Raw genomic sequence first — 118,150 nt, 5'->3', positions numbered from 1 at the left:
AGCAGACGATTTTTTCAAAGTGAACGCATTGATTTCATTAACGAATATCTCTTTTTGCAACCTTTAACCTGAACATAGATTATGCAAATCGATTTATGTCTTGCACCAGGTTGCACATAATTATACTTTTGTTGGGACCACATAAATGAAAATCGATTTAATTCTTATCAACGAGGAATATATTTTATCGATAGTGATTGGACTCGTCTTTTATATTTTTATATTTAATTGAATCTACATTTTCTAAATTTTAACATTTTTTTAAATATAGTAAGACGTCTTCGAAATATATCATCCATCCTTATAGTCACGGGTAATCGGCTTATTTGTAAAGATAATAACAATTAAAAACAATTCTCGCTGTTGAAGCTGATTTTGTTCCTATCAGTAAAATATAATCATTAAATGCCAGACCATTTGAAAAATTAATTTGTATGAAAGGTCGGTATCTATGCGATGCTTAAAGACAAAACCTGCGTATTCATATATATGGTTACCCATCATTTATCATAGGAAAACGTGGGTTTAAAATACTCCTTCCTACATGTATATATAGATGACGGAAATAAGTCAAACTTAAAATGTCAATACAGACGAATACGCTCGAATGACGTCATTGTAGATCTAGTATTGATGCCTCTTGTTCGTGAGTTGCATTTTATTGTTAGGTATGATGTGGGAATTGTCATAGGTATTCTTTAATATTGGGAATGTTAAATACGTTGATCGTAATTTTTATGAATTTCTTTTTTTTTCTTAATTTTTGAATTTCTTTGGAATTTGAAATTTTCCCTCAAGGTATAACAAGTGGACGTAACAACTTGTAACAGACAAGAAGGTACATTCACAGTTAGTTGGAACTTGAGAAACTCGGAAATGGTAATTATAACACGATGTTAACAGACGTAATGTGACAGAAGATTACGTTATATAACTAGACACACATACAAAAAAAACTGGGCACCGATTCATGTCAGCCATCGAAACATCTCGCAATCTTGTGCCATTTGTCCCATTAAATTGGTATTTATATCCAAAAATAGTCCAACAAGAATACACTAATCAATACGTCCTTCAGAAAGAATATTAGGTGAAGTAATTTAATCTATAGTAATTAAATCGGGTAGACCGGTTAATTTTGTCTGATACGCCCTTTTTCATATACGCAAAAAATTTTATGTTTCGCTTCTATAAAAGGAACTCAGTTTTAACTAAAATTCAATGCTAGAGTTGAGTTACGTCAGGACAGACCCATTCCTTTTTTTACCAGTGTCAATGAAGAAAGTTATTCGAAGTCCGTGTGTTTGTGCAGAAGACTTCTATTTAATAAGGATCTGTCAAATTTTGCGATGAACACTATACGTAACTTGCTAGCTTATTTCCTCAGTTCTACGTACAGCAGCTGATAAATATGAATTTCATTGTTTTATACATCGAATAAATAAACCAGTTCTGTTTTCTATTGCTTACTTTTTAGTACTGTGTTTGTCTCCGATTTAAATCACCATTTTTTATCAAGCTTTTTTGCTGGAGTCTCTTTCTGGAGGGAGAGATTTGAAGCTCTAGTCCTCGGAAATGCGTGTACTGTTATAATGTACAATAGCAGCAAATCCGACAAAGAGCTGTAAAAATCTCTCTTTCCCTTACTTTTCTAAATTTCAAGAAGAAATAAGACATGTTTTTAGGTGTTTGTTTCAGAGTATTGAATTGTGTCAAATTAAATTCAGTTGTATATGACCATAGAGTCTGACCCCACATTCCTCGCCTACTAACGTTTATTACTCAAAGGGTTGTAATATCCACACACGATTTGGTAAAAAAATATGATATAATACATATGTATGGGTGTACGCATTATATGTTTATGAACCAGATTGTAGCACCTATTATTGTAATGCGGATAATCATCAAGAATTGATATAATATATTATTCAGTTTCTACCTTGGTTGACACATCCGTTGTGATCTAGCTCCAATACCCCGGTATAAGTAATTTGAATAGTATATAATTTTGTATATATTATACGATGCGTTATATGTTTCTTATTTAAATTTCGAGAATTTGGTTTGGAATAAATTTTAAAATTCACCTACTTGGTTAACATTAAATTGGAGAAGAGTAACTTTCAAACAAATTCCGAAGTCGGAAATGCTGTATGTGCAAAATTCCGGAAATGAAATGCAGCGTTGTTCTAATGTTGAGTACACCATGATCCAATATGGTGTGAAGCTAACTCTAATTTATAAAATACATAAAACGAATATCTGATACATACTCGTACATATGTACAATATCTTTGTTACACTATACGTTGCGGCTGTTGCTTTAGTCAATATTCACCGAAACGGAAGGGGGGCGAATATTGTATTTCAAGGGTTGCTAAAATCAAGTAATCATATTGACATCAACAATTATTTTATATGATACATTATTGAATTGTACAAATCGGTTAGCAAACCTGCCATATTCTTAATTATTTTCATTTGTTGAAGTCGCGGACGAATGAAATGGGAGGAACAAGATAATACTAGTGTCGTTTACTAATTATTGAATTAGAAATTCAAATAATGAGTACACGACAATTAAGTAACGTATTTCCAACTCGGCCTATGGCGCTTCTTATCCCAATGCTTCCAATGCGTTTGATAAGGGGAAACCGTTTTACTTTATAAACAGAAATAAAGATGCTCAAAACAACTTAAGATATTCTTTGGATTTATAGTATTTCTTTCGGACTACAGTTTGGTCTTGACGGCATGGCTGTCCGTCTCCAACTGACTAACAAAAAACACGTTTGAGTAAAACAAATTAAGCACAAAGAAGAAATTAAGTGTCACACAAAGAGATAAGATAAAAGAGTGACATTCTATAGATGGACAATTAAATAAACATGTCACATTAACAGCGTTGTTATAAAAATCACCCGTAAATCCTTGTCGTGGTCAAAATGTGAAAATTACTTTATGGGATTAACTCTGTTTAACACCAATTGATAATTTGATTTAATACAAAATGGTTCCCGTGGAATGTAAGATATTTTGCTAAACAAATACAGGATCAGAAAGCTTTCATAAAATTATCACAAATAGCATCAAAAATAACTATAAAACAAATCAGTAATTATTAGGAATATGAACATTTAAATATCGTGTAATTTTTCATCACGACAAATGTCGTTTACTAATTATTGAATTAGAAATTCAAATAATGAGTACACGACAATTACCCCCTTAGCCACGATAAGTTTGGTCCCCAAACTTGAAAACAAATTTTACAGTTTTTATTTAATATCGTCTGGGATTGCCACGATAATAATTTTTGGAAGTCCGAAAATGTCCATGGTTCACGGGCACCTGCTGTACACTTGGCTGAGCCGGTGAATGGCGATGGTCTTCACGCAGTAATTCCCGCCGAATCTGTAGAAGACTTGATCGGAGGCCTTCATTGGAAGTTTTTAAGCTTTCGTTTTCCTCTTTAAGTTTTTATACCCCCCGCAAACGAAGTTTGGGGGGGGTATATAGGAATCACCTTGTCCGTCTGTCCGTCTGTCTGTGCAGTTGTGTCCGGTCCATATCTTTCTTACAGAGGGACATTAGAATCTACTACTCCACACTAAGATTGCTCATAACCTAAGGGTGTGTCATGACCTTGACCCAAGGTCATTTGGGGAAGTTCAAGGTCACTGGAAGAAAAATTTCATAATTCGTGTCCGGTCCATATCTTTATTATGGATAAACTTGGTAGGTTCTCATTTCACACAAAGATTGCCCATGACCCAAGGGTGTGTCATGACCTTGACCCAAGGTCATTTGGGGAAGTTCAAGGTCAGTGGGAGAAAAATTTCAAAATTCATGTTTGACATATATCTTTTATGGATAAACTTGGTAGGTTCTCATTTCATACAAAGATTGCCCATGATCCAAGGGTGTGTCTTGACCTTGACCCAAGGTCATTTGGGGAAGTTCAAGGTCACTGGAAGAAAAATTTCATAATTAGTGTCCGGTCTATATCTTTCTTATGGATAAACTTGGTAGGTTTTCATTTCACGTAAAGATTGCCCATGACTCAAGGGTGTGTCATGACCTTGACTCAAGGTCATTTGGAGAAGTTCAAGGTCACTGGTAGAAAAATTTAATAATTCGTGTCCGGTCCATATCTTTCTTAAGGATAAACTTGGTAGGTTCTCATTTCATACAAAGATTGCCCATGACCCAAGGGTGTGTCATGACCTTGACCCAAGGTCATTTGGGGAAGTTCAAGGTCACTGGAAGAAAAATTTCATAATTCGTGTCCGGTCTATATCTTTCTTATGGATAAACTTGGTAAGTTTTCATTTCACGTAAAGATTGCCCATGACCCAAGGGTGTGTCATGACCTTGACCCAAGGTCATTTGGAGAAGTTCAAGGTCACTGGTAGAAAAATTTAATAATTCGTGTCCGGTCCATATCTTTCTTAAGGATAAACTTGGTAGGTTCTCATTTCATACAAAGATTGCCCATGACCCAAGGGTGTGTCATGACCTTGACCCAAGGTCATTTGGGGAAGTTCAAGGTCACTGGAAGAAAAATTTCATAATTTGTGTCCGGTCCATATCTTTCTTATTGATAAACTTGGTAGGTTCTCATTTCATACAAAGATTGCCCATGACCCAAGGGTGTGTCATGACCTTGACCCAAGGTCATTTGGGGAAGTTCAAGGTCACTGGAAGAAAAATTTTATAATTCGTGTTTGATACATATCTTTATTATGCAAAAACTTACTTCTGAAAAACCCAGCGGGGGGTATTTTGTCCCAATTGGACAGTTCTAGTTGGTTTTCCGACGCGAGATGTAGCTCTTTGTTTGTCGGACTCACTTGTTGTAGAGTGGCAATGGTCTCTTCATAATTTAGGCAGGTTTTCTGGTAACTGGAAATAATTTCTTCCATCTCTCTCATTTGATCGTTTCGACTGGTCATTAATGAAAGTAATTGATTGTACAATTCGTCGTTCTCGGTTATAACATCTTTCTGTTTTTGAACAGTTTCTGTCGCTATTTTAGTTAAAGAACACTGCTTATTGTATTTAGTTTTGATCGCTTTTAGCTCAGTTTTCAAGTTACTTTCAAGATCTAAACACCGTTGAAATGCGGTTGAACTTAACGAAGAAAAGGGCAGCAATCGCATGGTGTTCTTTCTGTCAAGGTAGTCCTGTAGACGCTTTTTGTTCCTCTGTTGTACTTTTTCAGGTTTGTTGGGTATTGGTGTCGATCGTTTGGAACGGCATACTCGTCCAAAGTGTCCAAATTTTCCACATTTGTGGCACTGCTTTCCAATAGAGTTGCACATGCGGAATGGGTGACATTTTCCGCAGCGTATGCATGTTTCAAATGGGTTCTGCACAAACGGACAAGGTTTAAAACTCCGCTGTATCCATTGTGGTCTGAAAGAATACATGATTTACCGAAATATCCGTGTTACAATATGGGGAACTAGAGTCACTCGCTTGGCATTATTTAGAGAGATCCGGGATCCATGTTGAACACAAGTTGAACATGACCGCTGTACTCCACCAGTAACGTATTTCCAACTCGGCCTATGGCGCTTCTTATCCCAATGCTTCCAATGCGTTTGATAAGGGGAAACCGTTTTACTTTATAAACAGAAATAAAGATGCTCAAAACAACTTAAGATATTCTTTGGATTTATTGTAGTATTTCTTTCGGACTACAGTTTGGTCTTGACGGCATGGCTGTCCGTCTCCAACTGACTAACAAAAAACACGTTTGAGTAAAACAAATTAAGCACAAAGAAGAAATTAAGTGTCACACAAAGAGATAAGATAAAAGAGTGACATTCTATAGATGGACAATTAAATAAACATGTCACTTTAACAGCGTTGTTATAAAAATCACCCGTAAATCCTTGTCGTGGTCAAAATGTGAAAATTACTTTATGGGATTAACTCTGTTTAACACCAATTGATAATTTGATTTAATACAAAATGGTTCCCGTGGAATGTAAGATATTTTGCTAAACAAATACAGGATCAGAAAGCTTTCATAAAATTATCACAAATAGCATCAAAAATAACTATAAAACAAATCAGTAATTATTAGGAATATGAACATTTAAATATCGTATAATTTTTCATCACGACACTAGATAAGATGCTTTCAATGGACTTTGCCTATTTTTGGTGTGATGCAGAAAAAAATACGATATGCAGTCTGACTGATACGATATGTTCACCTAAAAGCCAAGTGCAGGTGAAATAACTTTTCTAACCAACTGTATTAATTTAGAAGTTCAATATTTATTTCTGGACAAATGTAGAACAAAACAAATATCAAGATCCTGATTCTATCTCTCTTTCGCGAAGGTTACTGGTAATTATATTCACAACATGCTGATAAAACATGGAGATAAACAGTATTCAAGGTAAAACATACAGATCGAACGCAGAGCAAAAATAAGGTGCAATGGAGGACTAAGTATCCCCTCACATCCTCTGTGTGCTCCTTGTCGTGATAGGGTTAACGAAAAAAAATCTGTAGAAATTTCAGGGTGTAAATAATGGCCTAACAATTACCAGTAGTATGAAAAATATCAGTCAGCACTTGACCAAAATTTAATGTATTTGCAATAATTGTATCGACAATAGAACTTGCGAAATGGTGACTTAGATCTAAGTCAAACGAGACTGTTGATATGAGGGCTGTTCAATAAATGTCCTCGGTGCTCGGAAAGAAACAAAAAACGCTTTTCAATGATTTATTCTTCAGAATTCCACTTAAATATTCTCTTTTAATTACCAGGTACCAAGTAAAACACATGCCCGTAACATTTTTATCCAGTTTCTGTTTTCGAACACATTTTTGAGTATGGCCCTTCGTATACTGGAATATGGCAGATTCTATGATTTCCTGGACTTTTTTTTTCTTTCTGAAAGATTTTTTTTTTAAGTTTGGAAAATGAAACAAGTCAAAGGGTAAAAAATCTGGCGAATATTGTTGGTGTGACAAAACATTAACTTTCTGTTCATCCCAATAACTCCTTTACTCTTCAAGGCGTGTGGGTTTGGACGCTGTCATGAAGAAATTGAATGTAGTGGATTCCTGAATCCTGTTCCTTCCTCTCATAAACCTTCCGATTTTTTGCAAAAATTTGCTTTTTAGACTTCTCCAAAAGCCTCCCCGAGTAAGAATTTGAACAATAAGACCACTAATATTTAATATTAAATGTTATTTAAGGAAATGTCATATAAAGCTGTCTTTGTGCTCTTGCAATTCTTTGCTCTTCTCAGACCTTTGCTGTTGGTGTCAAGTGCATCTTGTTAATATCTTTTGAGGGTTTAAAGCAATAGATTCAAGTTTCATTATCTGTTTGAATTTCAGACAAATGTGGATAACTACAATTTCTGATTTTTAAAAATAATTGTTTAGACATTCTTATACGCTGTCATTTTCATTCATGTTTCAAAACTTAGGGTGACCATTGAGTACTTAGCTTTTTTTTTTACTGTCAAATGTTTCTTTAAAACAGCGTGAACTACCCCCAAAAATGATGCCTATAAAGTTTTTGCTAAATGTCTTAAAGTCAATCAAACATCGTCAGTGATAATTTGTTGAATTTTGGCAAACAGTACATTAGTTGTTTAAGTCCTTGTCGCCAAGGACGGTTCCTATTTTTGATGCCCACTGTATCATTCTTGTTCATTGAAATCCTCTTGCTTATGTGTCGATAAAACAGACATTGGTTGCTGTAAATTTCACATATTTTAGTAAAGATTTCTTTGGGATTCTTAACAAGTCTTGCAACAGCTTTAATGAAGCGTTTAATTTCACTCTAGTTTACTGATTCTTTACCATTCATTTTTACTGCAGTGTCTCGAATAGCCCTTGTTTTACAGCTTCTCAGAATGAAACTATGTAATGAAAAGTGGTCAAAAATAAACTGTTATCAATTCATTAAAGATTCAATCATGAGAGAAAGCCAAGTTTAATGTGATGAAACATATGGAGATAATGAACAGTATCCAAGATCAAAAGTCCATTAAACAATACAAAATAGGAGCAGAGCAAACACTGACCTCCAAAACATCAGAGGTGGGATCAGATGCCATGGAAGAGTGAGCATCCCCTGCCGACCGGTCACACACGTCGTGTGCTCCTTGTCATGATCGGGAAATAACGAAAAAATCCGCGTCAATTCAGTGTTAAAAATGACTAACAATTGGTCTGAAAAACGTCAGTCAGCATTTGACTCAATGATAAATTGTATTTGCTGACAAGGTCATTGTAAAGAAATGATGACTTTGAACGAGACTGCTGAAATTCTTGTTTCATCGACTTGTTTGTCAATAATTTAGCTCTTTTTAGAAATTGTTCATACGTAGAGCACGCTCTTGCGTATCGAATCAACTGAGATATATAAACTCTGTATGCAGGTGATGAAGGTATATTGCTGCATAAGTAAGGGAAGCTGACGATAGAAAAGTTAAAGTCATCACGTGTGTCATATAGAACTTGGTTGTTATATTACCATTAACGTCTTTTTCAAGTAAAATAAGATGTGTCAGACTCTATGGTATCTTTTATCTCAAGTTCAAAAGGATATATGATATCGACATAAGAATGGAAATTACCATTGTTAATTGACAATACATCATCGATATATCTAAATGTCGAGTTGAAGGCCACAGCAAGTGTTTTCTTCTTTTCACGCATAAGATTTTGCACAAATTCTGCTTCATATAAATACAAAAATAGGTCTGCTTATACATGTAACGGGGCGCAATTGGTACCCATGGAAATTCCAATAGACTGTTGGAAGACCTGGTCTTCAAAAACAACATTGATATTGTCAATTAGAAACTCAAGCATCTTTATGATGTCAACTTCAGAGTACTTGTGTGTACAATAAGAATGTTTTTAACAAACTAATTTGCAAATGACCAATGACAAGGTAAATAAATTTACGAGTTCCATTTTATTGAAAAAGCAGCTGATTTTATGATTTCTATGTTGTATGTCATAGAGTTCAGGACATTATTTATTGAACAGCCCTCGTATCTTTGTTTCATCAATTTCTTATGATTAATAGCTTGTCTCGTAAAAATTGACCGTTCATTGCTTTTGCGTTTTGAATTAAGTGGGGACATAAAAACCATTTACATATGATAAGGGTATATTGCTTCATATTAAGGAAAAGTTATAATGTTTATCATAGATTTTTTTTTTGCAATGTTACCATTAACGCCTTTTTGTAGTCAAAACATGAAGCAGGTTTGTCAGATTTAGGTGTCGTTTCTTTCAAGGTCACTGCCGAGCTGAAGGCCAAAGCAAGTGCTTTCGTCTTCTCACTCATGTAGACGTTTTAAAATAAATTCTGCTGCATGAATATAAAAATAGATCTGCTAACAATAGGGCGTAATTAGTTTCAATTGGAATTCTCTAAAGATTGTTGGAAGATTTGATCTCCAAAAAAGATACTTAGATATTGTCAATCAGAAACTCTTGAAAGCATGTTTTCAATATCAACCTCAGAACACATTTTTGTACAATCAGCATGTTTTTAAACAAGATAATTTTTCCCCGACCAATGACAAGGTATATAAGTATATGCACGAGTTTTATTTTAATTGAAAAAAGCAGCTGTCTAACAGTATGATGTCAAAAAGTCTGGGCTTTATCTTTTTATGGGGAAATGGAATGGAAGTAAGATCAAGTACATTTATTCACCCAAAACTGTCCTTAAAAAGGGGGGTACATGAGGACAATGTCATTATTTCTAAATTCAGGCCAGAGCTACAAGTATATATAATACACTTTTTAAAAAATGGGGGAGAAGGACAACAAAAGTCCTATTTTGGTATGAAATTTGATATTAGATTGTCCATAATTTCTGGTTTATACTCTGTCTGTAATATGGCAAAAAGTATAAAGATTTTCTAGTTAATTGCCTGTGCAGATTATTATAAATTGCAATGGACAACAAGAGCCAGTGCTGACGGCACTGTTGTTTATGTTAATTAAGGAGGGATTTTTCTCGTATTTCTTGTATTTAAAAATTAATGAAATTTTCACAGAATCAAGAAGACAATATCACTAAATGATGGCAAGTAAGATGCAATTTGGCTGTTTTATATCGAAGGCAAGGTCAAGTCAAGGTCATTATTTTTTCCCTGGACATAAAGAATATAAAAATTCCTGATGCCAATCATGCAATGCCTACAATGCCTAAATAACCATAATAATATCCTAAAATTTGAAGAAAAACAGAAAAATCGAAGAATAAGTTAATGAACTTTACCTGACCTTGCCTCTTATATAAAACAGTCAAATATCATCTAATACCGTCACTTACTGACAAGTAGTCTTCTAGAATCTATTGAAATTTTATCATTTTCTTGAAATACAAGTAATATGAGAAGAATCCCCATAATTGCCTCAATGCTAATAAGTGTATATTATGTTTTGCCGACTGGAATGTCATGTAAAATCTTCCATAAAATTATCATGTTGTAAAGGGCATTGGGAAGATTCAAAAGGCTTGAAACGAATGCATTTGGGTTTTATGAAAATCTGATAATTAACAAGAGAAACAAATCATCCTCTGTATATAACAAAAGTTATCTATTGGAAGTCCCATGGGTACCAATTGCATCCTTTTATTAGCAGACCTGTTTTTGTTTTCACATGAAGCAGAATTTGTCCAAAATCTTATTCGTGAAAAGAAGAGAAAACACTTGCTTTGACTTCAACTGGACATTTGGATGTATCGACGACGTATTGTCAATTAACAATGGTTATTTCCATTCTTATGTCGATACGATATATCCCGGTAACCTTAAGATAAAGGATACCACAGTATGATACATCTGTTTCATATTTGGATATTTTACTTGAAAATGACGTTAATGGTAATCTAACAGTCAAGCTCTATGATAAACGTGATGATTTTAACTTTTCAATTGTCAGCTTCCCTTACTTATGCAGTAATATACCTTCATCACCTGATACGGAGTTTATATCTCTCAGTTGATTCATTACGCAAGAGATGCTCTAAGTATGTACAATGTCTAAAACGAGGTAGATTATTGACAAACAAGTTGATGAAACAAGAATATCAGCAATCTTATTTAAAGTCATCATTTCGTAAGTTTTATGGTCTATAGATACAATAACCTTGTCAGCAAATACAATTTAGTGACTGACGTTTTTCATACTAATTGTTAGGCCATTATTTACACACTGAATTGACGACGGATTTTTCCATTCTTTCCCGATCATGACAAGGAACACACGGTGGGTGTGACGGTCGGCAGGGGATGCTCCATGGCACCTGATCCCACCTCCGATGTTTTGGACGTCCGTGTTCGTTCTGCTCCTGTTTCGTATTATTTATGGACTTTTGAGCTTAAAAGATGGTTATCTCCATATGTTTCATTGTATTAAAACATGAAGAGGTGCAATTTTGAAAATTAAATACCTGGAATGACTGATGATTTTTTTTTTTAGGAATTGCTAAATTTCCGCGATGTGGCTTTTTGATTGCAGGCATTGTTATCGAAATTCTAAAAAAAAAATGGGACAAACTAATATACATCAATGTATCTACTTTGCAACCAAAACCTCGGAATTGACCCTAGCCACGATCCTTGACTCCAAAACTGGTTATCAAGGCTCCTAATTAAGAGAAACGTCACCCTCCAAATCAGGCTATAGAAACCAGAAAATGCCGATACAATTCGTCCACTGTTCGATTCTTATAAGTAAAGCTTGAATTATACTTATAGCTGAAAGACAAATTTGTTTGATTTTGCTATAAGCCATGTTATTTGTCACGAAGTGCTTCTGGATGCCAGATAGGGGAGGAATGTAATGTTAGCTTTGGTCTTCGAGTTAAAACTATTTGTTGAACATATTTTTGTATTAGGTAGTCAACGAAACAAGGACAAATGATCATTTACCACCAAAGAACATTTAAAGCATTATCCTTGATCAATAGTTTCATTACAGTAGAGATCTTCTCAATTTAATCCGGAGTTTGGTAGCAGCTGACACATGTGACTTAGGGTCAACAATGTGCATGATTCAAAACATTATAAAAATGCTGACAGCTTAATTTCAGACCGTTTTAATCGGTTATTAGATCGTTGTTTGAGTGAACTTGAAGCAAGGCTTTGCTTAACTGATCTTGATTTTCATCAGTTTCCGCGTATTCATAACTTTTAAATTTCGTTCTTTTTTTCCTTCTCTTAAATAGAGACTCAGACCACAAATACATATACCGATACAGTGCTTCACAATTTTTAGAAAACATTCCAAAAACTGCTGGATAAATACACATACTTGCTAGCTATGATGAAACAAAACAGCTTATTTTGAGTACTCGTTTTGCGATTAAGTAGTTCAGTGAAACTTGTCAAATCCAGGTTTTGTGCATTCTTAGTTTTTGCCTAATACGGTGTCTTAACTTCGAGTCCCTGTATCTGTACATTCAATTGCATAAAATTTTGTCTTATCCGGAATGTTGTCAAACCTGGTCAACCAATGGTCTCCAGATTACTGTAATTTGTACATGCTGTTATTTAAATGCTTTTACATGAAGGTTGCAATCACTGCAACCTACATACAAAAAGCATTTAAAATGCCTCGAAATTTTGCATCTTCACAGCCAAATCTATATTTTACAACATTCTTTTTTATATTCAATCATTTTTAATTTAATTTACACATAACTAAGGTAATTTTTAGAAAAATATTTTATAAGACTTAGACACATGTTTGTATACGTCTACATCAGTACATGTATATTGGCCGACTAGTTTTGGTACCGTATCAGATTGTGGAAATGGTTGAAAAGAAACTTCTTCTTTATTTTTTGGTTTTTATTGTCTTCTATTTTTTCTTAAACTTAATTATTTTTGTTAAAGATAGTAAGAAGCTCAGCTGCGGGGTAATTGATTTCAGCCATGATGACGCAAGTGCCCGCTCTGCCACTGAGTTAGGCATAAAGGCCGTATAGAGGGTTATAAATGGCCGTGATTATAGGCCATCCTTGAAAGTGCAAAAATCAATCCTCATAAACAGCTGTACAAGATATGAGATCGACCTGAGCCCTTCAAAAAGGATATCTGCTTTGTTTGTAAACATCAATATACAAGAAAAATATGTTGCCAATAGATATTGTATGAAGAAAAAAAAAAGATTTTCCTCGGCCAAGAGAACGCAATGTTAAGAGTTTCTCAAAATAATACTGCACCCATTTAATTGATTTTTTAGTCTACAATTTTAGACATTTACGTAAATTCCTTTTTTTAACGATTAAAAAAATTGTGTACTTTACCTTCATCCTGATGGTATCAAAAAATTTAAACATTGAAGATGGTACTATAAGTTTGTACTAAAAGAAAAAGAAGTAAGTTCCCTGCACATGGTTGTCTCCAAACAAGAGAATCTCCAAGAGAAAAGGCTTTTTGTCTATTAGATTTTAATTTTCCAAGTAGTATAACAACTTATACCTTATAGCTCTCTTTCTAAAGAGAAGATTCTTCAAAACCATCATCTTTAAATAGTTTTAATACTCTTAAACAATTCTCAAATTATATGAATTACATTACCTAAACACTGTAAAAAAATAAATAGTTAATGTCACGAAGAAAACTTGTAGTTTCACTGTCCATACAATCACTACCTTAATAGTAGTTTTACCAGATATTGGTATATTTACTAGATAAGATTAGTAAATTTAGATATGATGAGTAATTTTCACTAGGTATCTAAGTATCTATACGACCCCCGCTCCACAACTCACTATCTTAACCAGTAAACTGAAAGTTTACTAATCACGACCAACGCTTTACGAAACACACTAGTTAAATTCACTAGGTTTTTCTTTCAGTAAACATATATACTGGATTCCAAAATTTTATAAAAACCGGTACACACACAGGTACATAGAGGGTTCCAGTAAATGTTCTACCAGCCTCTTTCTTTACTCCTCAATAAAGTATTCACATCAGTGAAGGAGAATTTCAAGAGAACTGTACAACAATATATTCGAGAAGTGGTGTAAATCAGATGTGGATACTTAAAAATTCCAAGGAACATTTAGAAAATTTTGAATCAGAAAATTTTACTAAAATTCTCAACGATAAATTAAAGCCCAGCTTTTTGACATCATAAACTGCTGTTTTTTACAACAACAATAAAAAAGGAACTCGCAAATATACTTCCTTCACATTGATCATATGCAAAATTATTTTGTTAAGAACAGTCCAGCAGTCTGTTGAATTGGAACTCTCATTAGTACGAAAGCCCAGAAGGCTCATTCGAGATTCAAGTTTCGAAATACGAGATTCAAAATTCGAGATTCGAAATTCGAGTTTCGAGATTCAAGATCCAGATTAACCAATCAAAAGGCTCATTCGAGATTCGAGGTTCGAAATTCGAGATTCGAAATTCGAGTTTCGAGATTCAAAATCCAGATTAACCAATCAAATGCGGGTTCAACATTGATAACTCCCCTTTATTATGTTTAATCTATCAATAAATCGTTTAATATATTTATAGCAAATGAGTCATTTGAATAAATTACAATGCAAGAAAGAGTGTTTTATATATTAGAAAGAAAGTTAAATAATCCTTTGATTTTTGATCAGCAAGATATACTTCAATTTATATTATGACTTCTTAAATATTAAATAGAATACATAATCAGGAATATATACAGGGGCGGATACAGGATTGGTACTTAGGGGGGGGGGGGGGGGCGTGGATAATGTTGTTGAGGCAAGGGGTCTGGGGGCCGCCTTAATGCCCCCAGTGGGTCCAAGGCGAAGCCCTGGTAAGGGCCCAGGGGGCGAAGCCCCCGGTAGCTCCTGGGTTTTCGTTTTTCGTTTCGGGTTTGGGTTTTCCAGACACAATAATAGTGCATATTTTTCAATTATTTTTGTTTTAAGTGGCACATAGGTCCGGATGTTTAAATAATAATTGTATTGAATGTTTCTCAATTCTCATTATATTGTCACACATGCCACTATAATAAACGATTTAATTGCTAATTACTTACCGATAGTGGTGTATTGCTTAGTGATGTACCATGGCACGACGTGTTTAATACTAGTCATATCATACTTTGAATGGTGGGGACCCAGGGGGCGCAGCCCCCGGAAGCTCCTGGATGTTTGTGTATTTTAAGAGTAAATCCAGGCAGAAAAACAGTGGTTTGGTTAGTTTTGACCAAAATGTGGCATGAATATGTCATATCATACTTTGAAAAATTTTGGGCGTGCGCCCCCCACGCCCCCCTTAAATCCGCCAGTGATATATATTTTTGCATTGTCTACTATATATAAAGGATTGTTGACATAATAATTATGGAACATGCCAACGGGTTCATAATTCCAACTCTGTAATCCTTAAAATGTACAGTTGTAAACCTGAATTTGTAAATTGTAAATCTTAATTTCATAATTTGTCAAATGGTCTTTCATAATTTGTTAATTGTAAATTATCCAACATAAATTTAAAAGTGTAAAAATGTAAATGCAAGTTATGTCAATGATGACGTGTAATTCGTAGACTTGCGATTTGTCAACTTATGAAATGTACTTTCGTGATTCGTAAATTATGCAAGGTTGCATATTAAGACGAAAGAGGGCGCTATAAGGGTGGCAAGTCATTTCGCTCCAAAGCTAAAAAGATCCTTTACCAACTGAGTTTTGTGGTATGCATGCATAGCATGCCTTCAAGTGGTCTCTTAAGCTGTTTATAAATAAGATTTAAGTTTAATACAGAAAAGATCGGGGATCTAAACACACAAAACTTTTTTCGTATATACCGCTACAGAAAGCAGGCGCGGATCTCGGGAATTTTTTCCAAAGGGGGACGAGGTGCACCTTAGTCAAAATATTCCAAACCAAAAATTCTTCGACAAGCAAAAAAAAAAAAAAAAAAAAATAATAATAATAACTGATTTCGTGTTTGTGGTTGTGGTTTGCGTGTGTTTGGGTGTGTGTGTGTGTGTGGGGGGGGGGGGGGGGGGGGGGGGGGGGGGGGGGGGGGGGAAAGTCATTTCTATGTGCTTCAGTTTATACAATTAACTGTACATTTTCAGGGAGGGGGTCCGGATTCCCAACCCCCTTTTAAATCAGCACACGGAGAGATGCCGAGGGAATAGAACACGAAAGTTTTTTTTTCAGTATTATAAAGAGGCGTAAAGACTTGCCGCGTTGTATTGGAGGGGGGGGGGGGCTCTCCCTTCCCGCTTTTTCTCGAACATGTTTTACTGTAATTTAGTATCAAAACCCATTATAACTTATGGATCGAATTGTCTTGTGAAAAAGTAAGAACCATATACCACACCCCCAGGATTTTCAGATAAACGTGTCAATTATTTTTCTGCGCCCCTTTCAAAAACGTTGCTACATGCACGAATGCTAGATTTTTCACGTGTTCTTTTTTTGTGTGATCGTAGGGCCCAAGGCACAGAAGCCTTAATTTTTTTTCTGAACTTCATTTTGTTTCATGATGATGCATGAAATAAACTATATGTAACCCAACAAAACTGAGATGTTCCATGCCGTCTGGAATGTCTCCGGTTCTATAAAATCATCTGATTAATGTATACAAACTCCATGAGTGGTGCAAAGAGAAGGACCCTCCCTTCCTATAGTGTGTTAGTCTTAAATCTGACGAAACATTATAAAATATATTAATGATTATTTATAAACACAAAAATAGTCATCCGTTTGGAAGAAAAGGAAAAAATACGTACTTAATATATGATCACTTCAAATAATTTTTAATCTAAATTTTCCGTATATACAAACTAACGTGTACTTTACAAAGACATCGGCAAAACTTGCATTTACATTTTTACATTTGTCAAATTAAGCATGGATAGTTACAACTAACAGATTGTGAAAAAACAATTAACAGATTATGAAATTAAGATTTACAATTTACAACTTCAGATCTACCTGTGTACATTTTAAGAATTACAGAGTTGGAATTTTGAACCCGTTGGCTTTCCATAAATAATAAAGTTATAAATAGTGACTAAAGATTAACAAAATCCTTGTAGCCTTGATAAATAAAAACCGAGTATATTTTAGTCTTTGACCATAACGCTATTATTTAGACTAATCTACTGTTTGATATCAGATAAAATGAATGCTGCATTTATTCTAATTCATATTTGCAATCTGTATTGTATATATAATTGTTAATTAGTTCAAGAAATCAAAGCCTTAGATGAACATAAGTAATTGAAAACTTTATTTTAATGTATTCCCTCTATTAGGAAAACGAGCGCGGTTTTTATTTATCAAGGCTACATTGCCTTTCAAAGTTTTAAAGTAACATTTTCAGTGTCGGGAAAAATTGGCAGGTGTTGCCGGTAGGGGTGGGGATTTTGTTAATCTTTAGACACTATTTATAACTGTATTTTTATGTCAGCAACCCTCTATATACAGTAGACAATGCAAAAATATATATATTCCTGATATATGTATTCTATTTAATATTTAAGAAGTCATAATATAAATTGAAGTATATCTTGCTGATCAAAAATTAAATGATTATTTAACTTTCCTTCTAATATATATAACACTCTTTCTTGTATTGTAATTTAATGAAATGACTCATTTATTATAAATATATTAAACGATTTATTGATAGATAAAACATAATAAAGGGAAGTAATGTTGAACCCGTATTTGATTAGTTAATCTGGATTTTGAATCTCGAAACTCGAATTTTGAATCTCGTATTTCGAAACTCGAATCTCGAATGAGCCTTTTGATTGGTTAATCTGGATCTTGAATCTCGAAACTCGAATTTCGAATCTCGAATTTTGAATCTCGAAACTTGAATCTCGAATGAGCCTTCTGGGCTTTCGTACATTAGCACCAATCTGATTAAAATCAGATCCTTTGATCCGCTCACACGAGATCTCTACAAAGCTGTGGCAATCTCTGTGAGCGGATCAAAGGATCTAATTTTAATCAGATTGCATTAGTATCAATTTCGCCCCATTATCAGCAAACCTATTCATATGAAGAAATTATTTTTAAAAAATCTACATAAGAAGAAAACACTTCCTGTAGCCTTCAACTTGACATTTAGATATATCGACCACGTAATATCAATTCACAATTTGAAAAAAAATTCTATTCGTATGGCGATTTGATGTATCCCACTGAGCTTGAAATAAAAGATACCACAGAGTCTTGCACATCTGTTTCATATTTGGATATTTTACTACAAAAGGACGTAAATGTTAACCTCAATACCAAGCTTTCTGACAAATATGATTACTTCAACTTTTCAATCGCCATTTTCTCTTTATTAACAATGCCTTACTTATTTAACAAGATACCCTTATCACTTGCTTGCGGGTGTTTGCCTCTTAGTTAATTTGTTATGCAGGAACATGCTCTACATATTTACAATTTATAAAACGAAACAAACTATTGACAAACAAGTTGTTAAAACAGGGATATCAACAGCCTCGTTTGAAGTCGTCATTTCGCAAGGTTTTTTTGTCGATACAATGACCTTGTCAGCAAATATAACCTATCATTGAGTAAAAACTGTCTAACTTTTTCTCACGCTTATATATTGTTGGTCAATTTTATAGACGCTGAATTGTCTACGTTTTTTTTTTCATTTTTCTTGATGGTGGCGGGGGCGCACTGCGGGTATGACTGCAGGGGATGTTTACTCCTCCACGAACCTGATCCCACTTCTGATGGATAGAGGTCCGTTTTTCTCTGTTCCTGATTTGTGTTGTGATAAAAACTGTTTCCTATTTCTCGCCTAACAAAAACATTAGTTATCCTTTACGAAAGTCTCATACATGTAAATCATTTCATCCTCTTTTCTTTATCATAAATTCTCTTTTCTTTGCCAAATGCATGTATTCACTGATGAAAATGAACACCAACATTATATACTTTTTTGCATTTCAGTCTCATGACAGTGAATCTTGTGTTGCATTTAAACGAACTACTTCATGCCTGACAAAACAATTGAAAATTTGTCTTCTTTTCTAGCATGTGATGTTATCACAGGCAATTTTAAAATCAATCATAATTTTTGCGGGAGTGATCTAGTCAGTTTATAAATCTTGCTTTTTACGGTAGCATAATTTTACCTGCCTATTGCAGGTTTCTAAAAAAAAATGTCGACATGCACGATACTTATGTCGACATCCACATTGATATATCAACATGCAGCATATTTATGTTGAAGAAGAATAAAAGGAAAAGGCGCTCTAACATATTATGGAAGTCTGGTATTTCAAATACATGTTAGTGAATCTTCTGGTATATTGTTTGTTTTCTGATATTTTATGGTTAAAAAAGAAATTTAGATGACCCATTTAAAATATACAGTATTCTTTAAATTTCACATGGTCATTGAAAAATCTTATTTATAGCATGTTTTGTATCGCAAATTGGATTGTATTATTAACGATATAGCAAATATTTTCGAAAACAGAATAAACATTCATTAAATCGCAAACATTTATACTGTATCTTTGATTAGAGAAACTGGTGTAGAAAACAGAAAAATAATGAGTCGCTAAATTTGAAACATTTATATTGCAATACTGGTGATAATACAAATAAATTAATTAGAACCTTAAATCACTTATTTCAAAAAACGGTCAATATGTATAGAGAACCCTGATCTTTCAATTGGCATCATGTGTGAATTCTGTGAAAGATTACACCAGGCCATGGTCCAAACATAAAAAAGATTGTGACAATGGCTTAATAGTATCAGATGGATGTTGAGATCTCCCTTTAAACGATTGAGGAAGGGGGGATTTGAAGATCACCTTTTCCTTTGTCTTTTACAATGCAGAAGTGAAAAAAGAATCAGATAGAGTATAAATATACGATTAGTAGTACTCCTCCGAGCTGACAAGGCAGATAACAATTAACATTGTCTTTGTTAAGCTTGTAATCTTCAGTGTATCTAAAGGGAACTTGGGTTACTCACAATTCTCTTTGAAAGGGGAAAACTTTCAAAATCATATGTCAGTTTTAAATATTTTTAATATTCCCAACAATAACATTGAATTTGAATTACCATATTCATACTAGCTTTCTAAACTACATAGAGATCTTTACAAAGATGCAAAGCGGGTTCCAGTAAATGTTTTACCAAGCAGCATTGAAGAAGACACTTCAGAAGCAATGTACAACAGCGTATTCGAGAGGTAATGTTTTAAAATCACATATAAACACTTAAAAAATTCCATGGAACTTTTAGAAAATTTGAAATCACAAAATTTAATTAAAATCGGTAACATCAAAAGGTACGTTTTTAAACACCTTTACAGCCATTTTAAACGATAAATTACGATCCTTGCTTTTTGACATCAGAAACAGATGATTAAAAAAAAACGGAGCTTACATATTTTACTATTGTTCATTTACAAAAATTATTTCATTCCAAAACATTTTGATTGTACACACAAGTACTCCGAATATGTTATTAAAAAGAAGTATGAGTTTCTGTTTGCAAATATCTATGTATATAGGTTTTGGAGATCAAGTCATCGAACCATCTGTCGGTCCAGGTATTCTAAAGGTAAGAATCGCACCCTTTCTAAGCAGGATCTATCTTTTATTCATATAAAGCAACATTTATCTTTAAAATCAAAACAAAACCTCTGCATGAAAAAAGTCTCTTGCTGTGGCCTCCAATTCAACATTCAGATATTCATTTTCATTTAACCTGTACCATGTCGTTGGTCATTTGAAAACATAATTTTATAAAAATGCACATACGAATAATATATAATTTTCTCAGAATAGATTAAATGTATCAGATTCATGTTAAAATCGCGTATTAAAGATTAAAGGGCAATATGAAAACCATATATCCTTCCGTATTCAATAATCCAGAAGAGAAGAATTAGATAGATTACATGATCATTAAGTATATGTACTGGTCCCTGCTGACAAAGCAGATAACAACATTGTCTTCGTTTGTAAGGCTCATTATATAAATTGTATTTTAGAAGAACTTGGATTTAATCTTACAAGTGGTAGTCCAACTTATACTCACAGTTCCCTTTCTAAGGAAGAAATTCTTCAAAATCATATGTCAGTTTAAGTATTTTTAATATCCCAAAGAACCAAAATGAATTTGAACTACCATATATATACATGTACAACGCATACGTATATTGGATTCCGAAACCTCATAAGAATACAAACAAAGACACATAGCGGGTTCCAGTAAATGTTCAACCAAGCCTCTTTCTTTACTCCTTACTAAGATATTAACAGTAGTGAATGAGAAACTTCAAGAGTACTGTGCAACAATATATTCAAGAAGTGGTGTAAATCAGATGTGGATACTTAAAAATTCCAAGGAACTTTTGGAAAATTAGAAATCACAAGATTTTACCAAAATCAACAGCCTAAAAACTTATGACTTTTCAACTTTATACACAACCATTCCTCACGATAAATTAAAGTCCATGCTTTTTTATATCATTGACAGCTGCTTTGTCAATAAAAATGGAACTCGTTAATTTACTTACCTTGTCACTGGTCATTTTCAAAAATTATTCTGTTAAGAAAGATTGTGATTGTACACACAAGTACGCTTAAGTTGACATCAAAAAGATGCTTGAGTTTCTGATTGACAATATCTATGTTGTTTTTGGAGACCACGTCTTTCAGTAAATTATTGGAATCCCCATGGGTACCAATTGCGCCCCGTTAATAGCAGACCTATTTTTGTATTCATATGAAGCAGAATTTGTGCAAAATCTTATGCGTGAAAAGAAGAAAAATCTTACTGTGGCCTTCAACTCGACATTTAGATATATCGACGACGTTCATTTTTTGAAATTTGGAAAATCTGTAGGCCTCTTTTATTTACTCAGTTCTGACCTTTAGCATTATCACGAAGTGCGAAAATACACGACATTACCGTTATTGCGAACAGAATTTCTGAGTACCATGTAAATATACTTTGTTTAATTATTAAGTGATGATCACTCCTCCGTGACACCTGATTCCAGCTCTGATGTTTTGGAAGTATGTGTTTGCTCTGCTCCAATTTAGTTTTGTTTAATAAACTTTTGAGCTTGAATACTGTTCGCGATTTCCATATATTTTATTGTAAAATTTGAAACTGTAAATTCCATCCCTGAATCCATCGAATGTTATGATGAGCTGGAAAAAACAATGAGAATAATTGACTGAGCGTAGAATTGCGTGTTATTTCAAATTTTGATGTGATTATTGTTCGCCACCTCTCAAATGTAACTTTCTTTAAATGTGTTGCGAAGTCAATCGAAAACAATGTTTAAGGCTTAATGAAGATGAACAATGCAATTAAATAAAAACCGAGATCTTCCTGAATGCGATTCGAAAACAATCTAAGAGCACGGGCACTTTTTTCTGTAACATTCTTTAACCTCACAATATAATAATATCACAAGAACTCTAACTCCAATTTACAAAGAATACTCCCTTTTCATAGTAACATTCATCATTTTCAAAGAAACTGGAAAACTATTGACTGCAACTGGCTGGTCCCCTACTGGAACCCAACGGCCAGGTCCTATAAATGTACCATTCTGGAGCAGAAAACAAAATTTATATTCATGGGATTAAAAAATCATTTGCAATTAATGAATGTAGTGTTTCTACTTTTCGTTTTTTAAATTTACAATATGTACTTTTGGGAACAGTCATTTAAGTTTTAACTAATCAAAATCCGAATATTCTGCCAGAGACTCGGGATCCAGGTCAGGGCATGAGATCAAAAATATTGGTACCCCAAAAAGGTCTTGCTACAAGGAATAAATAAGTATGAAAGCCCTAGAACCATTTTTAAAAAAAATTTGGTAAGGTTAATATTTTTACAAATGGAGATCAAACTTTAAGGCCAAGACTTGAGGTCAAAATTGCTGACCCCCCCCCCCCCTCTTAAGTTTGGTCATATGGAAAACACGATGTCAAGTTAAATATGAATGGTTAGAACCAGCCGTTCAAAAGTTATGGGCAAGGTTAAAGATTTTGCAGGCAAATAGATTGACAGACAAAACATGCAGACGGACAGACCAAAGACAATATCCCTTAAATCTTGAATTCCGGAAGCAAAATTCATCAAGGATTATTGATATTTATTCAAAGGTTGGTCCAAAAGTCATCTGACAGTAGCTACATTTTTTTTCTAATAATCACATGACATTGAATAAAACAAAGTAATCCAAATCAAATTCTATTGAATAAATACAAATTTTTAGCAAAGCAAACACAAACATCTAAAATTAATATAGGCTGGATCAAGTGCCTTGGAAGAGTAAGCATCCCCTGTCAACCGTTTACATCCGTGTGGTCCTTGCCATAATCAGTAAAATGGTGAAAGCCTTAGATACTAAATAGAGTGTAAATAATGGCTTACCAATCAGTTTGAAAATCTTTTATAGGCATTCGACTTAATAATAGATTGTATTTGCTGACACTGTCATTGTATAGACCGTCGAACTTGCAAAATGTTGATATTCAATGATACTGTTAACATCCATGTTTTATCAACGTGTTTGTCAATTGCTTTTCTTGATAAAGGTTATCAAATACGTCTCTTTCAAATAGAATATCTTAATAAAACAGATGTGTCAGCCTCTCTTTTATTTTAAATTCTCTGGGATATATCAGTTGGCATATGAATGGAGGTAACTATTGTGAATTGATAATTGATACTAGAATACCGAATTGTCGAGATGAAGACCAAAGCAAGTGCTTTTTCTTCTTTTCGTTCCAAGTTTTTAAATAAATTCTTCCTCATACTAATAACAGCACGCATTGGTACTTTATGAGAATTCCTACAAGAATTGTTGGTAGATTGATCTCCATAGACATTGTCAATAAGAAACTCGAGCATCTTTTTAAAATCAATTTCAGAGTATTTATATGTATAATCAGAATGTTTTTAAAAAAATTTTTTTGTAATTGAACAATCCACAAATCTTTTTTGTCCAAACTTTTCACTTGTAACCAAATATAACAATGCCTAGATTGACTGATTCATTGTATGTCGTCTTACGTCCCATTTAAGAATTTTTCATTCAAATTGAGATGTTACCATAGTGAGTGTGAAGGGCTCAAATTAATATCTTTACTTGGTACTCAGCTAGGGCCATTAAGTATAGTGGAATCTTTTTCTTGAAAAGTTTTTGTTTAAATTCTACGTCTGGAAATTCAAAGTATTTCCAATTTACTCTCTAATGTTGATATTCTTTAAAATTACATTTCAGCGTTTGATATTTCTAACATTCTTCTCAACAAAAGTAAGTTCGATCTATCCTATAGGACCAATACTGGACCCTAAAATTCATGAAAGCTTTACTAACATACGGCCTGGGTCCAGCAAAGTTTTATTAACCCCTATCTTTACTCTTTACAAAAATAACCTTAAAAGGAAATCTACAAATGTTGTAAATCAGATGTGGAATCTCCAAACTTAAAATACTTTAAGAGGAGCAGGTTTTTCAACAAACTTTCTGAATTTCGACGGATACAAATTGAGATCCTTTATTAGCCGACTTGTTTTCATATTCTTATGAAGCGGAATTTTTTCAAATCTTCTTCATAATAAGAAAACATTTGCTGTGGCCTTCAACTCGACATTCAGATATATTGACGACCTGAAAATCAATTTAAAAAAAACAGACTTTACTTCTATTCATATATGCAAATTCAATATACAATGTGAAATAAAAACTAACCAGTCACGTCTCCGTCATTTTTGAATGTTATACTGATTAAAAGTAAGGCCAACAAACGAAAAGACTTCAGCTTTCCCATCTTCAACTTTCCTTATATTAAAATCCATTCCAGTAAATATGCAACAAAGTTGCAGCAACAAGTAAATTATGCAATGCTGAAATTCGCTTGTGTTCCACCACACAGCAGCAGAAAATGAGGGATGGCAAGCAGCTTCAAAATGACAATTTACATAGTAAACTTAATTGCATCAATGAAACATATGGAGATAACAAACAGTATTCAAAATCAAAAATCCGTAAAACAATACAAAATAGGAGCAGAGCAAACACAGACCTCCAAAACATCAGAGGTGGGATCAGGTGATCACAGGGAGTGAGCATCCCCTGCCGACCCGTCAAACCCGCCGTGTGCTCCTTGTCATGATCGGGAAATAACGGGAAAATTCGTCGTCAATTCAGTGTATAAATAATAGACTAACAATGAGTATGAAAAACGTCAGTCAGTACTTGACTCAATGATAAACTTTATTTGCTAATCTACCATATAGAACTTACGAAATGATGACTTTAAAGGAGACTGCTGGTATTCTTGTTTCATCAACTTGTTTGTCAATAATTTACCTCGTGTTAGAAATTGTTCATACGTAGAGCATGCTCTTGCGTATCGAGTCAGCTGAGATATATAAACTCCGTATGTAGGTGATGAAGATACATGTATATTGCTGTAATTAAGGGAAGTTGACGATTGAAAAGTTGAAGTCATCACATTTATCATAGAGCTTGGTTGTTGAATTACCATTTACGTCTTTTTCATGTAAAACATCAAAATATGAAACAGATGTGTCAGACTCTGTAATATCTTTTATCTCAAGTCACCAGGATATATTGTTTCGAATAAGAATGGAAATTACCATTGTTAATTAAAAATATGTCGTCGATATACCTAAATGTCGAGTTGAAGGCCTCGGCAAGTGTTTTCTTCTTTTCACGCATAAGATTTTGGATACAAAAATAGGTCTGCTAATAACGGGGCGCAATTGGTTCCCGTGGGAATTCCATAAGTTAATTGGAAGACCTAGTCTCCAAAAACAACACAGACATTGTCAATCAAAAACTCAAGCACTTTTTATGTCAAATTTAGAGTACTTGTGTGTGCAATAAGAATGTTTTTTAACAAAATAATTTTTCAAATGACCAATGGCAAGGTAAGTAAATTTACGAGTTCCATTTTTATTGAAAAGCAGCTGTCAATGATATCAAAGAGCCCGGACTCGTGCGCCCTCTCCCTACCCCTTATTGTTTTGTTGAGAATTCAAACTTCCCGAAGAGGAATCAAAGGATGAAAACTCAAGGACAAAAACAGCAGTAGCTATGTACACAAGCATTTGCCGGTCTAGGAATTTTTTTTTTTGGTTGAAAAAATTCTGATTCTAAAACATTTTGACATGCAAAAAACTTCATGCAGAGACTAGGACCTCAAGTCTATATCATTCAGATACACGAGTTTCAAGACAATTTACACGAGTCTTCCTATCTTGGAGAGTCCAGGATAATTTTTCTTTACTTAACATAAATTTTTTATATCTGAAAATCCGCCAACCCTTTCTAATTCCACAAGTGCACAATTTCGAATGTTTTAACTCTTACTCTGAACGGTGTCTGAATGAAAAGATCCTATCGATTCTAAAATCAGAATATAAACTAAATCGTGGGTTTCTTCTAAGATTATCTTTCGATCTTTTAGTTTTGTTCTCGATACGGATACAGGAAGTCTGTATTGATTCCGTGTTTAAAAGATTTAAAGGTAAATTCATTACCCCGGTATGTAAGAAACAAGGATGCCTTTGCTTTTGAAGTGTTACTTTATTTATTAGTTAAAATATATATATGTAATGAAATGCATGTTTCTATATATACAAAACGTGGCATATGTGTCAGTCCGTAAACTATACCGGGGGGGGGGGGAAACAAGGATTAGCCGTTAAAATATATGTAATGAAATGTTTCTATATATACAAAACGTTTTTGCAAAGATAGACATCATTTAGGCATCAAACTTTGGGGCGCAGGTTTAGCCCCCCCCCCCTCCCACTTTCAACAGGCAGGTTGCAGTGTAGTCGAAGAAGGGTAAGTGGTAGTGTTTGAAAGAAAAATTTGGTGCTGAAAGAAGTTCAATCCCCCCCCCACCCCGTGTTAGGAAAATAAGAATAGTCACATTTTTTTGGTTGTCAAGTTTTTTTTCAGGTTTTCTCTTTCACTCACCCCCCCCCCCCCCTCCTCAATTTGATTCCGACGCCAATGCGTGGACATAGTAGGTGGGGTTAAAGATGGACAACCCTAACTCGAATCTCTAATTCTAACCCTAAAAAAATAGTTAAGAAATTTTATATTTTATTTATAATAATAATGATTAATTAAAAATAATGTTAGATTTATAAAATATTACTATCTTATAATGGTTTGGAGTTTAGATTAGTATGATAAATTGCAGATTATTTCTTTTAAGGACCTTTCAGCTGGGACAATACACCCGCGTTTCTCAGATCTAAAACAATTTGCACCTCGTTTAAAACCCGTTTCAATCGAAAGGCAAACCATTCCAGTATTTCCAGCAGGTATTTGATTGAGGAAACATTTACTTAAAACATCCCTGTCCGGAGATTGCACGCCATGAACTTCGATAAGGAATACATGTAGTTTATTTAGTTCTCATTTCTTGTGGGCCCAATGCTTTGACCTCTGACCTTCTCACGTAGACTTTCTTTTTTTCAATTCTTTAATTTTAAATTTAAAAAGGGAAGTACAGTCTGATGCGATCCCTGTCGCGTGTGAATGTTCCTGGGAACATGACATTGGTCGTAAAACACACACGCTCGCAGTGTCACCACGGGAATATAACATGTGTGACGGAATTTTATTTACACAACTTCATTATGTCCAACAGTCATTGAAAAGCTATTTCTGCTGAGTTTGAAATAGATGAAATATTTTTTTTGTTAATGACTAATATCACGCAGACAAGCACCGATATGACAAGTGTATTTTCAAGCAGCTAGTTTACCATTCAGTTAAAGCAATATCAATGTAGAATTCCAATTTCATTTCGAAATAGCAGTAAAAAAAAATATCTGACCAGAGCTATTTCTCACTCATTTTATTATGCTTCAGATTTTCACAGGTATAAACATGGAAGAAATACTTTTATGCAAATATTACAGAGGGACGGATTAATAACAAAATTCAATTCAAAAAGAAATTAACATAATATAATACATAAATATACATGCATTAGAAATACATTTTTCAGTGCATGTCTGTGACAGTTTTGTTCATCAGAATTAGATACAGCTGACCTGTGTATGGGACAATGACACAGTGTCCTACACCACATACATTTATTCCTGTTAACTTTATTCAGTATGACACTACCTTGCTTGATAATGCACAGTCTCCTCTTTTTCTTCAGTCTATACAGAGTGCTTTGGCACACATACAACAACAAAAAATTATGCAGTTGTTCAAATCAGGTGTTTCAAAGTAGTAGAACTACTCTAACTCATTATTATAGTGAATAAAAATGTGCCTTACAGAATTTTACAGAAAAAAAATTAAATGACTCATCATGAAATGGGATAGATATCCTATTTGGCAACAAGCAATTTGCAACAAATGCTGAACACAGTTTTTTGTTCTCCCTATTTCAATGCTGCGAGGACCAGACTGTTCTCCACTCCTCCCACGGCTAGTAACCGACCCCCCATCACAGTGTCCAGGGCTTGTACAGGGTGATGCAACTGGATTGTACCAATAACCTAATCAAAAAAGGGAGACAACTCAATATTAAATAAATAAAAATTGTGAAAATTAGATAAGTCAAATTCGAAAGTAAAAATGTTTAAAGTAAATACTCTTTAATCCAAAAGAAAGATAAATAAAACTTAACAAAAAGGTAATTATAACTTAATTTTCACTATAAATTAAAGGAGGCAATGGGTTGTTTATTTCGTACCTCCCCCGTTTCAGTGTTGATGGCCTGTACACTGTTGGTACCACTTCCTCCGGCCACCACCACGTCGTTATCACAGAACTGGGCACAGTAGAGGTAGGCTCCGTCATGTCCCTTGTAGTTAAATGGCACGTCCTTCTCCAGTTTACCCTCCGTATAATTCCAGACCTGTAGGGCATGTGTTGCTACCCACGATCCAGTTAAAATTTTCATTCCCTAAATAAAAAAAACATATTTGATATCAATCTGAAAATCATAGAAAACAGGGTTAAATTCTTACCCTCTGGGAGCCATGACTTGGATAATAGTATTTCAAAGTTAAAGGAAAAGCAATATGCAATGGGGGTGGGGGGGGGTATTTAAATTCAATTTGTCCTGACTAAAGCCCCCTCCCCCAGACTCTCTGGGATGAGGTTGTGCCACAAAAGGGATTCATGATAAAATTGCAGAGAGAGTGATGTATAAAGCATTGTTGCCCCCTTGTCTTTTGACTGAATTATTTATCTGTAGTGTTGTTGTCTTTTGACTGACTTACTTATCTGTAGTTTTTGTTTTTTGACTGAGTTATTTATCTGTAGTCGTACCTTTAGGTCCAGACTGTCCCCACAGATATGGGGTCCGTGAATCGTCCTTTTTACGCCATCATTAGAACGAGCATCCCAGATCTGTCAAGTAAATCAATGCAGCCTTGGAGTAATACTCAGTTATAATGATTAATAAACAGATGCTGAAACTAACAAGAAGATTATATTACAACAGTTTGTTTTTGCTATTATTTTACTTTTGAGCTAGAATTAAGCTAGAATTAAGTTCATTTTTTGCTACTGCACTTTAAAATATATAACTGCATAAGCGATAACCATAAGCTTTACTGTATTGGGTAGAAGTGTTTAATTATTACTAATTTCAAGATGAATTTCAGCAGCAGGTAAAAATAAGCACAATTTGTAACCATTAACCACCCTCCATTTACAGTCCATAAACATAAAAGCCAACTGATTTCAACTTGAAAGAAAAGCCTGATTGCATTTTATGTCTTTCCTCCCACAGAAGATTTTATAATTGCTGTAAATCTATACCTGCCTGCTTCTCACCAAGAGGTTTTCAGTGCCACTTTTATTTTATATTTTATTTGACATTTCATTGCATGGTAGTAAAGACAATGAAAACGATACCCGACAAAAGTAATTATCAGAAATACAACACTTAACAGTGCAACTACAAAATTGTTGCGTCTGCATTTAACAACAAATCAATAGGTTCATTCTGGATTATGATTTCAGCAGGTATATTTCAGTGATAATTTTATAGTCCTCCATTAACTGCACTCAGACATGCAGTAATGAGTGCTGCCTACCTTAAGGTGGTTTTCCCATCCACCTGTGATAAAAATGTCGTCATACTCTGGGTGGTACTTAAGGGCATATACTCGCATTGCACATCCTGCTGTCTGTATTTCTGTTGGATTCTTTTTTTCATTATATCCTTCATATGAATGAACCACCTTAAAAAATCAAAATATTAAGCCATCTATAAATCAAAATAATTTCAGCAATAAAACTACAGGTACCTTAAAATATAAAAAAAAAAAAACAGTCTGCACATACAATGGAATTATTTGATAAGTGAGCAATTAAGCTTTTTAGAAAGTAAAGATATAACATTATTATATATAACAAATGAATTGACTATTATGGATTGAAATATCTCAGAGAAAGCAGTGACTATAGAATCTGCTAAATCTTTCAGTAGTTTTATCCCAGATAAATATATCAGTACTGCACAGTTACAATAAAAGTTGAACTTCCTTTATTATTTGCTCCATTTCACACAAATGCCACATACCTGTCCTGTTTTGGAGTCATAAATTCTTATTTTCAAGTCTCTCCCTCCAGTAGCAAATCGTAAGCCATCATAATCAAAATCTAGACAGTTAATTTCATTACCAATCTCTGTAAGATGAATCCGTTTGTAAGTTACAAATGACATCATTTAAACAGTTCAAAAAATGTAATCTCTAATTATCTACCAATTTTTGACTTTTACAGCAAAAGATATTCCCCAGATATTTAAGCATCTTGGCTAGCCAAGATGACATTTAATGAGGTAAATCTGACATTAAAGTTTGATCTTTTAAAATTATTTTCGCAAGATATTGACTCTTTATGCAGCGAGACATAATTTTCACAAATTGTTGTTTTTCCTGTACATAATTGTAAAGAATACTTTTATACACGAGTATGACATTTTCGCAAGCTCATTTTCTCATGTAATTACGCAAAAATAAAGTTCTCACTCATAAAAAGTGATTTACAGTTCATCACAGCATATCTCAGTTTTTTATGCCAAAATCTTAATGTCATTGGACAACTTATTTTCTTCATTTATATTCTAAGAAATTCTTTAAATCGCCTCAATCAACCACAGAAATGAAAGTGCATTCATTTTTTGATGATCCATGATCTGACACCATTTTACAAGAATTTTTTTTTCTTCACTTCAAGAAGTTTGAAAAAATGTTGAAAAGAATTTCTGAGTCAAGTTAATTGACATTTTTGGTTTAATTTCCTTGAGAATTTTTTGGCATAAAAACTGATGGCAGTTCTGTATTGTGGAAATAGACAATTAAAGAAACCATTTCCCCTATGATATTGATTTCTTGAAGAGTAAAATCCAAATTATGTTGATTTTGAAAGAGTCTTGAAAACATTGTATTTTTGCAAATTCATCTATTTCAATGTACTTTGATATGAACATTTTTAAATATCATAAGAGTTTTACCCTCTATATTTTCATAAATGTAACCTGATTTGGAAAATTATGTAGGAAGAAGTGGGCATGTGCCACCTCATCACACCCCCTTTAAATATACTTTATTTTATGAAGGTCTGTATAGGTTAAATTCTGTGTACCTTTAGCAAACTCTGTAACTTCCCCAGTGTTGGTGTTACAGGAGAAGATATTCCCGTCTGAGGTCGTGGCCAGTAAGATGTGATGCGCCTTTGGGTGGAACCTCATACACATGATGGCCATCCCCCCATAGCGAGACTTCCTCAGCTCCGACACTAGCTCCCCTGTGGCAGAGCTGTACAGCTACAACAAATCACAGATAGAATCAATCATAAATACTACAACTCAATGGCAAGAACCTTATTCAAAATACAAACTTGTGAAAAAAAGTTTGCTGAGAAGTATTTTCAAAATCAATGGTCCTCAAATAATCATATGATGAAAGATCAAATTCAGACAAGAGGTTTAGATGTATTCTTGAGTTTTCAAAGTGGATTTAACACAGAAATTACCCAGTAATGATAACCTTTGCAGATTATCCTGAAGGACACATACAGAGTTTACATGATAAAGACTGCAATGCATACTAAATTTGAATCTTTGTTATATATAAATCCCTGCATGGGAATTATTTCCTTGATACAATGATAATGTATTGATAATGCAGAATAAAATATTAATACTGAAAGGCCTTCGAACACTATGGATAAAACTGTGTAACAGGAATGGAGAAAATATAAGGTGCTGGTCAGACTAGGAATCGAACCCAGGTCCACTGCATCACTAGTCAGGTGTTTTAATCAGTAAACTACCCTGGCTGATATCTACAGCCCAAACTTTAAATTACATATGATGCAAAGAATAAATTGCTGCATAAGTACAACATAAATTTCATGTTTATAGGAGGGGAGGAAGGGGGGAGGGGGCTTTACATTTAAATAATTAGTGATAAGAGGAAGGTTCAGTACCTATGTCTAAGATTTCAAAATCACTGTAAACCTAAGGTACACATGTGAACATCATTATCAGTCTAAATGCTTCAGTCTTACAGAAATATCATAAGGAGCACAGTTTTCAGTTTGTACCTTTTTAAAACTTTGTGTTTTCTTAATATTTGCTTTTGATATGGCAACACTTTTATCTAGCATTTGCATGATTTTGCAATATTTGGATATTGATTTTTTTTTCCCCTTTAAGGTCAGACGAGACGTTCCTCAAAATCTGTTTTGTATATCTTCGTAATGTATGAAAAATATTCAAAATTTTAATAACATTCTGATTTCTAAACCAGTTTCTAAACGTTTTTAAAAGATCCAAACACTTAAACATTTGAAATTGGAAAATTATTTTTCTTCCCCAAAGGATTATATAAGAAAAACTACCCCTGGTATCTTGCAGAAATGTCTGGTAAGGTACCTCAATTGTTTGTGATTCGGAGATCAGTTTCGAAGAAATATGCACAGCAATTAAAAAGTTAAAAACAAATAAAAGTTGTGGAGAAGATTGTATTGTTAACGAACTGTTTATGAAATGTGGCAATGAATTGCTCCCGCTGTTACATAAACTCTTTAATAATATTTTTAACTCCGGTTTTTACTCTGAATCATGGTCTAAATGGTTTATAACTCCATTGTTTAAAAAAGGGGATAAGAATGATGTCAACAATTATCGTGGTATATCTATTGTAAGCTGTTTTGGTAAATTATTTACAAGTGTGCTCAACAATAGGATATTGGAATGGGAACACTCCTATGATATATTGACTGATGCACAATTTGGGTTCCGTAAAGGAATGTAAACAACTGATGCTATTTTTGTTCTGTAATCCCTTATAAATAAGTAACTTTCTACTAAGAAAAGATTATATTGTTGTTTTGTTGACTTTCAAAAAACATTTGATTCTGTTGATAGGATAAAATTATGGCAAAAATTATTTCATTTAGGCATTCAAGGTAAAATGTTAAAGATAATTAAATCTCTATACAGTAATGTTAAAAGTTGTGTTAAATACAACGGTTATCTCAGTGATTACTTTCAAAATGACATTGGTCTAATGCAAGGGGAAACATTATCACCAATATTATTTTCACTATATGTAAATGATTTCGAGGTTGGTTTTATATCAGATAACTGTCCATATATTGATTTGCAGATGTTAAATTTATTCATACTTATGTATGCAGACAACATGGTTATTTTTTCTGAATCTCCAGAGGGCTTACAAAAAAATGTTAAAAACACTGTACAGTTATACTGAAGAATGGAGCCTTTCTGTTAATGTAACAAAAACAAAGATTGTTGTCTTTAGAAATGGTGGTAAATTACGTAATAATGAATCCTGGTTCTATAATAATGCTGAATTAGAAATTATGAATGAATTTAAATATCTAGGTATGTTATTTAACTTTAATGGAAAATTTTTAAAAACACAGAAACATGCTACTGAACAAGGAAGAAAAGCTATGCTTACTATTTCAAGTAAATTAAAGAGGTATGAATTTAATGTAGAAACTCTATGCTCAATTTTTGATACTTATGTATGCAGCGTATTACTTTATGGAACTGAGATATGGGGTTTTCATAGATGTTCTGACGTAGAAAAAGTACATTTAAATTTTTGTAAGAATATTCTTGGTATGGGAAAGAAAACCTCAAACAGTTTGATTTATTCAGAGCTCGGGCGTTTTCCACTAGCAGTTACAATGAAATTAAGAATATTTAAATATTGGATCAAATTGAGAACAACTGAAAATTGCATTCTTAAGTCCTGTTATGAAAGTATGGTATTACAAAATGACAAATGGATTTTACAAATTAAAAAAGAATTGTCCCTTTTAGGCCCAGGCCAACTTTGGACGTAAAATAATCTAAATGATAGAGCTTACAACATTATAAAACAATGACTTTTAGATGTCTCAAAGCAAACTATATTAGAAAATATACCAAATTCTTCAAAAGGTAATTTATATCAACATTTAATTGACAATTTCTGTTTGCAGTGGTATTTAACAAAACCTATTGACAAAAAATTTGGACAGTTATTAACAAAATTTAGGTTATCTAACCACACGTTGAATATTGAAACAGGTCGACACCATAACATCCCTAAGAATAATAGATTATGTACATGTTGTAATCTCCATGATATAGAAGATGAATTTCATTTTATTTTGAAATGCCCATTGTATATTGAGCTAAGAAAAATTTTTTTGAAGAAGTATTATTATACTAAGCCAAGTGTCTTTAAATTAATTCAGCTGTTCAGTTCCAATAATATTAAAGATCTCTTAAATTTGGGCAAATTTTTGAATGCTGCAACAATATTAAGAAAAAATAAAATTGAGGTATAGGATAATTTTCATGTATGTGGTTTTTTTTTACGTTCACTCTCTCTGTATGTTTTTTCTTATTATTATCATGTTTGTATTATCTGATGAGCCAGTTGGCTTAAAGAAATAAAGAAACTGAAACTGAGTAAACATGTTTAATTAGCAATACTTCAATGACAAACTCTGAGAAAAAATTATCTATTATTAAGGAACGTCTCGTCTGTCCTTAATTAAACAAAAATCAAGCTGAAATCCAGTAAATGCAGTCAGTACAATTTAATTGGCAGATGAGAAAGGAGAGATAACTGACACTGACTATTTGGGCTTCCATCTACTAGTACTTAATTGTTCAAAGTCAAATTTATACTCTCTATTGTCTGAAAATTTTTAATTTTATCATTATATTACATTGCTTGTTATGATTTTATGATTCGCTGTTCTCTTTCATACATTGTAGATCATTGTAATGCAAACTGGTATATTAATTTAATACTCATTCTGAGGTTTCATACTTGCATATATAAAAGAGGAAAAAATAAATGTACAACAAGAAAGCAGTACTGATCAATGGCAGTTGACAAAATTAATACATGCATGTCTGAATCAATAATATTAAATAATTTTATAATTATCTGCGTCCCTACCCTGATGGCCCCGTTTCCGTGACCCACGGCCAGCTGTTCCCCATTGTATGAGTACTGGAGGGAGTAGATATGGTCCAGCGCCGGGTCATAAGGAATCTCCTTAATTATCTCCAACTTAGTAAACTTCTCAGGCCAATTCTTACCTGCCAAAAAAAAAAAATCCTTCTCTGTACTACAGATTTAGGAGAAGCTGAAAATGAGCATTATATATAACTATAGCCATAAATTTTTTTATAGTCATATCCATGTAGTAATGAAATATTTGTGTTAAAACATTTTTTATTTATATTATATACAAAGCTGGTGTTCTTCTTAGTGGTACTTTCATTTACAGATTTAAGGACTGAAAAATTGTATCTGAATTGAAAGATTATTTATCTATGGTCACACAAACTATAACAACTGTAAAGGGAAAGGAGAAAAATGGGATGGACCAGACCAGGATTTATCATTAACCATAAGATATGATTCAATACCTTTTTTAATAAGAGAATTCAGAAAACTATACAATAAGTACTAAAAATTCTACACCCCCCAAGCTCCAATGAAAAAAAAATGATGTAGGAAGAAATCACCATATCACACAGCTATAATCAAAGGCAAAGAAAATGAGCTTACAGCTAATTGTTTAATAAAAATAATGATTTTAAACCAGAGTCAATCTCTAGCATAAAATATTAAAATCGACCATTGAAAAAGATTTAATCCATATAGTTCATATACTACACCTTTTCAAGAAAATCAATAATAATTGATTTCATGTTCAAACATCGCAGGCTGAGATTACATCTAGAGAATGAGACTGGAGAATGTAAAACGAATTCTATAGGGCTATTGGTTGACTGATTGACAATAAAATAACCACAGACAGGCTGATGTTGGATATCTGCTGCTAGTTATTAGCCCTGTCAACTGAACACCAGCACATTAAACAGAGAATGACTGGACCATAAATCTGACAAGGAAAGAGGGAAATGAAGAGTCACTGAACAGATTTAACAATCCATCTGTCAATCATAAAGACACGTGCAGAGCCACTTCTGAAGTTATTAGTGCTTAAACGATGTTAAAGAACTTAATCCCTGTAAAATGTCAATTTAATTCACTGAAATGAATATATCTTCCATGTAATCATGATACATGTAATAATTATATAAGAATTGAATGATCCTTGAGTTTTTAGTACTTTACAAGTAGACACAAATTGCATGAAAGGAAGAAGTTGTAAAGGACAGGCCAGGATTTGAACCTAGGTCTCCTGAACATTAGTCAGGTGATCTACCAACAGATCTCTCACTGGCACCAACAAAGACCCAGTCTGGCCTTCAAAATCCTCCCTCCTTTACTGTTTGTTTTTCATCCAAGGACACCAATCCAGCCTCTTCCATGCCAGGTCTTTTACCTGTCACTTCCACGGACGACATAGCTCCAAATGCAACATATAGGGGAAAAATCTGATGGACAAGACCATTTTTAACCCTGAACAACAGACAGAATAATATTAATGCTCCATCAAATGAACTCTATAGAGATGCTCTACAAACTGAACCTTAGAAAGATACTCTACCAACTGTTCTCAAGACAGGTTTTCTACTAACTAAAATCTAGAGTCTAGACAGGTGCTCTACCAAGTTCTCTATATAGGTGCTTTAACTCTAGACAGGTGCTCCACTAAATTAACTCTAGACAGGTGCTCCACCAATTGAACGCTAGTCAGGTGCTCTACTAACTGTTCTCTAGACAGGTGCTCTACTAACTGAATACTAGACAAATGCTCAACCTAAAGAACTATAGAGAGGTGACCTACTAACTAAATTATTGGGCCACTGGCCATTGAACAAGCCTGATTATCATATTACCCCTCCTTAAATGTCTTTGATTCCCAAGGAAACCAACCCAGGTTCTCCCATTGTAATTTCTTATTTCTTCCAATCCCTTCCAGAACAGTGATAATGTGAGTGCCCAGGCCAGTATTCAAACCTCGGCCCCCTGAATTGAATTTATGTGTTTTTGATAGGTTTGTTACCAAAAGCTGAAGTTGCTTATGAATCGTGTGGACATTTCTTGCACATTTATAAAAGATGGCTTACAGAATACCTATATCTCTACACAATGCAGCAAGTACCTGTGTCTACAGGTGAAGAATACACCTGTCTGTAAAGTGAAGTAAATACCTGTATCTCTACCTGTCTGAAGCTCTTACCTTGCTCAATTACTTGTCCAGCCTGCAGAGCTTCTTGACGGCGTCGGGCCATTCTTCTTCAATAAACTTTTTTATTTAACAAAAGACGAAGCAGTCACAGAGTTTTCTCTACACGTATAATGTCTCTCAGCCAAAATACAGCCACATTCAGATTGTCACTTATACACAGTACATGTCCAAACCAGACATCAATAGAACAGTTTTATGGAGTTCCACCTGTTAAAATATTTTAATGACTTTCAATATGGCAAACAGCTTTTAAAATTAAGAGCTTGACATCATTTCTAAAAAGAAACTAAAGTTGTTCATTATAGATTACTGTCATTAAGTTTTATGAAGAAAATGCAATAAAATTAATGTCCCTGCTTTGAATTTTCTGATCACCAGGTTCGAGGACATTTAAATTCCACATTCTTGGAGAAGAGTTAGCTGTATTAATCAAGTCTGACACACAATGCAGTGTAGAATATTGAACTCACTGTGTAAAATGCATATATAATGAGGATTCGTGAAGCTTTATTTAATGGCAGAATAGTTTAAAGTCTCTTTTGTATACCCTAGTACAGACAATGTTGTTTTGTGGACTGTTTACAATTTGCTTTAATAAAATGTTTTAAGATATTAACGTATCAAAAATACAATGTTTTTATGCATCTAAATAATTATACATGTAAGATAAGCTTTATCAATCTAGAACTAATTTTACCATTTAAAACTTCAAACTGGATTTTAAGATTTAACTTATTTTTCTATTTATTATCATTATATTCTGTACTACTGGTACTTTAATAGAATGGTGATGCTACATGAGGTGACTTGCATTGGACATAAATACAGGATAGAAAATTAATAAACAATTTTCTTTCATAGCAAATTAAATGAAAAAATGCTCCTTACCTTTTAGTATGCAAACTTCACAAAAAAGAGATAAACAATGCTATTCAATAAAGGTTACGTGAGGTTTTTAAATTTGACTTTAAAAATATTTACTGAGAGAGCTTGGTGGTCATTGAATTCAAAGTGGGAACACTCTGAATACAAAGCCTATGGTATTAGACTGAACAGTTTACAGCATAACCTTTAAATTAATAAGATCAATGATTGATCACAATACAATCTAAATAGCTGGCTCATTCTAGTTCTGGGTAAAAGCCTAATCAAATTGTTTACAGTGCCAGGGTCCTCATTCAATCAAGAGGTCAATTTAGATATTTGTGTTCTTTGCAGATTTTAAGGATAAATAAATAGAGATTTTTTTTCCCTAGATTACACATACAGTCAAATCTTGTTATCTCACACCCAGTGCAAGAAACAGACAGAATTCAAAATTATATTTGAAAACTGAAATAGGAGGGTTTATAAGTTATCAATAACATAAATAAAAAGTGTTTGGGACTTAAAATTCATTTCAAAATATTCATGGTTATTCAGATATTGATGTTTAAAATACTGAAGTTCAACTGTATTTGAAATCATGGAATCCAGTTGTATGATGCCATAATGACTTGACTGGGTAGTACCAAATCCTTCCACACCTATGATACATTTATAATCATACATAAATGATATACTCAAGATTAACCCTGTAACTTTCCTTGAGCTGTTTTAAGTTAGATAAGACACACTTTCAATTGACCATTATCAGTAAGCTTTATATCTCCTTTTAAGCATTGTGACAAATAGTGGAGTTATTTAAGGTGAATCAATATACAACAGACTTTACACTTGTAGTCTAGTAAATTTTTTAATACCTGCACATGTAGTTCAATTCTTCCAAAGGAGGAATAACCAAGTCAATAAATCTAATATAATAAATGTGAAAATAATAAAATAATACATTCAAATGAAATCACATATTCATTTACACAATACGCAAAGTGATCAGTATTTCAGACTGTAAGTGCATGGACTAATAATTATTATTTATTTTTGGGGTTAAAAAATATATTGTCTTCTGGCAATTTCTTCAGGCAAACTTGAATCTACATTATCTCAGGATACTCCCATATCAATATTACTGATCATGGATTTGCTGAAAATTTTTATTTTTAATGACTTTTTTTCACATATGTACATGTATTCCTATGTAAAACTCTGATTGCTCATTGTGGCCCAAGTACATGTATGAAACTAATATAGACAAGAGGCCCATGGGCCACATCACTCACCTGAGCACATGGGCTAGTTAAAAAACACAAATCAAGTCAGTATTGAAAAGTTTACTTGTTGGGGGAGGGGGGATTTGAATTTTTATTACTTGAGAATGTCACCATTTCAATAAAGCATACATACATAATTTTCCATACTTGAGAAGGAGAGTTTTAAAGATTTTTCCTATATAATTCCATCTAAAGATTTGATTGCCCATTATGGCCCCACCTTATCCCAGGGGTCATTATATGAACAAACTTGAATTAACTCAAACTGAGGATGTTTCCCTATTAATATCACCAATTATAGCTTTGCTGATCTTGAGAAGAAGATTTTTAAAAGATTTTTCCTATATATTCCTATGTTAAACTTTGATCAGGCATTATTGCCCCACCCTTTCCTCAGGGGTCATGATTTGAACAAACTTGAATCTACACTACCTAAGGATGCTTCCACATGAGTTTTCTCTTTGCTGGCCCAATGGTTTGGAGAAAAAGATTAAAGATTTTTCCTATATACTCCTACGTAAATATTCATCAGCCATTATGGCCCCGCCATACCCCCGGGGGTATATCCTATATATTCCTATGTAAAACTTTTATCAGCCATTGTTGGCCCGCCTTACCCCCGGGGGACATGATTTTAACAAACTTGAATCTATATTACCTGTGAATGCTTCTACATGAGTTTCACCCATCATGGTCCAATGATTCTGGAGAAGAAGATTTAAAAAAATCTTATAATATTTATTATAGTCCTTAGTCAAACTTTGATCAGCCATTGTGGCCCCGCCCTTACCCCGGGGCATGATTTGCATAAACTTGAATCTACACTACCTGAGGATGCTTCCACATGAGTTTCATCTTTCCTGGTCCAATGGTTCTGGAGAAGAAGATTTTTTTCCTAAAAAAAATTTCCTTTATATTACTATGTAAAACTTTTATCAGCCATTATGGCCCCGCCCTACCCCCGGGGAATATGATTTGAACAAACTTGAGTCTTCACTACCTGAGGAAGCTCCCACATGCGTTTCATCTTTCCTGGCCCAGTGGTTCTGGAGAAGAAGATTTTTAAAGATTTTTCCTATTTATTCCTATATAATCATTTGATCAGCCATTGTGGCCCCGCCCTACCCCAGGGGGTCATGATTTGAACAAACTTAGATCTTAAGGATGCTTCCACATGAGTTTCATCTTTTCTATCCCAATGGTTCTGGATTAGATTTTTAAAAAATGCCATTAATTTTTCATTAACTCATAATTATCTCCTCTTGGAAGAGGGCTTGGCCCTTTATTTGAACAGCGGGCATATGTGGAAATTCTCAACATTGAATCCCCGTTACCCAAGGATTTCTTCTGTTGTACTTTGTGGTGAGTTTGGTTGACGTTACATTGATACGACCTGTCAGTGTCAATCGTAATCATTAAAGTGTTTGATTTAACCGAAGAAATTACAATATGATTGAAAATGTGAAAAGTTTACGTTCACAACGACAACGACAACAACAACGACAACAGACAAATTTTGATCAGAAAAGCTTGTCCTTATAGTTATTATAAAAACCTTATTTTTTGTTGCACAATCATATCTCTGCTATATGAATGAATTTTGAGTAGGGCATCAAATTTCAATGGGCTGAGCTAAAAATGTAAAAATTCATTCTGAACTTTAGTATTTTAAAACTTTAAGAATGATTGATATGCCTTATCTTACCAACAAACAATATCTATCCTAGCTGTTGGACTGAACCTTGCAGTCTTTCTCTTAGCTGCAGAACTGTAGTGTTATGGTTTTATATATTAGTCCAATCTACAGATCCCATATTTTATGTGGATTTTACCACCTGTTTTGGTAACCCTTTAAAGTTGTCTTTGCAGGCAATAAACTTGCTTGATTTGTATTTTCTGATGGATTTCAGAATAATATTCAAATCAGCTAGTTAATCCCCTGTACAGAGGACTATGAAGGGTTGGAAGGTGGATAAAATGTACAGGTTGGTTAATAAATAATATGTCTAGAATTAGGGAGTGAAAGGGAGTTGGTTGGCCAATGCTAGAAATTAGTTGAGAAATTCTCCCCAACAATGCACAAAAAATCTTGTGCCATAATATATAAAACCATATCGCACATTTTTTGCATTATAGGATCTAATTAAAATTTCAAACTTATCATATTGTTTGGTTCAGCATTATGGTCAAAGAACAAATTTCAATATAAGACTAATATATAAAACCATATTGCTACAGCTTTGAGGTAGCAGATTAACAAAGAGAAAATGCACTTCCATATAGTTGTGCACCTCACTCCAAAGGAACAACTTTTTCAAATTTTATCATAAAATGGTTGATTAATACCCATTTTCAAAGCATTAATTTATTTCAGACTATGTTACCCCCCCCCCCACCCCTCTGAAATATTTGCTAGACAATCATCAATATATATACTTGAAATAAAACCCAGAAGCAAAGGAAAATATTTTCAAAGAATTGATTTTTATATATAATCCCTAATTAAAATTTCAAAAAAAAATAGCTGTCACTTTTATTTCTATGAATTATTTGAGAAATGGAACAGTGTTTTAGAAAGCCTTTTGTTAAGCAGATTCTTGAAACTATTACATGTAGACTAGTACAGAGTATTGTTAAAGAGTAATCGATTACCATATCAATCAAAATTTACTTTGTTGAACTTGTCATACTAACAATGAATTGTTTTAATGTGCAAAAATTAAAGAAGATAAAAAAAAAAAAGAAAAACTGGTTTTCTTTTCCAACATTACATAATCACACTTGTTTATATTCAAAGGCTCTGAATATGTCATTGGGGCACTCCTGAAATAAATTTATCCAGATATTATAATTTAAGAAACAAATGATCATACCTTGTGCACTCATTCAGGATCATGCTTGATTACAATTCTAAGAAGCACTCATAGTGTGTATTTCAGGCCCTCATGAAAGGGCTCTCATAAATTAATTTTGACAAATATTTACTTGGATCATATTAAAAAAAATTGGGGGGTTTGTGCATGCATCATATGGGGTGCAGTGACTAGCACACGGTCATTAAACAAACTGCAAAACTGGAGTTATGATATAAACACAGACACTTGAAACTGAATACAGAACATGGATTGAACCATCTTTGGAAAGACTTCAAAAATGGCAGTGATACATAATTTTCTTCAAATTCAAAGTTAGAAAAGATCAATTTTATTATGTTACATTTATATATCCAGATATTGAGCATATTTGGGAAAATGTCACATATGCTAATAAAGACATAAAAAACTTCTTCTTCTTTCTAAAACTAGTAGAGGAAATTCGGGCTAAGTAAATCCCCGCGCATAATTTAAAAGTGTGTAGTTTTTTATATGTTGACCTTGTTTAGACACAAAGGTTTTTATGGTTTGTTTATCACATACCTTTCTGTTTTTGGACGAAAATGAAATGACTCAAAAAGTCAGATATAGGCTACCATTCAACTTGGTTGCTGCAGACGCTTTCTTGGTTCACTGAATATGCGCACAGAGACCGGAAACACTTTTCGAGTTACCTCTAATTCATATTAAAATTCAGAGAGGTCAAACATGGCGACGATTATTTTTTTTCAATGGAACCTCACATGTCTTGCGAAAAGTGTTGATTTTACTTAAATATGTAGTGAACATTGAATTGATTATTTGATACTCATCTGGTAAACAATTAAACTGATATGTTTATACATTGCTTTTACTCATCATGTCCACAACAGCAGAGGAATTAGAAAATAAATGATGACCTTCTAACTCTGCACTGTGTTTAGTTTGTTGGTTTCATTTTCAACATGACATCAAAGAAAGAAGTTCGCATTTTACTTGTCGGAGATCGTAAGCATGATTTTTACTGCTATTTCTTTATAACTATTTAAATGAAATATGTCTTAAATACAATGTAGTGAGGAGTTGCAGTTGATGAAGTTGCATAATCATTAACAGTAGGATGATAGATAGGGATGCTTCCTCCTGTTTCCAATCCCTGCATCCTTCTCAAACTAGTACTAGTAGTTAATCTTACAATAACTGAAATCTTTTTGCTGTAGATATAATTATATTATCCATCTTAGTATAAAAGCGTTAAACAAACAAACTAAAATATTTTATGGTTGATTTGTTCAGCTGGTGTCGGGAAGACTTCTTTGATTCTAACTTTGGTGAGTGAAGAGTTTCCAGATGAAGTTCCAGCAAAAGCTGAGGAAATAACCATACCAGCAGATGTCACACCAGAGAGAGTTCCCACACATATAGTGGACTATAGCTGTAAGTTATACATACATGTCACCACACATAAAATAACTATAGTTTTCTGTTATATACCTGAATCTCATTATATCACAGGTTTCATTGAATCGCGGTATATCGCAAAAATTCGGATACATAGCCTATATTCTTTTTGTTGATGGACAATCTGTATGTTGTCTGAATGTTTACTTTTTTGATGATTAAGAAGTATGGAACATCTGTTTGAAAAAAAAATATTCAAATAAAACGTAATTTTACAGATTTCCACTCCAGTTTTTATTATATTTAGACCATTAAATTTATAACCTAGTAAAAATTATAATAAAGTTCATCCTTTAAAAGTCTTTAGTTTGTACAATTGTTTATTTCTTCACTTAGAATTACAGTTTAAATTCAAAAATAAAAATTGAGGTCCATGTCATCTACAAGTTTCCATGTTTACCCATGCCGCGATACAATGGGACTCTCCAATTTAGAAGATAAATAAGACTGCCTATTTTAAAAATAGACCTCAAATTAAACGATGCAAGATTGGAAAATAATTTTGCACTAAAAAGTTGGGCCATAGTTAGAATTGTAAATATCATTTAATATAAGTTAAATTAAAAAATTGAAATTACACTTTTTCCTGCAAGAGAATTAAGTACCACGATATAATGAGACACGGGTATACATAATGTCAAACCTGTGATCCCCATCTTCCCAAGTCAAGAGTTTCTAATCTGCTCCGCTCCACATAAAACCTTGACCGAAGAGACCAAGTTTGATGGGGTTAGAAATGCGTTCTCTGATTGGCCTCATGCAAGTTTGCATGAACCAATCAAAATTATTGTTTTATTTAACCTGAAACTAAATTGCAACAGAAAACAGGCCAGTTTTAGTCCCAAGGATAACGTCTTTATCATTAAATAGCCCAGTTAAAGATTTGTCTTAGCTTTTTAGTTGAGTTACATTGAATATATTACCGACTTCCAATATTATCTCGAATTCGTTGTTGAAGACGTTTACTCTGATTGGCCAATAGCAGAGGTCAATAAAGTTCAAAATGTGTAATCTCACTAGATGGCGTGACAGTAAACCCTGTCAGACTTAGTCTATTTGGTCAAAGGTTTATGTGGAGCAGAGTGGATCAGAAACTCTTGACTCGGGAAGATGTTTTCTGTTATACATAATGTCAAACCTGTAATCCCACACATCTTGCAGGGTTCGACACTAACATTTTTAGGCTTTGGTCCGGCGGGACTAGTGCTTCTTTACTTTTACTAGTCCGCGGGCAATACTATAAGTCCGTTAAAAATTAAATAAATAAATAGAATTCATGTTGCAATGTACTTTTTATACTTTTTTGAAATAAACAAAGCATTTACATGAAATGTTTTTTCTAAGAATTAGTTGAAATCGCGCAATCAGGAACTACGATCGTATTCCCGATCTCATTCATTTTTCTCTATACATGATTACATCATCCAAACATCCGACATCTTTCTTTATGTTTCATACTAAACCATGATCGCGAAAATGTTAATTTCATACCAATAAGTCCTAAAATTAAGCGCTAAATTGACTCAGAATTACCTTACTTATCGCCAAGAAGCTAGAAAGCTAAAAATAAATACAGGGTTTTCCATTGAAAGTTGTGGAACATCAGTAAATTCGTTTTTCCCCCAGAAAACTTTATTAGTCCGTTTGGACTAATTAGCTACAAATTTTATTAGTCCGAAGGAAATTGTATTAGTCTGAGACTAACGGACTACCGTTAATGTCGAACCCTGCCTAGTGTACTATAGCTCTAAGTCAAACTTATTCCAATGTGTGTTTATTTGAAGAATGTCATTATTGAATTTATTTTTAGCTCAAGAGCAAGATGAAGATGTCCTTCAAGAAGAGTTGTCAAAGGTGAATTTTCAAACACTTGTGTAAATTTTTTTGAATGATTAACATTGATAGTTTACCAATAGAAATTTAATATATTATTAAAATCCAGAGAATTTAAACATAATTTACAGGGCAAGTATGTCAGAAGAGTTATACATGTATCTCTTACTTGAGGGTCAGCACACCTTATGTATAAGAGATATGAATTTTCTGGTCTATATTTTAAAATTAAAATTCAAGATTTCCATCAGAGAGAATTCTTTCATTATGCAAAACATTTTTAGTCATAGTGTATTTTATGAATAATTTCTTGACATAAAGATTGAGGACAAAGGATTAAAATTTTCCAAATTTATTTCAAGTATATATGTTTTTAAAACTTTTTTAGTCCAATGTGGTCTGCATCATATACTCTGTGGATGATGATGACTCAATTGAAAGGGTAAGATTTTTTTTGTGCTACTGAAGTAAAAAGTTATGATGAACTTTTTGTAACAGTCATTTTTAGGCTCAATCAGTAGAGATTATCAAGGGAGGGTCAACAATAATTTGTTCAGTGTTCTTGTTGTGCAGATCTAGGGGAGTCTAGAACATGTCTACATTAGATAATACAAGAGAATATTATATATATATTTTTTAATTTTTGTGTCATTAACTCTATAAATCCATTGACAGATCACCTCTTATTGGCTGCCTTACATTCGGAATCACCTCGGGGAGGATCATAAGACTCCTGTTATACTGGTGGGAAACAAGTGTGATCTGATGGATTTCAGCACAGAGGAGGTCTGAGCTCTCATCTTACTATTATCTTTGACACATTTATTTTGTGTTCTTTACATCATAACTAGTCAAAATATGCAAAAACCAAATACAATGCAGTTTCCTAAAATGAATGTTACATGATAGTTTTAGACTAAGAAACCCTATAAAGGAATTTTGTTATTCCTGAATGAATTTCAACTGAAATACTTATCTACTCGCTTTGCTATTTAAGGTGATGCGACCAATAATGAATGATTTTGCTGAAGTGGAAACTTGTGTTGAGGTGATTGTTCTGATAATTGATAAATAAATTAAATTTACAATTTGTTCAGGATGTGATTTAATTTAATTAAAAATTGTTTTTCCAATTTAAGTGTTCAGCCAGAACCTTAAAAAATATCAGTGAGATGTTTTACTATGCACAAAAGGCTGTACTCCACCCAACAGCAGCTGTTTACAACTCAGAGGAAAAAGAGGTAAGTGGGGCCAAATTTAAAAGAATGTTTGCTTGCCCTCTCCTGACTCACAGTAAAATTACTGGGTCAGTAGTTAGGTTGGAAAATCATTTTTCCTTAAAATTTGACATATTTGTAGACATAATAAGGCCACAATTAAAATATTGTTGGTTTGGTGTTGCCGACTCAATCCAGATAAATATAACGGAAAAAAATTATGATCCGTATTAAAAATATACAGAAAAAATTCTTTTTTCGTGCAACATCACAACTTAATTTACCCATGTTCGCCGCCAAACAAAGCTACCGGTAATTTTATTTTTGGCCTAAAAAGAAAAAAATATCATGTCCTGGAATTAAAAAAAAAAATTTTTAAAGATGGTCTGGGAGAAAAGTTTTATGCTGATCAGGAAATTGATTGTGAAATTTCAATTATTTGTGCAATGTATATGACATATTGAACAAATTTTTCATGTTATCCATTTTAGCTAACATTGCAGTGCAAGAAAGCTCTCACAAGAATATTTAAGGTATGATGATCAAAGGTTCAATATTTTATTTGTATTCATGAATCAGATTGAATTACTGTCAATATATCCAATATAATTTTATCTTGCAGAAGATGCAATATGGAGTTGAATAATTCTTTTTGATTTATTTCAGATCTGTGATTTAGATAATGACTCAATTTTAAATGATGATGAAGTGAACTTATTTCAAGTAAGTTTTGAGCAGTATTGAATATTTTCATAAATAGAATTTGTCTTCTACTAGTCTTTCCCTTGCAAAATTTGTAATTAGAATAAAAGATAGAATATATCTTCTATAAATCTTCTATTTGTAATCGGCACTGAATTCTGTGGGGATTGTGTGTGTTATACATGTATTATGCTGTTGTTGTACTTTGCAGTTAAAATGTTTCCATGCCCCTCTCCACGCCCAGTCACTGGAGGATGTAAAGGCCATAGTAAAGAGAAACATTTCTGATGGGGTTGTCAATAATGGTTTATCTCTCAAAGGTCAGTTTCATCTCTCGATTTTCTGAAAATTCTTTCTTTCTTTCTTTCTTTTTGACAATATATTAATGTGTATGCAAGTGTATATTTGCTTATAGGAAGCTATCCCTCTGACATTTAAGTAAAACTTGAAATAATTTTGCCTGCACAGATGTAAAACTTTTTTTGTATGCTAAATATATATGTTTTAATGTTGTACTCCATCATTATAATTAAATTAAATCTTTATCTTTTTTGTGGCACTTTTCATTGTTTTACAGGGTTTTTGTTTCTACACACACTGTTTATACAACGAGGCAGACATGAGACCACATGGACTGTGTTACGAGCCTTTGGTTATGATGACAACCTACAACTCACTAAAGAATACTTATCACCAAAGTAACCATTTATTTTGTCAGCAATCAATTTAAATTGGTTTGTTTTGCTTTTGTAAATCTAACACTTAGAAAAGAGAAAAATTGCTGGAGAAGGAACTATTTAGTCTAATAATCTACAGTATCTGATTTTCATTCTGTTCTTTCTTAGAATTATATTTACATGTTTTTAAAAAAATTTAATAACGTGGTTTCTTGTTTCAGGATTCATGTTGGTTTAGGATGCACAACAGAATTATCTTTTCAAGGTCTACAGTTTCTTAAGATTTTATTCCAAAAATATGATGAGGTAAGATTTTATAAGAGTATCAGACATAAATGTGTTGCAATTTTTTGCTCTAGGTACTGTGGTAATTTTGTAAGTAATGAGAATGATCATTTATAAGTTACTATCAGTTAAAGTGGATTTCTGTAACCCAGTCTTTTGTTCTAGTTCTGATAAGACCATTTGATGTGTGTTTTGTTAGGCACTTTATCATCATGGTCTATATCCAGCCAGCTGCAATGGTGCTCTCTTTTACTGAGAGTTAATCAATGAAGCTCATCTGCTTGGCATCCACAAAAACTGGATACAATTTCCAGCTGTGGGAATGTTCTATCTACATACAGTACTTGTATACGCCATAAACTCGGGCCTGAGTCACTAACCTGGTAACATGAATTTTTACTTTGTTTCAACATTTCAGGACAATGATGGTCATTTGTCTCCACCAGAGTTACAGAACTTGTTCAGTACCTGTCCCATGATGCCATGGGGTCCGGATGTAAACAATACTGTGTGTACCAATCATACTGGTTGGATATCTCTACATGGATATTTAGCTCAATGGGAGTAAGTACTGGAAAAGTTGTGAACATTTATTTATTGATTTAAATGGAGCATATTAACTCTCTTGAACTCAAGGTAGAAGTTAGTTCTTTCTGAGTTAATAAAATTTTGCATCTATGTACTGTCTGTCGACTTGCAAAGTAAGTAGTTTCCTTAAATTATATTGAAGACTTGAAAGAAAGAGAAGTGCAGTTCATGTTAGCATTGCAGGTATCTTTGTTCAGATATAGAATGCATGAAGTTCTTTGCATTGTATGAATCATGAGAAGTAATCACTGATTTGATTTATTGCAGATTAAGTACACTCTTAGATGTCCCAAGGACAATAGAGTACCTTGCCTATTTAGGATATCGGTACCTCAATGACAGTCAGCTATCAGCTGTCACAGTGACAAGAGACAAGAAAATAGACTTAGAAAAGAAACAGACCAGCAGGAATGTGTTCAGGTGTCATGTTTTAGGGGCCAAAGGAGTGGGAAAGGTACTGCCATTTCATTACGTTCATAGTATTCACTGAGCACATTAAATTTTAATGAATTTTCTACAACACCCTTTTGAAATTTTTCAGACATCTTTACTTCAAGGCCATTTAAATAGGAATCTTAGATATGTGGCCACTTTGAACAAAGAACACTTGTCAAGTTTCACCATTAACACAGTTCAGGTGTATGGACAGGAGAAATACTTACTGGTAAGTTCACCATTAATACAGTACTAGTAAGATAGGAGGCATTTGGGTGATTAATTAACAATTTTCTGTGTTCCTTTGTGATGGTACTTAGCCTCTTTTAACATTTACATTCTACAACCAAGGAATTGAGATTTTTTTCCTGAATGTGAACAAGTATCGCAAGAGTTTAAACTAATTGGAGAAATCTTTTATTAAGCTGTGTATCTTTGATTACTTGTAGCTACATGAGGTAGACGTGGCCGTTAGTGACATGTTGAACCCGACAGAGATGAACTGTGATGTGGCCTGTCTAGTCTACGATGTCACCAACCCCCGCACATTTGAATTCTGTGCCAGAATGTACTTGGTAAAGGATATGTTTACATTTTCACTCCTTGAAAGGTTTCAAGATAATCCATTTCAAAGAACTCTAGAAAATTATTCGGTTTTCATATTTTGCCTTTTCTCTCATTTACACTGATACAACTTTTTGAGAAAATACATGTATATGTCTTGAGCAGAACACAATAGATGAATGTATACACAGTATCTAACCACTGGTTTATTGTCTTGTAGAAACATTTTCTGGACAGCCGTATACCAACTCTGGTGGTTGCCTGTAAAACAGAGCATCCGGCCATCAGACAGGACTACATCATGACCCCTGCCCAGTTCTGTAACAAGTACAAACTCCCCCCTCCCCAGAGTTTTACCTGTATAGACAAGGTCAACAAGGAGGTGTACATCAAACTGGCGACCATGGCCGCTTACCCGTAAGTCTCCGCTCTCAATCACTATACAGCTGCAGTGTTAAATATGAAACAGTAGATTCAGTCTTACGATATTCTTATCATTTCTCTAAGGTGTTCTCATTAAGCATGAGTAACGAGCCTGGTGATATTTTCTGGGTTTTCGTTTGCTTACTTTGTTGTAAACATGTAACCCTGTCCTTTTTTCAGCAACCTGAAACGTTTGGTCCATATGCTGCTTGTACAGCAGAACCCACTCTGGCTACAAGAAAGATTAAGGTCTCTCAGTCTCTCTGTCCCGTATTCATTGGTGTATTCTGCATGTTGTGCTTTGTAACAAGAGTATTATTAAGTTGTACATATATCTATTCCATTTATTGTATCTTCTTTCTATATTCATGGGGGTTTGACTTGTACATGCATGCGTCACCAGGTGTTTTTTTTTTTTCATTTTTAGTTTTCTTGTTTGGAAATTCTTGTTTCAAATAAGAACATGGGCAATAAGATTTTATTTAAGCTTTAGATAAATCTACAATGAGATTAGTTTTTGATAAATGTTCCCTTGTTAAAGCTATAGAAATTGGGAGTGCCATGTGCATGTAGATGACACTGTTGGTTGTGTAATACATGTAATAGCAAACAGAAACATTATTTTCATTTAACAAATAAAAATTACAATTCGGGAAACACCAATTCAGCAATGTAATTTTGGTTGCAGGAGATCAATTAAACAGTGCCTAGATTGTTTTGGCTTAAAGATTAAAAAGTCTGAAAAATTAATTTTAATTTGATTAAAAGTAAAGAAAATCAAGTTTCAATATTACAAATGTATTTCAAAGGGATTGGAAAAGGAACCATATGATTAAGTATTTAGTTTACTGTAAGAGAATCCCTCCTTTATTGTCCCAATTAATTATGTTTGTTTCTATGTTTATGTTTGGTTCTTGCCTCTTGTTAAGACATGCCTAGATATTAGGACTTGTTTTATTTGCAATTAGAGGACCGTTAAACTTAAGGTTATATTGTTTTGTGCAGCTCTAAAATTTATTGGAATTTTGTTCGGAAATTGATATAAATTTAAATCTTCACCAATATTGTCCATACTTAAAGAGTACAAGGGTAATTTTCCACATTCTTAGTTCATTATAACAATACTTTTAAAAACGGCAAAAGTTCAGCCCCCTTTTAATCTGCCACTTTAAAGTATATTGTAATAACCAGTCTTGTTATACTGTAACTATTATTTTGGTTTGTGAAACAGATGTGGTGCTCTGTAAGTAATATATTATATAGAATGACTTTTCTATGCATCTTATTAACATTCTGAGTCGACTAACATATTCAGTATGATATCAATTCTTTTTCTTCACCTCTGCGAATTTAAGAGGCCATGATTATTTCAGTGTGAAAAAGTTTATGTCAGTGGTTTTCATTTGATGTTGTACTTTCTGCTAGTGCATTGTGTGATTTTAAAGAATAATTATGTTAAGACACCTTGTCATCATTATCTGATGTTAAAAAGCATTTATTTCTTTGTTCCTATTAACTCAATGTAAAAAATTTAAAAAATGAGTAATCTTGAAAATTTTGTTCGCTTTTATATTTCAGAAATACCACGTATAAAGTAAAAGTTCAGCATTTTATTCATTAATTGATGTGATGAGATATAGAAAAATAAAGATTAAGTGATTGTTCAAGTAAAGGTTAAAAAGGATTTTTATTTCAAGCCATTGGCCACTGCACAGCAATGCTCAATCCTTGAAAATATGCATCAAAAATGTTGATTTTTAAAAGTGTGTTGTTATTTTGTAGGCATGTAAGAGAGATCATATCTCGAGACGAGAAGTTTTACCTGAAGATTGGTCTAGTCACTGCACTCTTAGCCGGGCTGGGATTCCTAGCGTATCGAATGACTCGCTCCTCTAGCTAATAATCAACTTGCATCTTTAGTATCTGCTGGTGATGTCGTATTGAGATGAAATTGATTATACTCATGAAATGTGATTAAGTTTAATGCTGATATTGAATTACCTGAGTTACAAAGAACAGTCAACTGAAACATTGTGAAATGTCTAAGGGATCTCTGTTAAATGCAGATTATTTCTGCACGAAACCAGTGATCTGCACATCCTTCAGTGACTGAGAATATCTTCTAAATCAATGTCATGTTAAAGTAAAACTACATGTTTTGACAGTGGATATTTTAAACACTGCTGTTATTGAGACCATTTGGTTGTGTATAGGTTTTACTGTTGTGTACAATGTGTGTATGATATTCTGGGAGTTCTCAATTCATAAACACATGCACTTTGATGTCAGATCATTATTTTGTGGTCAAACCAAGGATAATTTATCATTATTTAATTTTACGCTGAAATATGACATTGAGTACACAATTTCATTTATTAATATATATTTGCATGTAATTTAAGCAATGCATTTGTATTCAGAAAGGTAAAAAGTCTTTGAACAAGGCTAATAGTTGACAAAAGATGCTTTTTCTTTTCGACCAATAGGTTTCCTTACTCAAACCTGGTTCAAGTCTTTCGTTAAGCATTGTCAACTCTAAGAGATGTATAAGTATACTGCATTCATTGTAACTCGAGTACGGCATCTTTTTATTATTGATTGTATTCTTCATTATTTCAGTGTTACTTAAAAAAAAAAAAAAAAAATTCAGGTAAATGGACCACTGGGTATGAAGTATGGGAATCAATGAAATCATGATGTAAATCCAGAATAAATTAACTTAGTTCTCTCTGTTAAAATTGAAGCCAGGTGCTTTTTGATTTAGACATTTAATGTAAAAAAATATACAAAAAAGATTTTATGTAAGTATTATATTTAATTTAATATTTTGGTATTAAACTCACTTTTCAATTCTGCAAAATAAGATGGGTGTGGTACTAGATGTATGTATGCATGTTTCTACATCACTTTACTGTAACACTGTAAAGTACCTCTGAATAAAGATAAAACAGAGTAATGTATATATGACATGATTTTTATTTATTATATACCAGGTATGTACAAGAAGAAGGATGCTGAAGTACATGTATTGTGTGTGAACAACATTTTACCTCACAGATTATGCAAAATGATATAAATGCACATTTTTTTTTAAATCAGTAGAACCAAAGAATCAAGTGAGCAGTTCACAATGAACTTTTAGCTCACCTGATCCTAAGACTCACATGTATGAGCTTTTCTTACTAAAGTGAGCTTTTGCAAGTCTACTCTGGGCATGTACTGGAGATGATAAGTTAAGAGGAAGAAAACAACAAAAACCACAGAAAATGGACAGTATGGTATATACATGTTTAAATTTTTTTTTTAAATCTTCTTCACAAGAACAGCGAGACAATGTTCAATTATATTTATATGGGAGCATCTTCAGGTAGTGAAGACTTATGTTGCTTTTTTTTATGTTGCTTTTTTTTTTTCAAATCATCATCCTTTGGCCTAGAGTAGGGCCACCACTATAGACAAACAGATTTTTTCTAATTCTTCTTAGGAACAGCAAAGCATTGATCTGTCTTATTATTTATATGGAAGCATGCTGAGGTAGTATAGATTCATTTAATTTTTTCTTCAAGTTGTGTTCCCTAGTGATAGGATTCGGCTACAATTGGATGATAAAATTTTAGTTTTGAAATGGAATATAAACAGGAAAAAACTGAATGCTGATGGAAAAAAAAGGGACATTAATTGTTACTCCTGCAGGTGAGCATTGTGGCCAATGGACACCTTGAGTTGGAAAACTGATAGATTCTCATTTTTATTTACTTTAGACGTGTTGCGTATGACCAGTGTGTTTTGACTAAAAAAATCCACCGCCCCTGACGGATCTTTAAAGTTTATATGTATTGAAAATACTGCATACGTGCCTTTGTTACGATACATATTTATATGAAATGGCTTATCAGTATAGATTAGATATGGCACAAAAACTAACCAAATTTTGACCACTTTTGATCGCGAATCAACAAGGTACGAATTAACAAAAATCCAAGATGACGGCCTCCATGGACGCCATGAATGGTGATCAGGGTTGTGAAAAAGGACATGTACTGGAGGAATTTAAAGAAATTGAAGAAGTAAAGGGTCTGATTGGGTCCCTAGACAACATCTACAATGACCAAATCGCGAGAGAGGCGTCATGTGAAAGATTCACTTGTAAATATGCATCGTTTTATTTTGCGATGACTCATGTGTGTTTTCCTTCAGAATTATCTCTGCAATTTTGAAGTCGCTGCAGGCTTAATTTATCCCCAGATTAATAATACCTACTTCTTACTGGTTTATCTTGCTTATTTTTAATTAATGAACTGAAGATTTCAAAATCTTTTTTAAAGTTTTTAGTATGTAACAGGGACATACAATAACAATCTCATTAAAATATTTTATGTTTGACTATTTATAGCTAAGGGGTGTCCTCACTGTGGCTTGAACATACAACCCTCAGATTTAAAATACAATGCCTTACCGATCAAGCTAAAGGGTTAACGCACTAGGTAGAGTTAGTAGGTGCATGGCTGCACTAATTACATGTACAACACATAGCCACTTTTAACTCTGTTACATAAGACTGGTCAAAATGGCCAAGTTGTTGTCCCAAGTAGTGGAGATATCTGCAAAAAAACTTTTGTTTGGGGCCTTCAGCTATCAAGGGATAAGCACTAGACTATTCCCCAAAGTAGCCATGAAATAAGTTACAAGATGGACAATGCACTTAATATGTGACTGAATTTTTTTCCTTTTTAGTCATTGTTGATCAGTATCAAGAACAACCACACCTTATTGATCCACACCTTGGTATGCTTGAATAAGTTATTTTCACTTTAAAATAAAATGTTGGGTATCATGTGAAATTTCTTAAACAAAAAAAACAAAATTTGTTTTATTTTAGAATCCTTGATGATGCAGATTGTTGATATTGTAAGAAAACCAAATTACCCACCTGCCTTAAAACAGGAGGCTTATAAGTATTTATATCTCATTACCAAGGTGAGTCTGTTTTCAATATAAATGAATGATGCCTGAATTTCGAGTGCTCTATATATACCAGTATCACAACCGAATACTAGAAATAGTAGAATCTTTATTTTCACGTAGATGAGGGGATTTAAGATTGTCATTCGCCATTTTCCACATGAAGTGTCAGATGTAGAACCAGTTCTGTCAGCAATGAGTCAGCAAGATCCGCAGGATTTTCAGGTACAGTGTATTTTATGTGAAATATAAAAATCTAATAATATACTGGGGAATCATTGACCTCCATGAAAAAAATGATTCCAAACAAATCACAATCAGTTAATTAACACATAATGGTGATCGAAAGAGCTTTGAAGCTCATGTCTTTGTTAAAGTTATATAGTCCGATCACAGGGATTTGTGGACAGGTAAAAGCAACATGATAAATAAGTGTAATAAATATAATTTGTGAAAAAATGTCCAACAAGCTCCAGGGTTGAATATGGGGGGGGGTTCCTGTCCACAAGTACCTGTGAGTCCCATGACTAAAATTTACTTAAGGTTTCGTCAAAGGTCAACATGTCTAAAAAATTATTTTTACAATAGCTCCAAAATTATGTGTGATATAAAGTCAAAACATTTACGATTTATAAATATATCACTGATTAAAGGGGCATGGACACAGTTTCAGCTAAAATTTCAAAATTTATTTTATTTTCATTTTTTACAAATATTTAACTAGGGTCTTTCTACTAATCAAAATTTAAACGCCAGTTGTCCAGATACAAGACAGATTTAGAGCTCCAAACCTTTGTTATGTAAACAAGGCTAGTGGCATGTTTTTGTTTACACAGGAAGATATACTAATATATGTTCGTTCAAAGTAGATAGTTTCAAATAAAAGTTAATTCTAAATACAACTTGATAATTACTATTGATCTGCTGAACTTCATTTTGTTATAAATATGATATTTTTTATGTGTAAACTTAAACAAGCTACAAGCCTTGTTTACATTATGAAGAACTTTAAGTTCGGTTTCTTGTTTGATAATCAACAAATGACGTCCAAATTTTTGCTAATCAATAGATGATGCCTTAGGTAGGAATTGTAAACATTAAAATTGGTTTTAAAAAATCAGTTAAAACTGTGTCCAGGCCCCTTTAATAGATAGAAAATATTACTTGATAACAAATATTTTTAAAAAGATATTTTTTGAGAAAAATTGTATCAGAAAATGTGCATATTTAAAGAAAAATGCACCTGCTTAATTCTTTCCTTTGTGTGAAAACCATCATTGCAGAAATGTATGTTTATCATTGAAGGGCAATTGCAGGTGAATTTATTGAAAGCATGACATGTATAAAGACAAGACCTCTATAGAATCCGCCATTTGCAACATACTTTCACTTTCAAGTCTTAACATTTGGACAAAATAAACAGGGAAAACAACTTTCCAGAGGCTATCCAAGTCCAACTTGCCCTTCATTGATAAACATATTTTGTTTTTGCAATGATGGTTTTCTGTATTTTTTGAAAATATATGCATTTTAAGAAGAATTTTTCTCAATTAATATTTTTTCCAAGTATTTTTTTATCAAGTGATATTTTCTATCTGTTAATTAATGAAAAATTTATAAACTGTAAAATTTTCAACTTTATACCTTACGTAGTTTTGGGGCTTTTGTAAAAATTAATTTTTGGACATGTTGACCTTTGACAAAACCTTAATTATTATGCTTAGGTAAGGGGATAATGTCCATTATTTGATTTCTAGATTAAACTTGATCAGACTTGTACTACCTTATTTATTTATGTGGGAAAATTTCAGTTTTAAAGTCATCAATCTTCTGAGTTCAATTGCATGCAAATTATTTATCTGTATATAATAAAATAGGATAGGGTGAAAATATGCTGTAAAAAAAGTTTATTGAGATGCATTAAAAGATGGATTTAAAATATACTTGAGAGACCCAATTGATATTGTAATTTTTGTCTGTGGTGTGTATGATCCCTTTGCACATGGCCAGACTGTACTGTATTTTTAAAAAAAATTATTTTCTAGACTTGGGAGACCCGTTACATGCAGTTATTGTGGTTGTCTGTGGTGTGTATGATTCCTTTTGACATGGCCAGACTAGACAGCAATATTCCGTCACAGGATGGAGAGAAAAAGGCACCTGTGATGGAGCGAATCCTGAACACGGCTCAGGTAAGAAGTGCCATAAATGTAATCTCAGAATGACAGTTACCTTTCTAATGCTTAAATAACTTTAGAAAGGATTAAGACTTATGGTTGTGCTTACAACTTCACAAGCCCCAATGGGGCCGTCACCCCCCTCAAATTTGGACCGAATATCGGACCCATTCCCAATGGCACAAATTGCTAGTTTTTCCCGATTTCATGCGAAAAAATTTCCCAAACACGTTTTCTCGTATATACGACCTAATTTTCCACACACACATCCTTTATTTGATCCATTTAGCAGTAATGCATGATTAATTTTAATCTAAAACAACCCTGTCATGATCCTTTATTTCTAATTCGAATTTCCTCTGTCATGGAATAGAGATCTATAGATAGGTCATACGTAGATTGGGTTGGGGAAATTATTTTCATTATTAAACAAGGATAACCATTACAAGTTAGTTTATGAAGTAAATAAATATATTTTAAAGTAAAATCTTGGACACTATCTATTTCATTTGCATGAGTCAAATGACAAGGAAAAAAAGAAATAAATTGTATGCAATTTTATACTAACCTTTAAAGGGAAGATTTTAAATAGTAACTTGATCATTTAAATAAAGCTATTCTTAATAATCTAATTTTTAATTTATTTAAGGTGCAATTAAACAGTAAGAAATACCCCCTCCCCACATTTTTTCAGTCTCTTTATCATATGAAAATAAAAGAAAAAAAAAATGCCTGTCTAGTAAGTAAATGTTTGGTCTGTTAAATATAGATTTTATCAGACCTTCTGTAAATTTTAGCTTTTCAAGTATACTTTTTAAAGTGATAAATGGCTTTCACGATTAAATATTTTGCTTGGGGAGGGGGGAGGGGTTAATACATATAAGTATGTCTATAATTTTCCCAATTTGACAAAAATGTTGAGGATTTTTCCCAATTTAGAGGGACCCGGTCCGTGTATACCAAAAGGTGCTGTGACAGCCCTGCCCATATTATTCAAGTTTGGTTTGATTCTGTTACAGATTTATCTAACAGTAAATGACAAATGCCGAGATGCTGCAGCATACCTCGCTTCCAAGTTCTGTACGCGTCCAGATGTCAAACGAGAAAAACTACCAGAATTCCTGGACTGGTCCTTACAAGTTCTTCACAATGCAAACAGTATGTTCATATTCTCTACAGTACAAATAATGGAATTTATACACAACTAGAAAATGCAAATAATATGTACAAGTCCTTTAATAACACTGTATACAAGAGATTATGAATGCTTTATAAGAGAATTCTTACCTCACTTCTTGAATGGCATGCTTTGTGGGTTTTTTTAGTGGACACAATAGTTGGGAACAATCAAGTCAGTGGAGTATTGACCATGTTGGCTCTACTGTTTAAACAAGGGAAAAGAGAAGACTTGCTACATTATGGTAAGACAAAGAGATGCAGTAAACATGCTTAGTACAAAATGTCAAGGAAGGAAATTGTCCTTCATTTTAATTGCAGTGTGTTATATCCCAAAATGTATTTTAAAGTCATTAGGAATGAAATTCATTTCAATGTGAGGATTAATTCATTATAAGCATGTTCACTTAACTTCACTATAAGGTGTTTAGATGATATCTAGGCAATGAAAAAAACCCTGATCAAATTCCATGTGTTTTCCAGCTTCACAAGTTCTTCATGTGGTAGAGAAGCTAGAACTGAATAAGAACAACAACACACTGCTGAGGAAGGCTTCTGTCAAGGTCACTCAAAGGCTGGGACTGACATTTCTGAAGGCCAGGATAGCAACATGGAGGTCTGTTTATAGTGTGTTTACTTTTAAGCTCACCTAAGCCAAAGACTTTGTTATATTTTGAATCAAAGTTTGTGCATCTGTTTGTCTGCTAGTTTTTCCACATCCTGACATCTTTTTGCAATGGCTGGTGAATAGTTTAAAACCTTGGTGTAAAGCATATTTGGTTAAGGAAACTCAAGTTTGCTCAAGTACAGAAGGGTACAATTTATCAAATTAAAACACAAAAAATCTCCATAATGTGAAGAAGTTTGTACACACTATGGACCCAGATTTTGACAGAGTAAACAGAACATTTCTAAGATATGTTATTTGTCAGAAAGGGTGAACTACTTACATGAGCTTTGTGGCCCTTGGGCCTCTTGTTTTCTGTAGTTCTGAAGTTTTGGATATCATTCTTTTTGGTATGTTATCAGATTAGGAAGACACAATGGTAAAAACCCTCTTCAACCAGATCTCTCTTTCTAGGTTTTTTTTTTTATTATTTATAAAAAAATTTCTTCACATAAGTGAATGGGATTGGGCAGCAGGCAAAGCCTATTTTAGCCCTCTCTCTTTCTAGGTTACATGTATCACATTAAAATTGATCTTTTTTTTTTGGTTAGATACCAGCGTGGTAATCGTTCATTGATGGACAATCTTCAGAAGGGGGGATCTGTTCAGCAGACCGTGACCCAGAGACAGGAAGTGGAGGAGGAGGAATACGATATTCCGGAGGAACTGGAGGACGTCATAGGTAATCCAGACATAATGTAATATAAAATAAAGGGGAAAAGTGTAATCTATGCAAATATAATAAGGAAAATAGATGTATGTAGTCAATATGTAATCAAATTACAAAATATCATAAAGGCATATACACGAATTTAATCAAAATATGATTACCTGTATGATGATATGTTTTAATTTCAGTTATTTTGTATTTGAAAAAAAATCATCCTTTTCAGAGACTTTGCTTGGTGGACTCAAAGACAAAGACACAATTGTCAGATGGTCAGCTGCAAAAGGGTAAATATTCGTTTTCCATGCATAGTTAGGTTTTATCAGTATACATATCTCCTTCTAATGACATAACTTAAACTTGTATTATTCATATTCTGTAGCTTTTATTCTGTTGCAAATGGCTTAAAACAATAATGCAAAGTATGCATTACATACATGTACCATTATAGGAAAGAGGGTGCTAATATCATGATTGTGTTACAAAGTCATATCCTATTATTTTTGCTAGAGTTTGAAATTGCATTAATGAAATGCTCATAAAATATACATCTCTCTTGATCATAAGCTCCAAACATTTCCTTTATTTTCAGTATTGGCAGAGTCACGGGGCGTCTACCTCGGGATTTGGCAGATGAAGTTGTGGAGTCTGTTCTTCAGTTGTTCACACTACAGGAAACGGAAGGGGCCTGGCATGGAGGTAAATCATCATATCAGTCTTATTTTATATGTTGGTCTATACAATTATTTTCAGCATGCTCTCTGATTTTGTTATGGTAGAAATTACATGTAACTATTGCTGTATTTTGTAGGCTGTTTGACTTTAGCAGAACTTGGTAGAAGAGGCTTGTTACTGCCTCTGAGGCTTCCTGACGGTAATAACATAGCAATAAATGATCTCAGGGAAAATCACAAGAAACTTTGGTGTTGTCTATCTGGATTTATTTAGTAGGAAAGTAAAATAGCTCCAAAATCCTCTTCGTACCTTAAAAATGTTATTCCTGAAGACAAAGCAATAAGTACCACAAAGGAAATCTGCAGTGTATTCAAATAAAAAAAAAATGTCAAAGTAGCTAGGGAGAGTTTTGTCTTCCAAGATGAAGTGTTAATGGTAAATTTAGTTTAAATTAACAGTTATTTCCATGAATTTCTCACTCTGTTGAGTCTACATTATTCTGGTTTGATATAATTGACATCTTCAGTGGTGCCTGTTGTACTGAAGTCGTTGGAGTATGACGAGAGGCGGGGGGATTTTTCTGTGGGGGCCAATGTGAGGGATGCAGCTTGTTATGTCTGCTGGGCATTTGCCCGAGCCTATGAACCTGGGGACCTGGCAGAGTATGTCAAGGATATCGCTAAGTAAGTTCCTAATCCCATTATATCTGTCTTATTGTGCATGTGTGATAAAAAAAAAACTAAGAAATCACATTAAAACCATTTTTGTTTTCCCAACAGTGCATTGGTGAAGGTGTCCATATTTGACCGAGAGGTCAATGTGAGGAGAGCAGCTGCTGCAGCCTTCCAGGAGAATGTGGGGCGACAGGTAAGGTGTTATTATGTGGGGCAACAGGTAAGGTGTTATTATGTGGGAGGACAGGTAAGGTGTTATTATGTGGGAGGACAGGTAAGATGTTATTATGTGGGAGGACAGGTAAGATAAGATGTTATTATGTGGGAGGACAGGTAAGATGTTATTATGTGGGAGGACAGGTAAGATGTTATTATGTGGGAGGAAAGGTAAGGTGTTATTATGTGGGAGGACAGGTAAGATGTTATTATGTGGGGCAACAGGTAAGGTGTTATTATGTGGGAGGACAGGTAAGGTGTTATTATGTGTGAGGACAGGTAAGATGTTATTATGTGTGAGGACAGGTAAGGTGTTATTATGTGGGAGGACAGGTAAGGTGTTATTATGTGGGAGGACAGGTAAGATGTTATTATGTGGGAGGATAGGTAAATTATGTGTAGACATTTATATAATTCTGGTCGATTACAGATAAAATATAATATTAATTTGTTCCAGGTAAAATGTTATTTATGTGGGAGGACAGGTAAGATGTTATTATGTGGGGCAACAGGTAAGGTGTTATTATGTGGGGAGACAGGTAAGATGTTATTATGTGGGAGGACAGGTAAAGATGTTATTATGTGGGGCAACAGGTAAGATAATTCTATGGCATATGTAAAAAGGAGATGCTTGTTTAGATATTTCATTACCAAATAGTATTTTATCCCTAAGTCAATGCTTTAAAGGTTATATGTTATATCTTTACAGGGGATTTTTCCACATGGTATCGATATTCTAACACATGCTGATTATTTTGCTGTGGGAAACAGAACACACTGCTATCTGGATTTGAGGTTTTTATTTCATTTATAGCAAGTTTCTTCTTTTGCTTATCTTGCAAGAATTTTGTAATGGTGCCAAGCTTAAAAAAAGTTTATAAATTGTCATTATTTTTAAATACACCCTGCCTTGAAAAATGGGGAAATATTGTATTGGAGAGTATGTTCTGTCTGTACATCCTTCCGTCTAAATACTTGGGGTACTCGTCTTTCATCCACTACTCCACGTAGTATTTCACATATTTGTTGTTACATAGTGCCATTGTGCATCTCCTATTTTGTATTCTGATACAACAAATATTTGGGCCATATTAGCCGCCATAACCTGGACTTTGCCATTTTACTCACATGGGTTGGGGTATCATTTTCCCACTTTGCCTAGTTTTAAATTAATCTTTCTGATTTCAGTGTGTACATAGCCCAGTTTCCAGAGTACACCATTGCCTTGATTAATCACCTAGAGGTTAAGGCCACCCATTGGGATAGGTAAGGAACACTGCTAGACTAGCTATTGAACAACGCAGGCAAATTAAGACTACATCCACCATTATAATTCTTTGTGAATGTTTGATTTTTATTTCTGTTTGTAGTGCAGTAAGAGAGTTATCAGCTAGAGGGCTCCATAACTTGACTCCTAAAGCACCAGATTACATGGCAAGCCAAGGTATTCTCACTGAGTAGACACTCTGACACAATTAACTATATCATAAGTTATACAGCATTTGTAGTAACGATGTTTAAATGTATTACAGTGCTTCCTCGGCTGATCACCTTGACAACAGGTATGGATCTCTTTGCCAGGCATGGCTCCATTTTAGCTGTAGCAGAGATTACACATGCCCTCGCTAAAGTTGCAGAGGACCAGAACAAGTAAGAGCCTCAATGTTTACCATTCATGATGTATATCAAATCAAATTTCAAATGTCCTAGATATACGTGTTTATCCTAGGTAACACTTTTTTCAAAGACTTTTTTGTGTTTCAGATCAATTACAGATGTATTGAGTAAACAGGTTGTAAATGATATGAAGGACATAGTAAAACAGGTAATTTGTCATTGGGCATTTTTCTGAGATTGAAATTAATTTGAGTTACAGATTTGAAATTAATGCTAAGAAATTAGATGTTATACTTCCTAATTTTTTGACAGTTGAATGAAGCCCGCCTGTTCCGAGGGTGGGGTGGGGACTTGATGAGAAAGGCAGTCACATGTCTGATAGAGAAGTTGTCCCTGGCTAAACTACCCTTCCATGGGGACCCTATACTAGGTAAGTTACTAGAGGACCCTGATCATAGTAATAAAACTTAAAAATTCCTTATCAGGTCAGACTTGTGCATTATTTTAATGCTGCTTGATATAGTAGTAAGTATGGTTAATTTTACTTTTTTTTCAGACTTGTGGCAGGAGTTGATCAATGGATGTTTACAACACATAGAACAGGATATTCAGGTAGTTGAAATTTCTTGTCACTGAGTAATTCAGTTTTAGATCACATTGAAGTATAAAATATCAAGTGTCTTATAATTTACTTGTTGGAAAAAAATATAAACATAAAACATTGATAAACTCTGATTTTTCAATGTACATTTGCTGTGTTTGGATTTGATATTTTAAAAGTTGATAAATCTTTCAGATTTCTGTATTTTAAGGTGGCAGCAGCTCAGTCGATTCCTGCCTTCTACAGAGAGTATTACATGGAGGGTGATGGGGGACCAAAGAAAGATAAACATATATCGGGTAAATAAATTGTATATTATTATTATACATGTTCTACTGTAATTACTGTCTATTTCCTGCTAATCACTGAGGGATATTCTTTATTTATTAGTATTTTTAACCAATCAAAGTGTTGGTTAAATTATCATAATGTAACAGTAAAATGCGATGTCAATTCTTGAATTCCAATATAAAAAATGTCAGTGAAAATACTTTTTAAAAATAATTTATTGTTTTCGGATTTGCATGCATTTGTAATTATGCCCCATCAGTGTTTTTTTAAAGGTCGGAATATCTTGTAAAAAAAATTAAATCGCCTGTGATTGTCTTTTGGTTTATGTTTCCTCCCTCGGGGAACCATAAATTTGCTATTTCCCTCATACATATTCCATAACTGTATATTGTTCTTATTGCTAATCACTGTGGGATATTCTTTCCTTGGGTTAAATACACACATGTTTCAGAGTCTGTGATAAACAAGTACACACAGGAACTTAAGAGTAATGTGGAATCTTGTAGGTATGTGTCTACAGAATTATCAAGGGATGATTGTTTATCTTTAAATACTGTAGAAGTGGATTTTTTTGTTAGATGTAAAATTAAGAATTTTGTCTTGAAAAATTGTTCGAAGTAATTTTGGATATATTTTTAATGACAAGAAAGGCAGCTCTGACCTTTTATGCAGACTGAATGGCAAAACATATTCAATTTCTTGTTCTTCAACATTCGCACTATTAAATAAAGTCAGTAGCTTGAAAACAGTCTTTCAGTGAACAAAGATTTTGTATAGGTACTGTTCTCTTTCAGAATGGGATTTTCTTTGGCTCTCGGAGCACTACCAAAGTTTTTTATCCAAGGAAAATTAGAGGTTGTATTAACCAGTTTGATAGAGGCCACTGCCATTACTGAGAAGGAGAAGAAGTGGGTGGAGGCTAGGAGAGATGCTGTCAAGGCCATTACTGAGTAAGTGTTAACCAGCACTTAGACTCTTGTATAATGTTTGATTTTGTAGAGAAGAGTGTAATACTGTAACCCAGTTATTATTCGCAACATCTTTTATTCCTGATTCTTCAGTTTGGAATCATTTGTGACTATGGGGTTTTTTTGACAGAGGCAGTGTTTTACATAAATACGTAATTTGATAATTGGTCATGGCAATAAATATTCAGAGGTTGCTAACTTTGTGGATATTTCTTACTCACAAATAAAGTTGGTTTACAGTATTCTGTGTGTACAAGATGTCACTTCAACAAAATCTTCAGCTATGAACAGTATTAATTGATGTTGTCATCAGTACTCTAAGTCGTTAATTTTGAAAAGCAGAAAAATTTAATAGAATGAGCAAACTAGGAGAGTAAAATTAAAATTTTATGCATACATTTATTTTAAGCATTTTTGGATTTGAATGTTACAAATGCATCCCTACACTTACAGGGTATGTAAGACAGTGGGGGTAGGGGAGTCCCCTACAGACAGTCTGTGTGCTGACAATGTCCCCGCTGTCTACGGTTCTCTGCTGACGGCCATGACAGACTACACCTTAGATAGCCGCGGGGATGTCGGAGCCTGGTATGTGTCAGAAATATTTGTAGCAATAGGTGTTTAAAAGCATCAAAAATTCAAAACTTTATGTCAGAGGGGTGGATTTCAGATAGAGGGAAAATCAGTACAATGGGTTGTGGGATCGATGACTCATCCTTCAGAGTTATTAAGAACTGATATTTCATCCTTTTGTCTCGAATTATTATCTCAGGGTATAAATTTCTAATTTTTATAATATGAATAGATTTCAACATAGTTCTGTAGATAAATTTTCTTTGAAAGAATTCTTTAGATACTGGTAAGCTTTTTAAGGACAGGAAACTTAAAATACTTTGTTTTGAACAAAGATATAATTTAAGTACCAACCAAAGACTACTATAAAAATATGCTTGACAAAAGAGAAAGGTACAAAAGACAAAGCTGACTACAGTGTGTATACATGTAGCCACCTTGAAGGAGAATTGTTACACTGTATTGCACTCAATCACTTATGCTCTAAAAGATGACTGTTTTCATTGAATTGTTTGTACAGGGTGCGGGAAGCTAGCATGACTGGATTGATAGAGGTGACATCATTACTGGTCAGTAACAAACCTGATCTCTTCACCAGTGACATGTAAGTAAGAACTCATTACTGGTCAGTGACAAACCTGATCTCTTCACCAGTGACATGTAAGTAAGATTCCCAGATAAAACTGGCTGGTTCTTGTCTCCCTGTCTTGTCATTCAGTCCCACACTTTATATAGTGTGTGATTGTCCTCTGCCTCTTATTTTCAATTTTGCCGATAGAAAACACTGGAGTTCCTTGCGTAGCTCATGATTTACACACTAGCCTTGGACTTGAACACAGTTCAAGCATTTTGCTGATATATTTCTTTGATTTAAACTGAATTTTTCTCAAATATTTTTCCTTTGCAATCTAATTTACTTTGTGCTACATGCAACAATAGGTTTTTGATTTCAAATCTATACTACTAACTGAAAGCTGTAATAAAAACATACAAGGATATGGAAGAAAGGTGACTTTTTTGTTGAATTTTTTCGGTGTGAAATTCAAAACGAGTTAAAAGACAGTTCCAGAAGAATAATGCAATGATTTGAGAATACTCCTCCACCATTTAAATTTACGATTTGTATGGAGTATAGCAGAGTTAGCCAAGGATTGCTGATTTTTATTAAAACAACACTTTCATTCTCAAGGGGCATCATCCATTTTGTAGTGTAAATTTTACAGAATTTGGCTACTCTTTGTTCCATTTCAGATGTAAGAGAGCCATGCAGTGCTTGGTTCAGCAGTATTTACTTTTAGTTATTAAATATTGTAGATGTAAGAGAGCCATGCAGTGCTTGGTTCAGCAGTATTTACTTTTTGTTACTATTTTAGATGTAAGAGAGCCATGCAGTGCTTGGTTCAGCAGTTTTTACCTTTAGTTACTATTTTAGATGTAAGAGAGCCATGCAGTGCTTGGTTCAGCAGTATTTACTTTTAGTTACTATTTTAGATGTAAGAGAGCCATGCAGTGCTTGGTTCAGCAGTATTTACCTTTAGTTACTATTTTAGATGTAAGAGAGCCATGCAGTGCTTGGTTCAGCAGTGTTTACTTTTAGTTACTATTGTAGATGTAAGAGAGCCATGCAGTGCTTGGTTCAGCAGTGTTTACTTTTAGTTACTATTGTAGATGTAAGAGAGCCATGCAGTGCTTGGTTCAGCAGTGTTGTGAGAAGATTGACCGGACTCGAGCTCATGCTGGACAGGTGTTCTCTCAGTTCCTGTATCACGAGTTAGTACTCTTACTCAGCCGATCAGAGAAAAACTCGCCTAAAAATCATTGATTGCATGATATACCAGTAAATGCATACTGTTTCACTTTTTTCAGTCCAGAAATTCCTGGTATCCCCCATAGAACAGAGCTACATAGTATATTTCCCAGGTAAGATATTTCATCATCATTAGTTTTTTGAAGTACCAGGTATATCCATGTGGACCAGAAATTGAAAATCTAGCATACAAGTAGTCAAAGAATATTTAGTAGATATATATTGGACAGGAAAATGTTCGTCTAAAACTTTTTAAAACTTTTTTAAGAGTGAGATGGAAGATATGAACTGGTCTTTTTTTTAATGTTTAAGGAGTGAGATAGACAATATTATCTGGTCTATTTTATGTTTTAGGAGTGAGATAAAAGATATTAACTGTTCTACTTTTTGTGTAATATTTTAGGAGTGAGATAGAGGATATTAACTGGTCTGCCCCCTCGGACACATTCTGTAGATTTACTCAGTTACTGGGACTGGACACCTACATGTATAATGTACTGCTGGGTCTGACCGTCAGTGTGGGAGGATTGACCGAGTCACTGGTCAGTATGACATCATCAGAGGTCAATCTAATCAGGCCTTTGTTATAGGCATCTCTGTCTTAATCTGTACTACTTTTCTAAGGCAGTGTTCTTAGATGGAGTTCAGGCTTCTCCTTTACATGATGATTCCTAACCTTACCTGTCCATCATTAATTACAGGTGATCAACTCCAGCTCCTCTCTGCATGTTTACCTGAGATCTATAAGTAAAGACTTACAGAAGATGACCCACTTTGGAGGAGTTGTATTACAAATTTTTAAAGATTATCAAAAAATAGATAGGTATGTATGTATATAATTTCATATACAGAAATAAGAGGACAGTTATTTGTCAGTTCTTAGTTAATTTTTGCTTTTTCTTTAGGGTTTCCTATCCTATGCTGAAAATGTTGGACCAGTTGCTGTCTAAAGGTTGTTTTGATGTGTTCACAAGTATAGAACAGTAAGTTTTCAAGAAGAGAACACAAAGTTATTCGGATCTTATTCTAATATTTTACAAGTATAGAACGTTAAGTTCATATCTGAGGGTAATCTCTCTTTGAAGTGAGTTTTATATTTTGATTTATTATAATGTACATCAAATTCTTATCTTTGCAAGGTTTGTCATCTGTATGTTTTAAGAAAAGCAACTTTTATGAGGAAAAGGGGATTTTGTTGAGTGTTTAATTGTAAAGAATAACCAGCCAAAATACAATCATTTCTGTTAAAATCATAAAATACATTTAATGTAAATATTGAAAGAGAAATAAATAAGGAAACATGATTTCTATATAAACAATAAGGAGGAATAATTATTACATTTGTACCTTATGTTTATTTATTTTTTTGCAGACACCCGTTCCCGTTGTCTGTGATAGAATTAGTTCGTACAGAAGTCTCGCGCTGCGGAGACCCACACAAACTCATCGCTAGCGTGGATGTGTAAGTCACATTTAGATCAATCTTACTGCGGGTTACAGAATCAGCTCACGCATAGTTAATGCCAGGCATGTCCCAACTTTATACAGGAGAATGGGATTCTGTTTTTCTCTTTCTTGTGGTATGCATAAAATGACTTTTCTCCAAACCATTGTATTCAGTCAAACTTTCCTCACTTTGTGAGTACTTATTTTAGATTCAAAGTTCTACATATGAACAAACTGACTGAAGCAGTAGTAATGGTCATATTGAAAAAAAAATGTTTTAAAATGTCTGAAGTTCCTCTTAAAGTCCAGCATTGTTATTACAGGCTTGTTGATGCATTATGGTGTCATGAATTGTGTCATTTTTCCCATATCCTGAAAAATTTTACATAAGGCCATGCAAAGTTAATTACTTGGTTCTCAGGCCTTTTTTCAAGAAATATGATGAGGGTGGGAGGCATTTTTTTTTCTTTTTTATTGCCCCCAAAACATGATGAGGCAGCTTTTTACATGGTACAAAACCTTGATAAAATGTGATTTGGTGTTTATATTTTATTGATTTAGCAATAAAAAGGGTCAATGAGGCACCCTTGGAAGAGATGAGGGAGGGCCTGAGAACCAAGAAATTAATTTTTTTTTGCCTAATTGACCAGCTTTTTAAAGCTATACTTGGTGTGTTTGAGCTAGAAATGAATTACAAAAGGTTGTAAAGATATACATGATATACATTTTTTATGTTCATATTAAAAATTTCACCGATTTTATCTTGAATAACCTCACATTTTTAGGTCACCTGAGTAAACTCAGGTGACCTATTGCTATCTGTTTTCATCCGTCGTCGTGCGTCGTCCGTCGTCCGTTAACATTTGAACATTTTCAGCTTCTTCTCTGCAACCACTGAACCAATTTCAACCAAATTTGGCACAAAGCATCTATGGGTGAAGGGGAACAAAAATTTTTCCATGGTCCCTGCCCCCCTGGGGCCTGGGGGGTGGGGCAAAAACCACTAAAATTAGTGCAATCTTTAAAAATCTTCTTCTTTACTCCTGGACATCAATTCAAACTGTTTGCATTTTAATCAGCATTGAGTCCTCTACCAAAATTGTGAAATTCATGGCCCTGGGGTCAGGGGTTCTATTGCTAGGGCGGGGCTAAATAAGTACATATAAGTACATAGTGAAAATGCATTATTTCTTTGAAAATCTTCTTCTCTGCTCCTGGGTATCAAATAAACTAACTAAGTGCATAGTTATGATGAGCAAGAGTGCCTCTACCAAAATTGTGAATTTTATGGCCCCAGGGTCAGGGGTTTTTATGGTGTTAGGGCGGGGCTCTACATAGATATATATAGTGAAAATTCATGAATTCTTTGAAAATCTTCTTCTCTGCTCCTGGGTAATAAACTAACTAAGTGCATAGTTATGATGAGCAAGAGTGCCTGAAATTGTGAATTTTATGGCCCTACAGGGATTCTGGTGTTAGGGTGGGGCTCATTTTATATATTACATAATTTTATGAATTTCTTCTCTGCTCCTGGGTATTAAATAAACTAACTAAGTGCATAGTTATTTTCTTTGTGAATTTAATGTTTCTGGTGCTAGGGTGGGGCTCTATAGATTATATAGTGAAATTACATGAATTCTTTGAAAATCTTCTTCTCACCAATATTAAATAAACTAGCTAAGTGCATAGTTATGATGAGCAAGTGTGCCTCACAAAATTGTGAATTTTATGGCCACATTATATATAGTGAAAATTCATGAATTCTTTGAAAATCTTCTTCTCTGCTCCTGGGTATTAAATAAACTAACTAAGTGCATAGTTATGATGAGCAAGAGTGCCTCTACCAAAATTGTGAATTTTATGGCCCTAGGGTCAGGGATTCTGGTGTTAGTGTGGGGCTCTATTGATTATATAATGAAAATACATGAATTCTTTGAAAAAATTTCTTTTCTGCTCCTAGGAATTAAATAAACTAAGTACATAGATATGATGAGCAAGAAAACCTCTTCCAAAATTTTGATTTTGTGGCCCTAGGGTCAGGGGTTCTAGTGATAGGGCGGGGCTCTATTGATTATATAGTGAAAATACATTAAATCTTTGAAAATTTTCTTCTCTGCTCTTGGGTATTAAGCAGATGAACTACCTATCACATGATGAGCAAGGACCCTAATCTTCCAGAATTGTGAATTTCAAGGCCCCAGGGTCAGGGGTACCATAGGGGTGTTTGCTTATACACTGAAACTGGATGAATTGTTTTAGATCTGCTCCTTTTTATTAATCAAATATTTTTGAAAAGCAAGGGTGCCTTTTCAAAAATTGTGCAATGTGTGGATCTAGGCCTAAGGGTCAGGGGTTCATGTGTGATAGGGGTATTACTGATTATTGCTGAATATTACTGATTATTTGAAATGCATTTTTTGTTCCCCCAACCTGCCTATGGGTACTAAGTAAACAAACTAAGCAACTGCTAGGTGTATTGTTATGATGATCAATGGTGCCTCTTTCAAAATTGTGAAAGCCATAGCATCTGGCTTAAAACATGAATCAAATTAAATCACTGGAAAGTTGTTGCATAATGCTCAGGTGACCTATAAGGCCCATGGGCCTCTTGTACATTTATATAGTTAAATTTTGGAATAAATGTCTATTTTTTTAGTTTCATGATGTGATCAATCGAGTGGCTTGCAAAAAAATTTGCATAAATGCCTTTGGCGTTTATGCATATAATTATCACATATACCCATCGATTAATCGTCATGAAATAATGATGATAGTCATGAAGCAAAAAATCTGACAGTTATTCCTAATATTTACATGTATATGCTTTTGACTCCACATATTCATGTGCTACAAGCCCCGCTTCGGTCTCTGTCCCGCTTCGGTCTCTGTCCCGCTTTGCTCGTGATTTTTTTTAACCCGCCTATTGCTGAACCAGAAGATTTATGTAGAAATAAAGTATTTTAACTATTTGTAATTTTATCCAGGACAAAGACATTGGAAATATAAAGATTAGACTTACATCTTTATTATTATACCCCACACAACTTGTGGGAGGTATAGTGTGTTTGACTGGTCCGTCAGTGTGTCAGTCCTGTTTCTTTTGTCAGTGCAACTCCTCTTAAACCGCTGCACAGAATTTCATCAAACTTTGTAGATATTTAGGACACAAAGTGTAGATGTGCTTATTGCCAGGAAATTCTGATTCTATTATTTTTTCGGGAATTTGTGCACTTTTCAACTTAGATTTTTGGCCATACCTTGAATATAGATTTGAACAGGTTGTCAGTGCAACTACTCTTAAACCGCTGCACAGAATTTTGTCAAACTTTGTAGATATTTAGGACACAATGTGTAGATGTGCCTGTTAGCAGGAAATTCTGATTCCTTTATTTATTTTCCGGGACTTTTGGCACTTCGAGTTTTGGGGGAGCATGGGGTATGTGAGCTTGCTCACTTTTTCTTCATTTGAATAAACCAGTTACTGATTCAAATTGTAATACCTTTAAACACAATTAATATAAATTGTCTAATTTACAGGAAAGTCCTATCTTTATTTAAAGTAGTAAAAAACAATTCAGTACAATGATCTTTTCTATTTTTGGTTATCTGAACTTCAAAAATATGCCATACATGACTTAAAGCTCTTTTTTGATATTTCATTAAGAGCACAACCTCTGATCTAAAATATGCAGGTTTTAAAGGATAGAACTGTCTCTGAGGATTACAAAACATGTTTATTTTTGTGATTAGGGTGTGCTCATATTATTTTTCTTTGTGGTTAGTACTCAGATAAACCTGTTTTCTTTGAAATTCAAGAAAATTGCAATTTCATAAAGCCTGTTTTCCAATACCTGGACTTTTGAGGGAAATTTTTAATAGCAAATGAAAGCAGTGAGTTTCTTCTTTATATTAATGTTTGAAAAGGAACATTAATAAGTCAGTAAATTTGTATGTCTGCAGGGCCAATATAAGCATAAAGTGAACCTAGTTCTTTCCTCAAATTTATGAAATTACAATTATGTCTGAAGAGAGAAAAACTGGAAAATTACAACTGGAATTATTCCCCTCGGGTTAGTACCTTATGAACTCATTGCCTGATAGGGATCAAACTCAGTATTGTGATTTTCACTGACTAATAGATATTCCATTTTTCCCTGTCATTGCAGATATTTAAGAAATGAATTTAATTTTTGAAGATTCATGAGGTTATGAACTACGACGCTTCACGCCGGCATATTTCATGAAGCGTGTTAGCGCTTCATGATAAATATGCCGGCGTGAAGCGTCGTAGTTCATATACCCCATGAATCTTCAAAAATTAAATTCATTTCTTATATTTACATTATTTTTCTGATGACTTGCCATAAAATTACGCTGTTCAACTGTCATTTTTAAAACAAAACAGTGTGCACTATAGTTTTTGACTTTTTGACATCAAGAGCGGTATTATGACGTAAAATGGAGATATTCATGCTTATTCGTGGTACATACCTAATGCAGTTCATGAGAAAATATACTGCATTTTATTTTGTAAAGAATCATAGGGGAAATTTTTTGGAAATGTAAATATTATTTCATGTCCATAGTACCGGGTACATACTTCATTATTTCTGTTCATTTGTAAAACAGTGAGAGAAATACAACTCACATGAATTTGTTACCATGAGCCTTTTCTCAGATAACGTGATTTTTTTTTTCATTCCATTTGTAATTAAATACTGATGACAGTTTCACGTGATTTCTAAACCTACATAATCTTTTTTGCCACAGGCTCTAATTAGGGAAGTCATATACAGGAAGTCATCCAATCAAGGATTTCCTAACCATCTCGAATATCCGATAAGTTTATTTTCTAAAGATATTTCTAAAAGTTCATTTTCTAAAGGTAACACTGTATGTGACTGATAAAAGAAATTAAGGACTGTGTCACTATTTGCATAATTTTATAAGGGACATAGTGAAGACCTGTAATTATGCTCACAAATCTACTTCAAATATTGAAAAATATTATCACAATGTGGGTGTGCTATATGCAGAATTTGACTTGAAAAACTTGTCCCTAAAAAGGATCATAGGTCTTCACTTATAATTATATAGACACCATATTCCAGCATATCAAAGTCAACTTTTCCCCCAGAATCTGTACTCCTTTGTATGATTTCCCCTATAGAGAGTTTCCCCCAGAATAAGTACTTTAGAGTAGGACCTCACACTGAAGCCAAATTTTCCCCACTCTTTCTCAGAGTAGGATTTCCCCTCTTATAAATGCTTAAACCATATGGGAACTAGTTTAGTAAAAATGTTTATATGAAAGTCAACTGACTTTTGCATTGTCTTAAGAGCAGATTGACTCTTACATATCACGCTACCTGGCATTTGTCCATTTAACTGTCTGTCTGTCTGTCTGTCTGTTACAACTTATACATTCATGTATATCAAGAACTGTAAGAGGTATGGATTTAATATTTTGCACATATGATATATTTCTTTCAATACGGCTTTTGTATACATGTATTACCATGGTTGCCAACCTTGTGATCCTCAATCTGGACTATTGTCATATTTTTTAAATACATACTGTTCTTCTTAATACCAGTATACAACATATTTTTGACATTTAGAAGTAAGTCTGTGCTATATAGCATTTATAGTTTATAGTTTGTCATAAAACATTAAGAAACCCATTAACATTGTAATCCTCTTGACCTTTGACCTTCTTTGCAAAAAAGAAAAAATTCAAGAAACTAGTTAAACAGATTTAAAAAAAAAGATTTTTAATGCTTCCAAAAATTGGATGAACATTAATGTGGAAAAAATTAATTATACCCCCCGCAAACGAAGTTTGGGGGGTATATAGGAATCACCTTGTCCGTCTGTCTGTCCATCCATCTGTCCGTCCGTCCGTCTGTCTGTGCAATCGTGTCTGGTCCATATCTTTCTTTCAGAGGGACATTAGAATCTACTACTCCACACAAAGATTGCCCATGACCTAAGGGTATGTCATGACCTTGACCCAAGGTCATTTGGGGAAGTTCAAGGTCACTGGAAGAAAAATTTCATAATTCGTGTCCTGTCCATATCTTTCTTATGAATAAACTTGGTAGGTTCTCATTTCACACAAAGATTGCCCATGACCCAAGGGTATGTCATGACCTTGACCCAAGGTCATTTGGGGAAGTTCAAGGTCACTGGAAGAAAAATTTCATAATTCGTGTCCGGTCCATATCTTTCTGATGGATAAACTTGGAAGGTTCTCATTTCACACAAAGATAGCCCATGACCCGAGGGTTTGTCGTGACCTTAACCCAAGGTCATTTGGGGAAGTTCAGGGTCACTGGAAGAAAACTTTCATAATTCGGTTCCATATCTTTCTTATGGATAAACTCACACAAAGATTGCCCATGACCCAAGGGTGTGTCAGACCTTGACCTGGGGAAGTGTCACTGACCTTTTCACACAAAGATAGCCCATGACCCAAGGGTGTGTCACCCAAGGTCATTTGGGGAAGTATGATGGAAGAAAAAATTCAAGGTCAAGGTCAATCAAAAATTTCATAATTCCTTTCCTGTCACTGGAATAAAAAACACAAAGATTGCCCATGACCCAAGGGTGTGTTATGACCTTGACCCAAGGTCATTTGGGGAAATTCAAGGTCACTGGAAGAAAAAAATCATAATTCGTGTCCGGTCCATATCTTTCTTATGCATAAACTTGGTAGGTTGTCATTTCACACAAAGATTGCCCATGACCGAAGGGTTGTCATGACCTTGACCCAAGGTCATTTTGGGAAGTTCAAGGTCACTGGAAGAAAAAAATTCATAATTCATGTCCGGTCCATATCTTTCTGATGGATAAACTTGGAAGGTTCTCATTTCACACAAAGATAGCCCATGACCCGAGGGTTTGTCGTGACCTTAACCCAAGGTCATTTGGGGAAGTTCAGGGTCACTGGAAGAAAACTTTCATAATTCGAGTCTGGTCCATATCTTTCTTATGGATAAACTTGGTAGGTTCTCATTTCACACAAAGATTGCCCATGACCCAAGGGTGTGTCATGACCTTGACCTGGGGAAGTTCAAGGTCACTGGAAGAAAAAATTCATAATTCTTGTCCAGTCCATATCTTTCCTATGGATAAACTTGGTAGGTTGTCATTTCACACAAAGATAGCCCATGACCCAAGGGTGTGTCATGACCTTGACCCAAGGTCATTTGGGGAACTTCAAGGTCACTGGAAGAAAAAATTCATAATTCGTGTCCGGTCCATATCTTTCTTATGGAAAAAACTTACTTCTGAAAAACCCAGCGGGGGGTATTTTGTCCCGTTTGGACAGTTCTAGTTTTTAGCTCACCTCAACGAAGTTGGGGGAGCTTATGTAATACCCTCGGCGTCGTGTGTTCGGTGTCGGCGTCGTCATTTGGGCGTCCCAGGTTAAGGTTAAGTTTTTTGGAGCAGTTTTCTTTTTAAACTTCTATGTCCTATATTGATTAGACATGCATGGAAGATGGTTCTAGTGTGTTTCATTGTACCAGTCAAAGTTTCAGATGCTGCAATTTCAGCAAAGGAATGACCAGGTTAATGTTTTTGGAGCAGGTTAACCTTTTTGGTGCAGTTTTTGGTGTAGGTTTCATTTCCACGTAACTATAAGCCCTATGTTGACCAAACTTGCATGGATGATACATCTAAGGATGCATACTACCAGGCTTGCTTGATGCTGAATCTGACCTACATTTTCCGGTTGAGTGAACAGGTTAAAGTTTTTGGTGCAGGTTTCATTTCCAAGTCTATAAACCCTATGTTGACCAAACTTGCATGGATGATACATCTACGGATGCATACTACTGGGCTTGCTTCGGATGCTGAATCTGACCTACATTTTACGGTTGAGTGAACAGGTTAAAGTTTTTGGTGCAGGTTTCATTTCCAAGTAACTATAAGCCCTATGTTGACCAAACTTGCATGGATGATATATCTAAGGATGCATACTACTGGGCTTGCTTCGGATGCTGAATCTGACCTACATTTTCTGGTTGAGTGAACAAGATAGAGTTTTTAGTGCAGGTTTCATTTCCAAGTAACTGTAAGCCCTATGTTGACCAAACTTGCATGGATGATACATCTAAGGATGCACTACAGGGCTTGCTTCAGATGCTGAATCTGACCTACATTTTCTGGTTGAGTGAACAGGTTAAAGTTTTTGGTGCACATTTCAAAGTAACTATAAGCCCTATGTTGGCTAAACTAGCATGGATTATACATATATTAGGATGTATACTACCAGGCTTGCTGGATGCTGTATCTGACCTACATTTTCCAGTTGAGTGAATAGGTTAAAGATTTTGGTGCATGATTCATTTCCAAAACTATGAGTTCTTTAATGACCAAACTTGCGTGGATGATACATATAAGGATGCATACTACTGGGCTTGCTTCGGATGCTGAATCTGACCTACTTTTTGTTGCTGAATGAAAATGTTAGTTTTTGATGCATGTTTCATTTCCAATTAACTATGAGCCCTATAATGAGCAAACTTGCATGGATGTGTCTTAGGATGCACACTAATGGACTTGCTTCAGATGCTGAATCATATATTTTCAGATAATAGACCAGGTAAAAGTTATGGGTGCAGGTCTATTACCAAAAAACTATAAGGCTTATATAACATTGTATAAACCAAACTTGCACAAATGTTGCATCAAGAGATGAAAACTCTCAAATTTGCTTCAGATGCTGGATTTTAATTACATTTTCATGAAAAAACTTGTTCTATTTCAAATTCAGATTAAAATTGCTTAAATATTTTCATCTTTGGAATGTACACTTCTTGTTGGTTAATTGTTTGACTTTGCCTTACTTAAAGACAACATTCGTTGAGGTGAGCTCTGTAATCTCTGATTACCTATGTTTCATTCTTTATTTTTTTTTAATGGAGCTGGTTGCCATTTAGAATAGTGGGCACTTGTAACCATGTGTCAGCCCCTATCCCATGTCATTAGTACAGCCATAATAGTTTATCAGACAAGTGAGGGGGTGTTGGGGGGGATCACACTCTTCAAATATTACACAGATTCCAAGGATGTTAAACAAACTATCATAAAATAATTACTTGAGGGTCAAAAGTGTTCCACAAGTTATAAAATTTCACTCATGTCAAGCAAGAATAACATTCTGAGATAGCTTTAATTAATAGCTTCCCAAAAAGATTGTGTAATATTCATCGAACTGTGACAATTTCTGTAAAGATATATACTTATCAAGATACATTCATTGACATGCTTCGCACTTCTTTGTATTGACAGTGCTGTTCTATGAATTGATTTTAAAATTGATTAATAATTATCCTTGAAATCAGAATTGTGCAGGCTTGATCTCTGTTATAGTATTTGAGATACCTGTACCACTTTACTGTGACACAAAAAAGATGCACTTTTGTTATTGTTAATATTTGTCAAAATGAATTTTACTACAAAAAAATTGAAAGTAATTTTTGTTTATGCCTGTAAGACCTGCTTATTTTGAATTCATGACTATGTGGTGAATGCTTATTGAAGAAAAGCTTATTGTGAAATAGTTCATTTCAGGTGGCATAGAAATTATTGTGTATCAATTAAATAACTACCCCTACGACTGAAGACTCAGGATTGTTTGTAGGCATACAATAGTGATCAGTTTTTCCTTCCAGTTTCCAGACATTCTTTTGAGTAGTAAATTACTATCCCCTTTACCTCATTATTTGTTATTCACAATTTTTTTTTGGCTGGGGGAGTGTAGTGACCTAAAAACAAATCTCTTAGAACCCAAAGGTTAAGAACAAAACAGATCATGGTATGAATTCATTGTATTGGGTATATATTTTCTCTACTTCTATTTTAATCCATCAATATAAGTCGATCTGTAGACCGTTGGCAATAACCTTGAACAAATTCTCTAAATCGGTTCAAGAAAAAAACAAAATATCAAAACATTGCATCTTTTCCAAGCTTATTCAGTGTTACTGGGAAAAATCTTGAAATTAGCTTTTATTCTTTGTTCAATATAAACTCCCTTCTCCCTCCCTAACCCTTTATTATACAGACTTCTGGGTCCAAATTGGTGAATGGTGTGATGTGATTCTGATTTGACATTCAGTAATTATCTTTTAGTTTAGTTTCAATTTTTTTTTGACAGATATCCTTAATATTTCACTCAATTGTAATTGGAAGTAAAAAAAAAAAACTTGCAGTGATGCTTAGGCCAGGTAAAATTAATCTTTATATTCTCATCCTAATTTGCCAAAAAATTGGGGCGGTGGGCGGTTTTTATTTTAATTTTTATAATTGTTAAATTGTAGGTATAAACAAAACATAGACTCTTAATTCATACACCTTTTTTAGCTCACCTGAGCCGAAGCTTCTTCTCAAGAACCACTGGGCCAGAGAAGCTGAAACTTATGTGGAAGCATCCTGGGGTAGTGTAGATTCTAAATTGTTCAAATCATGACCCCTGGGGGTTGGGGGGACCACAATAGGGAATCAAAGTTTTACATAGAAATATATAGGAACAATCTTTAAAAATCTTCTTCTCAAGAATCACTGGACCAGAAAAGCTGAAACTTATGTGGAAGCATCCTGGGGTAGTGTAGATTCTAAATTATACAAATCATGACCCCCGGGGGTTGGGTGGGGCCACAATAGGGAATGAAAGTTTTACATAGAAATATATAGGAAAAATCTTTAAAAATCTTCTCAAGACCCACTGGGCCAGAAAGCTGAAACTTATGTGGAAGCATCCTAGGGTAGTGTAGATTCTAAATTGTTCAAATCATGACCCCGGGGGGTTGGGTTGGGTGGTGCCACAATAGGGAATCAAAGTTTTACAAAGAAATATATAGGGAAAAAACTTTAAAAATCTTGTTCTCAAGAACTACTTGGCCAGAACAGCTGAAACTTATTTGGAAGCATCCTGGGGTAGTGTAAATTTCAAATTGTCCAAATTATGACCTTTGGGACACAATGGGGTCACAATATATAAATGGTGCCTGTTTTGGAGGGTAACAGTTGAAATTGACACCCCAAGGAAAACCATTGTCAACCGACGCGTCAGCGGAGGTTGACAATGGTTTTCCGAGGGGTGTCAATTTCAACTGTTACCCTCCAAAACAGGCACCATTTATTTTATTATACTGAATGTCTTCTTGATTTACTATGTCAGCAATACAAATCGTCTATCGCCTTTTCGTTCACTTTTAGAAAGCTTTCAAACTCCCCGGTTCTTCGAAAAAGATTTACTGACCTCTTTATTGTTTATTTGATACTCTACGAGTCCTTTATTATCTAAAGTTTCGTTATTTCTGCACTCGCAAGCACGTTTCGTCTGTCGTTTGTTGTTTTCAAGTAAGCTACATCGGACGCAAGCTTTTATTGACTCAAGTTTATTCCGGTTCTTTCAAATGCGCAACTGACGTTTTGAGAATTCTACGGTGAACCGTACGCGCATAATTTCCACGCATGTGGCATTACCGTTGTGTTACCCGTTGTCACGTGTGTTGCTAAGGCTGAGGGTAATAGAACAGATTGTTAACTGCATCTAAACCAATCAGATTTTAGTATTTAACATGAAAGTATAATAATAGATATTGCAAGGGGAAAATCTGGTTATGAATAGCATGGCCAAAGCTTCTCAGATGAGCGATGTGGCCCATGGGCCTCTTGTTTTTCATTATGTTTATGCCATTATGAATAGATTTATTCTTTTCATATATTCTTTTAAATATTTAAACATGATTTTTGCTTAAAAAAAATAAATTAACAAATTATCAAGTACACATATACGGCACACGCCAAACAAAATGAGGTGGAGATACTAATAAATTGTGTATACATGACTTCTCATTGGCCTTTCCCCAAATAACTCTTAGTTTTAGCAACAAATCCCTCTGTTTTCTGTAAAATATCATGATAGATTTCCACCTTCCTCAAAAAATTGATCGTTCTTGAGACTTGACATGTTCGACATTAAAATAGGTCATATTTGCAATATTTATAAATTAAATATTTTAATAAAATATTCTACTGAAAAACCTAGGCCTGAACAGTTTTAAGATAAATATATCATTTCCTTAGCACTTAACATTCTCTAAAGTCTGCTTATAATACACTTAGTTTTAAACTCAATCACTCAAAGAGAAAAAGAAATATGGAGAATTCTTAATTAATGTTCCCCTCTGACTCAGTGTCATTCAGTCTCCATCTATAAATTGTCCTTTTTGTGCACTGTTCACAGGTTATCAGTCCTTAATTAGTTAAGGTCGTACAAATTCTCTGTCCGTGATGCATTTTTTTTCCCATTGATCCCTTCAGATAGGAAAAACACAGCTTTCAGAGACTGTACCTGTACAGTTAGGTTTGTTCCTTTATTAAGCTGCCCTTTGGCAAGTCCATCCTCTATCCAGTCTATCAACACTTTTATGTGACATGATAAAAAGAGTACCTTTCAACTTACAAACTTTTTATTTCCCACACATGCAGAAGATGGTTCTGAATCAGAGGATGACACCATTAGTAATAGCTCACTGAGCCGAATGCTGAAATGAGTTTTTCTGATCAACATTCATCTGTCATTTATATTGTTGTCTTCTATATATGACAACTTGAGAGTGTTATTATTTATTGGGGTATGTATTGAGGGTGAAGTGTATGATTCCTAAATTTTGTTTAATGCTGATGTTTTTACGATTAAAAGGGTGTGTGCCTAAAGGTGAGATGTACGATTCTCTTTGTTCAGATTTGTATTCTTTATTGAAGTGTGAGATTTGCACATTAATTTTTTGACTTCTTCTCAGGAACCAGCAGACTAATATTAAGCTAACTTGAAACAAAGCACCCTTGTGAACTAGAGATTCCACTTTACTATAAAAGGTGAAGTCTCATGTCATGATGAGATAAATATAAAATAGCAAAATTGGGGGAGGGGGGGGTGTTCATTTAAAAACCTTCTTGAGAACCACCAGGACAGGAAAGGCAAAAAAAAAACCCCATACAGTAGTAGATAAGAGTTTTCATTATATTTGGTGCTGTGTCATGCCCTGGAAGTGAAAAGTGAAAGACCTGCCAGGGAAGAGCCTGGGTTGGTGTCTCTGGGGTCTTAAGATTTTAGGGTAGGAGGAATACTATAAAAACACATTTTTCGTGGGGTCAAATTTTTGAGGTTTGAGAAAAAATATTGGTTTGTGGAGATTCTATTTTGTGGTTGGCAAATGTTTAGTAGTAATGCATTAGCAAGTTTACATTTTGTGGTGGACATAAATTCATGGGACTCTCCATACCTTGAAAATAATGAAAATTAACCCCCCCTCAAAAATTAGTGATTTTCACAGTATAGCGGTCAGACTATTTATTTGGCAAGAACTTTATTTTCATGTAATTAGGTGAGCGTTCCTGTTCATGAAAATTTTATCATTAGATATAATTGTATTGGTAAGGATTATATTCAATAATCACAACAGCTCGCAAAAAAAAATTTGTCTTGCTTATGAACACCAGATAGCTATTTCGTGAAAATAAGATGTCATGAAAATGTAGTGTTCTACAGTAGCTAAGTTGGTAGAGCACCCGCCTGGAGATTCAGGGGGCTGGGGTTGGTATCCCGGTTTGATCTGCTGCATTTTTCTCCTCTCATTATATTTGGATTGGTCTAGAAATTAGTGTTTGTTTTACTTAGGTATATAATATGAAAAATATTTAAGTCTTTTTAAGTAGCAGTACCACTACACATCTTATTGTCTCTTATTCTTGTAGTGTAGATTCAAGTTTGTTTTTAACATGAGTTACTAGACCAGTCAGAAATGGAATTGGGTCAAATTTTTATACATGTATATAATAGTCATTAATAAAACAAGCTAATTCAGAGAATTTGTGTCCCCCGCTTAGGGAAAAAGTAAACCATGCGCAGTTCGGGGTGTGGGGGGGGGGGGTCGGATCCCCTTGACTGAATTTTTAGAATTATTAAATGTATACATGTATACTGAAGCAAATAAAATACGCCAATATGGATATAAAGGTTTGATTGCTTATTCTTTATTATGTGTATAGAAGATTCTTTTTATAGGAAATATTTATCACACGGTAATGATGATTTTATGACTTTGTACAAGCCAGACCTCATAAATTTTTCATTTCACATGAATACTATCATTTAGTAAAAAAAAAAAGTATTTTGAAAAAAAAAACTTAGATCAGCCGGTATGCGAACCCGGGCCCTCTCACATGAGAAGCGAGAGACATACCACTAGACCACGGAGCCGCTTTAAACTAGCGAAAATTATATGCAAAGATGAAGTCACGTACATGTATATATTCACGTTCGATATTGTCAAAATTTTACACAATGCATATCTAATTTAACCTTTATTAAACAGTTCTATTAGATGTAATAAGAATATAAAGTCCACCGAGAACCTGTTTTATACGTAATAACTCTCCTCATGCCCCTGTGCTAAAAATAGCAACATGTAATACAATAAATACTAGTAATACAAACAGGGCGGGACACTTTGAGAGGGGTGAGAGAAGTCCTAGGGAGTTTTGGTATAAAATTACATTGCAAAAGCTCAAAATCTTCTTGAAATATCGCACAGAAATGATAGTGTTTCATGCAGAGAATGTATAAATCTACGACCTTGAAGTTTGACCTTTTGACTTCAAAATCAATAGGGTTCTTCCTTCGGCCACAGGGAGTTGTTATGTAAAATTTCATTGCAAAAGATCAAAGAGTTCTCGAGATATCGCACGGAAACGAAAGTGTTATAAAAGACAGAATTTGCGAACTTATGACCTTGATGTTTGACCTTTTGACCTCAAAATCAATAGGGTTCTTCTTTAGTCCATAGGGAGTTGCTATGCAAAATTTCATTGCGAAAGCTCAATGGGTTCTCGAGATATCGTGTGGAAACGAAAGCATTATAGACAGAAAGACGGACAGACAGACAGACCCAAACTAATATCCCACTTTTCAAGTGGGGGACAATTAAATGTTTAAGGGGCAGTCCACCGAAAAACCAGGCAATGAGTGTCACTTATTTTATTTATTTTTTGCATGCAGATTGATTAAAGAAATGTTTACACATGACATCAGTTTTTAGCTCACCTGAGCCAAAGGCTCAAGTGAGCTTTTCTGATCACATTTTGTCCGTCGTCCATCTGTGTAGCTGTCCGTCTGTCTGTCCATCCGTCTGTAAACTTTTTACATTTTCGACTTCTTCTCAAGAACCACTTGGCCAATTTTGACCAAACTTAGTACAAAGCATCCTTGGGTGAAGGGAAATTTAAATTGTTAAAATGAAGGGCCAAGTCCCCTCACAAGGGGAGATAATCAAGAAAAGACAAAAATAGGGTGGGGTCATTAAAAAATCTTCTTCTCAAGAACCATAGGGCCAATAAAGCTGAAACTTATGTGGAAGCACCCTGGGATAGTGTAGATTCTAAATTGTACAAATCATGACCCCCGGGGGTTGGGCGGGGCCACAATGGGGAATCAAAGTTTTACATAGAAATATATATGAAAAATCTTTGAAAATCTTCTTCTCAAGAACCACTGGGCCAGAAAAGCTGAAACTGATGTGGAAGCACCCTGGGGCAGTGTAGATTCTAAATTGTTCAAATCATGACCCCCGGGGCTAGGGCGGGGCCACAATGGGGAATCAAAGTTTTACATAGAAATATATAGGAAAAATCTTTGAAAATCTTCTTCTCAAGACCCACTGGGCCAGAAAAGCTGAAACTGATGTGGAAGCACCCTGGTGTAGTGTAGATTCTAAATTGTTCAAATCATGACCCCCGAGGGTAGGGCGGGGCCACAATGGGGAATCAAAGTTTTACATAGAAATATATAGGAAAAATCTTTGAAAATCTTCTCAAGAACCTCTGGACCACAAAAGCTGAAACTTATGTGGAAGCACCCTTGGGTAGTGTAGATTCTAAATTGTTCAAATCATGATCCCCGGGGGTAGGGCGGGGCCACAATGGGGAATCAAAATTTTACATAGAAATATATAGGAAAAATCTTTGAAAATCTTCTTCTCAAGAACCACTGGACCAGAAAAGCTGAAACTGATGTGGAAGCATCCTGGGTAGTGTAGATTTCAAATTGTGTAAATTATGATCATTGGGGTAGGGTGGGGTCACAATATGTATTACAAGGGGGAAATCTGGTAAAGAACAATATGACAAAAGATTCTCAGGTGAGCGATGTGGCCCATGGGCCTCTTGTTTTTAGCTCTACTGGTCAGAGGCCAGAAGAGCTTATGTGATAGCAATGCATCCGGCGTCCGTCCGTCTGTCTGTCCGTCTGTCTGTAAACAATTTTTCAAAACGCTACTCCTCCTACAATTTTAGTCTGATTTCAATATTACTTGGCACACAAGTAGACTATACTAAGATACATAGAATAGTGCATCGGTTTTTGATTTCGATGAACGGTGTTGCCATGGTTACTAAAAATAGAATTTTCTGTGAAATTCCTTTAAAACGCTACTCCTTTTACAGTTTAGGTCTGATTTTAATATAACTTGGCACACAAGTAGACTACACTTATATTTATAAAATAGTGCATCGGTTTTTGATTTTGATGAACGGTGTTGCCATGGTTACTAAAAATAGAATTTTCTGTGAAATTCCTTTAAAACGCACACAAGTACTCCTTTTACAGTTTAGGTCTAAAAATAGAATTTTCTTAATATAACTTGGCACACAAGTAGACTACACTAAGATACATAGAATAGTGCATCGGTTTTTGATTTTGATGAACGGTGTTGCCATGGTTACTAAAAATAGAATTTTCTGTGAAATTCCTTTAAAACGCTACTCCTTTTACAGTTTAGGTCTGATTTCAATATAACTTGCCCCACAAGTAGACTACACTAAGATACATAGAATAGTGCATCGGTTTTTGATTTTGATGAACGGTGTTGCCATGGTTACTAAAAATAGAATTTTCTGTGAAATTCCTTTAAAACGCTACTCCTTTTACAGTTTAGGTCTGATTTCAATATAACTTGGCACACAAGTAGACTACACTAAGATACATAGAATAGTGCATCGGTTTTTGATTTCGATGAACGGTGTTGCCATGGTTACTAAAAATAGAATTTTCTGTGAAATTCATTTAAAAAGCTACTCCTTCTACAGTTTTGGTCTGATTTCAATATAACTTGGCACAGTAGACTACACTAAGATACATAGAATAGTGCATTGGTTTTTGATTTCGATGAACAGTGTTACCATGGTTACTAAAAATAGAATTTTCTGTGAAATTCCTTTAAAACGCTACTCCTTCTACAGTTTTAGTTTGATTTCAAAATAATTTGGCACACAAGTAGACTACACAAAGATACATAGAATAGTGCAATGGTTTTTGATGAGTACAAACCAGTAGAGCTACAGTCTCGACAGAGACTTCTGGTTCTAATATTCCTCTAGTCCTACTTTGGTAAGTGCTTAATTTTAAGTGCAAAACGGTTACCCTAAGGCCATATAAAATTAATCTTTAGATTCTCATCCCCGCCCGCCCCTCTCAAAGTGTCCCGCCCCGATGTTTTTTACTTTGATTCTGGGTGTTAATAAAGGTATTTTCATGTATTTTTATTCAGCAAGAATTTGGGTCAAAGTTTGAGTTATCTCCCGTCTGTATTAAAAGTCGCGTGTCGCTGTTTATAGCAAAAGAGCCATGTGAAGAATGGAGAAAAATCGGCAATAAAAGCAGTTTAAATATGTAAGGAAAAGATAATTTGTCAGTATAGAGAAGACAGAGAAGAAAAAATAGCATAAAGACATCTAGATACCATCACTGGCAGGAGCAAGTATTTAGAGAGATTGTAACTAAGTAAAAATAGACGAGGAAAATGACACCTAGTCAAGTTATATTTAACGATTTCCAGCTGTGTGTGATTTTGCTTTGGAAAAAAAAAACCAACAATGTCGTAGACAGACTTTAGAGAAGGCCTAGATTTTTCAGTAGAATAATTATTAGAACATTTATATAGATTTTGCAAAATAAGAAATCAAGCACACACAATTTATTGGTATCCCCACCTCATTTTGTTCAGGGTGTGCCGTATAATGTTGTACTTGATAATTTGTTAATCAACAATAAATATTTAATTTTTAAAGCAAGAATTTTCTTTAAATATTTAAAAGAATATGAAAAGAATTAAATCTATTCATATTTGTATTAACATAATGAAAAAAAAATGAGTACGAGGCGTCCATGTTTTGTTGATCCTTATAATTTAATGATTGTAAAAAAATAAAAAATAAAATCCGCCCACCCGCCTCAATTTTTTAGCAAATTAGGATGAGAATCTAAAGATTAATTTTACCTGGCCTAAAGGTAAAAGTTTTACTAAGTTTTTGTTTTGTTTGATATGAAACAGATACTCAAAAACTGTCTATAATATTATTTGTAGTATAAACAATTATATTTTTACTCCAATTGATATTTCTTTACAAAAATTATGTGGTCCAAAATTGAGTTTAACTAGCAAGTGACATTGATTGCCATACCCAATTTTCATTATGTTCTAAAATTTCCAATACATTTAAATGAAAAAAATTCTCCTCCTGTTATTATGAATGCAAAGTACAAACTAATGAATCAATCCGTAAAATCGGTGGGAATGAGTATATTAAGAGAAATAAGAGGAGTCAAATTTAGCTATTTTTCATAATTTTCCCATACTGAAGCAATCCAGCCTGGAATTATATAAAAGAAGAAAACTGCTGTAATTAAAAAAAAAAAAAATTGGCTCTTTTAATGTAATATGGTATAAAAATTACTTGATTTATTGTTAAAACATGTCTTATAGGTGTCAATTTAGTTTGCATACCTCATAAATTTTGCATTAATTTCAATTGGGATCAGTTTTGTTTACCAATTTACTTCTCTGAAATATTTTTATCTGGTAATTATGACATCATATAAGATAGGTATTTGATGTCACTGAAACATAAATGGAAACATGGACTCAACCTGAATAATATTTGCAAATTAGAAACTAAATATTACGTTTGGATGTTTCAAAATTCCATTTTGAAAATAAAGTAATTATATTTTGTTGAATAATTTTCTTTAGTGTATCGGTTCTAAATATTTCGCTAGGATTCTGATAGTAAGGTGTTTAGAAGATTTCCCAATGCCATAAGAGATATTACTTTTGCATCTCAAAATTTCATGAAAATGACTGTCTATTTTGCTAAAAAACTGTTATTGAAAGTATTTTTTCCACTGATTTTATGTTTTAAACTGAAAAAATGAAATATTTCTAGATTTAGGTAAGTGTGAATTATAATCCTGTTAAAACTGTATTAGAATTTACAGTTCTTTGTTTCTTACCTACATTCAATGATTTATATAGGGGAATTCAAGATTCAAGAACACAAAACAAACTTTCAAACAAATCTTCAATTGCATTATTCCATTTGGAATATATTGATATGGTTTTCAATAAAATATCAAATATTAGTCACATTTGATGTGCAATGTGCTGCCAATTTATACAATATGCCTATTTATACAATACTGCCTGGTTTTCCAGTTGTCCAGTACAGCTTGCCCATGTTGTATGGATTTAAATTTCATCAAGTCATTACCTTTGGAGGTAGGATGGGGCTGCAAAAGGGAATGATAATTTCACTTGGGAATAAATAGGATATAAGTCTTGAAGAAAAAACAAGGCCGAAATGACTCAAGCCAGCATTGTAGCCCATGGGCCTTATGTTTGTGTCAGTAGATACAATGATTGTTACACTTTTGTAAGTTGCAAAAATTTGTATTTTTTAATACTAAAATAATTTAAAGGGGAGAATGGTAAGGGGGAACCATCTACAATTTTGGGGGTCACTTGATTAAAAGCTCAGGTTAAAGTTCTAGCTTTATGATAGGATCATTTTGATGCAATAACCCATACTTACTTGACAAGAGTCAAAACTATGGTAATATTAACTAAAAGAATATATGACCTCCACCTTGAACTATAAAAGAGATTGACTAGCACAAGTTTTCTTCAAAGGTCAAGATTTTTCTTCACATAAACACATTTTTTAAATGTTACAAAAAATTAAATCTAGATTTCTTATTCACTAGACAATGAAAAGAGCAAATTTAGGTCCTGAGGCCACTTAATCAAATGTCAAGGTCAGAAGGTCAAGATGATTTATATAAGAAGACTTTAGGGCCATGTATACCATTGTCAGTTTTCTATGTTACCTGATGACATTACACTTTTTTTATACTATAGCATTAAGGGATATTTAAGGAATCAATGTATACTTTGTTGGGTATACCAGGGCATCAAATAGGTGGGAACATGGGATAATTTGCATAATGGGCAAATATGTTATAAAGGTTAGAAATAGTCAAATATATCTGAATTTTTTTTAACTTTACTAGTAGAGCTTAATAAATTGATACATCAGACTGATGGTTCTCTGATTCTAAAAGCCTTTGCTATGGATGTTGATGGATGATGTTAGGTCTTTTATGTGGAACAAATTAAATCAACAGCTGATGTAGGATAAATGTCAGTACCATCATATGTCACATGGTTTGTTTTATACGTTAAATGTCACCGAGACTTGTACATCCCCGTGTCACCTTAACACAAAGAAGTCTGTCCCGAACAAGACAAATGACCTTAAAGACCATAAATAACAAGGTCACAAGGTCACTTCTCACAGAAGGCTTTCTGTCATGATCTATGTAATGTATGGATATGTAATCAGTTTGGATGCTGTATATTTTATCGGCTTGACTGGTTCAGTAAAAAACAGTGGAAGTTATCTGTACATTATTTAAAATACTAATGTTAACTTAAGACCCAGTGGCCTTGTGGGGTCTGAAGACTTGGTTGTTTATGGCAAAACATGCATCAAAGTTGTAGGCTGTTTACAGAAGAATTCAATGGAAAAGGTTTAAAACAAGATCTTTAATGAGGTGTATGCCCTAAATGTAAAAGATCTATCGATGTGATGCATCTATGCACTTTCATCAAGATCTTGCTTGCAAGATTGAGTGATTTGAATGCATTTGTTTTTTCTCTTTTTCCATCTGTCTAGCTGTCTCTCCATCTGTCTGTCTAGCTGTGTGTCTGTCCATAACAAATTTTTGGTCACATTTTCTTAGCAACTACTGATAGCAGATGCTTGAAATTTAAGCACATTCTTTGCTTAGGCTATGAATGATGGGATTCAATTTTGTTCAAATCCAATGTCAACTTCCTGTTATCTATGTGTCTGTCCACACCATACATAACAAACTTGTATCTCAGTTTTCTCAGCAACTACTCATCGCAGATGCTTGAAATTTTAGCACATTCTTTGCTTAGGCATGCCAAACATTTGGATTCAATTTTGTTCAAATCTGATGTCAACTTCCTTTTTATCTGTGCATCTCCTGTAAATGAACTTTTGTATATATATTAATATGATAGTGTACATTCACATCAGAGTTGGGGTATTACTAGTGAGCATTGGCTCACAGACTTCTTGTTAATCATATTGATTTGGAAGCATCCTCACATAGTGTAGATTAAAATTTGTTCAAATCATGACCCCTTAGGTAGTCAAATATGTAGCAGGAAAATCTGCTGATGAAAGGCAGCAAGGACACAATTATTCAGATGAGCATTGTGGCCCATTAGCCTGTTAGGGACCCTCTCTACACTGCACACTAATTTCAAGTTAGTTTGTGTAATTAGTCTGATTCACCATTTGATATAAATAGAAAATTAGAAAAGTTACAATATGCACTGTATTACAAAATTTATAAATTAATTCATAAACATTATATTGAGACAAGAAAGAGCAATTGAAAACTTGATTTGTATGTACTTTTCCCATTTAAGATAACATGTGTATAAAAAAGGTATGCACAAGGTGTGGAAAATGAATTAGAAAATCTTAATATGTATTTTTTTTTCAAAGCCTATAAAACATTTTATATAGTGGGTCGTAAATGACTTCTTAATAAATTTTGTTGTAATTTCCTTATGTAAAGCTTTTTTTATGTTTGGATGTAGACTTTGTATCAGCTACCTATTTTTTTCACATAGTTCATGGACATTACTATTGTAGATTCTAAAAAAAGATGAGAATATTAAAAGTCTACATGAATAAATTGCTCGAAATTTTTTGAAACCATAGTAAATTGTATGAAACAGCAATCAAACTTCTTTCCATGCAGTAGTCATTGTCAAGAAAGGTCAGTGACAGTCAATAACCAAAATATCATATGTTTAAAAGAGTTGTTAGTTTTTTGAAACACACAATTAAAATTTATGTAAAATGAAAGTGGATATCGTCAGCACAAAAATTCTGTTATCATTCATCATTTTGCAAAATGTGACTAATTTTTATATGTTTCATTATAATTATATATTTTCTGCAACATATAGTAATGACATAGTTGTCCTTTTTTTGCATTATCAAGTGAACAAGTTCCTCATTATCTGTGAGATTCTCAAGTTTTAAAATGAATTTTCAATGTACAATTTCTAAAACAAGGTAAATTATTGACAAAAAAGTTGATGAAACAAGAATATCAGCAGTTTCGTGAAAAGTCATCATTTCATAAGTTGATACAATGACCTTATCAGAAAATACAATTTATCATTAAGTCAAATGTTGCCTGACATTTTTCATACTAATTGTTAGTCCATTATTTATACACTGAATTGACGATGGATTTTTCTGTTATTTCCCGATCATGACAAGGAGCAGGTATGACAAGTTGGCAGGGGATGCTTACTCCTCCATGGTACCTGATCCCACCTCTGATGTTTTGGAGGTCCTAGTTTGCTCTGCTCCTATTTTGTATTGTTTTATGGACTTTGATATTGAATACTGTTTGTTATCTCCATATATTTCATCCTAAATAGACAGCCCCCCCAAAAAAACTCAGAAAAAATAACCAATCAAAGGGCAACAGCTCAGTATATGTTTTATGTTCATTTTCGTATCAGTCCTGTATAATTACAGGTACTGTGGTCTTCTTCAGTTCCAAGGGGAAACCAGAAAGAAATCCCTTCAACAGTTAACTATTCTGCTGTGTCACAAATACCCAAGGGTAAGTACTCTTACTTTTAGAGATATCAGAAATTGTCAGTTAAACTAGTGTAAAGATATCCCAATGTAAGGTTTAGTTTAGGAGATGTCTGTCAAAATAAATCTAAGATCTTATTTCTTGCATGAAGATATCCATATGTAAGCAATAACATATGAGTTGTCTGTCTTGATCACTCTGAAGCTTGTATCACAGATATCCAAAGATAAAATCTCACACAAGTGATATTTGACATGACTTGTTAAACTAAACAAATACTGTAAAATCACATATTTTTCGTGGAGTCATATTTTCGTTGTTTGCAGTAATAATATGGGTTCATGGGGATTTAATTTCATGGATAAAGAATTATTGAGTAGTTATGTACATGAAATTTTATATTTTGTGATGGACATAAATTTGTGGGTCTCTTCATACCTCAAAAACAACGAAAATTAAACCCCCACGAAAATTAGTGATTTCACAGTATTCCAATTTAGGAATTTGTGCAGGAGATATCTGACATGATTATTCTGAAACATTACTTGTGTTGTTGATATCAAATGTTGAATGGCTCTGATATAAATGATATCTACTATAGTCATTTTAACAGTCTTAATTCTCAGATATCAATTGGTAAGTTCAAATATAAGAAATAGGAAAAACTGTCTTATCACTCTACCGCTCTTGTGTCTTAGACATACAAGGGCAAACTAGATATCGAACATGATTTTTCCACAACTCCCGTGTCTTAGACATTTAAGAATAATTCTGATATACATGTATAGATATCTGACTTGGTCATTCTGCCAGTTGTGTGTCTAAGAAATCATTACATCATCAATCTACCTATTGGTTGAAAAATTGCTTTAAAAATCAGTTATATAAAATTGTAATTAGTTTTTTTTTTAACCTGTGTCTTCTTAATTTTGTTAAATTTTATTAATTTTGTGAAACAAACTTGATTTAAAAGAATAAATACTCTTTATTCTACTATCATGCATGAATTATTGTGCAATGGAAACCCTAATCTGCCCCCTTAATTACTAACCTACCCTTGGATAACTTTCCATTGCCATTTGTTATATCAGTACAGTGGACCCTCATTTATCCGAACGCTTTGGTCCTAGTCAATTTTTCCGGATATGTGAAGCGTCCGGATATTTGAATTACCAGTTAAACAAGAACAAATAACATTAAAAAATTTTGTCCCGGTGAAAAGTCGTCCGGATACTGAAGCATCCGGATATCTGGCATCCGGATATCTGAGGGTCCACTGTATTTGTTCAGTTAAAACTGTAAGATTTTTGCAAGGCATTGTTAAGAAGTTTTCTGGGGATCCCAAAAATCTTCACTTTATTAATTTGTACCCTTGCTCTTATTCAGTGATGTTTATTATGCACACAAAATATTAAGTGAAGTATTTGTCAAGATTTGATTTAGCAGTTGCTACATTCTGTCAAGGAAACTACAAGGTAAATAGTATGGTAGTCTGCCAAGGTCGTAGAGGGACACTGCAAGCTGGCAGTCTGCTGCCCTCCATGGGCAGCACATCACCAAATGTTATATTAATTTACAGTATATCATGCAATTAGCTGTGAGTCTTATCATGAACAAACAAACATGGATCAGTATCTTTGTATACACTTTGCCAGACGTGCTTCCTATGTTGCATCTAAACTATATGTGCTGGATGAATGAACAGGTCAAATGTTTTGGAGGTGGTCTATTTCTAAATAACTGTGGAATTTCCCTTTTGTACCTACTCACAGGACAACATTCTTTAAGCTTCATATTCTTTGGTCACCTTTATTTTTCTCTACAAAAGTTTGCAATCAGTATACAAATTGAAGAAGGACATGTCTAATTTTGCTATCTGCTTTGGGGCAAAATCTCAAAATGCATCTAATAGAGTGATGAGAGTATGCGGCTTTTCCGCAACAGTAAGATGTGTTATTGTGCTATGGTGTAGGTGATGAAATTGCCTGTTGAGGCACGTTTAAGTCACGCAGTGATTATCTTCCTCTATTTGATGCTGTAGGTAAGGAAGGCAACAGCTAATAAGTTATATGAGGCTCTGGTGACATACGATGACATCGTGCCGGAGGACAGTCTAGAAGAGATCACCACCATCCTGAGTGAGTTCACCTGGTGAGTAGCTCAGTCCTCAGTGAGTTAACCTGTTGAGTAGCTCAGTCCTCAGTGAGTTCACCTGGTGAGAACCTCATTCCTCAGCAAGTTCACAGTGAGTAGCTCATTCCTCAGTGAGTTCACCTGGTGAGTAGCTCAATCCTCAGATTTCACCTGATGAGTAGCTCAGTCCTCAGTGAGTTCACCCAGTGAATAGCTCAGTCCTCAGTGAGTTCACCTCGTAAATAACTCAGTCCTCAGTGAGCTCACATGATTAGTGGCTCAATCCTAAGGAAGTTCACCTGGCCTGGTGAGTAGCTCAGTCCTCAGTGAGTTCACCCAGTGAATAGCTCTGTCCTCAGTGAGTTCACATTGTAAATAGCTCAGTCCTCAGTAGTTCATCTGGTGAGTAGCTCAATTCTCATTGAGTTCATCTGGAGAGTAGCTCAATCCTCAGTGAGTTTACCTGGTGAGTAGTTTAATCCTCAGTGAGTTGTACTGGTAAGTAGCTCTATTCTCAGCAAGTTCACCTGGTGAATAGCTCAGTCCTCAGTGAGTTCACCTGTTGAGTAGCTCTATCCTCAGCAAGTTCACCAGGTGAGTAACTCAATCCTCAGTGAGTTCACCTGGTGAGTAGCTCAATCTTCAGTGAGTTCACCTGGTGAGTAGCTCAATCCTCAGAGAGTTCACCTGGTGGGAAGCTCTATTCTCAGCAAGTTCACCTGGTGAGTAGCTCAGTCCTCAGTGAGTTCACCTGTTGAGTAGCTCTATCCTCAACAAGTTCACCAGGTGAGCAATTCAATCCTTAGTGAGTTCACCAGGTGAGTAGCTCTATTCTCAGTGAGAGTTCACCTGGTGAGTAGCTCATTCCTCAGAGAGTTCATGGTGAATAACTCAGTCCTCAGCAAGTTCACCAGGTGAGTAGCTCAATCCTCAGTGAGTTCACCTGATGAGTAGCTCAGTCCTCAGTGAGTTCACCTGGTAAGTAGCTCAATCCTCCGTGAGTTCACCAGGTGAGTAGCTTAATTCTCCGTGAGTTCACCTTGTGAGAAGCTCATTCCTTAGCAAGTTCACGAGTTCACCTGGTGAGTAGCTCATTCCTCAGTGAGCTCACGTGAAGAGTAGCTCAATCCTCAGAAAGTTTACCTGGTAAGAAGCTCTATTCTCAGAACGTTCACCTGGTGAGTAGCTCAATCCTCAGTGAGCTCATCTGGTGAGATGCTCAATCCTTAGAAGGTTCACCAGGTGAGAAGCTCAATCCTTAGAAAGTTCACCAGGTGAGTAGCTCAGGTGGTAAAAACAGGGGGGACTATCCCCAGAAATATTACAGAAGTGACCTATTAATTAGTATAAAGGTGTTGCCTTTAATATTATCAGCTGGTAAATTTCCCTTATTTAATGCTACAGGTTAATTTAATACCAACTTTAAAGAGATTCACTGACAGCAGAACAACTGCAGATGAATTTTATTGTTAGCATATCTATATTTGATGGTGAAATCTCATATCTAATTCAGTTTAAATGTTTTAACTTCCTTTCTGTGCATTCAGATCTTCTAATAATGGCTAATTACTATCCTCGTAAGAAAGTTATTGATGATGTAGGAAATTCGTAATTTCCTGTATTTTAATTAAAAGAGGTTAACAATACTTATGTTTCAGGGATGATGAGGTAGACGTGGCTAAAATTAGACCAGTCAGAAATAACCTTTGTGAACTCATGAAAATTCCTTGTCCAGTGTTGAAAAAGGTATGAACTCGATAGGAAATAAAATAATCTTGTCTTGTATTTATAAATTAAACAAAAATCCGAACATTGTATTTTCCTCCGACAGGTTGACTATCTTTTAAAATTGAGATTAAAGAACATTTGTCATGCTGAACACATTTCTAATATTGGTTTTAATTTCATTCCTAGCATTGTCATTTTCTAAGTGAAAAAAAAAAAGATTTATTGAATCTGGTGTTTCAAGAAAGTAAAAATATATTTCATGTTTAACCATAACAAGATTGGAAGTAGGCATACCTTGTAAAAAAAAAAAAAAAACAAGCTGTTATACCATTTATAATCCTACTATTTTTGGATCTGTGAATTATTTAGCTGAAGTATTTCCATCTGTTCTCTATCTTCAGTGTCCAATGTTTTGTAAACCTCTGAAAAATAAAATAATGTATCTTTTTCTGAAGTGGTTGAAATACAGGTGTAGTTTCAATTAGTTTTTAGCTCACCTGAGTCAAAACAGAACAGAGGAGTAGGGGGCCACAAGAGGGGATCAAAGTTTTACTTAAAAGGAAATAACCTTAAAAATATTCTAAAGAACAGCAAATCTATTTTTATAGTATGATTTAATTACTTTTATCAATGCATTTCATTTATTGGATAATTTTCATTAAATATTATGATATATTTTTTTTTACAAGAAGTGCTTCCCAATTCCCATAGTAACTTAATATGATAAATTATGGGAAATTACAATAGTTGAAATACACATGTATTAGAGAAAAATTGTCAATGATTTTTAGCTCACCTCGACGAAGTCGAGATGAGCTTATGCTATACCCCCGGCGTTGGCGTCGGCGTCCCAGGTTAAAGTTTTAGGAGCAAGTCCATTCCCAAGTAACTATAAGCCCTATCTGAACCAAACGTGCATGGATGATGCATCTAGGGATGTACACTACCAGACTTGCTTCGGATGCTGGATCTGACCTACATTTTCTAATGAGTGACCAGGTTAAAGTTTTTGGAGCAGGTTAAAGTTTTTGGAGCAGGTCCATTCCCAAGGAATTATAAGCCCAACCCAGACCAAACTTGCATGGATGATGCATCTAGGAATGTACAGCTTATCAAAGTTTTACATTTTCCAGAAATATAGGTTAAAAATCTTTAAAAATCTTTTTCCCAAGGAACTATAAGCAAACCAAACTTGCATGAATGCATCTAGTGTACATACCAGATTGCTTTGGATGCATTTTCAATGATGACCAGGTTAAAGTTTTTTAAATTTGTTAAAATTGACCAAACCATGGATGATGCAGCTAGGGATGCAAAGGCTTCAATGCTGGTTATCAGAGTTTAAAATGCTGGATCTGAATAAAAATTATAATGAACTATAAGCCCTAAAGCATACCTTGCATGTATGATTTTATAACCTACTATACTATGTTATATTTATTGTTATTTCTTAATTTGCATTTTTAATTGTAAGCAAACTTGTCTCATGATAAATTTAGAAACACTACAAATGCAAACATAATGGACTGACCTTCATTTTCATTCCTAATATATCATTAATACTTGAAATATTAGGGAAATAAACTTTATTTATTTCTCTGACCTACATTGTGTTAAAAACCACACATGACAAATTAAATTTAGATGCATCTATGGATGGACACTACCAGAGCTTTTAAGATGCTGTTATTCCTTTTAATTCCCAAGTTTTCTATAAGATTACCTTACAAACTTGTATGGATGATGCATCTATGCCCCTACCAGACTATGCTTCGGATGCTGGATCTGACCTACATTTTCATTCCCAAGTAACTATAAGCCCTACCTCAAACTTGCATGGATGATGTATCGTGGACACTTTGCTTTAGATGCTGGATCTGACCTACATTTTCATTCCCAAGAAACTATAAGATATTTTCAGCAAACTTGCATATGATGTATAGATATGGATGAGACTTGCTATGCTGGATCTGCATCAACATTTTTTTATTCCCTTTAACTGTAAGCCTCACTTTTCCAAACTTGCATCGATGATGTATCTCAGTTTTAAACATACCATTCAAGATGCTGTTATCAACATTTCACCCATGTTATAAGCCCTAGCTAAACCAAACTTGCATGGATGATGCATCTAGGGATGGACACTACCAGACTTGCCTCGGACGCTGGATCTGACATAAGTTTTCCAGATGAGTAACCAGTATAAAGTTTTTGGAGCAGGACCATTCTTGAAGTCTTTGATATCTGCAGTTTTAACAGTTATGAATATTTGTTTACACAATACATGTTTTTCACCAAATGCATAGAAATGTGTATATGCCATGTAGAGGGTAAAGCACAACTTGCAAGAATATTGTTGTTAGGATGAATACTTAATATTAAGAAAATATGATGTAGGATTTGCATTACTTAAAACTGATAACATTCGTCGAGGTGAGCTTCGTAATCTTTGATTACCTATGTTTTTTTACTGCTTGTATTTATGATGTCAATTAATATGGATGCAGAAATCATGGTCAATCCAGCAAGACAAAGTTCTAGGATATTATGAGTTTATGACCAATGTGAAACCCTGATGCTTTGCATCATTAGTAATATTAATTCATAAACATCTTTAGGTAGTAGATTCAAGCTTGTTAAAATCATGACCCCAGAGGGTAGGGTGGGCTGAACAGGTTATCAAAGTTTTACATAGAAATATATTGGAAAATCTTTAAAAATCTTTTTCTCAAGAACAACAAAACCATGAATAGTCATATTGATTTGGAAGCATTTTCAAATAAGTGTAGATTTAAATTTGTTAAAATACCAACCTGGGGATAGGGTGCAAAGGCAACAATGGGTTATCAGAGTTTAAAATGAAAAGAATAAAAATTATAATGAAATCGTAAACATAACTGATGTAAGATTTTATAACCTACTATACTATGTTATATTTATTGTTATTTCTTAATTTGCATTTTTAATTGTAAGACATTTGTCTCATACATAAATTTAGAAACACTACAAATGCAAACATAATGGACTGGACCTTCTTTTAACCTCATATATCATTAATACATTGAAATATTAGTGAAATAAACTTTATTTATTTCTCATGCGTAATTGTGTTAAAAACCACACATGACAAATTGAATTTAGATTTATGTATCCTCCTATATCTTTTAAGATTAGTTGTTATTCCTTTTAAAACTAAAGTTTTCTGTAAGATTACCTTACATGCTTTTATAACCTTTTTATGCCCCGCCATGAATATGGCCGGGGCATATAGTGTTTGTCATGTTCGTCTTCCATCCTTCTGTCCTTCCGTCACACTTTGCGTTTAGCTCTATTCAAAGCTAAGTTTCAAAGAAACTATCCAAGATATTTTCATCAAACCTCATATGCTGATAGATATTGATGAGCGCTATGCAACTGCATCAACATTTTTTTACCTTTCCTTTGACCTTGACCTCACTTTCTTAAATTAGTGTTTAGCTCAGCTTTAAACATACCATTCAAGATGGTGTTATCAAACTTCACATGTTGATACAAACTTGCACGGATGATGCATCTAGGGATGAACACTACCAGACTTGTTTTGGATGCTGGATCTGACCTACATTTTCCAGATGAGTGACCAGGTTAAAGTTTTTGGAGCAGGTCCATTCCTAAGGAACTATAAGACCTACTTGGACCAAACTTGCATGGATGATGCATCTAAGGATGGACACTACCAGACTTGCTTTGGATGCTGGATCTGACCTACATTTTCCAGAGGAGTGACCAGGTTAAAGTTTTTGGAGCAGGTCCATATCCAAGGAACTATAAGCCCTACCTGAACCAAATTTGCATGGATGATGCATCTAGGGATGGACACTACCAGACTTCCTTCGGATGCTGGATCTGACCTACATTTTCCAGATGAGTGACCAGGTTCAAGTTTTTGGAGCAGGTCTTTTCCTAATTATTTCTATAAGCCCTACTTGGACCAAACTTGCATGGATGATGCATCTAGGGATGGACACTACCAGACTTGCTTCGGATGCTGGATCTGACCTACATTTTTATTACCTAGTAACTATAAGCCCTACCTGAACCAAACTTGCATATATGCAACTAGGATGGAAACCAATATATGCTGGATCTTATATTTTCATTCCCTGGTAACTATAACACAACCAAACTTGCATGGATGATGCATCTAATTGACACTACCAGACTCTGCTTCGGATGCAAAATATGACCTATATATATTCCCAAGTAACTATAAGCCCTGCTTGAACCAAACTTGCATGGATGATGCATCTAGGGATGGACACTACCAGACTTGCTTCGGATGCTGGATCTGACCTACATTTTTATTCCCTAGTAATTATAAGCCCTACCTTAACCAAACTGATCCAATTTTATACACATACAAATTTTCATGTTACTTTACTAATATATCCTCGGCGGGGCATTCATGTCCGATGGACATATTTCTAGTTAATTTAAAAGAAAGATACTATTCATTTAGTTCACTTGAAATTTTTTGTTTCTTACTTTTAGTTTTTTAAGATATACAGATTCCACAAATTAATGTTCCTATCTTTCAAACAGAGGAGTTACACTGATATTTTTAAATTCCCAGTATTTCTTGAATTCAATGGAAGAGTAATTGAACAATTTTAATTGCGTAAAATATCCCATTATATTATACTTTCATGTAAATTAGTTGAATCTGATTGGTCAAGAATCATTCGTTAAAAAAACACTATTACCCGCTGAATAATGAAGCCACGCCCTCCAGCATAGCAACAGTCAACATTGCTTGACGACGGTTGATATTAAAAAAATAGCGACTGCGCAGAATTTATGCGCGCACGGTTCACTGTTATATGTATTTGTGTAAAACATTCAATATAATATAATAAATATTGCATGTAGTTGAGTGTAACATTGCACTCAAATACATGCAATATTTATATAATATCTACCACCATTATACAGTGTGTGCAATCTGTATACACTCAATATATCAAGAATACACTGTAAAAAATATGCAACCTTTGTGTTTAAGAAAGGTGTTGAATATAAAAAAAACAAACATTTTATATTTGTCAATTGTGAATAAGTTCACAATAGCTGAAACGAGATCTGAATTAAGGCATATTTACAATGTTTCAAAATATTTTTCCGCTGCTGTTTTTCCACTAAATTAGAGACCTCCTGTTTTGACCGAAACAGAAGAGGACCTTTAGCAAATAAGTTACCAGGTGTACCGAAAGGTTAAAACCGTAAAAACGCTGTCTTACATGGCAGTTAACAAAATGCTACATGGTGAAAATATTTCTATCTGCTTTTATATTGACTTTTGTATGATCAGATCGTTCACTGTACCAAGGTTAGTTGAGTGAAATCTTGAAGAGGGTCTGTGATCCGCTGTGTACTGGAGTGATTTATGCAAAATAATTATTGCATTAAACAGATTTTCGGTAGCAACAAGGCTGTTTTTAATAAGAATTTGCTGTGAGAAACATGAAAAAGCAGGTGATATCAAAATCGCGGGAGCTTATAAGACTTCAATTAGACTCGGGGGGATGGGGAGCAGGGGGATTCTAGAGGTACAGTGCAGTCACTCGGAACGGAAGCTACAGCGAGGGCTTGTAGAATCACTTTTACAACTGCTTAAATGAGGCTTTTCACACAGACACAGCAAATTTCCCCTCACTAATGACAGAAACACACTTAATAATTTGTGCAGTGTTAAACTGCTTTATTAAGATGTTTTGCTTTTACAAAGAAAGCATGCAAACAAACTTAACGTCGCCAGCAAACTTCAAATCATGTAAAGCGCACCTGTCGCCTTATAACAGTCGACTTAATGCAGCAGTTTTTTGCTGGATTAATTTGGAAATAAAAAATTATGCACTGTCGTTTGTAGGAATAACCGCAACATCATTTACCACATATGGGACCATGTTTTATTCATAGGACGTACTGTTCACCGTAGACAAGTTTTATGCGTTTCCTCAACAATATAAGTTCCCATAAGTATGAAATGTTATTTATTTCAAAACATAGTCAAAGGTTTCTATGTAAATTTTCCAGATTTCTCCAGGATTTATCGATTTGAGAAGCTTAGAAAATAAAACTTCTTTTGTTTAATCGTTTCCAGTTCAGATGCGTTAGTTTTATTGGTAGAAATATTGCTCAAATGTTTTGCTTATTTAATTAAGTGTTGGTTGTCATTTGTCCCCGAAATGTCAGAACCACGTATATGACGTCACAGAATTATAGTACCAAATTTCATGCAGTTACACTCATAAAAATTATAAATGGTTGAATTAAAATGTAAAAAAAAAATCTCTCATGAATTTTAGGCATGCATGACAATGTTTCTTTATTCATCAATAGAGCAGTGTACACCTTAGATTTAAACTTCTCCCTGTGTGCGCCCCACTAAGAATCTTCGTACTTATACCGGTAATATATTAAATAGCAATAAAATGTATACGAGTAATGCACCTCTTTACCGTCCCATTAGTTTACATCAACAAACACCCCTCAAAAGAAAATTGTAAATGTTCAGCGATAGCGGATGTAATACGGAAGCTAATTAAAATACATCTAAAGCATTTTCAATATCGCTATGATTACTTATCGTAGTTATCTAAGATTTCATCTTAGCGTCAGTGATCACGTGATGTTCTTTGAGTTTCCTCTATGCAGTAACAACTGCACACAAATGTTTGCACTTGATAGAAATATTTGCTAAGAAACTTGTCTTTGATGCTCCTACTTTTAAGAGTATTGCCATTGAAGAGTTATTTCAGAAACGTCCACTGAGGTTGTTCCATGAATGCATATTTCATGTGTAGAATTTGAACAAATGGCAAAAGACAACTTCTTGAAATTATTCAGTTGTTTTGTACATGTTATTTTTCGGATAAGAAAGAGAACTGGATAGTAAAGAAATTCAGAACTTGTAGTGTATAAAACCAGGGGTATTACTGGAAAATAGAAAACCGGCTCATCGTTTGTTAAACTTTTATTATGAATGTCAATTGGCAACAAGCTTCATATACTTGTTCGTTGAATCAAAGGTCAATATTTTTTTAAAAAGTTAACATACAAGCACACAGCAGAAATGAAATGAAATTTCGCCTAGTTAGAAGAGGCCCTGTTAAAGCCATTCAGTTATAGTATATGTATTGGTCGAGGTCAATTTTTGTTTCGTTTTCCCAAGTTGAACCAGATTTTTTTTTCTTTTTGACACAATGATAGTAAATTTCGGCATGCTAATTCATATTCGTAATATCATGAAGAGATATTCAAAGATTTTGAGTCAAAGGTCAAAGGCTTAAGATCAAAGGTGTTATTAGAATGCAAGGTCCAGCTTGACTTAGTCGGTTTTCTAATTCACTTTAATGATTATATTTTGCGTTCATCGTTTTCTACGGTCTGTTTTAATCGCCTTCAGATTTAATGTCCCAAAATTCATCAAGAGCAAACCTTACATCGGCGTCTGACAACATCGTGACAAGTGATACATTCACCAAAATTATTTTCTGAATATTAGACATCGTCTTTAAATTCAGTTTTTAGATAGGCTCAAGCCTATTTCAGGTTTGAAGGAGAAAAATTCCTGTCCATTTATATCTCTTTTTTAAATTATACTGTCACAAATACACAGATTTCTTGATTTACAAGTTCTTTAAGAATGAAAACCCGCGAGATGTTCCCTTATTTCACTTCTACTTTCCATGCAACCAGTGGAAAGAGGTTTTTAATTAACCTGGATTTTTATTTTTCAGAAGGGAACTTAAGGACACTGCACACAGAGGAGGACACAAAGAAACATGAATCGTGTCAGGATGTGACGCCAGGGGAAATAACGGGGTACACGGGGACCGCGGATATATCAACCGCCGCCTTCAAACCCTGCTAATGAACAATCACGGATATCTTTTATAGTTTCTGTCGCTTAAATCGCATCATTAAGGCTAATAAAATAGCAATGTGAAACACTAATATTGGATTTCCTATCTTAATGAAATACAAATATAAGTATCTGTATTTTCTTGATTATGTATTCAAGAGTTAAATTGTCTGGCGTGACTAGGAAATTATGCTGTATATAAAACATACTGTTGCAGGAGAAAGGTGATTTGCTTTATATGGTTAGATGATAGGTTAATAACAAAAAAATACAGAAATTTGTTAAAACTTAAGCTAAGTTATTGATTATTAGGAAGTTCATTGAGGATACATTGTTTATGTAAATTGTTTATAGAGTGAAGCTTTCACTTTTTCTGTAAATACAATGGGTTTCTTGTGTGATCACTCAGTCCAAATCAATCATAAATACCTGAAATACATCAATATCCAGAAAATTTAAAAGAGCATAATAGGGACTTTTAATTTCATTCTATTTGTACTGAATCTAATATGCCGGTAGATATATTTAAGTACTATACATTGGGACAATGCAAGAAAAGGGATTGATCTTTAAAGAAAAACTTTGTGATAATAATTTTGTTTTATGAAACCTATGAACTCTGTCACAAAGAGGCTGTTGCAGTTCTTTTGTTATTTTCCCTAAATGTGTAGCAATAAAAGTTTTTTATATGATTCACTGATAAAATTATACAGCTTATTACCTGTTTGCATTTAATCAAGTCCTAGCCAAATACAAGAGAGAATCAGAATTAGAATGTAAATAAACCTTACCAGTTTTTTTTACTGAATTTTAGTTGTCATGAAAAAAAAAATATAATGTCAGTCTTTTTTATAGGATAGATTTTGCAAGGAAGGAGTATTATCAGGGAAAACTGACTGCCAAAAAGTAAAAATTGTTGTTCAGTTAAAGTGTTGGAGGGGGTTTCCTCATCCCCTCTTACCACACTCACCAGAAAATATATATTTATGGCACGCCAAATTCACAAAAATGAGCAAAACATAGTTTCACAGTCGATAAACTAGGTTTATCGGTTGTAAACTATAGTTTACGGACTGTTAACTATAGTTAACAACGTTAATCTATATTTTACATCTGTAAACCATAGTTAACGTGATAATCTACGTTTTAGAACCGTAAACTATAATTAACACTGAAAACAAACATTTGGGATTGCAAAACATAGATTATCTGATAAATACAGTTTCACGATTTGTAAACTATGGTTTACAACTCTTAACTATAGTTAACGATCGTAAATTATAGTTTACAGACGTGAATCTATGTTTATCAACAAAATCTATTGTTAAGTTTTATTTCAGACAGATAGACCAAGATTAGCATTCGTAAACTATAGTTAACAACCGTTAAATATAGTTTTACAGATGAAAACTATAATTAACGAATTATAAACTTTAGTTCGTGGTTTGTAAACTATAGTTTACAGTCGATAAACCTAGTTTATCAATTGTGAAACTAGGTTTAGCACGCCAAATTCACAAAAATGAGCTAGTCATAGTTTCACTGTCGATAAACTAGGTTTGTCGGTTGTAAACTATAGTTTACGGACTGTTAACTATAGTTAACAACGTTAATCTATATTTTACATCTGTAAATCATAGTTAACGCGATAATCTATGTTTCACAACCCTAAACTATACTTAACACCAAAAACAATCATTTGCGATCGAAAAACATAGATTATCTGATAAATCAGTTTCATGATTTGTAAACTATAGTTTACAACTCTTAACTATAGTTAACGATCGTAAATTATAGTTTACAGACGTGAATCTATGTTTATCAACAAAATCTATAGTTAACGTTTTATTACAGACAGATAAACTAAGATTAGCATTCGTAAACTATAGTTAACAACCGTTAAATATAGTTTTACAGATGAAAACTATATTTAGACTTATTTTACGAATACGTTAACTATAGTTTACGGTTTGTAAGCTATAGTTTACAGTCGATAAACCTAGTTTATCAATTGTGAAACTAGGTTTAGCTCATTTTTGTGAATTTGGCGTGTCATATATATTCGATTATGTTTTGCTCACATGAAAAAAAAGTCATAGCCGTTCAAATAGCTTTCCAAAACAATTTGTGTCAATTTGGAATTTCCCGATCTATTTTTAGATCAATGTAGAGATAATAAACCCTTGTATTCACCTGGAACGTCACGTGCAATACAACGTAGTATTTTTCTAACATAGTTGGATCTCAGCCAATCAGAGAGATGGAAATTATTCAGTCATATAATAAATTTAAGTATTATACATTGGGACAATGCAAGAAAAGGGATTGATCTTTAAAGAAAAACTTTGTTATAATAATTTTGTTTTATGAAACCTATGAACTCTGTCACAAATTTTTTAAAGACATTTTGTGGGTATCATTTGTTTTAAAGTCAAAAATCAACGAAGAACTCGCAGCAGACTTGGAGTCCTAAACAAAAACAAAAACATGACGAGAACATAAACCAAATATTAAGATTTTTAATTACTTTTTTCATTACCGTACCTCGCGGCGTCGAAAATTAATTATATTTTGATTACACTTTGGAGTAGTGCTCCTGTATACAAAATGTCGCAGAAATGAGCAATGACCACATTCACATATGTATATAGCCTGCTGCATTCATCGATTTGTTTTTAATACTAGTATTTAGATCTATATATTTTACATTGAAGAAATACGAAACTGTTAAAGGCTAAAAACTGTAACTGCATTGAGCAGTAACTTGTTTTACTACTTCAAATTAAGGTTGCTTCATGGTACTTTATGAAAACCTTTCTAGAGAGAGAGAGAGAGAGAGAGAGAGAGAGAGAGAGAGAGAGAGAGAGAGAGAGAGAGAGAGAGAGAGAGAGAGAGAGAGAGAGAGAGAGAGAGAGAGAGATATGAACAGTTTTGCATTCATGAAAAAGAAGATTTGAATGATTTCAGGATATTTCTGTTCACTGGACAAGGATGCTAAATCATCGATTCCTGAAGGGGGCAAAAAATACAGTCGAATATTTGATAAATGCATGGTTTCTTTGTCAGTTACTGGGTATTTACATTCAATTACTGGATGTAACGCGGTCTGATTTCGTGTGATTGCTTTTGAGGGCTAAGTTGTAACGCGTGTTTGCATTGTAATGCTACCCTGTTTGTCCTAGTAAATAAGCTGCCATTGAACGCCGTTTGTTTGATGCGGAAACTGACTAAGAAATCTAGGACTATCGACAGAATTCAACATGTTACTTCTCATTATATTTCGATTGAAACAATTTAATTAAATAGTAAGTCGTGAATCAGTTTCTACACCTTAAACATGAAACACATAACCCCTGACTTCAACACTTGATTAATGCGTTCATACCTTTGCATATCGATATGGCATTTTACACAAATTTTTGTAGCGTAGGACGTCTTCTAAATGTGGAACAGTAATTACATATTCCATAAAAAATCTGTCTTTAATGACTACGAATGGAAACATTAAAATGATTTTGTGGCATGTACACAAATTAACATTTGAGACGAAATACAAAAAAATGTGAATATATCAGTAGAGTACAAAAGCGTTATCACAAGCATAGAAGGTTATAAAACAAGCACCAAGAACTCTTGTCTAAACGAAGCAATGTCAACGACTGTAGAACTGAAAGAATGTTAAACAGTCCTACATAGGCTGTTTTTGATATCCCCAAGTCCTTCAAACGCTGTTATGCTATCCCAAAGTTCCTACAAACGCTGATTTGTTATGCCCAAGTCCTACAAATGGTGTTTTGTTACGCCAAAGTCTTACAAATGGTGTTTTGTTACTCCCAAGTCCTACAAAGGCTGTTTTGTTACTCCCAAGTCCTACAAAGGCTGTTGTGTTACGCCCCAGTCCTACAAATGGTGTTTTGTTACTCCCAAGTCCTACAAAGGCTGTTTTGTTATGCCCCAGTCCTACAAATGGTGTTTTGTTACGCGTAAGTCTTACAAATGATGTTTTGCTACGCCAAAGTCCTACAAATGGTGTTTTGTTATGCCCAAGTCCTACAAATGGTGTTTTGTTATGCCCCAGTCCTACAAATGGTGTTTTGTTACGCCTAAGTCTTACAAATGATGTTTTGCTACGCCAAAGTCCTACAAATGGTGTTTTGTTATGCCCAAGTCCTACAAATGATGTTTTGTTACTCCCAAGTCCTACAAAGGCTGTTTTGTTACGCCCCAGTCCTACAAATGGTGTTTTGTTACGCCAAAGTCCTACAAATGATGTTTTGTGCGCCAAAGTCTTACAAATGATGGTTTGTTACGCCAAAGTCCTACAAATGATGGTTTGTTACGCCAAAGTCCTACAAATGGTGCTTTGTTACACAAGAGTCCTACAAATGGCGTTTTGCTGCGCCAAAGTCTTACAAATAATTTTTTCTAACCAACAGTCCTTAGAACTCGATCATTGCGCTACGCAAGCAAGACAGGCCTACAAAACTTGCATTCTTGTACACCATTTAAATGGAGCTTGGACTGTTTGATAACTGAAACAACCTTTCCAGGACTTTCTGATATCAAAACAGCCTTTGTAGGATTGTAGGACTATCTGACAGCAAAACAGCCTTTGTAGGACTGTCTGACAGCAAAAACAGCCTTTGTAGGATTGTATGACAGCAAAACAGCCTTTGTAGAGTTGCTTTATAGCAAATGAGCTTTGCAGGATTGTTTGAAAGCAAAAAGCCTTTCCAGGACTGTCTGACAGCAGAAACAGCATTTGTAGGACTGATGCCTAACAATTTAAGCGTTTGTAGGACTATTGGATAGCACTGTCGGCGTTTGCAAGTCAGTTGGATAACATTATCATTTTTGTAGGATTGATGGGTAGGAATAACAGTGTATAATGTAGCGATCTGCATAAAACTAATACGAAATAGGGAACCAATGTTCAATTCAAGAAATCTTATAATTTATCCGACCAATTTTCCTTGTACTGTAAGACATTTCCTATACATTTCCTTGTCATTTATAAACCTTGTAAATCGTTTCTGTTAGACCACAAAATCTAGCAGAAGCAAATCTGATAATCATTTGTAAGTCATATTGAAGACTTCAAACTTACATGCATTGGCTTCAGTGCAAGTATTCACCAACTGTGATGAAGAGATTGTCCTACATTTAAGAAAAAAACAATAGTGACAATTTCCAGTACTCAGTTATATTGCATATTTTACGTGAAAAAATAAAATATGTGAAGAACAAACCAATATTTATAAAACCTCTAAAACGTTAAACCCAAACAAGTTTCTCCTTTATTTTTTAACCGAAATAAGTATAATGGGTTTCCTGCTGTCCGTCCGTCTTTTACGCTTTGGGGTACCAATCTCTTATCCAGAACTCCTCTTGTACCTCTGAATGAAATTTCATGAAACTTTCACAGAATCTTTGTTTACATAGCCCCATTATGCACCTCTTATTTTACTTTTCTTTCCGACACATATTTTGGGTCTCCAAGAGCAAAACATTGACTATGTTATTACATGTCTAGTCATATGGGAAGGGGGTATCATTTAGTGAGCTCAGTGCTCACAGTACCTCTAGTTTTCTTTTGTGCTCTATAAAAACCGTAATAAATATGCAGCAATCACTAATGTGTCATTGACAAAGTCTACTAAAAAGTCATTATATATATCCCTTTGAACTCTAACTCGGATTGGTCCCAGCTGACAAAGCAGATAACAACATTGTCTTTGTTTGAAAGGCTCATTATATATATTGTATAAAATTTAGAAGAACTTGGATTTTACAAGTGGTAATCCAACTTATATTTCCCTTTGTAAGGAAGAAATTCTTCAAAATCATATGTCAGTTTTGAATACTTTTAATATCCCAAAAAACCAAAATGAATTTGAACTACCATATATATAAATATTGGATTCCGAAACTTCATAAGAATTCTTACAAAGATACATAGCGGGTTCAACCAAGCCTCTTTCTTTACTTCTCACTAAAATATTAATAGTAGTGAAGGAGAAACTTCAAGAGTACTGTGCAACAATATATTCAAGAAGCGGTGTAAATCAGATATGGATACTTAAAAATTCCAAGGAACTTTTGGACAATTTGAAATCACAAGATTTTACCAAAATCAATAGCTTAAAAAGTTACGACTTTTCAACTTTATACACAACCACTCCCCACGATAAAATTCAGGCTTTTCGATATCATTGACAGCTGGTTTTCCTATAAAAACAGAACTTGTAAATTTACATACCTTATCATTGGTCATTTGCAAAATTTTTTTGTTAAAAAACATTCTGATTGTACACACAAATACTCTGAAGTTGACATCAAAAAGATGCTTAAGTTTCTGATTGACAATATCTATGTGGTGTTTGGAGACCAGGTCTTCCAACAATCTATTGGAATTCCCATGGGTACCAATTGCGCCCTGTTATTAGCAGACCTCTTTTTGTATGCATATGAAGCAGAATTGTGCAAAATTTTATGCGTGAAAGGAAGAAAACACTTGCTGTGGCACTCCACTCGACATATAGATATATCGACGGCGTATCAATTAACAATGGTAATTTCCATTCATACTTCAATACAATATATCCTAGTGAGCTCGGGATAAAAGATACTTGAGAGTCTGACACATCTGTTTCATATTAAAATATTTTACTTGAAAAAGACGTTAATGGTAATTTAACAACCAAGCTGTATGATAAACGTGATGACTAACTTTTCTATCGTCAACTTCCCTTATTTATGCAGCAATATACCTTCATCACCTTCATACGGAGTTAATATATCTCAGTTGATTCGATACGCAAGAGCATGCTCTACGTATGAACAATTTCTAGAACGGGGTAAATTATTGACAAACAAGTTGATGAAACAAGAATATCAGCAGTCTCGTTTAAAGTCTTCATTTCGTAAGTTCAATGGTCGATTCAATGACCTTGCCAGCAAATACAATTTTTCATTGTGTCAAATGCTGACTGACGTTTTTCATACTAATTGTTAGTCCATTATCACACACTGAATTGACGACGGATTTTTCCGTTATTTCCCGATCATGACAAGGAGCACACGTCGGGTGTGACCGGTCGGCATGGGATGCTCACTCCTCCATGGCATCTGATCCCACCCTTGATGTTTCGGAGGCCCGTGTTTGCTCTGCTCCTATTTTGTATTGATTTATGGACTTTTGATCTTGATTACTGTTCGTTATCTCCATATGTTCCCTTAAGAACCCTGTTTGTTCTCTGTGAACTCTGATTGCTGTCTGTGAATTCTGATTGTTCCTTGTGAAATCTAATGGTTGTATGTGTACTTACATTGTTACCGATGATTTCAGATTGTTCCTTGTGAACTCTGGTTGTTCTCCGTGAACTCTGATTGTTTCCTGTGAACTCTCATTGTTCCCTGTGAGCCATAAATGTTCCCAGTCAACTCTGATTGTTCCCTGTGAACTCCGGTTGTTCCCTGTGAACTCTGATTGTTTTCTGTGAACTCTGATTTTTCCCTGTTTACTTTCATTCCTGTTAACTCTGATTGTTCACTGTTAACCCTGATTGTTTCTGTAAAATCCTATCGTTACATTTGAACTCTGATGGAGTAGTATGATTTCTTATTGTTAACTTTTGCTGTTAACTCTAATTCCTCTGAAAGTGTCCTGTGACCCACGGATGTTCCCTGTCAACTCTAATTATTACCTGTGAGCTCAGATTTTTCCCCATGAACTCTAATTATCCCCTGTGAGCTCTAACTATTCCCTGTTATTTATTGTTCCTGTGAATTCCCAGTGGCGTAGCATCGTTTTTGAAAGTGGGGGGGGCCAGCCAGAGAAAATTTTTTTCTACTTACCTGAAAAAGTTGACAAGCAAAACAGCCCTGTGAAAAAAAAAAAAAAAAAAGGGAAAAAACTTGCCCAAAGTCGAAAATCCTATTTCGTGGGGGGGTGGGGGGGGGGGTGGTGGTGTAGGTTAACTTTTTTTCAATATCAACTACTTTTTAGTACCAATTCTAATACTACATTTTCGGTACATCACTAAAAGTCTAAAAGTGGGGGGGGGGGGGACAACCAGGCTTTCAATTAACATTTCCTATAGTATAAGTAAGGCTGGGAAAAAAATTGCTACGCCCCTGATTCCGATTGTGTTCTGTGAATTCTGGTTGTTCTGTGTGAATTTTAATAGTTGTGTGTAAACTCAGATTGTTCCCGATGATTTCTGATTGTCCCTTGAGCGCTATTGTTCCCTGTGAACACAGATTGTATCCTGTGAAACAATCAGAATTCACAGGGAACAATCAGAGTTCACAGTCACTGCAGAACTGTAGCTCTCCGACAAAAATGCATTAACAGACCGGAGAGCAACAGTGCCACCCATTGAAAAAATGTATATTTATCGCGCACAAAATAGTGCGCTGTTTTTCGATTTATTTCTCCATGTTTTTAAACTGTCATCTCGAAATATTACTAACCATGTGTTCCAAACACATTCTTTCACTGTTTTCACAAAAAAAACATTTCTTATAATTGAGATCATCGAAAATTTCGTCTATTTATACAGCCATTTTGGTTTGCAAGATAATTCGGTCCAACGCACTTCGTGCAGATGTAAACAATGAGAGTACTTCGTAGAGGAGTAAGGAAATTTTTTTATCTATCTATTTCGCGATTGAGGTAAGAGTTTGGAAGAATTAATCCAGAACTAAGCGCAACTTTTTGTGTGCAAACCAGTTTTTACAATAGGTGGCACTGTAGCTCTCCGGTCTGTCAAAATATTTTTTTCGGAGAGCTACAGTTCTGCAGCTACTGTGAACTCTGATTATTCCCTGTGAATTATGATTGTTTTCTGTGAACTCTGACTGTTCACGATGATTTCAGATTGTTCCCTGTAAACTCTGAATATTCCCTGTGAACTTTGATGTTCCCTGTGAACTCTGATTGTCCTCTGATTGTTCCATGTGAATTTGATTGTTCCCTATGAATGCTGATTGTTCTCTGTCAAATCTAATGGTTGTGGGTAAACTCAGATTGTACTGAATGATTTCTGATTGTCCTTTGTGAACCCGTATTGTTCCTTGTGAATTCTGATTGTTTCATTTGAATTTTGACTGTATGCTGTTAACTCTGATCGTTCCCTGTGATTTATTGTTCCCTGTGTACTTTGATTGTTTCCTATGAACTCTGATTGTTCCCTATGAAATCTAATGGTTGTGTTTGAACTCAGATTGTTCCCTGTGAACTCTAATTGTTCCATGTGAAGTGAACTCTGATTGTTCTCTGTGAAATCTGATGGTTCCCTGTAAACTCTGATTGTTCCATGTTAACTATGTTTGTTCACTGTTTACTTTGATTGTTCCCAGTGAACTTTAATTGTTCCATTTGAAGTGAACTCTGATTGTTTCCTGTGAACTCTGATTGTTGTCTGTGAACTCTGATTGTTGTCTGTGAACTCTGATTGTTCTCTGTTAACTCTGATTGTTGTCTGTGAACTCTGATTGTTGTCTGTTAACTCTAATTGTTGTCTGTGAATTCTGATTGTTGTCTGTGAACTCTGATTGTTGTCTGTGAACTCTGATTGTTGTCTGTGAACTCTGATTATTGTCTGTGAACTCTGATTGTTCTCTGTTAACTCTAATTGTTGTCTGTGAACTGTGATTGTTGTCTGTGAACTGTGATTGTTGTCTGTGAACTCTGATTGTTTTCTGTGAACTCTGATTGTTGTCTGTTAACTCTGATTGTTGTCTCTTAACTTTAATTGTTTCCTGTTAACTCTGATTGTTGTCTGTGAACTCTGATTGTTGTCTGTTAACTCTGATTGTTCTCTGTTAACTCTTTGTTGTTAACTCTGTTTGTTGTCTGTTAACTCTGGTTGTTGTCTGTGAACTCTGATTGTTGTCTGTGAACTCTGATTGTTCTCTGTGAACTCTGATTGTTTTCTGTGAACTCTGATTGTTGTCTGTTAACTCTGATTGTTGTCTCTTAACTCTAATTGTTTCCTGTTAACTCTGATTGTTGTCTGTGAGCTCTGATTGTTGTCTGTGAACTCTGATTGTTCTCTGTTAACTCTGATTTTTCTCTGTGAACTCTAGTTGTTGTCTGTTAACTCTGATTGTTGTCTGTGAACTCTAATTGTTGTCTGTTAACTCTGATTGTTCCTTGTTAACTCTGATTTTGTTCCCTGTGAACTCTGATTTTGTTCCCTGTGAACTGTGTACTTTGATTGTTTCCTATGAACTCTGATTGTTCCCTGTGAACTCTGATTGTTTTCCATGTGAACTCTGATTGTTCTCTGTTAACTCTGATTGTTGTCTCTTATTGTTCACTGTTAATTGTTTCCTGTTAACTCTGATTGTTGTTTCTGTGAACTCTGATTGTTGTCTGATTGTTATCTGTGAACTCTAATTGTTGTCTGTTAACTCTGATTGTTCTCTGTGAACTCTAATTGTTGTCTGTTAACTCTGATTGTTGTCTGTGAACTCTAATTGTTGTCTGTTAACTCTGATTGTTCCCTGTTAACTCTGATTGTTGTCTGTGAACTCTGATTGTTGTCTGTGAACTCTGATTGTTGTCTGTGAACTCTGATTGTTTTCTGTGAACTCTGATTGTTGTCTGTTAACTCTGATTGTTGTCTCTTAACTTTAATTGTTTCCTGTTAACTCTGATTGTTGTCTGTGAACTCTGATTGTTGTCTGTTAACTCTGATTGTTCTCTGTTAACTCTAAATGTTTCCTGTTAACTCTGGTTGTTGTCTGTGAACTCTGATTGTTGTCTGTGAACTCTGATTGTTTTCTGTGAACTCTGATTGTTGTCTGTTAACTCTGATTGTTGTCTCTTAACTTTAATTGTTTCCTGTTAACTCTGATTGTTGTCTGTGAACTCTGATTGTTTTCTGTGAACTCTGATTGTTGTCTGTTAACTCTGATTGTTCTCTGTTAACTCTAATTGTTTCCTGTTAACTCTGATTGTTGTCTGTGAACTCTAATTGTTGTCTGTTAACTCTGATTGCTCCTGGTTAACTCTGATTCCTGTGAACTCTGATTTTGTTCCCTGTGAACTCTGATTTTCTTCCCTGTGAACTCTGATTCCTGTTAACTCTGATTGTTGTCTGTGAACTCTAATTGTTGTCTGTTAACTCTGATTGTTCCCTGTTAACTCTAATTGTTGTCTGTTAACTCTGATTGTTGTCTGTGAACTCTAATTGTTGTCTGTTTATTCTGATTATTGTCTGTGAACTCTAATTGTTGTCTGTTAACTCTGATTGTTCCTGTTAACTCTGATTCCTGTGAACTCTGATTTTGTTCCCTGTTAACTCTGATTTTGTTCCCTGTGAACTCTGATTTTGTTCCCTGTGAACTCTGATTCCTGTTAACTCTGATTGTGTCCTATGAACTCTGTTTGTTCAGTTTTAACTCTGATTCTTACCTGTAACATCAGATTGTCCCCTGTTAACTCTGATTGTTCCCTGTGAGTCATAATTGTTCCCTGTGAACTTTGATTGTCCCCTGCTAACTCTGATTGTCCCGTTAACTTTGTTCGCTGTGAACTTTGATTGTTCCTTTTTTAACCCTGATAGCAGCTTTTGAGCGCTGATTTCTTGTTGGTTGGCAATACGGTAATATTTTTTGTATTGTTAACAGACGACCCATGCATTTGCTTTTCTTGGATTCGGTTTGCAAGGGTCTCCCAGTAGTGTATATTTTATTTATTTTCTTTTTAGTCCATACAGAGTTTAGACATAATTTTTACTTGAAAAATAATTTTTGTGAGTTAGGATTTCTGGTGGACTAAATTGTCTGCTTTATTAGACTACTGTGTCAATTTTGATCCTGATTCAGCCTTCACTCCGACACCCCCAGAGAGTATATATGCAAGTTAATAACGAAATAACTTGATGTCATCGGAACTGCCGGCAACAATTCTTTCATAACCTTTTAATCCTAATTATTGAGTTTATCTGAGAACCTATAGCCCCCTGTGATTTTTGGTGTGATTGATAATTATTACCATTATTAAGAATTAACGATTCGGACGCCCTCTACGTGTCGTATATGATGATCGATGTCTTCACTTCCATGAAAGTTTTTTCCTTTGATAGAATCCATGAATTTATTCATCAAATTATGATGACGCATGGTTGTTTATTCGTTACCTAATTATCGACTTGATTGTCAAAGGTATTTCTTTAAACACATTTTATCCCAAATCATGCAGATGATATGATAATCTTTATATATTTACATATTTGAATCATTGAAAGTCTTTTGACTGGAAAAAATGTTTATCATTTTGTTTTGAATGGATAATTATATTGAATCACTCGCGAACAAATAAGCTTTCCTTAACAGGATATCCACGGGAAAGAAAGTGCAACCCTTACGCATCAACGCGCATCTTTACCTCATCCCGGACCGAAGAATGATTTCAATTAATCCTTATACTTATCATAGATAAAGTTGTGTGGATTAAGTTACATTTACCAACATCCATACTTGTTCGGATATCGGGAAGCTAGTAAGAATAGCTGTATATTATTAATAAATGCTGACCAGATACAAATGTACTTTCAACTCAGAATAAACTGCATTTTAGAGGAGTTCATTGTCATGCATGTCTTTTCACACCTCATGAACAAGAATATCTGTGTAAAGATATATATTTTTTCTTTGCAGTTTATGGTTTCATAATTAAGGTGGATCCGCTCGTTAATCTGTTGATTATCCAACATCCTAAGTCAGAGAACAGGGGTTTGAAAATAGATAATCACACAAAATTCCTATTTCACACAATGTGAGACTGTTAGTGATGGATAAAGTATATACTAAAACTGTTCTACACAGGATCAAGTGATGATTAAGGAGGGGAAACTTCACAGAATTTAATGCACATCTGATGTTACGTCTCCTCTCGGGGGCCTATGTTGTGTCGCGGCTATATAATGCCTGACGCGTTCTCTGTACTGTCCTTTGTATGTACGTGCATGTTGTGACCAACCCCGGGGCCATGTAATATACTTATTGTTTATACTCTGTTTGTACAAAATATACATTACGTGGTATCATTATTGCTGTCCACGCAAACATTGTCCTTGTCTTACTATCGTGAGCATGGACATCAGTGCTTCGAGGATTATAGTACTTTGTTAACACTGGAGAGTGTGAAAACTCCTGAATTACATATCATATTCTTTCGTATTGATCTCGATATAGTGGAAAAAATACTTTATAGAATATTTGACGTTTATGACAGATATTTACGTACAGTTTACCTTCGAAGCCAGGCATATGCATTCGTCACTTTGGTAGATTCAATCGACCGCAAACCTAGAACAGCACGAGTTAAATAGCGCGTGTTGAAGTGCAGGGATTCTGATGGCTTAACTTTGATAGTTTTTTTTTTTTTAAATGGATTAATGTCTCTATCTACTTGCCGTAATTTACCTGTGTGTTTCATTCTGTGGTTTGATATATTTTAACTTTTACAACTGACTGGATCTACGTGAAGCTTAAAAATAATTAGCAAAACAGAAGTTGAGGCAGTTTTTAGTTGAACGCCTTCCCAGGAGGGCGTGCTGTAAGTTGTGGTTGAGTGACAGGCCGTGGATGTCATCAGTGTCGGGCGCTGAGTTACAGAAGCATGGTCCCTATCTATAAGGGTGCTGCTGGTATCTTGTGAGGCGGGGAGTGGTCATCTTTACTATGAAGTTAAAGCACCGTGTGTTTGGTTCTATCGTTGGACTTGCATTTCTATTAACTTGTATCTACTTATTACAAACTTTGCCAAAAATCATAGAATACACTAAACCGTCCTATCATGTTAGGAAACTAGTTCCGAGAATTGTGGATACGGACGCTCATTTCTCGGCGCTGAGGAAA

At 34.2% G+C, this 118,150-nt stretch overlaps 4 protein-coding genes across 9 annotated transcripts in view; 3 read left to right on the top strand and 1 right to left on the bottom strand.

Annotated features, from left to right (window-relative positions):
• Nucleotides 1–27,884: 27,884 nt before the first annotated feature.
• On the bottom strand, nt 27,885–43,360 carry LOC134248535 (F-box/WD repeat-containing protein 7-like). Of its 3 annotated transcripts, none has more exons than XM_062730929.1 (9): nt 43,303–43,360; nt 37,728–37,943; nt 35,525–35,667; nt 31,674–31,854; nt 30,607–30,713; nt 30,119–30,265; nt 29,346–29,426; nt 28,765–28,977; nt 27,885–28,567 (listed from the first exon to the last, which is right to left on the bottom strand). In XM_062730929.1, the coding sequence occupies exons 2-9, from the start codon at nt 37,777–37,779 to the stop codon at nt 28,451–28,453; spliced, it is 1,041 nt and encodes a 346-aa protein (XP_062586913.1). In that variant the 5' UTR covers nt 37,780–37,943; nt 43,303–43,360; the 3' UTR covers nt 27,885–28,450. The 3 variants fall into 3 exon arrangements, with proteins under 3 accessions (XP_062586913.1, XP_062586912.1, XP_062586914.1); XM_062730928.1 differs by lacking the exon at nt 43,303–43,360 and adding an exon at nt 38,625–38,705; XM_062730930.1 differs by lacking the exon at nt 43,303–43,360 and adding an exon at nt 38,112–38,133.
• Nucleotides 43,361–43,465: 105 nt separating this feature from the next.
• Nucleotides 43,466–53,887, top strand: LOC134248534 (mitochondrial Rho GTPase 1-like). Of its 4 annotated transcripts, XM_062730924.1 has the most exons (20): nt 43,466–43,746; nt 44,035–44,175; nt 46,010–46,053; nt 46,421–46,474; nt 46,708–46,818; nt 47,030–47,080; nt 47,172–47,273; nt 47,741–47,782; nt 47,916–47,972; nt 48,163–48,271; nt 48,529–48,649; nt 48,850–48,934; nt 49,332–49,477; nt 49,769–49,955; nt 50,043–50,165; nt 50,386–50,511; nt 50,721–50,917; nt 51,104–51,172; nt 52,155–52,166; nt 52,706–53,887. In XM_062730924.1, the coding sequence occupies exons 1-20, from the start codon at nt 43,704–43,706 to the stop codon at nt 52,821–52,823; spliced, it is 1,938 nt and encodes a 645-aa protein (XP_062586908.1). In that variant the 5' UTR covers nt 43,466–43,703; the 3' UTR covers nt 52,824–53,887. The 4 variants fall into 4 exon arrangements, with proteins under 4 accessions (XP_062586908.1, XP_062586910.1, XP_062586909.1 ...); XM_062730926.1 differs by lacking the exon at nt 52,155–52,166; XM_062730925.1 differs by lacking the exon at nt 52,155–52,166 and having other exon boundaries at nt 51,104–51,193; nt 52,715–53,887.
• A 1,019-nt stretch (nt 53,888–54,906) lies between these two features.
• LOC134248548 (tubulin-specific chaperone D-like) lies at nt 54,907–104,410 on the top strand. Its single transcript, XM_062730957.1, has 36 exons — nt 54,907–55,069; nt 55,658–55,708; nt 55,803–55,900; nt 56,009–56,110; nt 57,931–58,077; nt 59,082–59,220; nt 59,388–59,483; nt 59,722–59,854; nt 60,457–60,587; nt 60,799–60,859; nt 61,165–61,271; nt 61,384–61,446; nt 61,774–61,930; nt 62,027–62,114; nt 62,847–62,932; nt 63,326–63,403; nt 63,508–63,581; nt 63,670–63,787; nt 63,902–63,962; nt 64,067–64,184; nt 64,311–64,366; nt 64,567–64,646; nt 65,096–65,152; nt 65,441–65,596; nt 66,068–66,202; nt 66,708–66,791; nt 67,856–67,957; nt 68,054–68,107; nt 68,398–68,536; nt 68,696–68,817; nt 68,900–68,977; nt 69,367–69,456; nt 92,448–92,535; nt 94,553–94,662; nt 96,303–96,390; nt 104,151–104,410. Exons 1-36 carry the CDS (start codon nt 54,907–54,909, stop codon nt 104,160–104,162), a joined length of 3,522 nt encoding a protein of 1,173 aa, XP_062586941.1. The 3' UTR covers nt 104,163–104,410.
• A 12,646-nt stretch (nt 104,411–117,056) lies between these two features.
• The window catches only part of LOC134248551 (extracellular serine/threonine protein kinase FAM20C-like), a 12,302-nt gene continuing 11,208 nt past the window's right edge, over nt 117,057–118,150 (top strand). The window contains exon 1 of the mRNA XM_062730964.1: nt 117,057–118,150. This exon is cut by the window's right edge and continues 293 nt beyond it. Coding sequence (XP_062586948.1) covers nt 117,974–118,150 — 177 coding nt within the window. The 5' untranslated portion in view covers nt 117,057–117,973.

This window comes from Saccostrea cucullata, unplaced genomic scaffold (assembly GCF_032062105.1).
Source record: "Saccostrea cucullata isolate Sc308-1 unplaced genomic scaffold, CSIRO_AGI_Scuc_v1 ctg55, whole genome shotgun sequence".
NCBI lineage: Eukaryota > Metazoa > Mollusca > Bivalvia > Ostreida > Ostreidae > Saccostrea > Saccostrea cuccullata.
Note: the sequence above shows the minus strand (reverse complement) of the source record. Positions and strands in the feature narration are given on the sequence as shown.

Bases quoted from the DNA above. Each gene is read 5' to 3' on its own strand.
- LOC134248535 (XM_062730929.1), bottom strand. From the start codon at position 37,779: ATGGCCCGACGCCGTCAAGAAGCTCTGCAGGCTGGACAAGTAATTGAG. The intron at 30,266-30,606 runs GTATGTGGCATT...TGATTTTTTAAG, and splicing joins ATGACTCCAAAACAGGACAG to GTGGTTCATTCATATGAAGG. The intron at 28,568-28,764 runs GTACGAAATAAA...TTTTTTGATTAG, and splicing joins TCAACACTGAAACGGGGGAG to GTTATTGGTACAATCCAGTT.
- LOC134248548 (XM_062730957.1), top strand. From the start codon at position 54,907: ATGACGGCCTCCATGGACGCCATGAATGGTGATCAGGGTTGTGAAAAA. The intron at 62,933-63,325 runs GTTTTTATTTCA...TTCTGATTTCAG, and splicing joins CACTGCTATCTGGATTTGAG to TGTGTACATAGCCCAGTTTC. The intron at 69,457-92,447 runs GTAAGTCACATT...GTATAATTACAG, and splicing joins CTCATCGCTAGCGTGGATGT to GTACTGTGGTCTTCTTCAGT.
- LOC134248534 (XM_062730924.1), top strand. From the start codon at position 43,704: ATGACATCAAAGAAAGAAGTTCGCATTTTACTTGTCGGAGATC. The intron at 43,747-44,034 runs GTAAGCATGATT...TGATTTGTTCAG, and splicing joins CATTTTACTTGTCGGAGATC to CTGGTGTCGGGAAGACTTCT. The intron at 47,274-47,740 runs GTAAGTGGGGCC...TATCCATTTTAG, and splicing joins ACAACTCAGAGGAAAAAGAG to CTAACATTGCAGTGCAAGAA.